Source organism: Tachyglossus aculeatus, chromosome 4, assembly GCF_015852505.1.
Source record: "Tachyglossus aculeatus isolate mTacAcu1 chromosome 4, mTacAcu1.pri, whole genome shotgun sequence".
Classification (NCBI taxonomy): Eukaryota; Metazoa; Chordata; class Mammalia; order Monotremata; family Tachyglossidae; genus Tachyglossus; species Tachyglossus aculeatus.
This window is the reverse complement of record NC_052069.1, coordinates 106,692,161-106,836,339: the sequence shown is the minus strand read 5'-3', so window position 1 is coordinate 106,836,339 and position 144,179 is coordinate 106,692,161. Positions and strand designations below refer to the sequence as shown.

The window sequence follows — 144,179 nt, the reverse complement described above, 5'->3', positions numbered from 1 at the left end:
GTGTTGCCAACTTGTACTTCCCAAGCGCTCAGTAGAGTGCTCTGCACCCAGTAAGTGCTCAATAAATACGATTGATGATGATGATGAGAGAAAAGAGAAAAGAGATGGAGGGAGGAAGAGAGGGAAGGAAGAGAGTGAGAGGAGGAAGAGAGAGAAAAGAGAAGGAGAGGGAAAGGGAGCGAGAAAAGAGATGGAGGGAAGAAGAGAGGGAAGGGAGAGAGTGAGAGGAAGAAGAGAAGGAGTGGAGAAGCAGTGTGGCTCAGTTGGAAAGAGCATGGGCTTTGGAGTCAGAGGTCATGGGTTCAAATCCCAGCTCTGCCAATTACCAGCTGTGTGACTTTGGGCAAGTCACTTAACTTCTCTGGGCCTCAGTTACCTCATCTGTAAAATGGGGATTAAGACTGTGAGCCCCTCGTGGGAGAACCTGATCACTTTGTAACTTCCCCAGCACTTAGAACAGTGCTTTGCACATAGTAAGCGCTTAATAAATGCCATTTAAAAAAAAAGAAGGGAGAAAAGAGGAGAGAAAGAGGGAGAGAGGAAGAGAGGGAAGGGGGAGTGGGAGAAAGTGAGAGGAGGGAGAGAGAGAAAAGAGGGAGAGGGAGGGAGGGGGGAAGAGGGGAGAGAGAGAGGGAGAGAGAAAAGAGAGGGAGGGAGGGAGGAAGAGAGGGAGGGAGAGGGAGGGAGGGAGAGGGAGGGAGGGAGAGGGAGGGAGAGAGGGAGAGAGAGGGAGAGAGAGGGAGAGAGAGGGAGGGAGAGGGAGGGAGAGGGAGGGAGAGGGAGAGAGAGGGAGAGAGAGGGAGAGAGAAAAGAGAGAGGGAGGAGAGAGAGAGGGGGGAGAGGGAGAGAGAAAAGAGAGAGGAGGAAGGGGACAGGGGGAGGAGGGGGAGAGAGAGTGAGAGAGAGAGGGGAGGGGTGTTGGGGGGGTGGGTCGGGGCTGTGTCTTTAAATGGTCCCTCTCCCGGGTCCGCCCCCGACAGCCCCGCCCCCTGCCCCCCTCCCCCCCCCCCGGGTCCCCTCCCGGTTCGCTCCGGTCCTGTCCCCTCCCGCGCCCTGCCCTGCCCTGCCCGGGGCCCGAGCCGCGCCGAGCCGCGCCGAGCCGAGCCGGGCGGGGGTCCGTGCCCGGGGGCCGCGGCGGGCGGGGCTGCTGGGCCAGCTCCGACAAAGTCCACGGGAGCCCCCGCCCCGCCCGGACAGGACACTTTCTGACCGGGCCGGACGGACGGACAGACGGGAGGGAGGGAGGGAGGGAGGGAGGAGGCCGCCACCGCTCCTCCTCCTCCTCCTCCTCCTCCTCCTCCTCCTGCTCCTCCTCCTGCTGCTGCTGCTGCTGCTGCAGGCCCCGGCCCTGCCCCCGGCCCCTCCCGCAGGTACGACCCCCCCCCCCCCCGGCCGGACCCCCGGGGCCGGCACAGCCCGACTTGGTCCCACCGTGTTGGGGCCCGGCCTGCTCCCGCCGGCCCGCAAAGGGAAAGTAGGGCGGGGGGCGGCCCTGGGCTGCGGGAAACGGGGGGTGGCATCTCCTCCCCGCCCCCCCGAACCCCGGAAAAAGTGGGGACTGACCCCCCTCCCTCCCCACCCACCCCCAGCCTCCCCTCCTGGGCAGCGGTGCCCCTCCGAAGGCCCTTGGGGAGCCAGGGTGAGAGGGGGTGCCCGCCCCCCAACTCCAGGAAGCCCTCCTCCTCCCCTGGTCCAGCCGCGCCCCCCGGGGAGGTGGGGCCCGGGTTTGGCCCCCAGTTGGATCCAGGGATGGGGAAAGGGACGGCAGAAGGTCCTTCTAGACCGGGAGCCCGTTTTTAGGTAGGGACCGTCTCTCTAGGTTGCCGACTTGTACTTCCCAACCGCTTAGTACACAGTAAGCGCTCAATAAATAAGATTGAGTGAATGAAAAAGGGGGTGAGCCCCTCCGCAGACCTCTTCTTTCCCCTCTCTCCCGGCTCCATCCTCTGCCTCCCGCTGCCCAAGGAGTCACTGACTCTTCTTCCTCCCTCTATAATAATAATGATGTCGTTTATTAAGCGCTTACTATGTGCAAAGCACTGTTCTAAGCTCTGGGGAGGTTAAAAGGTGATCAGGTCCCACGGGGGGGCTCACAGTCTTCATCCCCATTTGACTGCTGAGGTCCAGAGAAGTGAAGCGACTTGCCCAAAGTCGCACAGCTGACAATTGGTGGAGCCGGGATTGGAACCCATGACCTCTGACTCCAAAGCCCGTGCTCTTTCCACTGAGCCACGCTGCTTCCCTTTTTCAATAGAGTCTGTTCCCACCGTTCCCCTCCTTTCCCACGGACCCTTGGCTTTGGATCTCGAATCTTTAGGCAAAACACTGTTCCTAATTTTATCTACCGAGAATGGAAAACTCTGCTGGCTGGGCAGAACTTAGCAGGGACCGGAGGCAATGGAGGCCCCTCCCTTCTGACTGCAGGGGGTTAACCGCCTCCCAGGTTGGCTTGCTGCTATTTTCTCCCTAGAGGAATTTTTTCCCCCCCTTTTCCTCCTTTCCTTTTCGTCCCCAGACAGAAGTTGAAAATTCTGGTCAAATCTGATAAGACCTTTCAAGGCGCAATATCCCCGCAAGATGGAGTTGATAAAGAGGGTCATTATTCGTTAAGTTACTGCTGTCCGTAGTTCATTTCTAATTGTTCTCCCCGCCGCCCCTCTTCCCCACCCCATCTCCCTCCTTCCCACATCAGTGGCTTTTGTTTTGATTACTGAAGGATCGGATAACCAGATGGAAAGTTGTTGTTTTTTTTAAAATCCTTTTGTGCGTGTGTGTGAGATCCGTGTATTCCTAGCATAGAGGGAATGGGAATCAAAAAGCCTTTTTGAGCAACGTACTACTCACCGTAGAGATTCTTCTTTTGGGTTGTGGTGGAAGGGGCCACACTCATTTGTAAAAAATATCAGAGAGGATGTGTTTCGATTCAGATCTATCCGTTGGTGCTGGGAGTCCCTTGATGTGTTTACCTGACAGAAAATGTGACTGCTTGTTTGAGTTTGGCAGTCTTCCTGTTCCAGTGGAGCTGCATAGTCTGTCATGTGTTCTGTACCATCGCTGGAAGGGCATAGCTATGTAGGAAGACTTCCCCAGAGCAAATGATAGCAGTTTTAGCAGTACAGTTTATGCTACCTGAGTGCTGGGGTTAGTCAGATGTACTCCCAATAAGGGAAAGTGCCAGATCACCTAAAATGAGGATCCCCATTCCTCATTTCAGTGGGATGAACATGTTATTTCCGAAGTGGATTCTGCAGAAGAGTTCATCCTCCTCCCCACTTCTTATTTTTATCATGAGCATGTTTTGGTTCTCTGGGGTGGGGTAGGGTTCGCATGGGGTGGTACCAGGAGGCAGTTTGTATCTAATGCCAGGAATGATCTAGGCAGGTCTACTGGCAACCCTCCTGGAGGAGGGCTGGCCCTGGAAAACAACTTTAAAGATGATTAATTTGTGTGTATGTGGACCAGATACATTTCTCTTTAAAATGAACGATTTTAGACATTATAATTGGAGAGAAATGAAGGCATTTTGTAACTAGGTATGTATGGTCACTCGCTCTCCCATCATTCCCAGCAGTATCTCAAGAGGAGCTCTCCCACCTCCTCTCAAAATCTACCCCCTCCACCTGCACCCCTGACCCCACCCCTTTGCACCTTTCAGAACTCTGCCCCCTCCATGACCACCGTCCTCAGTTCTTCATTTTCTAATGACTTCTTCCCCTCTGCTTTCAAACATGCTCATACATCCCCTTATCCTAAAGAAACCCTCCTTTAACTCGCTCCAGTTTTTGCAGCATCTCCCTCCTACTGTTCCTTTCCAGAGTCCTTGATGGAGTTGTCTGTACCCGCTGCCTCCACTTCCTCTCCTCCAATTCCCTCCTTGACCCTCTCCAGTCTGGTTTCTGCCCTCTTCACTCCACAGAAACTACCCTCTCAAAGGTCACCGGTGACCTTCTTTATGCCAAATCCATCAGCCTCAACTTCATCCTAGTCTTCCTCCACCTCTCAGCAGCCTTCAACACTGTGGACCATTCCTTTTTCCTGGAAACATCATCTAATCTTGAAAGTGCGCTGCACATCAGTAAGCACTCAATAAATACAGTTGATTGATTGATTGACGTCATTGATACTGTCCTCTCCTGGTTCACTTCCTGTCTTTCTGGCTGCTCATTCTCAGTCTCTTTTGCTGGCTTCCCCTATGCCTCCCACCCGCTAACTTTGGGAATCTCTCAAACCTCAGTTCTGGGTTCTCTGCATCCATTCCCTTGGAGACCTCATTTGCCCCAATTGGCTTCAACTACCATCTCTGCATGGATGATTCCAAGCCCTCACCTCTCTCCTTAGTCTTGCTGCATTTTCTCCTGCCTTCAGGACATCTCTCCTTGGATATCCTGCTGACACCTCAAATTTAACTTGTCCAAAACAAAACTCCCCATCTTCATGCCCCCTCTATCCCCCTCCTCTGACTTTTCCATCACTGTGAACAGCACCAACATCCTCCCTGTCTCACAAGCCTGTGTGTAACCTTGGCATTTTCCTTGGCTCATCTCTCCCATTCAACCCACAAATTCAATATGTCACCATATCCTTCACATAATCGCTAAACTCCATCCTTTCCTTTCCATCCAAGCTGCTACTATGCTGATCAGCTTCCTCACTGATCTCCCTGCCTCCAGTCTGTCCTTACTCTAGTCCATACTTCACTTTGCTCCCCGGATCATTTTTCTAAAAAAATGTTCAGTCCATGTTTCCCCACTCTTCAAGAACCTTCAGCGGTTGCCCATCCACCTCCGGGTCAAACAGAAACTCCTGACTGTCGGCTTTAAAGCACTCAGTCACCCTTCCCACCATCATCATCATCAATAGTTATTGAGTGCTTACAGACTGTGAGCTCACTGTGGGCAGGACTGTGTCTGTTATTGTATTGTACTCTTCTGAGCGCTTAATACAGTGCTTTGTGCACAGTGAGCTCTCAATAAATATGATTGAATGAATGAATGTGTGGAGAGCATGGTACTAAACACTTGTGAGAGAACAATAATAATAATAATGGTGGCATTTATTAAGCACTTACTATGTGCAAAGCACTGTTCTCAATACAAAGTTGGTAGTAGACATGTTCTCTGCCCATAGCGAGTTTACTGTCTAGAGGAGGAAATAGACTCCTATATTGCCTCGCTGATTTCCCACTACACCCTACTCCAATCACTTAGCTTCTCTAACACCAACCTACTCACTGTATCTCAAGCTCATCTGTTTCACTGCTGACCTCTTACCAATGTCCTCCCCCTGGCCTGGAACTCCCTCCCCTTCATATACAACATGCCAACACTTTCCCCAACTTCAGAGCCTAATTGAAATCACATCTCTTCCAAGCGGCCTTCCTTGATTTAGCCTCATTCCTCCTACTCCCTCTCCCTTCTGCACTGCTGTGGCATTTGGTTCTTTAAGCACTTGATATTCACCACGCTCCTCCCACCAGCCCCACAGCAGTGATGTACCTCTTGGTAATTCTCTTTAATGTCTAACTTCCTCTCTAAACTGTAAGTTCCTTTTGGGCAGGGGGCATGTCTACCAACTCTGTTGTTTTGTATTGTTTTGTTGTTTTGTTTTGTTATCTGTCTCTCCCCTTCTAACTATGAGCCCGTTGTTGGGTAGGGATTGTCTCCATCTGTTGCCAAATTGTACTTTCCAAGCGCTTAGTACAGTGCTCTGCACACAGTAAGTGTTCAGTAAATAATAATAATAATGGTCTTTGTTAAGCGCTTACTATGCGCAAAGCACTGTTCTAAGTGCTGGGGGGGATACAAGGTGATCAGGTTGACCCACATGGGGCTCACAGTCTTAATCCCCATTTTACAGATGAGGTAACTGAGGCACAGAAAAGTTAAGTGACTTGCCCAAAGTCATACAGCTGACAAGTGGCGGAGCCGGGATTAGAACCCATAACCTCTGACTCCCAAACGCATGCTCTCTCCACTGAGCTACGATGCTTCTCATATGATTGAATGAAAGAATGAATGAATACTCTCTCAAGTGCTGAGTACAGTGCTCTGTACACAGAAAGTGGTGACTATATACCATTAATTAAATACTCCGGAATGGCAAGGGTGGAGAGTTTGAAACATCAGATTCCAGATCTTACCCTGAAAAAGAACAAGGCCAGGAATCTAGTGGGGTTCCCCCAAGTCCCTCCCCAACTCCAAGCTCATTTGTGCCTCTCCTATGCTGAATTCTATATGCTGCCTTATTTTCTAGATGGTGGACTTTTAGGGTCAGTTTATAGTCTTGTTTGTGGCTCTCTAATTAGTTTAGGATGACCCACACACCCAGGAAAATAGGAATACAATTGACACGTTTTGTCTTTCCCTGAACTCAGAGTAGCCCTCAGTCTCCAGATGTGCCTGGGATGATGAAGCCTATTGTGGGCCACTTTTTTCTTGCCAGTGTCATCATCAAAGTGCTGGATAAGTGCTCACTATGTGCAGAGCTGTACTGGATAAGGCACTGGGGAACATACTGAGGATCTGAAGAAGAACAAAGTGTTGCCCTGCCTTGAGGAATTTCTGATCTAATGGGGGAAGACCTGTTAGCTTAAAGTAATATACAATTGTTTAATAGAGTGGGAGAAGAGATAAGTAATGAGCATAAGAAAGTCAAATAAATAACAAACTCTAAGAAGTAAATGATGGGGTGGCTGCTGCTCTGAAATCTGAAAGGAATGAACTGAGGTGCTGCAGGAGAAGACAGCAGATAAGAAGGAGCCTGCTGACTGAGAGGCCCCCAGTAGGGTCCGTGTCTATATGTTGCTGACTTGTACTTTTCAGTGCTCTGCACACAGTAAGCGCTCAATAAATACGATTGAATGAATGAATCCCTAACTGTGGACAGTTACTCTCACCCACTTCAAAGCCTCCAATAAGGCACATCTCCTCCATGAGGCCTTCCCAGACTAAGTCCCTCCTTTCCTCTTCTCCCACTCCCTCTACCTTAGCCCTGACTACCTCTCTTAGTTCTTCCCCTCTCCCAGCCCCACAGCACTTATAATAATAATGATGGCATTTGTAAAGCACTTACTATGTGCAAAGCACTGTTCTAATCGCTGGGGGGTTACAGAGTGATCAGGTTGTCCCACGTAGGGCTCACAATCTTTATCCCCATTTTACAGATGAGGTAACTGAGACACAGAGAAGTTAAGTGACTTGCCCAAAGTCACACAGCCGACAAGTGGCGGAGCCGGGATTAGAACCCATAACCTCTGACTCCCAAGCCCCGGGCTCTTTCCACAGAGCCACGCTGCTTCTCATCTGTAACCTATTTCTACTGATGTCTGTCTCTCTCCCTCTAGACAGTAAGCTGGTTGTGGGCAGGGAATGGGTCTGTTTATTGTTGTATTGTACTGTCCCAAACACTTAGTACAATGCTGTGCACACAATAAGCGCTCAATAAATGCAGTGGAATTGATTGAATCTCTCAGGGGTCTGTTCTGGGTCTTCCTCCCATCTTACTTTACACTTACTCCTCCCATAGCTTCTCCTTGTCTCCCAAGCCCTTGTCCTTCCTTCTAGTTACTTGGGTCATACAGGGGGGATACATGTTTCCATGAAAATTACTCCCCACCTGGCTTCTCATTGAGGTGGGAGGGAATCTGGGTCCTCCTCCTCAGTTACCTCATCTGTAAAATGGGGATTAAGACTGTGAGCCCCAAGTGGGACAACCTGATCCCCTTGTATCCCCCCAGTGCTTAGAACAGTGCTTTGCACATAGTAAGCGCTTAACAAATACCATCATTATTATTATTATTATTCTTCAGCAGCTGCCTCTATGAGGATGATTCCCAAATTTACCTCACCAGCCTGACTCCTCCCCCTCACTGCAATTGCACATTTCCTCTTGCTTTCCAGCACACTTTTACATGGATGTTCTACTGATTCCTCAAGCTCCACATTCCATTCCTCTGCCTTGTAGATGAGTGAAAGAATGAACCATCCGGGCAGATCGGTGTTGGTTCTTTGCTTAAAGATCCTCTGGCAGCAGGGATAGAGACTTTAACCTCCCTTGGTAGCACAATCTAGCATCTCCTCCTCTGACATTTGGGAAGATTTCCTCCTTGCCTCACACATGGCTCCCTTCTGCGTGCTGCATTGAGAAGCAGCGTGGCCTAATGGAAAAAATATGGGCTTGAGACTCAGAGGACCTGGGTTCTAATCCTGGCTGTGCCACTTACCTGCTGAATGACTTTGGGCAAGTCTTTTAACTTCTCTGGGCCTCAGTTCCCTCATCAGCAAAATGGGGATTCAATACCTGTTCTCCCTACTACTTAGACTGTGAGCCCCGTGTGGGGTCTGATTATCTTGTTTCTATCCCGGCGCGTAGTACAGTGCTCAGCATATAGTAAGCACTTTAACACCGCAGTTATTATTATTTCTATCCGTGGAATTTATTGAACACTTACTGTGTGCAGAGCAATGTAGTAAGCACTTGGAAGAGTACAGTAGAGTAGGTAGACACAATTCCAGCCCACAAGGAGCTTAGAGGCTAGAGGGAGAGACAGACGGTAAAATGAATTACAGGTGGATATGTACCTACGTGCTGTAGAGAATCATTTCCTTTGACTTGATCATCTATGAAGTTGGAAAGCAACCTCTGCTAGGTTTCCCGTCGAATAAGACATGAGAGGAGTTTATGTATTGTCATGTATATATTTTAGTGTATCTGTGAAATGCTTGAAGACTTCTCATTTAGAAAGTTTTCAAAACTGGTGACATTCCTGATGTGTATTGGAGGTGTTCTGCTCCTTCAGGCAAATCTTGATTTACACACTTGAGGTTATTTTTGACCAGATATCAGTTATCTGCCTCCTCAGCGGATCCCTTTTCTGCTGATTGACGATTCCTGTTAATAAGGACCTAAGGTATTCTCAAGCTACTGAAACTGGGATTTTTGTTTGTTTATTTTTGGTTGGGAGGTGGGAAATGAATTCCATGCACCTCTACTCTTCAAATCTGAACAGTGTGTTCCCTTCCCGGTCTTGTGGGAGCCTTTTCTGAGATGAAACTGGAACAAAAATGCCCCTGTCCCAGTTAAGATCAGTTTTTTTTAAGATTTTGTTTAAATATTCCTCTCAGCAGGTTTGATCTGAATTGTCAATTGGTTAACTCTGGGCTTTCCTTAGCAGTTCAGTGAAAGCTGAATTCTAAAATGCTAAACTTATCTCAGTGCCTTGCCTAGACTCATCCTTGTCCGCAGGGGGAAATGAAGTCACAGAGATTCAGAAGAACTTGTTCAGGGTTACTCCATATAAGGTTGAGGGTTAGACTCTAGGTCTTCTGATTTCCATCTTGCTTTCTGGCTCTGGCTCTTGCAAGCTTGTGGGCATCCTAACTCAGTTGTCCTATGTTTCTTTTTTTTTTCTTTTGGTTTTTGGCATCTTAGGGAAGCATCATGGCCAAGTGGAAAGAGCACCAGGCCTGAGAGTCAGAGGACCTGGGTTCTAATCCTGACTGCTACTTTCCATGCTATGTGACCTTAGGCAAGTCGCTTCACTGTGCCTCCCTTCCCTCATCTGCAAAATGGGGATTCAATTCTTGTCCTCCCTCCTACTTAGACCGCGAGCCCCATCTAGGTTCTGATTATTTTTGTATCTACCCCAGCGTTTAGTGCAGAGCTTGGCAGATATTAAACACTTAACAGAACCAATTATATTTAAGCAGCAAAGGACCTCAGAAAAAAATTCTCTTTTCACCTTTTGAAGTGGTCAGACTGGCCCAGCCCCAGCCAAAGAATAAGGGGTAACACTCGAAATCTAGTCTTCACCATAGCTTTAGAGGGCCTGGGGAAGAAGGACTGACTTCAAGGGCTGAAGGAAACATGATCTGCTTTTGGGTTTTTCAGTGGATTGGTGGGTGACCTAGTTCAGAACTACCCAACCAGTGTGTTGCAAAGCACTGTCTATCGCTGTTGTACTCTTCCAAGAGCTTAGGAAAGTGCTCTGCCGAGCAAGTGCTCAGGTAATACCATTGATTGATTGAAACCTTCCGTATAATCAATTCACTTTGCTTCTCTGGGCCTCAGTTTCCTCATCTGTAGAATGGGGATGAAGACTGTGAGCCCCACATGGGACAACCTGATCACCTTGTATCCCCTCTAGTGCTTAGAACAGTGCTTGGCACATAGTACACGCTTAACAAATACCATCATTATTAAATCAATCGATGGTATTTATTAAACCCTTATTGTGTGCAGAAGATTGTACTAAGCACATGGGAGAGTAAAGTAGCATTACTGAATATCCTCAAGGAGCTTTAAGCCTAGCTGGGATGACAGACACTAAAGTATAATACAAATAGGAGGAAGTAGCAGAGTAGAATGTATCTGATTTAAGTCTTGAGAACATTTCCATGCTACCATCTTTAATTTTGTAATGCCTATTAAAGATGGACCAATGGACTGTCAGTCAACTTCTAGATAATATGTTTCCAGTGTCTTTATGCCCTAACAGTTGATGGGGTAGAAATTGTCAGCTCCTAAACTAGAATTACCCCCATTTTTTTTTTTAACATGCCATCCCCTTTTTGGGTATGACTGGAGGAGGCTGGGGATTAGGGACTGGGTCAGTATAAAGACCGAAATGGAAGTTTGGTAGTTATCTGCGTAATTTGCTCTAAATAGATATCCAGTTTATTTGAGGTGGATGATTTGAAGTGAATTTTCCAGTTGGGCTATCTACACTGTTCAAAGAAACTGGATTATTTTCTGTGCGTTACTTGCCCGATCATGACAGAAGTTTCCCAGAATAGTTTTGGCTAGGAGGTCCCGTGACCTTTCTTGACCCTTCATCTCATCCTCCCTCTCCAGGGTGATGTGGGAATTGGGCAAACAGAGTGAGAGTGTGTGGGGTTTTGCTGTGTGCGGCTGTGTGTTCTCCCATGCAGACCAAAGTCTTCCCTAGGCAGAGGAAGCTGCAGAGCCGAATAGAACAGGCCGTCTTCTCCGTCAGGACACTAATGGACTGTGAATGATAACTCAACGAAGGCAAGGAGTCAAAGGTGTTGCATATTTTACCAGCCATGGCAGCTGAGACCTGCTCATACATCAAGATTGGAAAATAAGAGGTGAGGCGTGGAGTTCATTATCTCTGGAACATGTTGCAGTCCCCAAATCACTTTCCGGATAGAAGAGCAACATCCAAAGGCCTTTCCCTTCTTAAGCGGAATTGGTTGGACTTTCAACTCTAAGGACCAGGTGCAAGGGAGCTCACCCACCCCAGGCCTGTTTGAAAAGTTAACATTTTCTTCCTTTCTCTGACTTTCTGGCTTGATCAGTGGTGACATTTCCAGCTTAGCTAGCTAAGTAGCCACTGGTACTGAGTGCTGACCTGCAGTTACTAGGAATTTTCTCTGTCCAATTTTTCATTGATCGGGGGCTGATAAACCCATTTTTGGATTTTCCGGATCCATGACCACATCTCCTGGCTGCCCTGGGGACCTTTTACTGTCCTTCAACCCTTTTGCTGTCTAGCTTGCTGTCTAGTAAGCTCCTTGAGAGCAAGAACTGGGTCTACCAATTCTGTTGTATTCTACTCTTGCAAGAACTATCAATAAATACCATTGATTGATAGGGTGAGCTGGGAAATCCATGGGAGGGCATGGACTTAAACCGGTTAACTTTGCCACTTCTTAATGGCACTAGGGTAGGGAGTAATTGGAATTCATTCATTCATTCAATCGTATGTATTGAGCTCTTACTGTGTGCAGAGCACTGTACTTGGGAAGTACAAGTTGGCAACATATAGAGACGGTCCCAACCCAACAATGGACTCTGGGTTGAGATTTCAGTTAGTGTTGTAATCACCATTCATTCATTCAGTCGTATTTATTGAGCGCTTACTGTGTGCAGAGCACTGTACTAAGCATTTGGAAAGTACAATTTGGCAACAAATAGACACAATCTCTACCCAACAACGGGCTCATCATCTGGTCACACAGAAAGCCTAGAAGAGGTGGGACAGATTTAAATCTGACACTGCTGACAGTCTCCCAGGCCACCTCAAGGCATTCGGCTAGGGGGTACATGTTGAAGGTTTTTATTTTAACTCCTGCTGAATGACAGGTGATTCTGGGATCAGCCCTAGAGGCCCTCCACCATTCTCCCTCTTTCTCCTTTGCTTTTCCTCTCCCACCATCCCCTCAGGGAGCTGGCTTGGAAGATGTCTGGAAGTCCTCCGGCAATCCCTCTTAGCTCTCCGATTCTACTCTACCCCCATGGTGTAGCAGCTCTTCATGCAGTCCAGTGGTAATCAAGGGCTAGAAATCAGATGATCCTTAATGATGCCTGCCCATGGAACAGTGGTCAAGAGTTGCTCCTGGCCCCACATGCCCAACTCTTCTTAGAAGCGCCTTAGACTGGTCTGTAACCTTGATTTCAGCGAAGGAAGTCGTTTGTGCTTTCCGTAGAAAGGCAGGTCTCGGAAGGGAGGAACAGAAACTTCTGGGTTCGGTACAGTGCTTAGCATCTTGCTGGTGCTGAATGAGTATTCCATGGTGGGGTGGCTGCAGGTCGCCTTTGAAGCGGCCCGCATGGAATGTAGTTTTTTTTTAAATTCAGTGGGTGAATCAGCCAAAGGGCTTAGCTGAAGAGTTATTACCCTGGGCTCCCTTGAGTAGCAAATCTTCTCAAGAAGTCTGCCTTGCAGGAGGGGTTTAAAATGCGTGGATGGAAGACTGTAGACTCAAGTGCTACTTTTCTAGAGTAGTCTGAATTCTGTTTCTGTTTCTCACCCTCGGTCCTTGAGTAGCAGATCTTCTCAAGAAAATCTGCCTTATAGGAGGTGTTACCTCATCAGTAAAATGGGGATTAAAACTGTGAGCCCCATGTGGGACAACCTGATTACCTCACATCCACTCCAGTGCATAGAACAGTGCTTGACACATAGTAAGCACTTAACAAATACCATAATTACCATAATTATTATTAAAGTGAATGGATGGGAGACTTCAGAATCAAGTGCTTCTTTTCTAGAGTTTTCTGAGTTCTGCTGTTTCTCACATTGGGTCTTGGGTCTGCTTCCAGACAAGGTCCCTCTAGTTAATTACAACCTCTTATCCAATCAAGGTGTGCCTCTCTCTCTCTCTCTGACCATCTTTCTTTGATGCCATCGTGTCTGAGAAGATCACTTCCCCGAACAGCATAATTAGATTCTCAAACTGGGTAGGACTGTAAGATCTAAATTCTTTGGGATTTACTGCTGGGAATGACTGGGAAAATAGGTTGACCATGCAAAAGAGGTTGAGGTTTGCAGTTGTCTTCGCCTGACCTTATTCACACAGTGACAGGAATTTTGACAACCTTTGTGTCTTTTTTAGCAAATCAGATGTAACACCGGGCTTGCCTCTGGATGAGATCATTTGCAAAATTTGTTTCCCAGCTTGCTTTTGGCATAATTCATTGTGTCAGCTGCAATTGATCATTTGTTGGGAGTTGAGATACTTTAGCAAGTGGCTCTTCCCCTACCCGCCCCCCCCAAAAAAAATTAGTTTAAACACACACACATACAACAAGTGGTATTTAAGCAAGCATGAAGAGGGCAGTGGCTGTTTAACGTCATTAGCTACAGTACTCTACATATGCAGACCGAAGCTGAGAACTCTTGTTCAGGGATGTGAACTTTAGGAGAAAGTAATTTGGCCCCTAAGGAGTTGCGTGGCATGAATTGCATTTGCTTGGGTAAGGAAAGAGCTCTAAAGTGGACAACGAGTTGATAGAATTTCCACCGATGACCCTCCCCCAACCCACAGCCCGCAGAACACTGAATGGTTGTGGGTTTTTCAAACAGCTTAGGCCCAGCACATTTTAGAATCAGAACCCAAGTTAAAAAAACTCTAACAATGGTGGAAATGTGTTCTTAGGATATACATCTTATCAATTAATATGTTGGGTAGTGTAAGTCAGAAATTTTTCCAACTTGATTTCCTCCCCCTCCTCTGTCCCGTATCCCTTCCGAGACACATACTTCAACGCTGCTTGTAGTAGTCTTTTTGGGAAACAGATGTCTGCTACCTCCAATTAAGTTACATGCCGGTTTGCAGGTGCGGCGAACACACCGCATGTTTCTGTAAGAGAAACTTGTTTCAAGGTCCCAAGAGAATATTAGACTAATATCATTTTTCTTCCTCCCTTTCTATAAAACATCATTTTCAAATAAGATCCAGAGTGAGAAGCTAGGTCTGTCTTTCCATATGAATAATTCCTTCAATTCTCCTCCCCTGGGGGATACTTAAAAATCTGAAACCAGGCACTGGAAAAAGGGCAGAACGCATTAGTATGGACACTGTGTTACTCTCGGTCTGGTGGCGCGGTGCCCAAGTCCTGCCAGTTTGCTTTGGAAGCAAATGCCAGGAGCTCAGGGCAGAGGAGAAGGGGAGGGGGAACGACACAAAAGTGACCATATATAGTCATAAGGGTGAGATGTGAGTCGTGGGTTTCCCGTGAAATCTCCCCAGGCAAGCGGGCCAAAGTTGGGGACCATTTATCATTCGGTCAAAACGTTTTGGGGGGTCGGGTGAGGGAGTGAGAGGGATATTCCCTTTTGCTACCAACGACTAATTTGTAACAATCCAGGCCCGGGGAGAATTATATTGATTTAAGGGAGGGGGGCCAGATGTTTGCATCCTTGGAAATCTGGAGAGCAAATGAATTTCAGCAGCAAGTTGAAGATAACATGTGCAAAGAATCACAAGTTATAAGGATCTGGGGATGTGCCAGTTTAACTGTAGGTAGCTTGGGCGTCAGAAATCTGCCCTCCCATACCCTGTACCAGTAGTGCGCTCTCCCTAATTGGGCAGCAGCTCAGTGGGAATCTCTGGAGCCAAGCCACGATCCATTGTGTTTATATATTCAGAAAAATATATAGGTGAATAGTGTGGAAATATGTATAATAATAATCATAATTATGGCATTTGTTAAGCGCTTTCTATGTGCCAGGCACTGCACTAAGATCCGGGATAGATATAAGATAAATCAGATTGGACACAATCCCTGTCTCACATGGGGCTCACAGTCTTAATTCCCATTTTATAGATGAGGATTATGATCATGCCAGGTAATCACACTCTGTTTTGGGTCTCCACTGTCTGTGTATTATAATACTAATACTAGTACTAATAATAATGGTATTTGTTAAGTGCTTACTATGTGTTAAGCACTGTTCTAAACTCTGGGTTAATTACAAGTAAATCAGGTTGGGCACAGTCCCTGTCCCACACGGGACTCACAGTCCAAGTGGGAGGGAGAACAGGAATTAAATACCCATTTTGCGGTTTAGGAAACCAGGACCCAGAGATGTGAAGTGACTTGCCTAAGGTTACTCAGCAGACAAGTGACAGAGCTGGGATTAGAACCCAGAACTCAGGCCCACACTCTTTCCACTAGACCAAGGTGCTTCTTGAGGATAAATTCACTATCTGATCAGTTCTGGCCAAAGCTTGCTTTTATCCGGATGATTTAGGCCGTGGTTATTTGGGCGTTGGATTTTTGGTGGGGGTCATTAACTTGGATAATTGCTTGGGGGGACCTGCTCATGGTTAAATGTTCACGGTCTTTTGTGTCAGCAATTGACTCCACCGTTGGTGGTGGATCTTTGGTCAACGTGATTATGGCTGACGAGACCACCGGTCTTTTCACCCCTCTAGACTTTAAGCTCGTTGAAACAGAGAACGTGTCTACCAACTGTCGCAGTGTAATCTCTCAAGCACTTAGTACAGTGCTCTGCACCCAGTAAGTGCACAATAAATACCGATTGATTGATTCCACTGGACACAACCACTCCTGTCTCCACCTACTGCCATTGGCATCGGAGAGAGACCATAGTGAAAGGCTTCATCAGAAACATTAGGCCAGATCCTGCAGGATATTAAGTTGCACCCAGTTCTCTTATCACATAGGGTTTGTGTTCTTGCAAAACTCCATGAAAATCAGAACTGGCACTGCAGTCCTCACCAGGTGTGACTGACACGGTACACAACTGTTTTCTTCGTGTACTATCCAGCTAGATACGCGCTATTGGGTGAACGTACCCTTGGATGAAGAGAAGCAGCATGACTCAGTGGAACGAGCCCAGTTTGGGAGTCAGAGGTCATGGGTTCTAATCCTGGCTCCGCCATTTGTCAGATGTGTGACTTTGGACAAGTCATTTAACTTCTCTGGGCCTCAGTTACTACATCTGTAAAATGGGGATTAAGACTGTGAGCCCCATATGGGACGACCTGATTACCTTGTATCCCCACCGGCACTTAGAACGTTGCTTGGCACATAGTAAGCGCTTAACAAATACCATCATTATTATTATTATTAATTCTGTAACTGCGTAATCCCGAAAACATGCACTGTGGCAGAACCAAGTGTACTTTCTGGCTGGGAGAGAGGCATTTCCAGCTCACTGGAGAACAGCAGAATTAGCCTGTGAAGAGCACCCACAAAGACCACTTGTCTTTTCTTAACAGGATTATTTTGTCTGGGGGAAGTGAAAAACACACATTAGGTGTCCGGTAAATGTGCAGACTCCACAGAACCTGGGCTAGGGTGAGTGAAGGGAGGGGATTTTATATAAAGAGTCACCAGCCCCCTGCCACTTCCAAACTGCTATTCATTATTCTGCCCCACCTTCCCCGGCTCACTCACAGTATTAATGAATCTTATCACTGCCTCCTGGGTTTTAAAGTGCTAACTATGTTTCAAACACTGTTCTAAGTGCTGGGGTAGGTACAAATTAACTAGGTTGGACACAATCCCTGTCCCGCATGTGGCTCACAGTCTAGGGAGGAAGGACAAAAGTTATCCCCATTTTACAGTTAAGGAAACTGAGGCACAGAGAAATGAAGTAAATTATCCAGGGTCACACAGCAAGAAATTGGCAAAGCTGGGATTAAAACCCAGCTCCTTCTGACTCCCAGCCATGTGCTCTACCCACTAGACCACACTGCTTCCCTCGGCTCTCAGCTCACTCTCCTTTCTCTCATTTCTGGAACCTTTTTTGGTTTCATTGAAAACCTTATGAATCAACACTCTGAGCAGCCTTTCACACCCTGCACAGTCAAAATGGATGTTAGGGTGCCCATGGAAGAATCCCAGTTTTCCAGAACTTCTTTTAGAAGAGCTGGTGCCCACAGGTTCTCTGAATCCACAGCTAGGATGAGCTGAGCTCTCTCTCACCTTTCTCTGCTCTTGTGGGGGTATATAGAAAAGGCACAAATCACCGCCCCCCTTCACTGTCCTGAAAATCCAGCTGCTTTTTTCCTGGATCTTTCTTTAGGTGTCTAGAAGGCCTGACAGGTATTCTTGCCTCTCTTGGGGTCTGATCCCAACCCTCTTCCCTGAATCCCAGAAACCTCATGAGCTTAATTTCTCTTTACAAAGATTTTGTGAACTGGGAAAGAATGTCAGTGCATTTTGAGCCTGAGTTCTCTCTTGGCTATTTTACACCCATGATAGTAACTTGGAAATTGTCCCAAGGTTGGGTTGGACAAGTGGTTTGGGGATGCAGGTTCAAAGTATATTTGTTCTGTTGGAAATCTGAAGGTCTAAAGGTCTCTGAAGCTAGTGACCATCATATTCAGGGGATCTTCTCAGCAGATGTCTCTGGGGCCCTAAAAAACAGTGTTCCCTAAATTTTATTAGTTGGGAAGTCAGTGAGGGAATCATGTTCTTGGATTTTACTGCCCATGTTTTAGGTCTGCCATTGGGAGCATACCTGTTCGTGACAGTGGCATTTATTACATGCTCATGACTTTAAAGCATGCAATCAGTTTTCCCCCCTCCTACCACACTTCTCTGGATCTACTACAACCCAGCCCACACACTTTGCTCCTCCAGCGCCAACCTGCTCAATGTACCTCGATCTCGTTTCTTTCATTGCCAGCCTCTAAGCCTACATTCTCCTTCTGCCCAGGAACTACCTCAATCAATCATTCGTATTTATTGAGCACTTACTGTGTGCAGAGCATTGTACTAAGCGCTTGTGCAGAGCACTGTACCTCCCCACTCATATACAACAGATCACCACTCCTCCCACCTTCCAGGCCATATTCAAATTGTACCTCCTTCAAAAGACCTTCCCCAACTAAGCCTTCATTTCCCTTACTCCCTCTCTCTTCTGCATTGCCTATGTATTTGGATCTGTACCCTTTATGCACTTGATATTCACCCCACCATCCTTCCCACAGAACTCATGTACATATCTGTAATTTATGTCTCTCTCCCCCACTAGACTGTACGCTCCTTGTGAGTAGGGAACAAATCTATCAACTCTGTTATGTTGTGCTTAGTAGAGTGCTCGACTGAGTAAGGAGTCAATATATTTGATAGATTGATTGCTAAGCACTGTAATAAGTGGTGGGAAAGGTATCAAATAATAATGATGGCATTTATTAAGTGCTTACTATGTGCAAAGCACTGTTCTAAGCACTAGGGAGGTTACCAGGTGATCAGGTTGTCCCACAGGGGGCTCACATTCTTAATCCTCATTTTACAGATGAGTTAACTGAGGCACAGAGAAGTTAAATGACTTGCCCAAAGTCACCCGGCTGACAATTGGTGGAGCTGGGATTTGAACCCATGACCTCTGACTCCAAAGCCCGTCCTCTTTCCACTGAGCCACGCTGCTTCTCAATAATCTGATCAGGTAATCAGATAGACACAGTCCCTGCCCCACAAAGAGAGAGAGAGAGCAGGTACTTTATCTCCATTTGGCAGAAAAGAGAACAGAGAAATTAAAGGGTTCACCCAAGGTCATGCAACAGGCAAGTGGTGGAGGCCAGGCTTGAAGCTGGGTCTCCCGACTCCTCTTCTGGTGCTCCTTTCACCAGACCACTTGCATTGAAATTCCCATGTAGAGTTTATAAGATTGTCTTCAAGTTTTCAAGATCTGCTAAGTCCCAACAATTCACCCTAGTGTGCTCCTGGGGAAATAGCAGTAAAAACACCGTGTACTAGTGTCACCCTCAATTGTCAGAATCATTTCAATTTAGAGTTTGTCTGACCCACCCTTCAGATCATCATCATCATCAATCGTATTTATTGAGCGCTTACTATGTGCAGAGCACTGTACCAAGCGCTTGGGAAGTACAAATTGGCAACATATAGAGACAGTCCCTACCCAACATTGGGCTCTTCAGATGGCCCTGGAATGTCTGAATCTCCTTGGATTCTTCATCATTCCATAAATTCTGTAGTCTAGAGTGTAAGCATCTCGTGGCAGGTAATAATAATAATAATAATGAAGGTAGTCACTTCCCAAGTACTATTACAGTAACTTACACTCCGTGTGCCCTTAATGCTGTTATTCATTCATTCAATCATTTGTTGAGTGCTTACTCTGTGTAGAGCACTGTATTAAGTGATTGGGAGAGTACAATACAATGATAAACACATTCCTTGCCCACGAAAAGTTTACAGTCTTGAGGGTGGGGGGAGAGAGTGAAGGGGAGTGGGAGAAGAGGAAAGGAGAGGCTTAATAAGGGAAGGCCTCCTGGAAGAGATGTGCCTTCAGTAAGGCCTTGAAGTGGGGGGAGAGTAACTCCATCAGATTTGAGGAGGGAGAGCGTTCCCGGCCAGAGGCAGGACTTGGGCTAGGGGGCTAGGGGTCGGCGGCAAGATAGGTTAGGTTAGATAGGCACAGTGAGAAGGCTAGTATTAGCATTTCTAGACTGTGAGCCCGTTGTTGGGTAGGGATCGTCTCTATATGTTACCAACTTGTACTTCCCAAGTGCTTAGTACAGTGCTCTGCACACAGTAAGCGCTCAATAAATACGATTGAATGAATGAATTAGAGGGTGAAGTGTGCAGGCTGGTTTGTAGTAGGAGAATAGCGAGGTGAGGTAGGAGGGGCCATGGTGGTAGAGTGCTTTGAAGCCAGTGGTGAGGTGTTTTTGTTTGATGCTGAGGTGGGTGGGCAACCACTGGAGTTTTTGAGGAGTGGAGTGACATGACATGAACGTTGTTGTAGAAAAATGATCCCAGTATCAGAGTGAAGTATGGACTGGAGTAGGGAGAGACAGAAGACTGGGAGGTCAGCAAGGAGGCTAATGCAATAATCCAGATGGGATAGGATGAATGATTGTATTAATGTGGTAGCAGTTTGAATGGAGAGAAAAAGATGGATTTTAGTGGTGTTGTGAAAGTGGGACCAATGGGATTTAGCTCCCTTTTCCCCCATCACCCACTGGCCTTGTCTCCCCACCCCCTTCTTTCCCAAGTACTAGACTAAGCTTGTTGTGGGTAGGGAACGTGTCTACCAACTCTGTTACGCTGTACTCTCCCAAGTGATTAGTACAGTCTCTGCACTCAGTGAGCACTCAGTAGATACAATTGATCGACTGATTAGAGACACCATGATCTCTGCTCCCAAGGAACTTATAATTGAAGATTATTCCCTTCAGGACTAGGTTCAGTGAGCTGTTGCATTACCTTGCTGGGCCTGAAAGAAAAAAATAAAACCCTCCAGGTCTATTAAGCACAAACTTGGCATGCTAAATGGCTGGGAAGAAGGATTATTGGGAGCATTTTAGGAAGTTCTTCAAGACATTTTGTGTGCTTGGTTTACTAGTGTAGTCTAAAATGTTGCTGAGCGTTGTTTGTGTGTGCTTGAGCATGTGTAGTGGAGTGTGTCCATTTGACCCACTCTCGACTGCTAAACTCTCAGCATTTCTAGCTCCAGAATGAGACTATTTTTCATTCTGTACACGGTAGCTACAGTTCTTCTTAAAGTTTTAATTTTGGGGTTTGGAAAAGTTTGAATGTTTGGGATTACAGGTGGCTCCCATGGGGGTCCAGAAACTGAGTTATCCTGGCTTGGCAATTTTGGGGAATGGGTTGGTAACTTGAAGGCATGGACTGTCTTGGGCAATGTGACATCCAGATTTGGAAGTGGATCTGAGATACTGGGGGAATATCTCCAGGATAAAGGAATTTTTGGTAAGGCAGGTGTTTTCAATAAGAAGGAAAACCCACCCGCTTTTGGTGGTAGGGATTTTTCTGGATCCTTCTAGGAAGAGAGAATCAGTGTAGTTTAGTGGAAAGAGCATGGTCCTGGGAGTAAGAGGATCTGGGTTCTAATCCCATCTCTCCCACTTTTTTTAAAATGGTGTCTGTTACGCACTTACTAAGTGTCAGGCACTGTACTAAACCCTGGGATAGATACAGGTTGATCGGATTGGACTTGGCTCGCAATAGGCTCACAGTCTTAATCCCCATTTTACAGATGAGGTTACTGAGGCACAGAGAATTTAAGTGACTTGCCCAAAGTCACACAGCAGACAAATGGCAGAGCTGGGATTAGTATTCAGGTTCTCTGTCTTCCAGGTCCGTGCTCTTTCCATTTGACCATGCTGCTTCTCAGTTGCTTGTTTTGTGACCTTGGGAAAGTCACTTAACTTCTTTCCTCGTGAATTACCTCATCTGTAAAATGGGGATTAAGTCCTACTCCCTCCTTCTTAGAATCTAAGCCCTATATGGGACAGGGACTGATTACCTACTGATTACCTTATATCTACCCCAGCGCTTAATACATTGCTTGGCACATAGTATGAGTTTAACAAGTATCCCTCCCCCCCGCCCCCCCAAAAAGATTCCTGACTGATGAAGAGATAGTCTCCTTTGGTCAATCACTTGGCTCTCTTTCAGTTTTTTCACCTTCCACATAGTTGGCTTCCTCCTTTTTGATTCTGAATTTGTTTTTTCAGTGTAAAGTTAGGCATTCACCCACATTTTTTTGCAATAGCCAAGATTTAGTATCGATCTAAGCCTTTGTGTTTTGTGAAAATTTTCGTGCTCTGAAGATCTGTTTTTCTTTTTCTAATCGTGTCGGTATTTCTGTTAGCAGGTAATGGCTTTTCTGGGAGGGCACTGAATCTTCCATGTATTTAGTAGGAAAACTGGGTGTTTGAAGTCAAGATTGTAATGCTTGAGGGTATAGGGCTTACTTTCCCGGCATTCTGACAGTTCTTTGCATGATCCCACTACAATGGGTGACTTGACATCTCATTTGGCTAAATAACGAAACAGAGTCTCTCCCTCCATCTCTGTGGTGAATATGTGACTGCACTTGTCTGTTAACTTATGCTGGCCACTTGTAGAATTGTATATTCCTGCAGAGGTGTTACCTCTCATAGGATTGCTTACTGAAAGGCCTTAATCATCATCATCATCATCAATCGTATTTATTGAGCACTTAACTATGTGCAGAGCACTGTACTAAGCGCTTGGGAAGTACAAATTGGCAACATATAGAGACAGTCCCTACCCAACAGTGGGCTCACAGTCTAAAAGGGGGAGACAGAGAACAAAACCAAACATACTAACAAAATAAAATGAATAGATATGTACAGATTAAATAAATAAATAAATACAAGATGGAGTTGAAGCTGTTTTAGAAGCTTTAACACTAGGCCCTGACTTGGATGCAGTTAAAAATCGCTATGTTAACATAGTTTCTTGGATTTAATTTAGTTTCCATTGTATTGCTAAGCGCCTTTGTTAAATTTTGTATATTGATATTTTTTGTTGTCAGCAGTTTTTTTTTGCTTTTTTGAAGCATATAGAGCCATTAGTGTGAGAGAAGATTAAAAAGATGCATTACAATTAAAATGTTAATGAAATCTGCATCATACAACTTTTGAAACCCTTTAGGCATTAATCTTGCTGGTGTCATGTCCATTAACTTTGGTTATTCTTATTCTACACTGACCCCTGCTGAGAGATTTCTGCTATAATTGGATTTTTTTTTTGAAAAGAAAAGAGCTTTTAAGAAAATAGACATTGAGTAGTCTGCTGTGTTTTTATGCATTGTGGCCTAAAATGAAGGGAAGAGGGAAGAAACAGAATTGCTGATGATACTCCCCTTTACCCTAGAAAAATCTAGGTTACCCCTACTCCATTGTGCTGCCTGTTGTGTAGTGTCTCTTCCTAGTCGACTCTCCTCTCGTTGTCATAAGTATTCAGTTGATGCTTTCCCTGTTGGGTTTCTTCTCTTGGGTGCAGCCTTGTTTCCTCACTTAAGCTGATTGCCTCAGTTTGGGACAAGATTTTCCATATCTAAATTCCTTGCACACCTGTCTGCCTATTCTGATGGTTGAAACTAAGAGCACGGGTTTAGGTGTCAGGAGACCTGGGTTGTTTTTTCTTTAATGGTATTTGTTGTTCTTATTATTATGATATTTGTTAAGCGCTTACTATGTGCCGGGCACCATACTAAGTACTGGGGTGGATACAAACACGTCCAGTTGGACACAGTCCCTGTCCCACATAGGGCTCACGGTCTCAATCCCCATTTTACAGATGAGACAGCTGAGCCCCAGGGAAGTGAAGTGACTTGCCCAAGGTCACACAACAAAGTGGCGGAGCCGGGATTAGAACCCATGACCTAGAACCCTAGAACCCGTTAGAATGCATGATGGGGACTGATGCTTCCTTCTCTGCCTTTTTTCACTCCTTCCAACTGGAAGTTTCTGGGTTGAAGTTGCCCCAGTATCCCTGGGATTTAGGAAGCCTGTTTATGTGGAAGAGAGTCAATAAAAGCAAGAGCTCAATAAATACGATTGAATGAATGTAGTATAGTAGTATATAGTATATGTAGTAGTATAGTAGTAGTATAGTATATACTACTGTATATATGTATATATGTTTGTACGTATTTATTACTGTTTTACTTGTGTATATTTATTCTATTTATTTTGTTAATATGTTTTGCTTTGTCGTCTGTCTCCCCCTTCTAGACTGTGAGCCCGCTGTTGGGTAGGGACCGTCTCTATATGTTGCCAACTTGTACTTCCCAAGCGCTTAGTACAGTGCTCTGCACACAGTAAGCGCTCAATAAATACGATTGAATTGAATTGAATTGAGAGTCTGCCCATAATTGTTGGAGAATCCATGCCCCGTGGATCTGTGCAGAAGAATGATCTTCCGCCCTGACTTCTGCGATTAGGGTAGCCAGCAGAGATCCCCAAACCCTGAATTCAACCAGCAGTCATCATAAATGGGGTCCAGTAATGTTTATTTCCCACCCAGGAAGCAGCATGGCCTAGTGGAAAGAGCATGGTTGTGGGAGTCAGAGTACCTGATTCTAATCCTGCCCCAGCCACTTGTCTGCCATGTGACCTGGGCAAGTCACGTAACTTCTCTGTGCCTCAGTTCCCTTATCTGCAAAATGGGGATTTGATACTTGTGCTCCCTCCTTCTTAGACTGTGAGCCCCACATGGGATCAGATTATCGTCTATCTACCCCAGTGTTTAGTACAGTGTTTGGCACATAGTAAGCATTTAAGAAATACCACAGTTAATATTATTACAATTTTTATTAACTGATAAGGGCCCTGTTTCAGGCAGCTGCAGGGTTCTCAGGCAGGAAGGCCTTCTCAATGGCAATAACCCTGACCTCTTTTTCTCTCTTACCCCAGCATTTATGTTGTGGCTATTCTTTGTCGTGCATAGTATCCTGTTGAGCACAAGCATAGCCTTCTGGAAAGACTATGAGTTTGGGAGCCAGGAGACACCAGTTTTAGTTGAGGCTCTGCCACCGTCCTGCTCTGACACCTTAGGCAAGTCACTTGACCTCTCTGTGCCTTAACTTCCTTATCTGTAAAATGGGGAGAAGATGCCTGCTCTCCCTACGTTTTAGATTGAGAGCTCGTTGTGGGATAGGGACTGTGTCCAATCTGATGAGCTTGTATCTAGCTCAGTGAAAGCCCCTGGACATTTTCGCCTTGTAATATTCATTCAGTACCGACAGTTCTGGCATTTTCTCTCCTGAGGATTGAGTCTTGTTGACCTAAAACCCTGGCATTCACACCTTGTGTCTTCACTCAGTAGAGAAGGTCCCGGGCGTTTCTTTCCCCAGGACCTGGTCTGTGAGGTGTGTGTGTGTGTTGGGGGGGGTGGGGGGAGCGCTAAATAGGGTTTAAGTCCATTTTTCATTTTCCTTTTTTTCAAAGTCCCATGCAGCATCAGTTATAAAATGCTATGCCGAGTTACACTCAAGCCATGGTGGTTTGCTATTTCCCTGGCCTTTGACTGTCCAGGCAAGTTTCAGGTCCCATGCCTCGGCCTTGGGACGAGTGGTTTCTGGACAGATCTTCAGGGGGACCCAGAAGATGCAGAGCCAGGACAGACATCTAGGTCTGTGCGCAGTCCGGCATCCTTGGAAATGTCCTTCGCAGCTAGCTAGGTTCCACTTGACGATGGAAAAAAATAATGTCGAGTTAGGTCCTGGCTCCAAGAGATGAGCGATGCTCACAAATGCCCATCCCCACTGAGCCAGCAGGGTCATCCGTTGTTCCTAGCACCAGGACCGAGTTGCGTATTTAATTGATAATGGGATGGATATGCTGTTTAATGAGGCAATAATGCGGTCCGGGAGAGAGAGCGCTTCAGAGGATGAGGATACCCTGATGAGGGAGTTGGCTCCTCGCCAAGCAAGTTGGCACACCCCAGTCTCTCCATCATAACCATGCTGCAAAGCCTGAGTAGGAAACATCTGAGCTGAAACTCGGAAATTGCTTAGGAAGATGGGAGGGAGAATAGGGAAGTAGGAAAATACCAGTTAACCTGCCCCGAGAGCTCGTTTTGGTACAGGGGAGATGAGTCTGTCCCGGGAGTATTTTTAAAAGCCAGGAAGACAGTTCTTTAAACTTTGTTGCTTTAACCTTGTTGGTTGTCTTAAGGTTTCTTAGGGATTTGGAGGGAGGGGCAGGGTAAAGGTTTATCTTCACCGTCCACTAAAGGAAGCCCTTTCAAGCTGAAACCTGATTATCTTCCCTGTAGGCTGGTGGAAGCACGTGGTCGGTTGAGGCTGCCCGGTATCAGAAGGTGAGGCTAGCGCAGTCAAATGTGGAAGAAGGAACCCCACCAGGAAAAAGGATCCCCGCCTTCTGGAAAGCCAGTCTGTTGCAGAAGAATTTGTTTGGTAAGATATCGAGAGGCGGTGTTGCAATCTGTAACAGTAGATTAGTGGGAAGATGGTCAGGTGGTTTGTGCTGGGGCTTCAACAGACAGATTTCATGTCTGTGTGTTTTTGCAACACCTTTCTATAAAGGGAAACATAATTTAAAATATGATTACTTAGTGTTGTAACAGTCTTCTCAAACGTCTTCTGCATTATGCCGAGATCATTATCAGAAGCTGATATTAACTTGCAAAGAATTTTATGCAAATCAGTCTCCTGCTCCAAAATGAAATTTTCTTCCATAATGCAGTGCATGACCAAAATAAAAAACCAACTGTAGAAGTTTTGGGCAAAATTCCACTCAAGAGGTATTTGGGGGGTGGGGTGGGGTGGTGTGTGTGTGTGTGTGTGTGTGTGTGTGTGTGTGTGTGTGTGTGTGTGTTGTTTATTTCCACATAATCCTCCCTTTCTCCCCCTGCAAGAAAAAGCTACTTGATCCTTCAATATGCTTCAGTTTCTCCCATTAGGCAAGTAGATTAAGATTCAGAAAAGGGAGAGGCAGGCTGAATCTGCCCTGCTCCAGATCCTTGGCAGTTTACCATTGATAGGGGGGAAGAAGGGAGGAGACAGCGTCGGTGGCCTTGCTCTTGGTTATAGAGGAAATTGACTGCTGGCCATCGGGGACCACCTTTGTACCTGTTTTTGCATAGAATTTACAATGGCTCTGTAGTGCCTATATAGTGTCTATATAGACACCTTGACATCAGTTTTTTTCCATTTATTTTCACACCCCATGTGAGGTAGAGTGAGGTAGGTATTATCCTAATTTTCCAGATTAGGAAGAGGGGTTGAGTGATTTGCCTAAAGCCACATAGCAGGCTGAGTGATTTGCCTAAAGCCACATAGCAGGCTGAACTGATGGAGGTGAACTGATAATAATAATGATTGTGATATCTAAGTGCTTACCGTATGCCAGGTGCTGTACTAAGCACTACAAGGTAATCTGGTTGGACACAGTTCCTGTCCCACATAGCGGTCACAGTCTTAATCCTTATTTTACAGATGAGGCAACTGAGGTAAAGAGAAGTGAAGTGACTTGCCCAAGGTCACACAGCAGACAATGGCAGTGCCAGACTTACAACCCAAATCCTTCTGACTCCCAAGCCCATGCTATATCCACTAAGCCACACTGCTTCTCTTTCCACTTCTCTTTGCCGGTGCTTTCCACTAGGTCATACTGCCTACTCCTTGGGCATTTTGGCAAGCATTGTGAAAGAAGGGCTAGAGCCAGAGGGTGGAATTCTCTTCCTTTTTCTGGTTTTGTCCCCTTCCCCTTTCCTCCCATCCCAGGATGGGAATGAATTCCCAGAGGAAGGGTCCCACATGGGGATTCCTGGCTTGAACATTGCTCTTTGATGGGGCTACCATTTTTGAGGTAATAATTAGTCTTCCTTCCACTAGCATCAGAAATGCCTTTCCCCAAGGGGTCGAGGAAGTTAATACCAGAATATTGGAGTTGGTTACTTGTGAATTCTGTTCCTGGAAGAATCACTTAATGTGTGATCTTGGGCTAGTCACTTATCCTCTCTGTGTCTCTTGTTAAATCCCCTTTAACATGCCTGTCAACCCCCACAGGAATATTATTATTACTAACATTTATTAAGTGCTTACAGTTTGCAAAGGTACTCTACCAAGTGCTGGGGCAATTATAAGAAAATCAAATGAAGACAGGGTGCCTAGCCCACGAGAGGCTCACAGTTTAAGTGGGGGAAGACCAGGCACAAATAAAAAGGAATAGAAGGCAGAACCAGGTTTATATTTCAGCGATAAAATATCAGCTGTAAGAAACATTTCAATCTACCTGGAGGGGAAGGCAGACTTTGGAGACGGACGGTCCTTGGTTATAAGCTGGTTGGACAGTCTAAAAGTTGGGAAGGCAGTTTGCCTCATGCAGGGGAAAAGGGGGAGGATGTCCATGGCTCCTGTGGTGTCAGGTGGGAAGGAGAGGCTGCCTCAGCCTTTCGGCGACTTGAGCCAGCTAGGGCCCAGGACCTATCTCCCTCCACCTCCAATGGGTCCTGGGGTCATGCTTAGAGCCCCAACCCCTTCATGGTCCTTAGGTCTGGAATGGCCTGCTCTGCTTTGGACCCCCTGGACCATTCCTGGGCTTTTCCCCCTGGGCTTGCCTGCAACTGAACTGGGCTCTGACTTGGCAGTTGTTTGGTGTCGCCTCACTGAATTCACTTCTTTGTGAGTCTTGGTTAATCAATCAATCAACGATACTTACTAGGAGGGAGCATGTTTGCTGTTCGTGTGGCTTTAGACCAGTTTGCTCAGGTGGGAGAGTCCAGGGGCGGAATCCCGGGTTGAATTCAGGGCCTCTGGACTTTGTCCGTCAAGGCTCCTTATTTTTTCCAAACCCCACTCCTTTTTGAAAGAGGAGGATGAGGATTCCGAACAAGCACAGAGTATAAATAGTCTCAGCTTGGTTTATGCATTGTAAGAAATAGTATCCATCTGTTAACAGCAAAAATTTAATAGTATCCCAAAATACCCCCAAAACCTCCAGTGCCATCTTACTCCCACCCCTTCCACTCCTTTACTGATTTTGCAAATTGAATAAATTAACTGCCTATTAAAAATGGAATGCATTTTTTCCTTTGTTGTCCTTTTGTAAAGGTTAAAGAGGCTCTTCATGAGACTTAACAGAAAGGTTGCTTCTCACCACTTCCCAGGAGTACAAAGAACCTGCAATTCCTCTCCCTCCGGTGGTTTTGACTATGCAGGCCTCCTTTTCGGGGTCAGTATCAGGAAAGTCTTTGTACCAAGGCTTTGTCCTTACAGCTGATGACTTCTCCAAGCACTTAACACAGTGTTCCACATTCAATTGGTAGCCAATAAATGCCACTAATTGTGGTTGTTAGTGAAGTGTCCTGATGGAGAGAGGCCTGCTTCAACCCCTTTCAGTGTTCTGGCTCTCAAACTTGCTCATCCTGCCATCACCTTCCTGCCCTGGGTCGTCTTGACCTACTCACTCAAGTCAGTGGTTCATCTTCTCTCATCCTGGCGGCAGCTTTAACGGCTAGGAGGGAAGATGAGAGAAACAGAGTGGCTCAGTGGGAAGAGGACAGGCCTGAGAGTCAGAGGACCTGGTTTCTAATCCTGATTCTGACTAGTAATAATAATTTTGGTATTTGATAAGTGCTTATTGTGCGCCAGGCACTGTACTAAATGCTGAGATGGATTCAAGCAAATTGGGTTGGACACAGTCCCGGTCCCACGAGGGGCTCACGGTCTCAATCCCTGTTTTACAGATGAGGAAACTGAGCCCCAGAGAAATGAAGTGACTTGCCCAAGGTCACACAGCAGACAAGTGGCAGAGCAGGGGTTAGAACCCAGGACTGTTTGATTCCCAGACCAGTGCTCTATCCACTATGCCATGCTGCTGATTGTTGCCTGCTGTGTGACCTTGGGCAAGTCACTTCACTTGTCTGTGCCTCCGTTTCGTCATCTATAAAATGGGAATTCAATATTGGTACTTAGAACAGTGCTTGGCACACAGTAAGCGCTTAACAAAAGCCATCATTATTATTATTCTATCTAGTCTCTCCCCCGCTTAGACTGTAAGCCCCTTGTGGGACAAGGACCATTTCCAACCTGATTGACTTGTACTTAGTCCAGTGCTTAGAACAGTGCTTGACACATAGTAAGCGCTTAACCATTAGCACCACAACCATGCATTTGCAATAGGCTGCTCATGTCTGGCCTTATTCCCCCACACCTTCTGATCTTGTTGGATCTTGTCCTGGGCCTGACAGGCCTAGGCCGAGTTAGATCAAATACCCAGTGCCTGGTTCTACCCTAGGGCCCCCAGTCTGAGAAGCCGTAGCGGGCTAAAGTGGGCATCGACAGTGAGGAGGGAATATTTTTGTTGCCATACTATCGGGCACTTGGGACATGCGTTTTGTGAGTTGTTTAATCTCCAGATTGAACTTCTTCCCCCCACTCAAAAGTTCAGTCTCTTTCTGGTTTGGGGATAATTTGCTTGCGGTAAAATCAGCCGGTGGAAAAGAAATCACGAGCTGAGTTTGTTGGATTTTTCCAGTAATGTGAAGTGGTTAGAGAGGTGGTTTGTGTTTTTGTGTGGCAATAGCTCCACCGTTAATTTTTTTGTGTGGGTTTCAGTATTAATAGTTTGGGATTAGCGTTCACAAATATTGTAACGTACTTCCCAAGTGCTTAGTACAGTACTCTGCACACAGTAAGCGCTCAATAAATACGATTGATTGTTTCCAGAATATCTGAGATTAATTACTTGTATCCCAGGATCTGTCTGAGCCTCTCCCTTCAAGATATTCCACAAGACATTTTTCTGTGGCGGTTCAGTAGAGGGAAATTGTATGGTGTAGATTTGGAAATGAATTGGTGGCAGAGCACTGAGCTTCTCAGAACCATTCTGTTTTTTGCGCTACATACATATTTACAGTTGTCCATGGTATTTGATGATGAAATTCACCTTGGTTTGTGTGAGGCTGCAAAGGCCATTGTGGATCTCACAGTTGTGTCCACAAACACTGTCCCTTGTTGTGAGTTGTGTGTAACGTTTGCAGTGCCTGGCAGTGTTTTCTTTTTTGCCTCCTTGTTTCTCAATCCTTACAGGGCATTTGCTTGAAGTGAGCCTCTCTGTTCTCGATAACAGTACACCATGCTGGTCTGTTCTCAGCAACTGACTCCCAGTTTTCAGGTGGGATGCAGCACTGTCTGAAACTTCTTGCTTTAAGATGTCAACCACAGTTTTAGGAGACTAGGATGCTTACTTTTTTATTATTATGGTAATTGTTAAATGTCCACTAAATGCTAAGCACGGGGGTAGAGACAGTGCAGTCAAATGAGACATGGCCCCTGTTCCCTTGGGACTCAAAGGCTAAGGGGCATCTCTAGGATCGTTTTATCCTTTTCAAGCAGGTTCCTCAAAATCCCCAAGGGAGAAGGATGTGGTCGAAATTCTGTAAAGATGGTCAAAGAGAGAGTCCAGTGCCCCAGAGTTTTCAGAATATCTCCTTTGAAGTCTTAACCTTCTTCACAGTATTTGAATTCTCCTGATTGAGGCACAGCCAGGTCTGCGACCAGTCAATCTCCAGCCTTATGGCAAGAAGCCTATTTGAATAATTCTCTGTGAGAGAGCCTTAAAGCTTGTTGTGGGCAGGGAATGTGTCTGTTATATTGTTGGGTAGTCTCCCAAGTGCTTACTACAGTGCTCTGCTCAGTAAATAATGTTGATTAAAACTGTATTTTCTCCAGTGCTTATAACAAGCACTGTGAGGCCCATGTGTCCAACCTATTTACCTTGTATCTACACCAGGGCTTAGAACAGTGCCTGGCACATTGTAAGCACTTAACATAGACCATTATTAACAAAATGTATATATATATATAAAATATATATTTTATATAATATAAAATATAAAATATACCTATATTTTTATAATGGTCTTTGTTAAGTGCTTACAATGTGCCAGGCACTGTTCTTAGCTCTGGTGCAAATACAAGGTAATCAGTTTGGATGCATCCCATTTCCCAAATGGGGCTCACAATCTTAATCCCCATTTTACAGATGAGGTGACTGAGCCCAGAAAAGTTAAATGGTGTTTCTAGGTCACACTGCAGACAAGTATTGGAGCTGGAATTAAAACCCAGGTACTTCTGACTCCCAGGGCCATGCTCTATCAGGCCATGCTGCTTATATGACATACATGTATATGTGTGTGTGTGTGTGTACACATGTAAAGACACACACCAACCATAGGATATTTTTGAGGAGTAGGGGGAGACATGGATTGAACTTGTTTTAGAAAAATGTTGTGGAGAGCATAGTGAAGTATGGACTGGAGAGAGGGAAGAAAGGAGGTAGGGAGGTCCATTAGGAGGCTGTCGCATTAGTCAAGGCTGAATAGCATAAATGCTAGGATCAGCATAGTAGTTGTAGTTGAATGGAGAGGAAAGGACAGATTTGCATGATGTCGTGAAGATAGAACCAACAGGTTTGGTGACGGATTGAATATGTGGGTTGAGTCAGAGAAATGATTTGAAGATGATGCCAAGGCTACAGGCTTGTGAGACAGGATAGTAGTGTTGTCCACAGAGCTGGAAAGATGAGGAGGACAGGCTTTATACATGGGAAGATGAGGAGTTCTGTTTTGGACCTGTTAAGTTTGAGGTGTCTGTGGGACATCCAGGTAGAGATGTCCTGAAGGCAGGAGAAAATAGAAGACTGAAGAAAAGGAGAGAGTTCAGGGATAAAGATAAAGATTTAGGAAACATGCACATAGAAATGGGAAGCAGTGTGGCCTAGTAGAAAGAGCACAGGCTTGGGAGTCAGAAGACCTGGATTCTAATTCCAGCTCCGCCACTGCTGAAGGTAGGACCTTTGGCAAGTCACTTAACTTCTTAGCTGTTCTCCCTCGTACTTAGACCATGAGTCTCATGAGCGACAGGGACTGTGTACAACCTGATTTTCTTAGATCTATCCCAGCACGTACTACAGAGCTTGGCACATAGTAAGTAAGCACTTAACACACACCATAAATATTAATATTTATTGGAGATGATAGTTGAAGCAACTGGGGCAAATGAGTTCTCCATGGGAGAATAGAAGGGGACCAGAATTGAGCTTTAATGGACTCCCACAGGTAAAAAGTGGGAGTCAGAGGAGGACCCTCTAAAAGAGACTGAGAGTGAGCGGCCAGAGAGATAGGAGGAGAACCAGGAGAGGACAGTGTTGGAGAAGCCAAGGTTGGATAATGTTTCCAGGAGAAGGGAGTGGTCCACTGTATCGAAAATATATCTGCAAAATATGTGTGTGTGTGTGTCTGTCTGCCTGCCTGCCTGCCTGCCTGTCAAGATAGAATGTAAGTGTCCTGGTTGAGGGGGTGATGGCCCAACCTGATCCCTACAGTTGGTGATGCCTCTTACTTTTCTCCGGGCTAAGGCATCTTGTGATCAAGAAGCCATCTCATAATCGGGAAGGCACCCCGCCTGCCTTTATGCGTCACTGATTAAATATGTAGATACAAAGCGGAACCTGTTTCAGTGAATTACTGAGGAGGAATAGATCTTTTTCTTCTGCATGTTCAAAATGGAAGAGTAAGGCGGTGAGGTGTTTAAGTTTTTTTAATTGAATGTTTTTGGCTAAGTGTTTCTGGACACATGTGATATTAATCAGACCCTCTGAGGTACCCCCTTTTTCTTCTGGTTGAGACACATCCATCCCAACCAAAGTTAAGAAAACTCAATAATCTGAATGCAGCTCTGGAAATGGAATGTCAGCTAACCTGTGCTTCTCCTGCTGCAGAATAAATCTTTTCTCCAAATAGTGGTTGACTTTCTCAGTAGGGTTGGTTTGGGCTTGGGTAAAAAAAAAAAAAAAAGACAACACAGCATCAAACACCCACCCACCACTGTTATCACATCATCTGCAAACTAGCTTTATCTTTGCCTTGAGAGAACTTCAGGGCCAGGGACATGGCAGGAGTCTCTCATCAGAACAGATGGGAAGATTGAGGTTGGGTGGGGCAGAAAGTTTTTAGAGCTGGGCTCAGATTAGAAAAAAAACCTTGTTTTCCTGGTTTTATTCTTGGACCAGAAGAAAATTAGGTTTTTAGTGTAAGGGGGAAAAAAGTTATAATAGCTCAAATCCTGAGGTATTTTGAGGGGACCGACATTGGGGCTATTTATATGTTGGCTGGCACAGCAGTCCAAATTTGAAGTGAGGGGTTGGGGGAGAAAAGGAAATGAGATGGTTTATGCATTACTTCAGTTGTAGAAATAAAGAAGAGGGACTGGATAGTTTATCCTCTAAACGGCAAGCTTGTTATGGGCAGGGAACTTGTCTACCAACTTCATTGTACTGTACTCTCCCAAGCGATTAGTACAGCGCTCTAAACATAGTAAGCACTCAGTACAGTTGATGATGATGATCATCATCATGATCCATGGCCACCAATTTAATCCCTGAGAGGAATGGGATATTTTCTTATCTTCCTGAAAAGAAGTGGGACAGTATCCCTTCTTGCTTTAGCCCATTCCTTTGCTAGTACAGTTATATAAGACAGTTCAGGTTTGCAATTGTTTGTAGAAATGACTTCTGCTAGCTCAGAGCATCACCTGAAAGTACACTCTCTATTTCACAGACTTCCTCCTCACTTAGTCCTTCCCCTCTCATTCAGGCCTCTCTTTCCCCATACACATGAACACACATTCATACTGTTGGAGAGCAGCAAAATAGTTAAAAGGTGAAAAAAAATACAATAGCTTGCGTGTTTCTCAAGGCCTTGGGGACACTCTTACCACTTGAGAAGCAGCGTGGCCTAATGGAAAGAACCAAGTTCTTTGGAATTAAGGAGACTGGGTTCTAATCCAGGCTGGGCAACTTGGCTGTGTTGGGACCTTGGGCAAGATGCTTAACTTCTCTATGCCTCAGTTTCCTCATCTGGAAAATGGGGATTAGTTACCTGTCCTCCCTCATCGTCATCAATGGTATTGAGTGCTTACTAAGCACAGAGCACTGTACTAAATGCTTGGGAAAGTACAATCTGACAGAATTGGTAGGTATGAGAAGCAGCGTGGCTCAGTGGAAAGAGCCCGGACTTTGGAGTCAGAGGTCATGGGTTCAAATCCCTGCTCCACCAATTGTCAGCTGTGTGACTTTGGACAAGTCACTTAATTTCCCTGTGCTTCAGTTACCTCATCTGTCAAATGGGGATTAAGACTGTGAGCCCCCTGTGGGACAACTTGATCACCTTGTAGCCTCCCCAGCGCTTAGAACAGTGCTTTGCACAGAGTAAGTGCTTAATAAGTGCCATTATTATTATTATTATTATAAGCTTATGTCCTCAGTGCCCTCCTGAGACATGGGACATGTCCTGTGTCCTATCTAATTATCACGTGTATACTCCAGCACTTAATATAGTGCGTGGGACATATTATGTGCTTAAATACTATAATAATAAAAGTTATTATTATTATTATTATTATTATTGCTCTGGTGTGGCTACTTCTCCTCTCTGTATTCCTCAGCGTACCCCTTTAGTGCTTTGAAATACCCCCAGAGATTTATTATTCTTGGTGACGGCCTCAGTGATTGGCTATCATGTGCTCTCCTGAAAGGCATCTCAACTTCTGGGTAATAATATATGTCAGGTAGAGTTATTCAGAGCCATGACATCATCTTTAATTTCTACTAGCTGTTTCCTCAAGCCCCATTTGAGGAATAAGGAAATCTCCAGTGATTCCCGCCACACAGGAAATTGGATCAGTAGTGGTTTTGGACAGAAGAAACTTCATTACTGGATCAGAACTTCGGTCCATGCAACCCAGAATTCTCTCTCCGACAGTAACACCAAAATAGGTTTGGAGAAATTGTATGGTGTTTCTTCCCCTGATGACAGCCATCCTTATGATTAGAAATAGACTATCTCATTTTTCCCCCTGCAGCCTTTAGCATAGGCCTAAATTTGAAACATTAGCTAGGTAGTATATGAAGGAAAGGTTCCTATTATTTGTTGTGAATCTATCACTGTAAAATGGTAGATTCAATCAAATGGGGATTTAATACCTGTTTTCCTCCTGGGTAGACTGTGAGTCCCATGTGACAGGAACACTCATTTATTCAGTCGTATTTATTGAGCGCTTACTCTGTGCGGAGCACTGTACTAAGCACTTGGGAAGTACAAATCGGCAACATATAGAGTCGGAACCTACCCAGCAATGGGCTCACAGTCTAGAAGAGGCGGGGGACCGACAACAAAACAAAACAAGTAGACAGGAACAGTGTCCAACCTGATAAATGGAAACCAGTGCTTGATACAAACACTTAGCAAATACTATTATTTTTACCACCTGCAAGTATCAATAATTGCCCCACATTCTGATATTGGGCTTTACCCAGTCCTCACTCTTCATTTTATAAGTTTTAGTCATGTTCCCACTCACCATTTTTTTTATGGTATTTGTTAAGCACTCATGTCCTCACATTACTGATAAGCCATTTCAGATTCCTCATTCCAGTTAGCACTCTTGTCCCCATTGTTGTCTTTGTCCTATATGTGTTCCTAATGTGGTATTTCCAAGTGTGGGAGTTGTGCTCTAAATCCCATGTGATTAAAATAAAACAGTTTAGGTAAGGAGAAAGTTTTTCCTGTCTTGTGGAGTCATCTCAGTTGCTTATGTAAATTTCTGAGCAGATCTAATATCTGTTCATTAATCTAGCACAGTTTAATTTTTGAGAGTATATGACATGTTGTCCTGGAAATAAATTGTAATAATATTGAGTGCAGGAAGTCTTTTAATTTAAGATGTTTCAAGTTAAGATAAGCGGCACTCAGATTTCTAAATTGACATATGGTTGCAACACCTTGGTTGTAATGTAAAAATACTAGCTGTATGAAACTGGAGAAGCAGTTTTAAAACCATTGGTGTTGAGAGAGATTAAAGATGGAGGGGAGGTAATCTGATAACCAGGTGGTCACCGAAGAAAGTTAACATGCCCATTTTAGATGGCGTAAGTCAGCAACTCTACAATAATAATAATTCTGATAATGTCATTTGTTAAGCGCTTACTACGTGCAAAGCACTGTTCTAAGTGCTGGGGTGATAAGGGTGATAAGGTTGACCCATGGGGAGCTCACAGTCTTAATCCCCATTTTACAGATGAGGTAACTGAGGCACAGAGAAGTTAAGTGACTTGCCCAAGGTCACACAGCAGACAAGTGGCGGAGCCAGAATTAGAACCCATGACCTTGGACTCCCAGGCCCGGGCTCTTTCCACTGAGCCATGCTGGTATTTGTTAAACGCTTGCTATGTGCCAGGCACTGTACTTTGCGCTGGGGTGGATACAAGCAAATTGGGTTGGACACATGGGTCTCACAATAATAATAATAATAGCATTAATTAAGCGCTTACTATGTACAAAGCACTGTTCTAAGCGCTGGGGGGTTACAAGGTGATCAGGTTGTCCCACGGGGGCCCACAGTCTTCATCCCCATTTTACAGATGAGGGAACTGAGGCCCAGAGAAGTGAAGTGACTTGCCCAAAGTCACACAGCTGACAGTTGGTGGAGCTGGGATTTGAACCCACGACCTCTGACTCCAAAGCCCGGGCTCTTTCCACTGAACCACGCTGCTTCTCTAATCTCAATCCCCATTTTACAGATGAGGTACCTGAGGCACAGAGAAGTTAATTGACTTGCCTGAGGTCACACAGCAGATAAGTGGCAAAGTGGGATTAGAACCCATGACCTTCTGACTCCCAGCCCCATGCTCTAGCCACTATGTCAGACTGACCCTATCCAGGAATCTCTCTGATTCAATATGAATCCATTAAGATAGTTACATTACTGCTATTATTATTATTGGTAGTAGTAGTAGTGGAGCACTTATTATGTGTCAAACACTGTACTAACTGCTGGGGTCCGGGGAGGGGGGGTGGGTACAACATAATCAGGGCTCACGTGGGGTTCACAGACTCAGTAGAAGGGAGAATGAGTATTGAATCCTCATTTTACACATGAGGGAACTGAGGCTCAGAGAAGGGAAGTGACTTGCCTAAGGTCACACAGCAGTTAAGTGGCGGAGCCAGCTTTAGAATCCAGGTTCTCTGACTCCCAGGCCGGCCGTGGTCTTTCCACTAGGCCACGTAATCCGTAAGGATCCTGAGTAATTTGCATAAAAATAGAGCACTAGGAAACAACCTTCATTTATAATATCGTTCCTGTGTTCTGATTGAAAAAAGTTTCAACTAATGAGTTTTCAGGAACCAGTGGATCATAGGCCACACGGCTGTAGTCCGTAACGGTACAATCCTAAGTGATTTGTGTAAAAATAAGGCACGAAGAAACAATACCCCTTTATAATATTGTTCCTGGGTTCTGTTTGAAAAAAATTTCAACTAGTGACAGTTTTCAGGAACCAGTTGTGTCATAAGTCCAGGGACTGTCTTTATTCCCACAACAGCAAGGATCCCACAACTGCAGAACGTTATTAGTCCATCATCATCATCATCATCATCAATCGTATTTATTGAGCGCTTACTGTGTGCAGAGCACTGTACTAAGCGCTTGGGAAGTACAAATTGGCAACATATAGAGACAGTCCCTACCCAACAGTGGGCTCACAGTCTAAAAGGGGGAGACAAAACCAAACGTACTAACAAAATAAAATAAAAAGAATAGATATGTACAAGCAAAATAAATAAATAAATAGAGTAATAAATATGTACAAACATATATACAGGTATACATAGTCCAAGTATCCACCCTCTGTTCTCTCACACATTCTGGGTCATTTTAGTTCAGAAAGTTGTTCTGAGGCTTTATACTGTATGACAGAGTTCCTAAAATCTTGGCAGCTTGTCTGCCAGCCCTCCTCACTGACTTGTTTTCCTGAGCAAGTTTGGAATTGCATGGCAGTGCCGTTGCCTGGTGGGTCACGTTTGAGGTTGAACTAGGTCTGCTGCCATTTCTCGTAGAAGATCACAACGCGAGGGAGCTAGAGTTTGTCGGAAATGAACAAGAAATCCACCCCCTTCCCTTCCCAGCTGTGCAGCTTGAGCACCACAGATACAGTAATGGGAGTTACTACTGTGTTTCTCCTATCTCCATGGGAAGAAAACATGTCTCTCTCAGAGTAAGCCCATTGTGGGCAGGGAATGTGTCTACTAATTCTGTTGTATTGACTCCCCTGAGAGCTCAGAACAGAGCTCTGTACACTGTAAGCACTCAGTAAATACCATTGATTGGAGTAGACTTAAGGAACACCTCAAACTAGAAACAGCCAACTAGTAGAGCTCTCTGCCTTCAACAGAAATGGGCAAAATTGTTTTAGAAATAGGCAGAATTTAAAAATAAATGGATGAAGTTTTAAAATAACTTGGCTCTTATTGGAGAAAGAGGAGGAGCTGATTTGGGCTAAATTTTAAATATTTGGAAAATGTAAAACTCTTGGGACTTTTTAAATAATACACGCAGCTAGCAGTAGTTGTTAGTCCTTCAAATTTTATTTATCAGGTTGTTTTCTTTGAGGTCATGGAGTTTAAGAATTTATATTTAAGAGAACTGGCAAGTTATATTTTGTTTATTAAATAATGCCAAGCAGTTAGATGTGACTATTTCTTTCTTTTTCCTAAGTTTTCATGAGGCTCTAGCTAACTTACTGTTTGCAATTGTAATGTGTGTTATCTTTCTGAATGTCTTTGCCCTGCTTCCTCCCCCTTCCCCCCCCCCCACCCCAACATGCACTTCTTGCAGCCCTCCAAGCTGAGAGAACTTCTCACTTTAATTATTCTGTTTCACACTAGTGCAAATGAATATTTCCATGTTTGGAAGATTGAAACTCAGTTGTCATGGCAATACCACCTGAGGTCATGAGAGAATTCCTTGATGTGTTGTACCCTGCCCCTTTTTGAAAGATTTCTATTAACCGGAAAGACTGAAAGTTGTGTGTTTTGTCTTTAATTTGTATAACAAAGGACACTTTGGATTACTTTAGTGGGAGGTCTGCTTGACTCTGCTTGTTCCTGAAACCATCATCTGTGTAACCTTTTAGAAGCAGTATGGTGTAGTGGATAGAGCACTAGCCTGGGAGCTCTAATTCATCTGTTGTGTGACCTTAGGCAAGTCACTTCACTTCTGTGTCTGTTACCTCAGTTGTATAATGGGGATTGAGACTGTAAACCCCACATGGGACAAGGACTGTGTCCAACCTGATATGCCTGCATCTACCCCAGTGCTTAGTATAGTGGCCAGCATATAGTAAGCGCTTAATAAATACCACAATTATTATCATTATTATCTGTCCCAGAATCAGAGCCTTTTGCCTTCTCAGGCAGGCAGGGTGTTGCCTTTAAAAATTTGGGAGGAAGGAATATTGATTTCCCCCTAGACAGTCCCAGATCTCTTTACTAATATATTTTTCATTTAGAAAAACAGTTCCAATTTGTTTTCAAAATGGCTTGCCCAGCACCTTGTTACTCAGTGTGAAAATACAAAGAAATATAATCCTTCACCGTTTGTTTATGGAATTTTAAAGAGATACAAACCTGGTCTCTTTGTTTTTTCTGTTCCCTCTTTTTCTTGGGTTGATCTTTGCAGCTACAAAGATCTTTCCATCTTTTGACTCTAGAAGTCAATCAATTAGTGGTATTTGTGGAGTGCTTACTGGGTGCAGAACAATCAGTCAATGAATGGGATTTATTGAGTGCTTACTATGTGCAGAGGACTTCCCTAAGGGCTTGGAAAAATACAGTAGAACAGAGTTGGTAGACATGTTCCCTGTCCACAAGGAGCTTACAGTCTAAATGGGGAGAGAGACATTAAAATAATTTATGGATATGCACATAAGTTTTGTGGGGCTTAAAGTGGAGTGACTTATTAAGTGCTTAAGGGGCACAGAGCTAAGTGCAAGAGTGATTCAGAAGAGAGAGGGGGTAGGGGAAATGAGGGCTTAGTTGGTGAAGGCCTCTCAGAAGAGATGTGATTTTAGTATGGCTTTGAAGGTGGGGAGAGTGGTGGTCTGTTGGATATGACAGGGAAAGGAGTTCCAGGCCAGAGGGAGCACATGGGCAGTGGGTCGGCAGCAAGATAGACAAGATTAAGATTCAATCAGTAGGTTGGTGTTGGGAGAGTGAAGCATTCAGGTTGGGTTGTAGTAGGAAACCAGCAAGGTAAAATGAGGGCAAGCTGACTGAGTACTTTAAAGTCAATGCCAAGGAGCTTCTTTTTGATGTGGAGGTGGATGGGCAGCTGCTGGAGATTCTTGAGGAGTGTGGAGATCTGAACTGAATGAATTTTGAGAAATGATTCAGACAGTAGAGCTAAGTAATGACTTTAGTGGGGAGACACAGGAGGCAGTTATTGTGGAATAGGAGGAGGAAGACCTGGGGTGGGGAGGTGTGGTGGGGGGGCAGGCAGTTTGGGTTTGGGTTAGAATTGGCAATGGGCAGAAATCTAGGACATCCGGAGCTCATCGGGATTCAAGGGAGTAAGTAGTAATAAAGGGAGAGTTTCCGGAATAAATCTTTTCCATTTCCACCACTGTTAAACTCCTCTGTATTGTAAAGTATATAATCATCATCAGGATTGACCTAGTGCCTACAGTATATAGAGCATTGTACTGAGAATGTGCTTGAAAAAGTAGTTGTTCTCCTGCCCTTGAGTTGACAATCTAATGGGAGAAGACAAGGATACATAAATCCTGGCTCTTTCAAAAAGCGAAGTTCACTGAAGGCTAACAGAAGGCTCCCCATGGATTTGGTAACTTTGGCTTTTGAAAAATGGGACCAGCTTCTCCTCAGGATGGTCTGTTGTTAGCGACTGACTGTTCCTCTGGATGATTATGCTGTATGCCTTTCTTTATTTGAACCGTTGCCTTGTTGTCTGCGGAACAGAGCTGCCAGAGGAGGACTGCAAATCAAGTGGAAAATCGTCCAGTTAAAACAGCTTTCATGAGGAGCTGTGCTTGGAGGCTCGGCAACAGAAGATGGTAGGGTGAACTTCTTTTCAGGTCACTCATTAGCAATTTCAGTGGGCTAGGGAACTTTAAAAGAGAAGTAGAAAAAAAAAAGACCGGACATTTAGAGAGGGAGGGTGTAAGGTACATGATTTCAGAGTCAATTCCAAACAACAATGCTGGAATGTTGGGTTCAAGACACATTGGGGAAGAAAGAGTAAGGAAACCATTTTAAGCAAGGCAGGCCTCCCCCACCCACCGGTCATCTGGAAGGGTGTTCAAACCCTCAAACTCTAAGCATTTCTGGTGTATGTGTATAGTACAGTGCCCAAGCGCTTAGTACAGTGCTCTGCACATAGTTAGTGCTCAATAAATACGATTGATGATTGATGATGATGGACCGGGGGAGGCAGGGGTGGGCTCGGGGGGAGGAACAGACCCTCTAAAATCATCATCAAATCAACCCTACTCCAGAACCATTGCAGTTTCATCACAGGTCCCTGTTTACACTGATAATAATAATAATAATAACAATGGCGGTATTTGTTAAGTGCTTACTATGTGTGAAGCACTGTTCTAAGTGCTGGGGGAGGATACAGGGTTATCAGGTTATCCCATGTGGGGCTCACAGTCTTCATCCCCATTTTACAGATGAGGTAACTGAGGCATAGAGAAGTTAAGTGACTTGCCCAAAGTCACAGAGCTGACAAGTGGCAAAACTGGGATTAGAACCCATGACCTCAGACTCCCAAGCCCATGCTCTTTCCACTGAGTCACACTCGTCCCTGGCACCACTTCCAGCCTGGGCTGGACGCATTTAAAATTTTTATCTCCCTTGCTGCCACCCAAGGACTTGAACCCTGAGGCAGATGCCTCATTCACCACCTGAAGCCGGCTATAATTGGAATTGTGCCAAAGTTGCAAGTTGGGAAATGCAGTTGGGAGGAAAGAGGAGAGGGTGAGCTTTCCTGAAGGCCTGGCATCGTTCATTTCATATTTTCCTACCTTGGTCATGTACCCATCCATTATCACCCCAAAACACTTAGGCCAACTCTTCTTCCCTGACTGTCATTTTCAACCGCTCTCTCTTTAATGGCCCCACCCCTCTTCCTTCAATCATGCCCGTGTCTTTTATAGCCGAAATAAACCTTTCTGAAACCCACTGTACCACCCAGCTACCACCCCATTTCCTGGCTCTCATTCATGTTCCCAGCTTCTTAATCAGGTTGAATACACCCACTACTCCCTTCCCCACACCTTCTGACTCCTTTTTGGACCCTCTACAGTTTGGTTTCTTCCTCCTTCGCTCTGCTGAGACCACTCTCTCTAAATTCATCAATGTCCATCTCAGTAAATCAAACAGATTCAACTTCATCTTAATCATCCATGACATCTTGGATGCTTTTTACACAGTAAACCACTCCTTTATCATTCATTCATTTATTCAGTAGAATTCATTGAGTGCTTACTGAGTGCAGAGTGCTGTACTAAGCAATTGGGAAAGTACAGTACAACAATAAGCAGTGACATTCCTGCCCACAGCGAGTTTATAGTCTAGAGGGGGGAGACAGACATCAATACAAATAAATAAAATTACAGATAAGTACATAAATGCTGTGGGGCTGGGATGAGGGAATAATAATAATAATGATGATGGCATTTATTAAGCGCTTACTATGTACAAAGCACTGTTCTAAGCGCTGGGGAGGTTACAAGGTGATCAGGTTGTCCCACGGGGGGCTCACAGTCTTAATCCCCATTTTCCAGATGAGGTAACTGAGGCACAGAGAAGTTAAGTGACTTGCCTAAAGTCACACAGCTGAGAGTTGGCAGAGTCGGGAGGAGCAAAGGGAGCAGGTCAGGGTGATGTGGAAGGGAGTGGGAGATGAGGAAACATGGAGCTTAATCTGGGAACGCCTATTCGGGGAGATGTGCTTTCAACACTATCTAATAGTGCTTCTGACACATTTCTGTCCTGTTTCTCCTCTTACTTCTCTGGTCAGTCTTTTTGCTGGCTCTTCCTTTCCCTCCCTCTCTCTCGCTCAAGGCTCTGTTTTGGGCCCTTTCCCTTTCTCAATTTAGACTCCCTCCTTTGGGGAGCTCGTCCATTCCCTTGACTTCACCTGCCCTCTCTACATGATTGACTCTGAAATTTACCTCAATACCCCTGACCTCTCCTGATCTGCCATCTCACATTTCCTCTTGCCTCTAGGTCATCCCTACCTTGTTGTTCTGCTGGTGCCTCAAGCTTAATAAATTGAAAGTTGAATTTCTCATCTTCTTTCCCCAATCTTTTCTTCCATCCATCACAGTAAACAGCATCACCATCTAGCATGGCTCAGTGGAAAGAGCTTGGGCTTTGGAGTCAGAGGTCATGGATTCAAATCCCAGCTCCGCCAACTGTCAGCTGTGTGGCTTTGGCAAATCACTTAACTTCTCTGGGCCTCAGTTACCTCATCTGTAAAATGGGGATTAAGACTGTGAGACCCCTTGGGACAACCTGATCACTTTGTAACCTCCCCAGTACTTAGAATAGTGCTTTGCACATAGTAAGTGCTTAATAAATGCCATTATTATTGTTATTATTATTATTTTCTGACATCAAGCCTGCTGGCATTACCCTTGACTCTTCCCTCTCTTCCAAAACTTGTAGTCAATCTTTCACCAAATCTGCACAGCATTCCCAGCATCTGCTTCTCCTCCTCCACCCAAATGACTACCACGTTGGTTCAAGCATTTTCTCATATCCCGGATTGAGTACAGCATTTGCTTCCTTACCAACCTCCCTGTCTCTCCCTTCTACAGTCTATGGCCCACTCTTCCCCACCGCCCCACATCATTTTTCTGAAATGTCATTCTTCACAAGCCTCTCCACTCCTCAAAAAACTTCCCTTGATTGCTCTCAAACAGAGACTTTTGATCATTGATTTTTTAGGAGGTTTAGGCTTCCTCTCCCTCCTCTTTATCCATCTCCTACTACATCCAGCGTGCACCCTTTGTTCTGTGTAAACTAATCTCTTCACTGTGCCTTATTCTCCTCTCACCCTCTGCTAACCTCTTGCTCAAATCCTCCCCCCACCTCAAATACCTTTACCCTTCCTGATGCACCACAGCTCTCCCAACTTTAAAACTCTTCTGAAAACTAACTCCTCCAAGAGGCCATTCCTGATTAATTTCTAATCTCCCTATGTTACATGCCCCAGGTGCCACTTGGCCTAATAGGTTCCCCTCTCCACAGGGTAGATGAGAGAAATTATACTTGTCTCATGGCTCTGTGAACTAGATTTCAAAATTTGCTTATCTCAGATATATCAAAATCCTAACAATTCACAATCAGGACTGAAATGGTGCCTTTCTAGCCCATTTAACACTTGAAACCTATTCCCCTCCCAGTCTTAATTTCTTCAATCATATTTATTGAGTGCTTACTGTGTGCAGAGCACTGTACAGAGCGCTTGGGAAGTACAAAATCACTCCAAAGTCCCTTCCCCCTTTTCCCCACCAATGAAGAGTTGCCTCTAAGCACTTAAATATTCACAACACCATGAACCACTTAGGTACCTAGCTTTTACTCTAGTACCATAGAATACAATACAAAGGTACTCAATAAATCCTGTTTATGGCTTCATTCATTCTCCCCTCTAGACTATGAGTCCATTGTGGGCAGGGATTATCTCTCTTTATTTGCTGTATTGCACTTTCTAAGGGCTTAGTACAGTGCTCTGCACACAGTAATTGTATTTTTCTAAGGATCATAGCAATGTCCAGGAGGCTTACTTTCATATCTCCTTTTGAGAAGCATGGCGTTGGCCCTGGAGAAGGGAGAAAGCTCCAAACTCACAAAGTAAGGATCAGAAGTTCCTCCCTGGCTTTAGGTTCTTGAGTGGCAGGTCTGGGTGGTCACTCCCATAACAAAGTCCACTAGCTCCAACTGCCTCCTTGCTAATTAGCATATAGGACTCCAAGCTTGACTGGTAATCCCCGATGAGAGGGAAAAGGCCTCTCTGCCTTATATCACTTGTGTTGGAATTCCTTTGTTACTTTCCCTCCTCCCTCCCCCTGATCATCCTTTGCTGGAGTCAGGGGTGGGGGTGGGGGGGGGTTGTATGCACAAATCTTCCTCCAAACAGGGAACCTGATATAAGTGCACTTGCTAGCTAATTCTGCTCCTCTTTGTCTCTCTCCTTCCCTTACCCACAGCTCCATAGAGCACCCCAAAGTATTACTAGAAATACTGATTGGGGGTTTTTCTTTCAAGCTTAGAGGAAAGGAGAAAGCTTTAAAAAATGAACTTGGCTTTGTTCAGCCAACCTAGTTTTTCTAATCTGCTATTGACAGGAAGCTTTATCGGACCCTTGATTATCTCAAGAGCCATCAGGGGTACATTGACCAATAATAAGTTGGTAGAATTGAATCTTTGTTTTTACCCCCTAGGAGCTACTATAGGAGATCGGGCTTCTAGAATGTGAGTCCGTTGTTGGGTAGGGACCGTCTCTATATGTTGCCAACTTGTACTTCCCAAGCGCTTAGTACAGTGCTCTGCACACAGTAAGAGCTCAATAAATATGATTGATTGATTGGTTGTACTTCCCAAGTGCTTAGTACAGTGCTCTGCACACAGTAAGCACTCAATAAATTCGATTGAATGAATGAATTAATGAGTGAAAGCAGGCCAATTTTCCACATTCTTTTTTGTTTAAGAACATCAGCGGTGTCTTCTTAGGTCAGACCAGTGGTGCAGCCAATCCAGTATTCTGTCTCTTACAGGGGCACCAAGTGATATTTGGAAGAACATTTTGGTCGTTCCCCGTGACACCATCCTGATCGTTAGGGATGTGACTTTTAAAATATCTAATTTTTCTTCCTAGATTCCTAATTTTCCCTCTAGGAACACAATGTAGGCCTCTCATTTGTCCATGAAATTATCCAAACCCCACTTGACCCTTTCCATATTTTCTGCCAGCTCAATTTTCTGGTAACAAATTCCTTATGTTGTAAATATACTGGGTTCCGAATAATAACAGTTATACAAAAGTTCTGATTTTGAAGCTCCCACCTTCAAAGTTCAATGGGCGTTTGCCTCATACTGGTGTTTTTTCCTTCTGCTGGCCTTTGGGTGGGTCTGTCTACTCAGTTGTTTGCTGAATTCTCAAAATGGGGTGCCGTGATAGAGCTACCATAGAAGCACAGCTGAGGTAAAGTAAGGGTTGTCTGGGGTCACAGACAATTCAGTGCAGGGATCTGTTAGAATTGGAAGTATCCCCCTAAGTCTGGAAATGGGGCATCAAATTGCCACTGAATCTGTGTAATTCCCCTTCAGCAATGTCTGAAGAAAATTTCACCTGTATTTCTTTTCACTTGGGGCACTCTGTCTCTCTCTGTCCTCCCTCTTCCCCTCACCTCCCCCAACCACATTCCTTCTTTTTCCCCCAAATATCACCCGTATCTTTTGCATTTTTTGTAAATTATCGGGACATAACTGTTAAACACAGTTAGTACAAACCTCCCTTCACCCTGCCCCCACTTCCTCTCTCCTGTTTGTGTTGGAAAATTTAAGTGCATTTTTACTCCGAGATGGAGACTCTGTGTTACACAACAGGATCAGCATGTCGTTTAGTCTAGGTAAAGAAATAATGGAGCCCTTGATACTGGAAAAACAGCTAATTGCATCTTCTGTAATGTCTACATTGCTTTGAAAACCTCAAATTATTCCTTGCATTGTCTGATGTAGCCTTATGGTTGACTAAAATGTTCCTTTCTCAGTTAGTGAAAATAGCATGTGAGTAAGAAGAATATCCAAATTTCTTAGCTATGTCTTGTGGCGATTTCTTAATTTCCTGAGTGAATGTAAGGTTCTTGAGGTTTTCAGTCCTCTGCCAGAAAGACTATTTGCTCACACAAAGTTCTCCATTGTAATAGGCAAAAAAATCAATTTGATTACTTTCATGTCAGCATGCATGTCTAATGGACTAGAAGTTATTGCGGCCATAAAATATACAGTATCATTCCTCTCTCTCAGAAATTTGACAGGATTAATATAGGCAGCCTGAAATCTTAGTCATAAAGCCGACCATAAGTGATGGCAAAATTAGCTAATCAAATCGGTTGCTTATGGAAAACATTTTCTGTGTTTTCTTCTAGGGAGGAATGAATTAAAAAAAAATAAAGTACAGTTCTAACACAAGTCTTCATTCCTATCTGCCTGTTTCAAGTCCTTCTCGAAAAGGGGGAAAAAACAGATAGTTGGTGCTTTTAAGCCCTGTGATGTATTGAATAGCCTGGAGTACAATGAATTTGTTCTGGAGATTGGACTGCATAGATTGATCCACCGAAAGGGCAATGGCGACTGTGAAGTTGGTCTGATTCCATTTGCGTCTACAGGAGGGAATCAGTAATGTCAAGTGCAAGCAATACCACTAAGACCTTTATTTTTGTAAATCATCATAATGCCTCTCCGCAAGAATCTGACTAGGTCGAGAGAAGTTTAAAAGCTTTTCCTCTGCGCTCTTCCTTTCCTCTTTCCCTGCCCTCCATGCCCTTGCCTTTAACTCTCTTCCATCTACTCCAACAAAGCCTTAATTACCCGGGGTTTCAGGAAAGGGTGTGTTCTGACCGTCTCTTAAAAGAGTTGAGTGTTTGCCCAGCCTGCAACGGCATTTGGATGTTTGGAGGATTGTTTTGTGAGGGCGGATGGTTCTGTAGCTGACCTCTTGAAGGTCCAGGCCTCACCCCTATCAGGTTAAAGTAGAATAGTCAGTAAACCAGGACCTTTAATTCCCCTCTTTGTGCTGTTTTGCCAAGAGCCTAACTTTTCCGCAGTGTCAGAGGCAGCCCACTGCTTCTGATTCGTCTGCATGTTTCTCTTACCCCCATGGTCTCTCCTGGGCCAGAAGGGAGAGGAGGGAGCCGAACCAGACATCAGCCTTAAAGCTGTGCTTCAAAGTCTCTTTGCTTGGCAAGGTGGTGGGAAAGCTGGAAGTAAATTGGGGGTGAATTGTCAAGTTGTGGATGCTTGAGTCAAGCAATCAATCAATAGTATTTATTGAGCACTTACTGGGTGCAGAGCATGGACTGGACGGTAAGTTAATTGTAGGCGGGGAATGTGTCAGTTATATTGTTGTGTTGTACTCACCCAAGTACTTAGTACAGTGCTCTGCACACAGTAAGCATAAACACAATAAATACTATAGTCAGCGCTCGATAAATACGATTGAGTGACTGTCTGACTGTACCAAGTCCTTGGGAGGGTACAAAGGCCTGGTTGAGGAAATCTTTTGGGAAGGGATGAATTAAGAGGGTACCCAACAGAGAGGCCTGCTGTGCCATAAGCACTTAATACAGTGCTCTGCATGCAGTAAGCACTCAATAAATACAATTGAATGAATTGTTGTTGTAAAGGTATTTAAGCACTTACTAGGTGTTAAGCACTGTGTTAGATACAAGTTAAGTAGGTCACAGTCCTTGTACTGCATGGGGAGGGATTACAAGTATTGAGTCCCCATTTTACAGTTGAGGAAACAGGCACAGAGAAGTTAAGTGATTTGCCCAAATTCACACAGCAAGCAGTGGGCGGAGCTGGGATTAGAACCCAGCTCCTCCGACTTTCAGGTTTGTGCTCTTTCCACTAGCCTATGCCATCCGCCTGCCATCTGGGATTTACTCAGATCTACCTTGTACTATTCCATCTTCAACCTTCAGGCTTCTTTTTTTGAGGGATTCAGAAACCCATGAGACCCTGCCCTCATCGACGTTTTCTCACTCAACATGTTATTTTCATCAACCCCTAGTATATGGGTGTGGGTATCTGTGAAACCACCTGTTTATACCTGTTTATAGTATGCCTTGTTGCTTGGAAGTTTCTGAGCTATTAATATTCTGGTGGCAAAGATTAGGGATTAAGACAAGGAAAGGGCATGTTTTGGTATTATGGCCTTCCCCTTCTAGGTGATTCTTTTTTTAAAGGTCTTAATCCAAAATAGAAGCTCAGAAAGCTTTTTAGGTTAGCCAAATCACAGGGAGGGACCTCCAGAAATCTCTAATCAATGAATTAAATATATTTATCGAGCACTTTCTATGTGCGGAGCACTGTACTAAGTGCTTGGGAGAGTTCAATACAATAGAGCTGCTGAGAAGCAGCGTAACTTAGTGGAAAGAGCACAGGCTTGGGAGTTAGAGGTCGTGGGTTCTGATTCCAGCTCCGCCACTTATCTGCTGTTTGACCATGGGCAAGTCATTTAACCTCTCTGTGCCTCAGTTACCTCATCTGTAAAATGGGGATTAAGACTGTGAGCCCCCTTGGGACAACCTGATTACTTTGTATCTACCCCAGGGCTTAGAATAGTGCTTGGCACATAGTAAGTGCTTAACAAATGGCATCATTATTATTATTAGTGGTAGCATTATTACTGTTAGAGTTGGTAGACCGAATTCCCACCCTCTAGGAGCCTATAGCCCTTGTGAGGGAGAAGATATTGGAATAATATTGCAGATAAGGGAAATGGCAGGGTATAAGGATATGTACCTAAGTGCTGGGTGTGGATTATCAAAGTGCTTAAGGGGCACAGATAAGATCCTAGTGCATAGGTGATTCAGAGGAGAGCCTGAATAGAGTGGGAAAGTGAGGAGTTAAGGAGAGCCTCTTCAATCAATCAGTCATGCTTATTGAGCGCTTACTGTGTGCAGCACTGTACTAAGCACTTGGGAAAGTACAATATAGTAATATAACGACCCATTCCCTGCCCACAATGAGCTCACAGTTTAGAGGGGAAATGTTATTTTAATAGGATTCTGAAGATGGGGAGAGCAGTGGCATGTCAGATAAAAAGAGGGAGGGAGTTTCAGGTCAGAGGGAGATAGAGGGCAAGGGAATTGGTGGTGAGATGTGACTCAGGTACAGAGAATAGACTGGCATTAAGGGAGCAGAGTGTGTGGGCTGGGTTGTAGGAGATTAGCAAAGTTAAGTAGGAAGGGGAGAACTGATTGAGAACCCTAAAGCCTACAGTAAGGAGATACTGTTTGATCAATCAATTGTATTTTTCAGCGCTTACTATGTGCAGAGCACTGTCATAGGTACTTGAGAGAGTGCTATATAACGGTCTTGGTAGACACTCTTTCTGCCCACACCGAGTTTGCATTCTGGAGGATTAATGTGGAGATGATTTGGCAGCCATTGGAGGTTTTGGAAGAGTGGGAAGATGTGGACTGAATTTTTTAATTTTTATTTTTTTGAAAAATGAAGTGGGCAGCAGAGTGAAGTGTGAACAGGAGTGGGGTGAGACCGAAGGTAGGGAAGTCAATGAGGAGGCTGATGCTGGTCTGGATTCTGGCCTACAAGAGATCCTTCAGACCTGGGTCCCCGTTCAGGACTTAGCAAGCCTGGCAAGAACGGTTAGTTCATACTGGACTGTACTGGGGACCCATTGTCTCTTGTCAGTCTTAACTGCAAGCAAGGCACAACTATATCTGCACAGCACTTAAGTACGTGCTGGGAGAGACTGAGCAAGGAAACTCAGTTCCCTGTTTGCACATGTAGCTTTCTAACCTTCTTGTTGATTCTTGTTACGTGGTTCCTTCATTGTGGATACTGGTTCAGTTTTGCAAGTACGAATAGCTGTGTTGGTCTCGCCTTCTCTAAAACTGTCCCCAGATAAGTTTCTCCCTGTCCAGGGCAGGTTATTGTGACTTGCCTGGTTAACTTTGTAGCCCATAGTAGAATTCTCCATATGCAATGAGCTACTTTGATGATGAGGAATTAAATCAATTAGTGGTATTTATTGAGTGCTTACTGTGTGCAGAGTGCACTGTACTCCGCACTTGGGAGAGTATGATTCACTAGATTTGGTAGACACGTTCCCTGCCCACAAGGAGGTTGCAGTCTGTGGGGGGAGAAAGACATTAAATTGAATAAATAAATTATGGATCTGTGCTTAAGTGCTGTGGGACTGAGGGTGGGGTGTATATCAAGTGCTTAAGGGGTACAGATCCAAGCGTGGCCTAGTGGATAGGACATGGACCTGAGAATCAGAAGGACCTGAGTTGTTGTTATTATTAATATTAATAATAATACTAATCGTATTTATTGGGTGCTTACTGATTGCAAAGCACTCATCCCGGCTCCACCACTAGCCTGCTGGGTGACCTTGACCAAGTCACTTCACTTCTCTGGGCTTCAGTTACGTCCTCTGTAAAATGGGGATTAAGGCTGTGAGCCCCATGTGGGACAGGGACTGTGTCCAACCCGATTTGCATGTATCCACCCCAGCACTTAGGACAGTATGTGGCACATAGTAAGTGCTTAGCAAATACCACAATTATTATTATTATTATTATCATAGGTGACACAGAAGAGAGAGGGCGTAGGGAAAATGAGGTCGTAGTTGGGGAGGGACTTTTGGAGGAGATACTTTAATAAGCCTTGAAGGTGGGGAGAGTGGTGGTCTATAACCACAAAAATATGATCAGAACAATTGCCAAGGGTAGTCAAATATCAGCATTTTGAAGACCTCCCACCTTCTAAGAATCTGCTTTGCAGATAAACCCACAAAGCTTCCCAGCCCAACTCTCACCGCAGCGACTGCACCAGGTCCTGGAGACAATGTTCATGAGAAGATCTGGATTTTGGTCTACAAGAGATTCCCCAGTCCTGGGGGATCTGCTTTCTCTTCAGCCTTGTAGGTGAATACTATCCAGAATGGGATCCCTTAGCAGTCCATTCCTGGATGAGAAACAGTAAAGTCACCCAAGAAAATCAGCCAGAGGATTGGAGTTGCCAAAGCCATCTCCTGTCCCAGATGAATAAAACCACTGGCTCTCCACATCAGCTACAGGCCCCCCATCCTGCGTTGAGCCCTGCTTAGTCAAGCAGAATATAGCCCTAGGGCATCTCTATCCCTGCCCCAGATTCCCCAAAGGTTAAGGAATATGAGAGAAGGCTGAAAGTCTTGAAGTCATCAGAAAATAAATGCAGTTTTGAGGTTGATGTGCAGGGCCACTTGTTTGACATTGATTAGATTTTACCCTTCTTGAAGGTAGGTAATAAATTGAATGATTGCTTTTATGTTCCTTGTGGGCAGGGAACATATCTACCAACCCTGTTATATAGTATACTCCCAAGTGCTTGGTACAATTCTCTGCAAACAGTAAGCACTCAATATATACAAGTGATTGATTGAATTGTAACTGAAAGGAAAGGTGCTAAGAGGATCATTATAAGGTCTGACAGCTACGATTGCAGTTACTAATTTCTCTGAAACTTCCTAAGGGAATTGTGTATGGCTTACAAAGGAAGCATTTCTGAATTTAGGCACTCCACACCCTTTATTCCATGTACTGAAACATGCAAACAGAGACAGCAATGTTTTTTAAGGCACCAAAGAAAAATGCAACCATTCTTGAGCTATTTTGGGATGTAAATTTGGTCAGACTTTTTAAAAGGTCTAAATATATAACTCTTCTTGATTGTAACTGTTCCAAAGAAGCCATTGCATTCTAAAATGTCAATTCCCTTCCAGGGTGGTTGTTTTTATTTTAACCATTAAGTGCTTTCTGGGGTCTGTCCCCATCCGTTCCCTCTCTTTAAATTAGTATTTTGGAAGGCAGAGATTCTTACACACCCATTACAGTTGGAATACCAGTCTTAAAGGTCATGAGTTCTAATCCTGGCTCCGCCACTTGTCAGCTGTGTGACTTTGGGCAAGTCACTTCATTTCTCCGGGCCTCAGTGACCTCATCTGGAAAATGGGACTGAAGACTGTGAGCCCCACATGGGACAACCTGATCACCTTGTATCATTCCCAGCGCATACAACAGTGCTTTGCACATAGTAAGCACTTAACAAATGCCATCATTATTATTATTAAAGATTCCCCACCTGTCACTTTCATATATCCCCATGACTCTCTTTTATTAGTGATTACTGTTCCTGACTTTGTAAATGATTTTCAAAACTCTTCAAGCTGTAAGTTTCGTTTTTATTTCGTTGCCCCTCTGACAAAACAACCCCCTCACTCAAAAAATCATGTTTATTACAAGCTCCATTAACAACTCAAACAGCCTAAGGATTTAAAGTTATCTAGGTTTTGGTCCCCCCGCCCCCCCCCCCCCCCCCATAGTTTCATTTCTCAGTTCTAATGGACCTCCCTTCATGGTATATATACCTTTATGTATTTTGGGGGTTATCATTCCTTTTTTGTGGTATTTGGTAAGTGTTTACTAAGCTCTGGGGTAGATTAAAGTAATCAGGTTGGACACAGTCCCTGTCCCACATGGGACTCTGTCTTAATCCCCGTTTTACAGATTAGGTGACTAAAACCCAGAGAAGTGAAATGACACGCCCAGAGTCACACAGCAGACAAGTGGCAGAGTCAGGATTAGATTAGAACCCAGGTCCTTCTGACTCCCGGGTATGAGAATACTTCATCTAATGATGTCTATAAAGGAAAAGCATCTTTCATAATAATAATAATGATGGCATTTGTTAAGAGCTTTGTGCAAAGCACTGTTCTAAGTGCTGGGGGGATACAAGGTGATCAGGTTGTCCCACGTGGGGCTCAGTATTAATCCCCATTTTACGGATGAGGGAACTGAGGCTCAGAGAAGTTAAGTGACTTGCCCAATATCACACAGCAGACCTGTGGGGGAGCTGGAATTAGAACCCATGACCTCCGACTCCCAAGCCCGTGCTCTTTCCACTGAGCCCAGTGCTTCATCTTCCCATGGTCAATATTTATTTCCTTTGTGGAGCACCTGGAGAAGTTGGCCCCATTTTTCCTGATTGCTGAAGCAAAACCCCCCTTTTTTGGCTACCTCTGCCTGCCTTACTGTATCAGCCTTCTCTCTGATCTCCCGTCCTCGTGTCTCTCCCCACTTCAATCCATGCTTCATTCTGCTGCCCGGATTGTCTTTGTCTAGAAATGCTCTGGGCATGTTGCTCCCCTCCTCAAAAATCTCCAGTGGCTACCAATCAATCTGCGAATGAGGCAGAAACTCCTCACCCTGGGCTTCAAGGCTGTCCATCACCTCGCCCCCTCCTACCTCACCTCCCTTCTCTCCTTCTACAGCCCACCCCGCACCCTCCGCTCCTCCGCCGCTAATCTCCTCACCGAGCCTCGTTCTCACCTGTCCCGCCATCGACCCCTGGCCCACATCATCCCCCGGGCCTGGAATGCCCTCCCTCTACCCATCCGCCAAGCTAGCTCTCTTCCTCCCTTCAAGGCCCTACTGAGAGCTCACCTCCTCCAGGAGGCCTTCCCAGATTGAGCACCTTCCTTCCTCTCCCTTTCGTCCCCCTCTCCATCCCCCCATCTTACCTCCTTCCCTTCCCCACAGCACCTGTATATATGTTTGTACATATTTATTACTCTATTTTACTTGTACATATCTATTCTACTTATTTTATTTTGTTAGTATGTTTGGTTTTGTTCTCCGTCTCCCCCTTTTAGACTGTGAGCCCACTGTTGGGTAGGGACTGTATATGTTGCCAACTTGTACTTCCCAAGCGCTTAGTACAGTGCTCTGCACACAGTAAGCACTCAATAAATACGATTGATTGCAGTTAAGCAACTGTCACCCAACCAGCTTTGCTGCCTATTGGCCCGTTACTAGAACAGTTGAGTTATAATTTAGACCCCATTGTTGCCGTTGTTTAGTCTGACCAGTTTCGGAAGCCTTCCATCCCATCTCGACATCTGACCCAGTGTTCCAGGAGAGGAAGCGGGGTTTGAACTCTGGCATCTGGGTGACAGTTTCCCTCTGCCTCACAGATGATCATGTGGTTGCTCAGAACATAGTCAGAGGCACTGATTTCCCAGACTTTGTTCCCCGACTTCCTTCTGGGCTGGTAAGAGATCTTATTTGCAAGTCTGGTGTCCTAGATCAGGTAGATTGGCTGTCCATGCTGACCTGACCCATTTTCCCAGTGCCTGATGTCTTTAATGGAGTTGCAAAGCGTGTGTGCGTGCTCCTTTTTTAAAAAACTTTCCCAAATGATATAAAAAGGAATGAGCCTCGAGCACATGTCATTGTTAATGTGCTTTAATAGGCTTTGGCTGTGGAACTGTCTGTTAAATTAATTTAATAACATCTTTTTAAGAACAAGGTCTGTTTAATTAGGGAGGGCCTCAATTTCCCTGTTGACAAAGTGCAGATTTCATGTTACCACCTCACTGCCCGCTTCCAGGTGTCAAGAAATGTTTTTTGTCAAACACTCCAAATAAGGGATTGGTTTCCCAGGAAATGAAGAAAAGTATTTTGTTCACCAGCATTTCTACATCTTCTAAGTGCTCAGCAGTTGAAACTTCCAGCTGATTAAACAAAATTCTTCTTCTCCTCTCTGACTCCCCACAATGACGCATAGAACTCTGATTTTTTAAAAACAGTATTTAAGCACCTACTATGTGCCAAGCACTGTACGAAGCACAGGAGTAGATACTATTTAATCAAATTGGACACAGGCCCTGTCCCAAATAGGACTCACAGTCTTAATCCTCATTTTACCGATGAGGTAACTGAGGCCCAGAGAAGTTAAATGACTTCCCCAAGGTCACACAGCAGACAAGTGGCAGAGCTGGGATTAGAACCCAGGTCATCTGATTAAAAGCAGGCCACTCAGCTTTAATTTTCCATGTCCCACTCAATCGATCAATCAATCAATCATATTTATTGAGCACTTGCTATGTGCAGAGCACTGCACTAAGCGCTTGGGAAGTACAAATTGGCAACACTCCTGCAGGTAGGTTTTGTTCAGGTTGGTGAAGCAGACAAATCCTCTTGGGAGATAGAAATTCCGACCCACATAGCCTAATCCTAGCCCCCACCAGAATGGGCAGGAATCTGTGGATTGCACTGTGGCTTGGTGGAAAGAGCACAGGACTGAGAGGCGGGAGACCTGGGTTCGACTTCTGATCACCATGTCTGCTGTGAGGCTTTGAGCAAGGCACTTAGCTTCTCTGTGCTTCAGTTTCCTCATCTGTAAAATGGGTTCTTAAATACCGTTTCCCATCCCCTTGAACTGTGACAGAGAACAAGGTCTGTCCTGGGTGGGACAGAGATCGTGTCTGGTACCTCATTGTGCATGGCGTAATGTGTAAAGTGTGGGCCCAGGAGTCAGAAGATCATGGGTTCTAATCCTGTCTCCACCACTTATCTGCTCTGTGACCTTGGGCAAGTCTCTGTGCCTCAGTTATCTCATCTGTAAAGTGTGGATTGAGACTGTGAGCCCTATGTGGGACGGGCTGTGTCCGGCCGACTGGCTTATATCCACCCAGAGCTTAACACAGTACCTGACACATGGTAAATGCTTAACAAATACCACAGTATTTAGCACCTAATAAGCATTTAACAAATGCCATTATCATTGCTATCATTATTATGAGAAGCATATGATGAGAAGCAGCATGGCTCAGTGGAAAGACCACGGGCTCTGGAGTGAGAGGTTCAAATCCCGGCTCTGCCAACTGTCAGCTATGTGACTTTGGGCAAGTCACTTAACTTCTCTGTGCCTCAGTTACCTCATCTGTAAAATGGTGATTAAAACTGTGAGCCCCCTGTGGGACAACCTGATCACCTTGTAACCTCCCCAGAGCTTAGAACAGTGCTTTGCACACAGTAAGTGCTTAACAAATTAGTAGTAGTAGTAGTAGTAGTAGTAGTAGTAGTACTATTCATGCTCTAAGATGTCACCACTGATTGGCAAAATTCACCTGTTTGCATGCTAGTAGCTGGAAAGACAATTGCAGGACCCAAAGTCCTGACCAGATTTTGTGCATACACAAAGACTATTCTTTGTGCCGTCATCCTAGTTGTTTCAGCGCCTGGCTGTGTTTTCAGTTTTCGCTCACTTGTCTCAACGAAGTTGAAGTTGTCGCAACTTTTCTGTTCGTAAAGAGCTGCTCACTTTTTGATTGCAGTGTGCCATACCACTGTATCTGCTGCAGTTTACTTCCATCTTTCAGCCAGAATGCAGCTTTGTCTGGGGATTTCGTGTCAGTGATATTTATTAATAATAATAATGATGGCATTTATTAAGCGCTTACTATGTGCAAAGTACTGTTCTAAGCGCTGGGGAGGCTACAAGGTGATCGGGTTGTCCCATGGGGGGCTCAGAGTCTTAATCCCCATTTTACAGATGAGGGAACCGAGGCACAGAGAAGTTAAGTGACTTGCCCGAAGTCACACAGCTGACAATTGGCAGAGCTGGGATTTGAACCCATGACCTCTGACTCCAAAGCCCGGGCTCTTTCCACTGAGCCACGCTGCTTAGTGCTTATCGTGTGTAGAGCATTGCATTAAGTTCTGGGAAGACTTATTATATCCATAAAATGTTTCAGAGTACAGCAATAAACAGGTACATTCCCTGCCCACAAAGAGCTTACAGTCTAGAGGGGGAGATAGACATTACTATAAATAATCCTCCTCCATTCTCCCTGATGACACATCTTTGTTGAGGTGAGCATCGCTTCAGTGATACATCAGGTTTAATGTTTCATCTGTCCTCCTTGCTTTGAGATTCCCAATTTCAGTTCATTTTATGCAGCTCTCTTAGTATCCCGCTCATCATCATCAATGGTATTTATTGAGTGCTTACTATGGGCGGAACACTGTGCTAAGCGCTTGGGAGGGTACAGTGCAACAGAGTTGGCAGATATGTTCCCTGCCCACAATGAACTTTATTATCATTCATAGATATTAATGTAAATAATGTCTACTATTATTAGTAGTAATAATACGGGGGGGTGGGGGGATAGACATTAATGCGAATAAATAATCCTCTTCTGTTCTCTCTGACCAAGCATCTTTATTGAGGCGAGTATCGCTTCAATGCTGAGACCAGGGCTTTTGTGCTTGCGATTGTGTATTGCCGGTCGATATTAAGTAGACCACCCTCGTAAGGGGTTGTGTCTTCTGCAGGATGGCAGGGTCTAGATGATAGTCCCCTAGACTGTAAGCTTAGTATGAGCAGGGAATGGATCTATCAATTCTGTTATATTGTGCTCTCCGAAACGCTCAGTACAGTGCTCTGCACCCCGTAAACTCTCAATAAATACTATTGATTGATGGAGGTCATACTGATGGAGTGAAAGTTGTGTTGCAGTACAGCTCTGACAACCCTAAGTTGGGCCTGGAGCCTAATACCATGCCACCGCCACACACATTTTTTGAGTCTCCCAGAAGATGTATTAGCATTTGTGATTCGTTTTGCCCCTTTTTGTTTAAAAAAAAAATAGTATTAAGCATGTACTATGTTCCAGGCACTGCCCTCAGTCTTCAATCGTGTTTATTGAGCGCTTACTGTGTGCAGAGCACTGTACTAAGCGCCCTCAGTGCTAGGGTAGGTACAAGATAATCAGGTTGGGCCAGGTGCATGTCCCACGTGGGACTCATAGTTTTAATCTCCGTTTTACAGATGCGGTTACAGAGGCACAGAGAAGTTGAGACTTGCCCAGGGTCACACAGCAGGGAAGTGACGGAGCGACAGTTGAGAATTCTTTTTCTATTGTTGCATCATTAGTTTACTGTCCGAGTAACTGTGTATCTAAGTAATCTATGACTGCATGTAGCCCTGTGTTGTCAATATAGGTCTTTGTGTATGACACTGCCCCTGTGCAGGATAATACATCACCTCAGTTTTCTTTAGTTTCCCATCAGCCCGTGAGGCTTGTGAATTGGTGTTTACAGTGATTTGAACAACTTCTTGGGTGTGTACCTCTAGGTATCCTTGTCTGTGTACAGCAATACTTGAATGGCTATCTTTAGAACTTAACATAATGTTCGAAGTCTGTTGAGTTTTCCAGAGAGGCAGAAGTGTGCTCTAATATCACCAGGATTTTTGGTGCATTCTCCAGCATGGTTGCATAGAATAAATCGAACAGAATTGGGTCCAGTGTTCACCCTTGGGCTTTATTTTATGTGCTTTATCTTGCTAGCGAAGGGAGAATGGACCGGACAGGTACGTAGGAATGTGGAGCAGAAAAAAACCCAAGTAAAGACTCAGAAAGATTGGCTGCTGTGCAACAGAAATGAGGAGTAACTTGGGTGATTCTCAAATCCAATGCTAACCATCAACAAACATATTCTATATTTCCGCTCTTTGGTTTGGAAAAGGACATGTCTTACGTTGTGCTCATGTGACTAAAAAGAGAATATTGTACCCACCGTTGCACTGTACATCTCAAAGTTTTCTTATCTAATAACTTCAGTAATTAACGATTGTGTCCACTGACTTTCTAAATAATGTTGACTCGTCCCCGGTCCCAGTGTGATTGAAGTACCATACCCCAAACCCCCAAGTCCAACATGTATGTAAGACTGTTTTATTTTTGTTTCTTGGTTTGCCCATCTGGTCTCAACCAGAGCATAATTTTCTAGAGAGACAGCCTTTAAAAAATACACAAGAGTTTCATATTGGTCAAGGTTGGTTTAGGTGTAGTTCTCACCTGTAGGCAAGACGCTAAAGGAATTGGCTTATACGATTGGATTGTAAACTCCCAGCTTCCCAGATTAGTGTATTAGTGCATTGCACACCGGATAGATGCTTGGGATAGAACTCACTAAAGGCTGAAGAGGTAAAATCAATCTGGCAATCAGTGGAAATTATTGAGGGCTTACTGTTTGCAGAGCACTGTACTAAGTTCTTAGGAGAGTACAGTAAAACGGGGTTGGTAGACAGGTTCTCTGCCCACAGGGAGCTTACAGTCTGGAGGAGAAATAGGACTAAGAAAGGGAGGGGATCCAATGCCAAGTGATTATCAAGGGTGTCAACGTCCCTATTGGGTGGGAAGGGGGCTGAGGAATGAGGGAGAGACTTCATCTGCTGTTGCCCAGCATCCTCAATAAACTGTTTGGATGCAGAATGACGGGGGAAAGTCAAGAGAGTGACTGATCTCCCAAGGACAGTGTGGTGGAAGAAGTTGAATTGATGACTTTTTTTAAAGGTATCTGTTAAGCGCTTACTAATAGTCAGGCACTGAATTAAGTGCTGGGGTTGATACAAGGTAATCGCTGTCCCACAGACAGCTCACAATCTTAGCCCCCATTTTACAGGTGGAGTAACAGGCCCAGAAAAGTTGTGACTTGTCCAAAGTCACACAGCAGACAAATGACAGAGCCAGGATTAGAACCCTCTGACTCTCTTGCCGGTCTCTTTCCTGTGGGCCGCATTAAATTTGTCTTGATTTTTGTGGAGGGGTTTGCAGTTGGTATAGGCTCTTCACCTCATCTGTAAGATGGGGATCAAGACCGCGAGCCCCATGAGGGAGACTGTGCCCAGCCCTCCAAGCTACCGGTGTCGCGCGCGTGTGTGTGTGTTTGTGTGTGTGTGTGTATGCGCGTGTCTGTGTGTGGAACTGAAAAAGACAGTTGCAGAACCTCCTTCCCCACTGTGCCCACACACAAGACTGATCCTCTATTGTGCGCTGTTCCTGTGGCTACCTGCTGGCTTGGCCACGATTGCGGTTTTGCCTCTGTCGATCTGGCCTGGGAAGCCAGGGTGCCAGCTCAGACTCAAGTCTTGTGCCACCCCACTTCATCTTCCTCAGCTGGGTTGCAGTTTAGGATGTGCTACGGGAGGCAAGCTTCTTCCTGGCAGCTTATCCTTTGTATGAAAACCAGGGCAGGGACAGTTTAGGAGAAGTCAGGATTTCTTGGCAGGGGATTCATTCTGGAGGGGAGACCGGTGGAGGGGCAGTCTGAGCGTGGCCTAGTGAATAGAGCACGAGACTGGGAGTCAGAAGGTCACTGGTTCTAATAATAATAATAATGGCATTTACTAAGCGCTTACTATGTGCATAGCACTGTACTAAGCGCTGGGGAGATTACAAGGAGATCAGGTTGTCCCATGGGGGGCTCACAATATTAATCCCCATTTTACAGATGAGGGAACTGAGGCCCAGAGAAGTTAAGTGACTTGCCCAAAGTCACACAGCTGACAGTTGGCAGAGCCGGGATTCAAACCCATGACCCCTGACTCCAAAGCCCAGGCTCTTTCCACTGAGCCACGCTGCTTCTCTAATCCCAGCTCCTCCACTTGTCTGCTGTGTGACCTCGGGCAAGTCACTTACGTTCTCTGTGCTTGTGAAATAGAGATCTGTAAAATAGAGATTGACATTGTGAGCCCCATGTGGGACAAGGGACTGTGTCCAACCCAATTTGCTGGTATCAACCTTGGTGCTTAGAACAGTACTTGGCATATAGTAAGCGCTTAACAAGTGCCATTATTATAATTATTATTATTATTAGACCTCAAATACGTGAAGGACTGTTACCTGGAGGATTCTGCACCCAAATAGGCTAGACTAGGTTTTTCAAGCAGTGATACTTGCTCCACTCGTGATAATTGGTCCCTTGGTGACAGAGGGCGGGTACGGGCCTGGCATCGTGGAATTTAGGATGTTGGAAAGGTTGGGGCACTTTTTCACACGCGGCAGTGTGCCCCTGACCTGTGAGACAAGCAAGAGCAATACAGTAAAGAATGGTTACATTTTCGCCATTAAAGCTGTTCAGTTGTTCTATTTTATCTGTTTTTTTCTGTTCTCATTCATTTTAATTGTTGCCTTTTCCCTGTGGGTCTGTTCTTTCTTTCCTCCTTTTCTCTCTCCTTTGAGATTGTGAGTCCCTTGTGGGCCTGGCATGGTGTGAATTAATACCCACTTATTCTTCCCAAGGTTTAGGGCAGTTTTCAGCCTATTGTAAATGATCAATAAATATAATTGCCTGTGGATTCATTCATTCATTTGTATTTATTAAGCACTTACAGTGGAAAAGCACTATATTAAGGGCTTGGGAGAGTACAGTGGAACAATAAGCACATTCCCTGTCCACAACGAACTTACAGTCTAGAGGATTTAGGGAGGCTGAGGATTCCCTGCTTGTTTGCTTTAGATAATTAAAAGATCTCCAGCAGGAAATAACCCCTTCACATTGAAGTTTGCTGATGTTCTCACACACAACTAGGACTTTTGTTTTCTGTGGTGGGTCCCTCAGCTTTTTGTGGCCTCTGAGTTGAGAGCCCATTGCTGATCGGGAGAGAGATCAGCTATCACCTGAATGGAATTGTTTTAAAGCCTTAATAGTAATGAAACTAATAATAATTGTTTTTAAGTGCCGCAGACTGTACCCAAGTGCTAGGATTAATAGAAGATAATCATGTCAGACACAGTTCCCGTCCTACAGCGGGAATCACAGTCTAAGGGGCCCAGAGAAGTTAAATGACTTAGCCAGGGTCACCGAGCAGGCAAGCGGCAAAGCTGGGATTAGAACCCAGATGTCTTGAGTTCCAGGCCTGGGTGCTTTCCACTAGGCTATGCTGCTTTCATGACTTCGATGACTTTGAGAAGCAGCATGGCCTAGTGGATGATGATGATGATGATGAAGATGGCATTTATTAAGTGCTTACTACGTGCAAAGCACTGTTCTAAGCGCTGGGGAGGTTACAAGGTGATCAAGTTGTCCCACGGGGGGCTCACAGTCTTCATCCCTATTTTACAGATGGGGTAACTGAGGCCCAGAGAAGTGAAGGGACTTGCCCAAAGTCACACAGCTGACAAGTGGCGGAGCCGGGATTTGAACCCATGTCCTCTGACTCCAAAGCCCGGGCTCTTTCCACTGAGCCACGCTGCTTCTCTAGAGCATGGATAGAGTATGGGCCTGGGAGTTAAGTGGCCCTGGGTTCTAATCCTACCTCCACCATTTGTCTCTGTGGCCTTGGGCAAGTCATTTCTCTGTGCCTCAGTTACCTCATCTGTAAAATGGGGATTAAGACTGTGAGCCCCATGCGGGACGGGGACTATATCCAATCTGTTTGGCTTATATACACCCCAGCGCTTACTACAGTGCCCTGCACATAGTAAATGCTTAACAAATAGCGCAATTTGTATTATTATTATTCTCAGAAACCCTTCTAGCCTTAGGATTTTGTTTCCAAGGTGCCAACCGACTTTTGGAAGAGAGCTGAAGTTAAAGGGTTGTCATAAAGCTAGAAAGGACTACAGGATGCAAAACATTACAGTCTCTTTCCTCCAAGCTGGACTGCTCCAAAATCCAGTGAAGGGGACAGGTATCTTTAAGATACCTGTGTTTAAGATACCTTTGTGTTTATCTTTAACACAAATGGTGGACATGTTCCCTGCCCACACAAAGTTTACTGTCTAGAGGGGGAGACAGATAATAATAATAATGAAAGTAATGATAATAATTCCTGTGTTATTTGCTTCTCCAGGAGTGTGAGGAATGCAGTTACTGAAATCTTAAAGCTGTGCCTTCTAGTAACCTAAAGATTTCAACTAAGCCGCTGCAACGCTCAAATTAGTGGGAAAAAATTACCATTAGTATCAGACTCTTATACCACACATCTCATTATTGCTTACTCAGAATAATTTCTTAGCTGCCTCACAGAACCTCAGAACTTTATTTGCTGAGCATAAAATATGCAGAAATGCTTAAATAGTTTTAAGACTCCATACCCTAAACTAATATAGCATGAGCTGCTTTTTTAAAAAATCATGATTGAAATCAAATTAACGTATTTACCTTCACTGTGCTCAGGAGGAATACTAGAAAATTCAAGAGGTGATTCAGAGTCGTTGCTCTGGTTTGCCAGATCTGACACAGGATTTTATTTCTCAATAAGAAACTAAGCAAACACTCAACTCCCTTTGATTTAGGAATCAATTTTCCTTTCCTGGGACATCTTTGGATGCTCCCAAGCAGATGGCAACGTGCTCCTTGTCCCCAGATTCCCATAAACATGGGCAGGGCAGAGATGGGCTTCTGGGAAATCTCGTAGTGGAGCTGAACAAAACGCATGAAAATGTTTTCTAAAGAACTGTTTTTTTAGGGCCTGGTCTCAGGGGTCATTGAGTTTCATCTTCCATTCTCTGAATGATAATGTCTTTTATCTGAGATCCCAGGGAGTTTTATAAACAAGCAGCTCTGTTTAGGAGAGGGGTGTGGGAAGGGGGTGGGAAACAGACATCTGGGGAGGCTTCAGTAGGGCGATAAGATTTCTTCAGAAGTTTAGTCCTGCTGATTCCCTGTCTCAGGGAACAGGATCAGATCCCAAAAGGCTTTTGAGATTATCCCTTTTTCTCCATCATTGTCATCGATGGTATTTATTGAGTGCATACTGTTTGCAGAGCACTGTGCTAAGCACTTGGGAGAGCACAGTACAACACAAACGGTAGACATGTTCCCTGCCCACACAAAGTTTACTGTCTAGAGGGGGAGACAGATAATAATAATGATAATAAAAGTAATGATAATAATTCCTGTGTTGTTAAGCACTTAATATGTGCCAGGTACTGCACTAAACACTGGAGGAGATACAAGATAATCGGGTTGGACACAATCTCTCTCCCATATAGGGCTCACAGTCTTAATCCCCATTTTACTGATGAGGTAACTGAGGCACATAGAAGTGAAGTGACTTGCCCAAGGTCAAACAGCGTACAAGTGGCAGAACTGGGATTGGAACTCAGTTCCTTTGGACCCCCAGGCCCGTGCTCTATACCCCTTTAGGCCATGCTGCTTCAAAATATTTTTTTCTTAATATATCTATAATATAGTATATTTACATACTACATATGATATATTATACTAAATATTTGTATTTATACATATAAATAAATAAGGTTCATGTACACAGGTGGTGTGAAGGAGGGATATGAATGGATCTGTGAATAGGGGCAATTTGAGCCTTGCTTTCCCAGTTCTATAGCCAGGCCTGGACTTTAGAAGTCAGAAGTTCAGGCCTTTTGGGTATATGGTGGGGAAAGTAGGGAGGAAGATCCCCTAAGCACAAAGAGGATGGGACTTGGCGTTTCTCCATCTAAGCTGGTGGTTGAGATGATGATGATGGTATTTGTTAAGCGCTTACTATGTGCAAAGCACTGTTGAGATGTAGAAGGTTTCAGGACCAAGAACCAGCACGGAGAGCTAGGTTCCGGTGATGATGGTTTGCCCAGTGTCACATGCACTCTGTCCTCCCTGCCCTCTGGGTTTCCACTCCAGGGTGGAGGGCAACAAGTATAGGTGGGCGAGAGGCAGGGGGCTGCAGAGCCCACACAACGAGGGGATCAGGGAAGAGACCACGGTCCTGGATGAGGCCGCCCACAGTAGCGCGAGTTTTATGCAACACTAGGCTCGTTAGTTCTAGTAAAACTGAGTGTATTTGGGACACGTTTCGGCAGATGTTGTTCTGAAGCAGAAAGGGCTGGTTCTGTATGCTATGAACGGTCAGCCTGAAAAGAGAAGTGGGTGTGTGTTGGCCCTCTGCCTCCGAACTATTACTGAGTGTACTGAGTCGCTGTGAAACTTTCCTGGATTTCACAATTGCCATGGTTCATCTAACTGGTCAGGAAGAGCATGTCTCTTGCCCTCCCTTTTATGTATATTTTTTAAATGCCTTTTGAAGGTCGGAAAAACCTTGACAAAATTTCTCTCTCTGCTTTTTGCAACACTTGAAGGTTTTGCGTTGATAATTCCCCCTCCCTCCCAACCCTTCCCAGTGCCGAGCAGTTTGAATTCCAGTGTGGGCTCTTCTCACCACAGAATGAGGGGTGGGGGAGGGAAAGGGGCATGGCCTTTGAAGAGCTGCACTTTAGCGCAGAGTTGGCCAAAGTGGGAGACGATGATGCTGCTGTAGACCTCGGGGTGAGCTTCTCCCTCTTCCCTTTCCCCTCTGCTCCAGGAGAGAGACACGCCGTGACGCACCACTCTTTTCCTAGATTTTCCCCCATCTCTGTAGTCGTGGCTGGAATTTGTGTTTTGGGGGGCTTGCAGCTGAAGGGAAAGTTGTGGGGGTGAGGAGCTGGTGGATGGGGAGGCCTAGAAAAAGGGAGGAAGGGGCATCTGTAAGACTGAGGGGCCCCAGGGTTCAGAGGAAGGTTCGGGGAGTGTTTCTCCTTTTCATTTTTGTAGGATCACTCACTGTGCTTGACAGATGGAGCTGGGAGGGGGCAGGCTGCTTCTGGTAACCGAGGGACGTTGCCCATCGGTGTCTCTTGCCGGCTGAGGGCTTGAGCACCCTTGCGAAAATCCACCAGATTCTGCCCCTCACATTAAAGAAGGTGCCCTTGGCAGACTGCCCGCTCTTTCTGCCAGAGATCGACATCACTTGGCATGTGCAGCAGAAAATGGCCCACCGAGTCAGTCCATTGGGCCTCCAGCATAGGGGCTGGAGAGTGCCGGTCCCTCTGTCCTGTTGGCATTCCCTGACTGCCCATCGGACTGCTGTTTGTGGGTGTCTGTCTCCCACCCGTGCCCTGTGGCTGCCTGTGAAGGACCACTTTCTGCTTTATACTTTTGCCAGACACTTAAGGAATTGGAATCTAGGGAATTGGTTCTCTCTCTGTTAGTGAATTCTGAGGGAAAAGCAAGTGGTTGTCTTGGGCGGGGTTGCGGGGTAGTGACCAGGGGAAGCTTCTGTGAAATGTTGTGGATGCAAAGGCCGCCTGATGGAGAACTCTCCCAGGCCCCCAGGCCATCTTCTGTCCCCCCTTCCACCCCTCCTCAGGTCCTGTGGGGGATGCCCATGTCAGAGAGAGGGGAATTTCTGGGCTGGATACTTTGGCTGTTGTTGATCTGTTAGGTGAGTTTCACCTGGTCTTGGGGGATTATACATCTCTTGCATGAATGTCAATCTATCAGATGGGCATATGGTGTCCTGGACCTAGGTAAAGCATATCCAGACTTGGTCTAGGGGAAAGAGCACAGGACTGGGAGGCAGGAGACATGGGTTCTAATCCTAGCTTCACCATTTGCCTGCTGTGTATGTTGGGCAAGTCACAGAACTTCTCTCTGCCTCCGATTCTGCATCTGTAAAATGGGGGTTAAATACATGTTCTCCTTCCCTTTGGACTCTGAGCCTCATGTGGTACAGACGCTGTGTCTGATCTAATTGTATCTTCTCTGGTGCTTAGTACAATGCTTGGCATGTAATAAGTGCTTTACACATACTGTTATTAGTATTATTCATTCATTCAATCAATCGTATTTATTGAGCACTTGCTGTGTGCAGAGCACCGCACTAAGCGCTTGGAAAGTACAATTTGGTAACAAATAATAATAATGATGATATTTGTTGGGCGCTTACTATGTGCCAAGCACAGTTCTAGAAACAGTCCCTATCCAGCAACGGACTCACAGTCTAGAACGGGGGAGACAGACAACAAAACAAAATAAAACAGGTAGACAGGCATCAATAGCATCATTTTAAAATAAATAGAATTACAGACATATACACATCATTAATAAAATAAATAGAATAATATGTACATATACACAAGTGCTGTGGGGCGGGGAAGGGGGTAGAGCAGAGGGAGGGAGTAGGGACAATGGGGAGGGGAGGAGGAGCAGAGGAAAAGAGAGGCTCAGTCTGGGAAGGCTTCTGGAGGAGGAGAGTAGGAGTAGGGCTTTGAAAGGGGGAAGTGTGCTAGTTTGGCAAGTGTGAAGAGGGAGGGCATTCCAGGCCAGAGGTAGGACGTGGGCCAGGGGTCAATGGTGGGACAGATGAGAATAAGGCACAGTGAGGAGGTTAGCAGCAGAGGAACGGAGTGTGTGGTCTGGGCTGTAGAATAACAGAAGGGAGAAGAGGTAAGAGGGACCAAGGTGATGGAGAGCTTTGAAGCCAGTAGGAGTTTTTGCTTGATATGAAGGTTGATAGGCAACCAGTGGAGATTTTTGAGGAGGGTAGTGACGTGCCCAGGGCGTTTCTGAAGAAAGATAATCCGAGCAGCAGAGTGAAGTGTAGACTGAAGTGGGGAGAGACAGAGGTTGGGAGATTAGAAAGGATGCTGATGCAGTAATCCAGTCAGGATATGATGAGTGATTGTACTAACAAAGTAGCAGTTTGGATGGAGAGGAAAGGGCTGGCTCTTGGTGATGTTGTGAAGGTAAGACTCCCCTTAAATACAGTGGTAATGATAGCACTTAGTCTTCAGATCCATAGAGCACCTTTCTCCATCAAACTTCTAAGCACTTTCACATCTACTATTACTTTTTAACTTCCCTTAATGGGCTTTTCAGGAACAACATGCCGATATATACTTAATAGTAAACATTTTTAAAAGAGAAGACAGCCATTTATGGATAAGTTCAAATTCATCCTGCAAATTCTGTTAATTTTTGTTACTTTAAGAACAAGTTCGGGGTTATTCTCTCTATTTTCAACATGGGAAGACAGAGGCCCAGATGGGAAGAGTTACTTGGCTGGAGTCACACAGTAAGTTGATAGTGGGCTATGAAGTAAATTGCTATCTCCCAACCTCAGGCTCTTTTTTCGGAGACCTGATTGCCTACTGGCATGATTGTTTCTACAGTAGTGAGCTTCTGGACAGAACTTACATCATTGTGAGCATCAGGGAACATTTATTGACCAGTGAGCTGCTTAAAAAGCAGACACACTCCCAGTCCTGAGGGAATTTAGTCATCTGAAGTGGCTTAGCCATGAAAGCTGACCTAAGTCAGCCATGGCAAAACACATTTAGGGCAGCCGTGAATGGCCCACAATGCAGCTTGTTCTGGTGTCTTGTTAAAAACACACGGACAGGCCTTCCAGGCAGGTCCCCAGCCAATGACAGGCGTCAAGAACAAATTAGATCTGGGGCCCGTGATCAGTCCCAGCTGCCGGGAACTTGGTCCTGCTTGGGGTACCATAGACTCTTCTGCTGGACAGGTTCTCAAGGGGATGTCTGGTCCAGACCCCTCCCCTAAGCCGAGGGCCAGAATTGCCCTGGTCGCTCGCTGACGTTAGAGATTTCCAAAAATAGATGTTGTACAGCCTCCCTCAGAAGTTGGTTCCAGTGTTTCAGCAAGCATTGTTTGCCTAAGCGTGTTCAACAGGGGAAAAAAAGAATAATCAGTTTAAGACCTCTAGTTGGATCACACACTGTTAAGCGATGAGTAAATTAAAAGGCTGCTTATGTCAGGGCTAACTGGATCCAATTTGGGAAAGTCCAAACTTTAGCCTGGAAGGCCTCACCCCACAAAGCTCCTTGTCTTCCAGAGTCCAAGTTGAAAATAAATATACCACTCCGAAGACTGGCCAACCTCTTTGGAGTCAGAAATGAGTTTGTGCTGTAGAACTGGACTTAGAGGGGTCAGAATTGCTCCTTGGGGTCAGAGGGCTCCTGGAGTCACAGCTGGTGCAGGTCTGTTACTTTGAGATTGGTCCAGGAGCAAGGTAGGAAGGTACTATTTAAAAAGTAGAATGATTTATTGGTACAGTTATTCCCCACATTAAACTAGCCCAGTCCTCCCCACCCCTCCCCACCCTCATTCTCTGGCCTGGCCTGGGTGAGATGCCCTCACTACCAGCCCCAACCCACTCACCTGCCGCCCTTTCTCCCTGCCAGAGAAACTGCTCTGTTCCCTCTGCAAGTTGGGACTGGGGAGCCTGAGTTTGTGGATCCTGAATTCCCGCCCTGGACGCCCCTGTAAAAATAAAACTAAGGGTGGCTCCTGCACATGCAAAGAGTAAGGGGAAGCGGTGGGTAATCTGCACGTGTGTGTTGTCCATCTTGTTGAGATCTTTGGTCCGGGCACCATATTGGAATGTCTCAATTTTGAGAGTGTCAGAAGCCTGTCCGTGCCACCTGATTGCCAAAGCAGCTGTTTGCCTCATTTACCATCTGAAGCTGGCATGTTGTTGGCTCCTTGGCTCCCCGTGGGTCATGAGTCTCAAAGCAAGAGGCTGGGATGCAGCAGTAAGGAAGGCATTTAGCTGATAGTAAGTTCGGGGTTGGATCACAAGTGCCCCAGAACGCACTCGAGTCAATTCTCTCTCGACTCCTTCGACAAGAAACCCCTGCAGCGCAGGAGATGTCCGTGGTAGGTGGCCACTGATGCCACTCTAGAATACCAGACATTGAGGCCCTCATGTCACTTGGGAGTAGTAGGGGTAGTATTTATTAAATGCTTACAGTGTGCAGAATTAGACACAGACCTGGTCCCTTTCAGGGCCCATTGGTAAGAAACAGGGGCCCGAAAGCCAGAGGTTGTGGTCCCAGACAGATTGCTTCCTGCCGAGTGACCTTGGGCAAGTCACATAATGTCTCTCTGCCTCACTTTCCTCATCTTTAAAAATTGGAATTAAATCCGTCTCCTTTATACTTAAGCTATGAACCCCATATGGGACGTGGACTCTATCTGGGCTAATTATCTGGTATCTACCACAGTGCTTAGTACGGTGCTTGGCCTATAGTAAGCACCTAACAAATACTTTAATTATTATGGCTATTATTAAGAGTATTAATCGAGGAGAAGGGCCTGGAGATAGACACATCAGAAATGATGAGACATTGAAGCACAACACAGACAAATATCTAAAATGAAAACAGCGGTGCCTGGGGTATGGAGGGTATTGCGTTGATGTTACGTGATTTTTCCGGACATATGCCAAGTTTACATGAAACTACACCAATTCTCCAGAGCAGGGGCGACTTTGGCCCCCTGCCTTGCCCCAGAGTTATTATCTCCCCCTCTTATTCGCTGCTTCTGAGCTGCAGAATTAAGAGACTGAAGTCTGCAGTGGAGGGAGGTTGGGTTTTAAAAAATAAAGATAGCAGACACAAAAGCTACCTCCTTATATCTAGACTGTAAGCTCATTTTGGGTAGGGAATGTGCGTATCAGCTCTGTTATAGCAACCTTCCCAGCACGCTGGGAAGCAGCGTGGCTCAGTGGAAAGAGCCCGGGCTTTGGAGTCAGGGGTCATGGGTTCGAATTCCGGCTCTGCCACATGTCTGCTGTGTGACCTTGGGCAAGTCACTTAACTTCTCTGAGCCTCAGTTCCCTCATCTGTAAAACGGGGATTAAGACTGTGAGCCCCACGTGGGACAACCTGATCACCTTGTATCCCCCCAGCGCTTAGAACAGTGCTTTGCACATAGTAAGCACTTAACAAATACTATTATTATTATTATTATTATTATTAACCTCACCCAAGTGCTTAGTAGAGTGCTCTGCACACAGTAAGTGCTCAATACATCCAGCACTTAGTACATTGCCTGGCACACAGTACATGTTTAGCAAATAAATCATTATTGCATATGATTGATTGATATCAGTCCTGGACAGGCAACAGACCACCTAAACCCCATCCTTTCCAGTTTCAAATAGAATGAATGGCCAGCCTACCACTGGCTGAGCAACCCAGCCCTATGGCTGGTGGATCCCAAACAAAAAGCGGTGCAATTATGTGGACCCGCCAGGTCCCGTGACATAGTGGATCTCATTCTCAGTGAGTCTCCTGAGTTGCCTGCACAGAATAATAATAAGAACAATTGTGGAATTTGTTAAGTGCGTACTATGTGCCAGGCACCGAACTAAGCACTGACATGGATACAAGGAAATTGGGTTGGAATCACATCAGTCAGACAGCGTTGGGTGGGTGTATGGCTCCTATTCGGCTGTGAACAGAGCAGTTGCTTGCACCCTGCCCCACCTTTGGCCCGGGGACAAAGGTGATGTTGCCATCTTGGCTTCCACTCTGATCTTTTTTCAGCCCCTCAAGGGGCAACCATAGCAACCGGCCCATCTTGCCCCAAGAGTTATGAGGGCAAAGCTAATGGCATTGCTACCATGGTGCCAGCCCAATTAATTTGGTGCTGCCCCCTTTTCTCCCCCACCGCCAATCATTTCTGTGGAATTGGCACCTTTCTTCATTATCATCATCATCATCATTTGAGGACACTGCTAGGGTGAGCTGCCATTAAGTGAGAGCCTTTAAGGGGTCATACTTAGAGGGCCTTGGGCTATTTGTGATTTTCAAGTTTCCCGTTAGAACTGTTCATTTTATCTTTCTCAAATTCCACAGGTGTTAACTGTGAATGTGGGTGGGGGATTTCCTCCTTTCAAATACTCGTTTCCCCTACCTCTCCCCTCCAGTTCAGAAAGAAGGCTGGGGTACTGGCTGTCTGTACAGCCTTATCTTTGCTGTTCAAATTACTAGTTAGATTCTCTCTGAGGTGCAACACAGCACAAAAAGAAATGGGTTTGCCCTTAGAAACTTGCTGTTCAAATATTTTCCCAGGCCAGGACAAAAGTACACACACAAGTAATAAAAACAATGCTGGCTGTTGTTTCAAAATATATAAATCTTGGAGAACATCCCATTAAGGATTGGGGTGATTTGGAAGAGAAGAGAAGAAGGGTGGTCTAATGGGTAGAGCATGGGCCTGAGAGTTCCGTCTCCTCCACCTGTCTGCTGTGTGATCCTGGGGAAGTCACTTCTCAGGGCCTCATTTACCTCATCTGTAAAATGGGGATTAACACTGTAAACCTCATGTGGGATTGGACTGCATCCAATTTGCACAGTGCATGCCTCAAAGTAAGCACTTAACATGCCATTAAAAAAAAAAGAAGGGGTGGAGGGAGCGGGAAAAGTTTGGGATTTTATTTTTTTAAAACCATTTGTTGGGTTAGGGCTTCCTGCTTGAATTCATTCATTCATTCAATCGTACTTATTGAGCACTTACTGTGTGCAGAGCACTGTACTAAGCGCTTGGGAAATACAAGTTGGCAACATATAGAGACGGTCCCTACCTTCTTCCTTCCTTTCAAGTGGGGGTTAAGTTGATTTTCCCCAAAGATGCCATCTCAACAAGTCTTAGTTCAGATTTGTGAAGAGTTCCTGCATTGTATCTGGGGAAGGCCTTGGAAGAGGGGGTCACTGAGGGAAACAAAATATAATGCTTTTTTCCCCCCATAATGGGGCTATATGGCCTTCCCAGACTGAGCCCCCTCCTTCGTCTCCCCCTCGTCCCCCTCTCCATTCCCCCGTCTTACCTCCTTCCCTTCCCCACAGCACCTGTATATATGTATATATGTTTGTACATATTTCTTACTCTATTTATTTATTTATTTAACTTGTACATATCTATTCTACTTATTTTATTTTGTTAATATGTTTGGTTTTGTTCTCTGTCTCCCCCTTCTATACTGTGAGCCCACTGTTGGTTAGGGACTGTCTCTATATGTTGCCAACTTGTACTTCCCAAGCGCTTAGTACAGTGCTCTGCACACAGTAAGCGCTCAATAAATACGATTGATTGATATACGGATATCTCATGAGTTCTGTTGTAGACCTTTGTTGGTGCCCGGAAGGTAAAATCACACTTGACGCCCTCCAGTCACCTTAGTCATAATTGGTAGTCATGATTTGTTTAGAGAAGCCATTCAGTTTGATGTGTAAAAAAGAAATCCTTTTGGTTCTTGCTTCATACCCTGGTCCGCAGCTGCTTTTACCACGTGTGAAAACCATAGCCTTTAATTGCCATCAGAGGTTTTTGGAAATATCACTGATCCAGGAGGTTCAGCTGCTGTTTTGTTCGGTTTTTGTCTTTGAAACAGTCAAAAAGTTTCGCAAGGTACCCTCTGAAGTGAAGAAGAAGAAAGCCCCCTGCCCCCACGGCCCTGGGGGATCAGAAGGCTGGAAGGTGTACGATGTGTCCTATTTATGGGACAAACCCCAAAGAGATCCGGCCCAGAGATGAGCCTGGCAGCATCTCATCAGACCTACTGAACTTCATGTCCATTTCTGAAAATTCTGTTATTTAATTGTGTTGCATCACAGTTGAGTATCTGTGTGTTTTGATTCCCAAAGGGGGCCCCCCGATTAAAGAAAAAAAGCCCCGCTTCCCAGCAAGAGATGCAAATGAAGAGAAAGGGGTCAGAGAGGGGTGTGGGAAGGGGTCGTTTGCAGGAAGCAGCAGCGGAAGCGTCCAGAGACAGGAGGCTAGGCCCAAAATCTGCCAAGGGAGCTTTGCTTTGCTCCAACTCTTTCTTTTAAGACTCCAGGACCGAGAATCCTCACTGAACTTGATGCTTGCCCCACCCGATGACCCTGATTTGGGTCCTGCCATTTTGAGAGCCAGGTGGGAAAGAGGATGGGGCCTGTGGAGGCTCCAGGCAGCACACAAGTGAAGCAGCCGTCTTAGGATGCTACCCCAAAGGAACTGGTGACCTGTTTGGGTTTTTTTTTTCCTGTTTTGGGTTTTTTTTTTAATGGCATTGGTTAAGCACGTACTCGGTTCCAGGCTCTGTACTAAGCACTGGGTAGATAGAAGCTAATCACATTGGATACAGTCCATGTCCTACGTGGGACTCACAGTCTTAATTCCCATTTTACTGATGAGGTAACAGGCCCAGAGAAGTGAGGTGACTTACCTAGGGTTACACAGCAGGCAAGTGGCAGAGCTGGGATTAGAACCCAGGTCCCTCTGACTCCGAGGTCTGTGTTCTTTCCACTAGGCCATGCTGATTCCCTTTGCTGATGTCCCTGGTGTGGCAGGGACAAGATCAGTGGGAGTGGAAGCAGTTGCAGAAGCACTGGCTATGTATATATCTGTAATTTTTATGTATTTATAGTGATATCTGCTTACTAGTACTGATGTCTGTCTCCCCCCGGCCCCCCAGACTGTGAGCTCACTGTGGGCAGGAATTGTCTGTCTTTATTGCTGTATTATACTTTACCAAGCGCTAAGTACAGTGCTCTGCACAAAGTAAGTGCTCAATAAATACGATTGAATGAATGATCGAATGAATAAGTGATTTAAAAACTAAAAATGCCCAGCTCAATTGAGAAATGGAGTCTGGGTTAATGGAGACCTGGGAAGGAAATGCAGAGGTGGGGGAGGATTTGGAGGTTTTCCCAAATAAATGTTCTAGGTTTCTGGGTTCCAACAGGCTGCTGCCTGACATACAGCCCATGGCATGTGTACACAATGAAACACAATTGTCATGCGGACCAGAGGGAACAATGAGTTTTTCCCTGCCTTGAAGCACTCAAATGTCTGAAGCTGGCCCTGCTGGGGCTTTCATGCACACATAATAGTAATAATATTAATAATAACAGTATTTATTGATAATAATAATAATGATGGTATTTGTTAAGTGCTTACTACATGCAAAGCACTGTTCTAAGCGCTGGGGAGGTTACAAGGCGATCAGGTTGTCCCACGGGGGGCTCACAGTTTTAATCCCCATTTTACAGATGAGGTAACTGAGGCACAGAGAAGTTAAGTGACTTGCCCAAAGTCACACAGCTGACAGTTGGCGGAGCCGGGATTTGAACCCATGACCTCTGACTCCAAAGCCCGTGCTCTTACCACTGAGCCACGTTTATTGGGTGCTTACTCTATGCCAAGCACTGTGCTATGCACTGAGTTGGATACACTACAGCCATATCAGACACAGTCCCTGTTCCATGCAGGGCTCCCTATCTAAAGGGGAGGTAGAACAGGTATTTAATCTCCATTTTACAGATGAGAAAACTGAGGCTCAGAGAGATCAAATGACTTATCCAAGGTCACCAAGCAGGCAAGTGGTGGAGCTGGGGTTGCTCCCCTTTTCTCCCTACTTCCAGTTTCATGCTCCTTCCATTAGGCAACACTGCTCAGGAAGGCCAGGGCCAGGAGCTTTATGGTAACCCCACCTCTTTCACCCCTCCAAGGGGTAAAAAAATTTGCTTCTGTCTCTCGTTGAAGAAGCCCAATGCTCAGAGGGACAGCTTGACGGGAGACCGGTGCAGATCAGTGGTATTTTTAATATGTTGTGGCAGAAGAGGATCATTCATTCATTCATTCATTCATTCAATTGTATTTATTGAGCACTTACTGTGTGCAGAGCACTGTACTAATCAATCAATCAATCAGTTGTATTTATTGAGCACTTACTGTGTGCAGAGCACTGTAGTAAGCACTTGGGAAGTACAAGTTGGCAACATATATAGTCCCTACCCAACAGTGGGCTCACAGTCTAAAAGGGGGAGACAGAGAACAAAACCAAACATACTAACAAAATAAAATAAATAGAATAGATATGTACAAGTAAAATAAATAAATAAATAGAGTAATAAGCAAAATAAATAAATAAATAGAGTAAATAGAGTAGAGTAATAATAGAGTAATAATACTCTATATAATACTACTAAGCGCTTGGGAAGTACAAATTGGCAACATATAGAGACGGTCCCTACCCAACAGTGGGCTCACAGTCTAGAAGGGGGGGACAGACAACAAAACAAAACATATTAACAAAATAAAATAAATAGAATAAATATGTACAATAAAATAAATAGAGTAATAAATCTTAGAACTAGTAACAGGCTGAAGCATCAACTAGTTGGGGTTAATCGATCAATGCTATTTATTGAGCACTTATTTTGAGCAGACCACTGTACTAAACATTTGGAAGCCTGCAATACAGCAGAGTTGGTACACACATTCCCTGTCTAGACTGCAAGTTTACAGTCTAGGGGATAAGTTTTGCTGGAGGCCTTGGGAAGAGTAGCTGTGCCTGAATTCAAATATTCTTTCCCAGGTTTTTTAATGAGGGATCCAGGTTAAACAGGAGCACATGAACAGGCAAATAAACAGAGAGCACAAACACGAAGTAGAAACAAAGAAAAAATTGTAAGAGAGTACGAACAGACATATAGGAGCATAAATTTGCAGATAAAATAATAATAATTATTATGGTATTTGTTAAGCACTTACTATGTGCTAAACACCATTCTAAGTGCTGGAGTGGATACATGGTAATCAGGTTGTCCCAGAGAAGCAGCATGGTTTAGAGGAAAGAGCACGGACTTGGGAGTCAGAGGTCGTGGGTTCTAATCCCGCCTCTGCCGCTTGTCAGCTGTGTGACCTTGGGCAAGTCACTTCACTTCTCTGGGCCTCAGTTACCTCATCTGCCAAATGGGCATGAAGACTGAGAGCCCAACCTGATCACCTTGCATCCTCCCCGGAGCTTAGAACAGTGCTTTGCACATAGTAAGCGCTTAACAAATGCCATATTCTTATTATATTATTAACCCCCATTTTACAGATGAGGTAACAAAGGCACAGAGAAGTGAAGTGACTTTCCCAAGGCCACACAGCAAAGTGGGAGAGCGTGCTCTTGCTACTAGGACAGGCTGCTTCTCAGTAGCTGCTCTTCAGGAAGTCCTGAAGTTGTCACTGTACTGGTGAGATGGAGTATCCAGGTGGGCATGGGGGGATAAGACTGGAGCATAATCAAAAGTCCTTATGCATCCCGGCACTTTATATGCTTATTTATAATGATGAGCATATAAATGAGTCAATCAATGGTATTTGTGCAGGGCTTATGTGCCAGAGCTCTGTAGTAAGCGCTTGGTAGATACATTCCCTGCAGCGCTTAACAAATACCATCATTATCACTATTATCATGAGCATATAAATGAGTCAATCAATGGTATTTGTGCAGGGCTTACTATGTGCAGAGCTCTGTCGTAAGCGCTTGGTAGATACATTCCCTGCCCTCAACAAGCTTTCGGTCTAGAGCTCACTGTCTAAAAGAGTGTCCATTTTTAGCTGTGACTGCTGTCATGCCTTGCCCCCCGTCTCATTTTCATTTCTGCCTCTTGGTGTTGCAATCATCTGTAAGCCCCTACTCTTAGAGAGCCACCCCTTCCTAATTGCTTAAACCAGTCTGGCCAGCTTCCTGCTGTTACCTCTGAACCGTCCAGAGCTGTGCCACACTGTGAATTTTTGCTTCAACTGTACTTTTAAATTGTCTGTTCTGTTGTCCCTTTCTACCGCCTCTCCTCTTCAGCACGCCATGAAACAGTTGAATCTTGCTGCACCACGCTCCTCGCCTGTCTACATGTTTTGTTTTGTTGTCTGTCTCCCCCTTCTAGACTGTGAGCCCGTTGTTGGGTAGGGACCATCTCTATATGTTGCCAACTTGTACTTCCCAAGCGCTTAGTATAGTGCTCTGCACACAGTAAGCACTCAATAAATACGATTGAGTGAATGAATGGCCCCCACCATTTTGACGTGGGGTGCCTCGGTTATGACCGATGGTGACCGATGGACTGTCCAGGGATCATGTGCTTTTGGTGATCATCATCAATCGTATTTATTGAGCGCTTACTATGTGCAGAGCACTGTACTAAGCGCTTGGGAAGTACAAATTGGCAACATATAGAGACAGTCCCTACCCAGCAGTGGGCTCACAGTCTAAAAGGGGGAGACAGAGAACAAAACCAAACATACTAACAAAATAAAATAAATAGAATAGATATGTACAAGTAAAATAAATAGAGTAATAAATATGTACAAACATATATACATATATACAGGTGCTGTGGGGAAGGGAAGGAGGTAAGATGGGGGGATGGAGAGGGGGACGAGGGGGAGAGGAAGGAAGGGGCTCAGTCTGGGAAGGCCTCCTGGAGGAGGTGAGCTCTCAGCAGGGCCTTGAAGGGAGGAAGAGAGCTAGCTTGGCGGATGGGCAGAGGGACCCATTTGATGTTCACGATGGCACTTCAACATTGTGGATGGGGGCCCAGTGCTGCGATCTGACACTTAGCGTGGAGATGGATGTCTGGGGTGGGGGAATGCAGAGGGAAGCTACCTGGTGTGGAGTGCTACTCTGTCTTTGAGAACACTAAATGAGCTCACCTTTCGCAAAGGAGGAAAGTAAAGCTACATTACTGTCTTCTATGGGGAAGAAAAATGTTGCAATAACCACATTAAAGGCCCTTAGGCAAAAACCCATTTTGCCCTCCTCTTGCTCTCCTTAATAATAGGCATTCAAGAGCTATAAAAGTTTTGTACTTTTATTTACCACCTTTATTTTTCGTATCAGTAATTACCTTTTATGGCTTTTGGCTTAAAGGCATATTCAGATAAGCAATGTGTCTGCTAGCATTCCTTATAAACCAGGAGTGAATCAAAACCATTTTTTTCCCTATCTTCATTCTGCCCCCCACCCAACATGTGCACACACACAGGGCGCTCTCTCTCTCTCTCTCTCTCTCTCTCTCTCTCTCTCTCTCTCTCTCTCTCTCTCTCTCTCTCTCTCTCTCTCTTTTACAAAACAAGATTCTCTCAGTGTTTCAAAAGAGCTTTGGGGAAATCTGGGTTTTGTGGTTAAGAATCTTCCCGTGAAGCCCAAGGAAAATTATGTGTAGCTTTTATTTGGCCCAAAGGATTCTTACAACATTATCCGTATTTCCTTTAATTTGTGGGATTTCTAGTAAATGGGCTTAAAAATAGGTCTGGGCAACATGCCAGGTTACATACGAACAGCAAAAAAGCTTTGCACTCTCTGAGAGTTGGCTTTCACTTCTCTTTAAATGCAGATTGTATTAACTGAAAAGAGAGCTGGAAACCCACTCACCTTGTGGAGGCAGCCTGCTGTAGTTAAATGGGTAATTCCAGGTGATTTCTCCCCTACAGCTTTTTAAAAGACAGCAATGTCCAAAAAGTTGCACTCGCTCTGGATAAAATGATACCAATTTTAAATCTGAGCTGGAGATGGAAACAGAAGTGCCTGAGGGAGGGGGGAGAAGAGAGGAAGGAGGGGAGACTGGAGGGGTGTGGAGTGGGCAGTCTGTGTGGGCACTTGAAAAGGGCAGTGGGAGAATTGGCTATCAGGCTTCCTGCTGATTAGGTTGTGGTGCCTGAAATCGCCACTTAAAAAGAGAAGGGAAGAGGAGTGCAGTAAAATTATGATTATTTTTTCCCTCCACGGCCTATTCCATCTTTTTGGAGACAGCAAGACACGGGGCGGGCTGCACTATTACCCAGGTGCTGGAGTGGTCTGCATGGAAAAGCTGATTGCCTTTTTCCCTCTGGTGATATTTAGCTTATTCCCTCTCAGAATTGTTGTGTTGAGCCCACATGCCTGCCAGATGTACTTATACCCGAGAATGAAACTGACAACTTCTGAAATGACTGTTTGGTGCCCAGGTGACCGGAGATTTTATAGAGTCCCGTCAGGAATAGAAGAGCGAGCGGGGATGAGGGAGGGAAAGAGGCAGGGGCCATGTTTTAGTGGGAGAAGTCTGTTCTTTGTGCGGTTGCCTCTGCAGCCCTGGCCAACGTGCATCCCGAGGTAATTGTCCTCTGTCAGAGAATGGGAGGCTTGACATCATCATCATCAATCGTATTTATTGAGCGCTTACTGTGTGCAGAGCACTGTACTAAGCGCTTGACATCCCCTTTGGAAATCCCGCCGTTCTGAAGTTTAGCAGGTAGACGTACCACTCCGTCCGCCTGCTGTGGGTAAGCTCCACCTAAGTCGTTTGGCTGGATGGCGACAAAGATTTTTCACAGGAACTCAGTCACCCCCAGCCCTTACGCCCTCCCTCCAGCCCCCCTCCCATCCCTGTTGCCCAGCCCACAGCCAGAAAGAGTGCGGTGGTGGTGAACTTCATGTCAGCCTAGAAGAATGCTATTCACGCTGGGGTCGGAACCTCTCGCCGGCCTACAGATTACGGGGAATAATGGTTGCGATGGAATGAAGACCATTCGTGTTGGTGGCGCTAAGCCTGAGGAAGATGGTCCGGGTGAAATGTAATCCTTGAACGTGGACTTGGGGTCAAGAATTGGGACCCCCAAAGAGTGCTAATTGGCACCCAAAGTGCCCTCTTCAAGTTAATTTTCCGGGATAGCCTGTATCCTTTTGACTGCTGGTTTGATGGAGAAATAAAGTTGTCCTAGGGAGATATTGGTTGATCAATCAGTAGTATTTATCTAACCACTTACGCTGTGGAGAGCACTGTACTAAGCGCTTGGAAGAGTGCAATACAACAGAGTTGATAGACACATTCCCTGCCCACATCGAGGGAGCTTACCCTCTAGAAGGGGATGGGACACTGAGGCCTCCCAAAGATAATGTGATAATGTTCTGCCAGCTATTGCCTTTTATATGTTTATGTCATTATCTGTGCAGGTGTTTGCTAGCTCAGAAATTTCCTGAAGGCACACCCTGTCCTGGCCTTCATTGGGGCACCACCCTAGAAGAGCAAACTTCTCTGTTTAGGAAATCATGCCAGACAACGTGTCTTGCATCTCTTTGTCTCCTTTGTAGCCCGGGAGTCCAGAAATGCCACGTTGTTGGGGTGGGGAATTGTACGGCAGATTTCCAAACCGTGCTCCACCAGTGCCTTAAAACAAAACAAAACAAAATACACTTGGCATCCCAGTCCACCGTGCTCGGGTAGGCTTTTCCTTCAGAGGGAAATATAAACCCATCTGGGATCCGTAATCAGAAGAGTGGAGTTGCTTTTCGAACACAGTAGTTTCTATGTTGCCAATCCTTCACCATTTAGGAACATTCAGAATTAAGGTATTCTGAAAAAAAATTAGGACCATTCTAGAAGCAGCGAAGCAGAGAAGCAGCGTGGCTCAGTGGAAAGAGCACGGGTTTTGGAGTCAGAGGTCATGGGTTCAAATTCCGGCTCTGTCAATTGTCAGATGTGTGACTTTGGGCAAGTCACTTAACATCTCTGTGCCTCAGTTACCTCATCTGTAAAATGGGGATTAAGACTGTGAGCCCCCAGTGGGACAACCTGATCACCTTGTAACCTCCCCAGTGCTTAGAACAGTGCTTTGCACATAGTAAGTGCTTAATAAATATCATCATTATTATTATTAGAAATGTAACTTTTTGCTTAAATATCTGTGTGTGTCCCCCGCCCCACCCCAGCACCAGGTTCCCCATAGACACACACACACACACACACACACACTCACTCTCTCTCTCTCTCTCTCTCTCTCTCTCTCTCTCTCTCTCTCTCTCTCTCATACACACACACAGATGAACTGGAAAATACGCAGTGCCAGTGGTTAAACAGATTCGGTTTTTGTTTTTTGGTTTTTGTTTTTTTGGTGTGCAATCTGAAACTCTCCTGTTGGAGGGGAGACTTATAATTTATTTAGAAATATCCCTTAGTGCCTCTGAGGAGCACACAAAATAACATGGTTATTAAGGGGAAAAAAAGGGAAAAATCTGGCTGGTTTTAGAAGTTGAGGGTTCTTTTTTTTTTTAAGCAAAGCCATCTTGTAAATCAGAAATAGCTCTCTCAACTGGGTTTTTAGAAGGTGAACAGAGTTCCCCACTTGGGTCTCTGCCTACCTCATGGCAGGCTTGAAGCAGGAATCAGTGATATTTTTTGAGTGCTTACTGTGTCCAGAGCACTATACTAAGCGCATGGGAGAGTACAGTAACGGAGTTGGTAGGCACAACGAGCTGCCCACAATGAGCTGACAGCCTAGAGGATGGGTCCTGTTTTTGACTGGGTCCATGGACCAGATCCCTTAGCTCTGCAGAGGTGATGGTAATAATAATAATAACAATAATAATAATAATAATAATAATGTTGGTACTTGTTAAGTGCTTACTATGTGCCAAGCACTGTTTAAGCGCTGGAGGAGATACAAGGTAATCAGGTTGTCCCACGTGGGGCTCACAGTCTTCATCCCCATTTTACAGACGAGGGAACTGAGACCCAGAGAAGTTAAGTGACTTGTCCAAAGTCACACAGCTGACAAGTGGTGGTGCCGGGATTTGAACCCATGACTTCTGATTCCAAAGCCCTTGCTCTTTCCACTGAGCCACGCTGCTTCTCTACAAAGTGCTTGGGAGAACAATTAGAAATAGAGGAAGACAGACACAAATAATTTACACCTGGGGGAAAGAGAAAATGGAAAGGTGGAGAGGTGGGTGAATAAGTGCTTAAATAATAGAGTTTTCCCGTCGATATGTATGGCAGTGTTCATTGTGAGTACCTGAGTTGGGAAGTGAGCTGAAAGGGAACTTGTAGTTGGGAGAATATAATAATAAAAAAATAATAATAATAATAATTATGGTATATGTTAAGCGCTTACTCTGTGCCAAGCACTATTCTAAACTCCAGGGTAGATTCAAGGTAATCAGGTTGGACACAGTCCCTGTCCCACTTGGGACTCACAGTCCTAATCCCCATTTTACAGATGAGGTAACTGAGGCACAGAGACGTAGGAAGGACCAGGGTTCTAATTTCAGCTCTGCCACTTATCTGCTGTGTGACCTTGGGAAAGTCACTTCACTTCTGTGCCTCAGTTACCTCATCTGTAAAATGGGGATTAAGACTGTGAGCCCCATGTGGGACAGGGATTGGATCACCCTGATTGGCTTGTATCTACTCCAGTGCTTGCCTGGCACATGGTAAGTACTTAATGAATACTACAACTATCATTATTATTAAGTGTCTACACTTAGTAAGCACTTAACAAATGCCATTATTATTATTATTATTATTATTATTATTATTATTATGGTCCTTTTGATCTGGGGGGTGTTTTGTTCTGTGACATCCCATGAAAGGTGCCAATTGGCCTTTCTTAATAATAATAATGATGATGATGGCATTTATTAAGTGCTTTCTATGTGCAAAGCACTGTTTTAAGCACTGGGGAGGTTACAAGGTGATCAGGTTGTCCCATGGGGAACTCACAGTCTTAGTCCCCATTTTACAGATGAGGTAACTGAGGCACAGAGAAGTTAACTGACATGCCAAAGTCACACAGCTGACAATTGGCAGAGCCAGGATTTGAACCCATGACCTCTGACTCCAAAGCCCATACTCCTTCCACTGAGCCACCTTCTTTCTCACCCTTCCTCATTCCGTCCTTCTCAACATGTGGCCTTGTGAGTGGATTGAGCGTAGGTTTTGGAATGGCTGGGTCATCCAAAATCTGGATTTTGTAAACTAGTGGTGCAGTTTTAGCAAAATATTCAAATCAATCAATCAATCGTATTTATTGAGCGCTGACTGTGTGCAGGGCACTGTACTAAGCGCTTGGGAAGTACAAGTTGGCAACATATAGAGACGGTCCCTACCCAGCAGTGGGCTCACAGTCTAGAAAGAATGAGTCAGAATTAGGAGTGTCCCAGCTAAACCATGGCCCGGCCCCCAGCTGCTCCTTCTCACAAGCTGGGTGAGCACTTAATTTGCTTTCTCAGTGGTGGTGGTTGTGCATTGAGCCAACCACTCTCTCTGTCCTCATCTAGGGTAGCGCATCCTCAGGATGTGCTCCAATTGGGCCCGTCAGGATTCTGGGACTTGTAGCACAGAGGCTTCGTAATCCTGCTGGACCTTAATCTCCCACTTCCCCTCAGGCATCGAGAGAAGAAGAGAAAGGCACGCCAGCCTGGGCTGAAGTCCTTGTGTTCAACAATACAATTAAATCAGCTTAGCTATGATGATCTAGCCTCTACAACACGTTGACTTCCATCTAGTCCTCTAGACTGTAAGCTCCTTTTCGGCAGGGAATGTGTCTACCCAGTCTGTTATATTGTACTCTCCCAAGCACTTAGTACAGTGCTATGCACACAGTAAAAGCTCAGTGAATACGAAAGATGGAGTGGTTGATGTAGGAGCCTGTAGGAGCCTCACCTAAGCATTCGATCTTCCCCCCCAAGCTGTCACCAGCGTCTCTAAGGACCCTCTTAAATACTCACTTACCTTTTTTCCTCAACTTCACAAGGCAGGTGACGAACAGGCGGACCCGATGTATGCTGAGCCCGCCCTCTTCTTTTCCTTCCAATTTCCAGGAATTACCTTGGTCCACCATGATCAGCTTGACATCATAGTAAGGTGAATCTCTGTTCCCAACTAATTCTGTTTTGAAAAGGGAGAGGGGAAAACTTGATTGATACTTGCCCTGTTGGGTCATGCTTGAAGTTATTTTGGCGGTGGGCTGTTTAAAAGTATTCTCCTCGGCACCTCCCTCTCTCTTAACCAAATCCAGTCGTTCTTTTCCTCCGCTTTTCCAGGATCAGTCCCATCCTTTCCATCCAAGTGGACTACCACTACCACTGGACTACCAAGTCCTCCTCACTGACCTCCCTACCTCCAGTCTCTTCCCTTTCCAGTTCATGCTTCACTTTGCTTTCTGGATCATTGGGACACGTCTCCTCACTCCTCAAAAATCCTTGAATGGCTGCCCATTGCTCTCTGCATCAACTGGAATCTCCTGACCGCTTGCTTTGAGGCACTCAATCAGCTCTTTTATCTTTATGTACCCTCCTGCTTTTCCTACTACTCCCCAACTCGTACTCTATGTTCCTCTCAAGATAACATATTCACTGCCTTGCTTTAATTTCTCCCACCACTGACCTTGCTGGTGCTCTGCCCCCCTCCTAGAGCTTCCTCCCCCTTCACTTATGACTGACTACTCACTGCTCTCCCCATCCAAACCCCCTCTGAAATACATGCCTTCCACGGGACCTTCCCTGATTTAATTTCTAATCTCTCCTCTCCAAATTCCCCTAAATTCCACTTCCGTGCCACCTAAACACTTATGTACCCGCAACCGTCCATAGCAATTTTGTACATACCTCACATGCTCTATCACTTCCTCCTGTCTGTAACAAATTTCAGTGTCTCTCTCTTCCATTAGATTGTAATCCAGTTGAGGGCAGGGATCATTTGGATTCATGCTGTTGCACTCTCTCAAAAAGTGTAGTACAGTGCTTGTCCACAGTAGATAATTAATTCAGTTTATTTACACAGCAGGTTGAGTTGGAACAGTTAGTACCTTCTGCTTGTTCTGAAATGAGTTCCTTTTGACTCCTTTTTGTAGTTTATGCAAACATCAGCTTTTTACCCCCCATCTCTGTGCTAAGCGTTGTTTTTTTTTCTTGTTTGTTTACTTGCGTTTTGGTACTTGTTAAGCGTTTACTATGTGTCAAACGCTGTTCTAAGCCCTGGGATAGGAATCCGTTAATTAGGTCAGACACAGTCCCTGTCTTGCAAGGGGCTCACAGTCTAAGGAGGAAGGAGAACAGGTATTGAATCTCCATTTTACAGTTGAGGCAAAGGAAAGTTAAGTGACTTGCCCCAGGTCACACAGCAAGCAATTTGCAGAGCTAGGATTACAACCCAGGTCTTGCGACTCCCAAACCTGTGCTCTTTCCACTTGGCCATTCTTCTTCTGTTACCACTGGTCTTTTTAGTTTCTCTCAAGCCTCCTCCTTATTTTGTAAATCTCCCTCTTGTCCACTGAATCTGTAATCGTATATCAATATTCTTCCTATTCTAAGACAGTGCTGCAACTGATAGTGAGACTTTCATCCGCATGTGAATGCGGCCCATATATGACAGTGTAGACGCTTAGTGGAAGGAGCATTTCATTTCTTATCCTTGCTCAATCTGGGTGGTCAGTCTCTTCCTAGATATAAGGCTTTTCAGGTACCAAGGCTACCAGTGCCAAAAGCCACTGCTGCCGCTTTAGCAACCAAGGGACCCGATAAAACGCAGCCTTTAATAGGATTTTAGTTTGCCAAGGGAAGGGAAGGAGACAGGAGAGGGAGGTTGGGGGAGGAAGATTATCTTGCTGGCGGCAGGATGTGCACTTGGGTGCCTTTCAAATAGTGGAGGTGGACTGGGCTAATTCTTCCACCCTTTTTCGCTGTTTCCTATGCGGCCCACGCTTCATGGTAGAGGGCAGCCGGTAGGTATAGATTGTTGTCACGGAACAGAGAATCTCTGAGACCTCCCCATTTGGCAAGCCCGTCTACCTGCGTCCATTTCATAACCCACTGTTGAGTGAGGCCCCTACATTGGCCGTTTCTTGCCAACCCGTCTTCGCCTTGGTTATTTGGGGAAGCAGCATGGCTCAGTGGAAAGAGCCCGGGCTTTGGAGTCGGAAGTCATCGGTTCAACTCCCGGCTCCGCCACTTGTCAGCCGTGTGACTTTGGGCATGCCACTTCACTTCTCTGGGCCTCAGTTCCCTCATCTGTAGAATGGGGATTAAGACTGTGAGCCCCCCGTGGGACAACCTGATCACTTTGTAACCTCCCCAGCGCTTAGAACAGTGCTTTGCACATAGTAAGCGGTTAATAAATACCATTATTATTATTATTATTATTATTATTATTATTATTTTCCTTCCTTGTCCAGTAGATGTCAGTCCTGGCCCAACACAATTTGAGTTAACACACCTTGGGCGGTGTTGTAAGTGGGTTTAGGTCACACCCAACAACACCCATGCCAACGCTCATTGTTCTGGCCCCTGGCTTTGACCCCCCTTCTAGACTGTGAGCCCGCTGTTGGGTCGGGACCGTCCCTATATGTTGCCAACTTGTACTTCCCAAGCGCTTAGTACAGTGCTCTGCACACAGTAAGCGCTCAATAAATACGTTTGCATGAATGAATGAAATAGGGAGCATAGGCGGGCCCAATAGCACCACCGTGACTGGAACGTGTAACAGTGGCTAGAGCATGGGTTTTAATTCCCGCTCAGCCACTTATTCATTCATTCCATTGTATTTATTGAGTGCTTACTGTGTGCAGAGCACTGTACTAAGAGCATGGGAAGTACAAGTTGGCAACATACAGAGACAGTCCCCACCCAACAGCAGGCTCACAGTCTAGAAGGGGGAGACAGACAACAAAACAAAACGTATTAACAAAATAAAATAAATAGAATAAATTATGTGCAAGTAAAATAAATGGAGTAATAACTATGTACAAACATATATACATATATACAGGTGCTGTGGGGAGGGGAAGGAGGTAAGGCGGGGGGGATGAGGAGGGGGAGGAGGGGGAGAGGAAGGAGGGGGCTCAGTCTGGGAAGGCCTCCTGGAGGAGGTGAGCTCTCAGTCTGCTATGTGACCTTGGGAAAGTCACTTCACTTTTCCCTGCCTCAGTTACCTTATCTGCAAAATGGGGAGTGAGACTGTGAGCCCCACGTGGGACAGGAACTGTGTCCAACCCAATTTGCTTGTGTCCATCCCAGTGCTTAGTACAGCACACAATACTTAACAAGAAGCAGCATGGCTCAGTGGAAAGAGCACGGGCTTGGGTACAAGAGGTCATGGGTTCTAATCCCGACTCTGCCACTTGTCAGCTGTGTGACTTTGGGCAAGTCACTTAACTTCTCTGTGCCTCAATTACCTCATCTGTAAAATGGGGATTAAGACTAAGCCCCACGTGGGACGATCTGAACATCTTGTATTGTCCCCAGTGCTTAGAACAGTGCTTTGCACATAGTAAGTGCTTAACAAATGCCATCATTATTATTATTAAATGCTATTATTGTTATTATTGTTTTTGATATTATTATCAAAATTATTATTGGGGAAGCAGCGTGGCTCAGTGGAAAGAGCCCGGGCTTTGGAATCAGAGGTCGTGGGTTCAAATCCCGGCTCCGCCACTTGTCAGCTGTGTGACCTTGGGCAAGTCACTTAACTTCTCTGGGCCTCAGTTCCCTCATCTGTAAAATGGGGAGGAAGACTGTGAGCCCCACGTGGGACAATCTGATTACCTTGTATCTACCCCAGCGCTTAGAACAGTGCCCTGCACATAGTAAGCGCTTAATAAATGCCATCATTATTATTATTATCCCAGCCCATGGCTTTTGGCAATGAAACAGACTGCTGCAGAGTGGGCTCCCTTCCAGCTTTGGTGTTGATGGTACACAGCCCTGCAGTAGTACCTTAAACACAAATGTGCCAGCTTCCTTTATCAGACTGCCAACAGTAGAAATGAAGGCTGTACCATGCTACCTGTCTTACCACTATTTGCAGAGTCTGTGGCCTAAGCTACCCCAGACCTGCTCACAGCATCAAAGCGCGTAGTATAGTGCTCTGCACACAGTAAGCGCTCAATAAATACGATTGATGATGATCAAAGCTTGGCTGCCTTGGTTCCCTGGAGTTCAGAGACCAAAGTTAGTAGAACCCTGGAGTAATTTGTGCGTATATGTGTTGGGGGTGTAACTTGCTTTGATTCTTCCTGTAACTGATAATTGGATTAAAAAGAAAGATTTTTTAGCTGCCTGGCTGGAGATTTAATATTTTCTGTATCTTGGAAGTGTTGTGATTTACATTTGATTTTTAAGCGTAATTAGAAATGCAAGGAACGCTTTGTGTCTTACCTCTACTTCAACTATTTATGGCATGATATGCAAATTGGGTAAGCCATGAATATTAAAGACTGGGGTATGTTACAAAGTATCACTGTCTTTAATGAGTTCAGTAATAGGCACGGGGCTATGCACACATTTTAATGTGCCGTTGGGTTTTGTTTTTTGTTTTTTGTTTTTGCTTTTTGTCTTTCAACGTTCAGGCCTTAATCTTAGGCTCACCCGAACCCCTTCTATTACCTGTTCAATTGGGTTCTTGAGGTTTTGGTCACCGTGGTCTAGAACTCAGACCCTCCCTCCCCACTGCCAGGGATGAGTGTCATTCTTGAAACTTGCCCGGACCGTACCTGGCTGCAGTAGAATGTGGCATTGATGAATTATTTTACCATTTTATCTTTTGGGAGTCAATCATCTTGAATGAATGCTTACTGTGTGCTGATTAGTGTACTAAGCGTTTGACAGAGCACAGTAAAACAGAATTAGTAGATACGTTCCCTACCCACAGTGAGCTTACAGTCAAGATGGGGAAGGATTGAAGGTGGAGCACATATTAAATGCCCAGAGGTCACAGATGCAAGGGAGACAGAGCTGGGGAAAAGAGGTTTAATCAGGGAAGACCTCCTGGAAGAGGTGGGGTTGGTGATGGTCTGGCGCATTTGGAGGGGTTTGGAGTTTCAGGCTAAAAGGAGGATGGGGGAAAGGGTTCAGTGATGAGATAGACCAGATCGGGGCACAGTAAGAAAGCTGGAGCTAGAGGAGTGAAGTATGCAGGCCAGGGTGTAGTTGGAGATCAGTGAGATAAGGTAGGAGGGGCCGACTTGATGGGAATGAGGAAGAACCAGAGATTGGCTTTTGTGCAGCACCCCAGAGAGGTTTTCAGGTTATTCAAATTTGCCCAAGAGTGATGAACAGAGCTATAGATTGATATATCTAGATTGCAAACATGGGTGAGGTGGATTGTCAGCTTCATCCAAAGCACTGTTTAAAATGCTGGAAACCCCCTGGGGCCTCATGAGGATTCAGTCCCAGAGTAATCTCTTGTTCTTTCTTCCCTTTCTAGCATCCTCAGGTTCATCCCTTCAGGTAGGGTTTGTCATGGGGGACCCACCAAAAGAATGGGGCATCCAGGAGAGTAGGTGATTATATAGAATTGTTGTTTTAGAGGCTTAAGTGATTCCACCTCCTTTCAACATCCAAAGTGCTTAGAAGGACGATTATTCCATGATAGTTTTAATTGCTGTCTGTAGTTCTTTTGTTTTATGTCTGTTTTTTTTCCGAAGTCAAAATATTGAGATTTTTAAAAAACAGGTACATGCATATTTACGATCAACTTTTACTTACAAAAGCAAGTGGATTTCTCCACCTTAGTTGGCTTCAGTCCTTACCAGCACTCCAAATTAGATTTGATTACTTGAAAGGTTGGGTTTACTATGAACCACTGGATCCTTAATTATGGGAAAAAGTGAAAGAGTTTAACGTGGGTTCCGTAATCTGTCATTCGATTGTATTTATTGAGCACTTATTGTGTGCAGAGCACTGTAATAAGTGCTTGGGAGAGTACAGTGTAACTGAGTTGGTAGAAACATTCCCTGAATCCTTTACAAAACCTAACATGTCTGTGCAGTTGTTTCAGGCTGGAGATCCTGAGTCTCCTTGTGCTTTCTCCCTCCCTCTCTCTCATACTCTGTCTCCCCTTCTTGCACACATTATCTCTTGCTCTCTCCCACTCTTATTTTCTCTCTCTTTCACTCTCTATCCCTCTGTCTAGCGTGCCCTCTCTCCTGCTCTCTCTCCCTCTTCTCTTATTCCCCCTCCTCCCTTAAACTGGGTGTGTCACTAGTACAATGTTTGTCTTCCAAACTAGTGCACCAAAACAAAGAAAGGATTGATAGGAGGTTCAGGTAATGGATCCACCCACCAAAAAGCCATTCTATTTTCAGACACATAAATACTGGACATTTTGTGGAACACAAAGGTTTGTAATACAGACTGGCAGTTCAGGAAATTGAAAGTTTAAAGCTGATGTTCCTTCTCTAGCCTGCAACACACCGCTTATCACTCCTGCAATACGAAATCCCAAACTGCTGGGAAACTCTTCTTTGCAATATCTAGGCACAAAAGGAAAAGCATTAAAGAAGAATATTAGTCTTGACTTTATACTTCCTGTCTCCTTTTTATCTTCAAACAGCAACATTTTTCTGCTTGGGAATGGATGTGTAGAATGGTGGTGCTTTTCTTGGATTTGTTTTTTTCCTGGTGAAGAGCAATGAGGGAAGAATGATCCCAGAGATTAAAAAAAAAACAAACAAAAAACCTAACTCTCTAAGATCCTGGCATGCTGTCCCTGTGTTAAAAACATCATCCTCGGAGGCAAACATTTGGATGTGTGTAAAAAGATGTTATAATTAGTGCAGTTGGAACAGGTTTTCCGTGGTCAGATGCCAGCTCACTGTAGTTTGCATAAACAGTTGCGAGTTAGTGGGTGGGAAGAGACAGCATAGTGTCGTGGCAAGTGGGCAGACTTGCGTGCAGGGAGGTCTGGGTGCTAATTCCTCCCCCACCTCCTCCTGACCTCCTGTGTAACCTCGGAGGATTCGCTCAACCTCTTGGGGTTGCAGTTCCACTCGCAGGAAAACGGACATATCCTTCCTGCCCTCTTCTACCTCTGCCCCTCCCTACCTTGCAGGGAGGGGGGTGAAGATAAATGAGCTGACAGATGGGATTGGATTTAAGGGCCTTGGGACAAACGAGGTTGCCCAGAGGTGGGGTGTGCTTAGTATACCTTCATTGCCAGGGAAATATAGTCACCCGAAATTTCTCCCAGACTTTGTCAGAGGTCTCTGGCTGAGTCCTCGAGCTGCTGAAAGGCTGGAGAGTCGAGACCCCAGAGAAGAGATTCCCAGATGTAACCTGGAAATCAGTTTCCGAGGTCTCAGTGTTCAGTTTCTTTAGAAGCAATTGTGCTTGCCCAGCCCTTCAGAGGAAGCCTGGGTTTCCATTAACGCCAAGCCCCAATGCAGTTGTAGCTGTACTTTATGGAGTATTAAAAGTTTAATGTATAAAAGCCGACTGTGGCCAAAATGGTTTTGGCAGCTTCAGCTGCGTACCCTGGAAGTGGCGCAAAGCAAAAGCAGCCCTTAATAGCTTCAAAAGAGATTGCTGTCCTTGAAGAGTTAATTGTATTATGTCGAGTTGCCTTTTTTTTTAAACAGGGAAAATAAACTGTATCCAAAAGTAAGAAGTCATTAATTTGAGACAGAGATGTAAGCAAAGTTCCTTTCTTTTATGCAGTTGGGTAACGGTATACTATGCAGTAATTGAAAAGTAAAGGCAATTGAATTACAGGCTGCTGTCCAAACGGAGTACACTTTTTTTTTTTTACAACCTTCATTGCATCAGAACTAGGCAGTATTCCTGATGTTCTCATGTGTGTTAATGCTGACTCACAGACTAACTTGCACAAGAAAAAAAAAAAAATCCAGGCAGCTCTACCATACTAGGTAATGAGCCGAAGCAGAGAGCAGCGTCTGGGGTTCTGTAAGCTCTTTTAATTGACCTTTTAAGACATTTACTTATTTTAGGCTGTCTGGGTTGTCGAGTCATGGCGGTAAGGTGATGAGCCACGCATGTTATAGACTGCTGGGGAGTGCCGAGGTACCCGGAGAAGTAAAGATGATAGAATTTGACATGACAATTGTGGGGGTATTTTTTGATGTGGTGGCTCTGAATCAATGTGTGTTGGGGAATGCAGTTGAAGGCAGGCTGTGCTTTTTTCTTTTTTTCCTACTATGTTATTGCAGTTGGGATCCCTCTGGGTTTATTTATTTTTTAATGGGTTGTAACTTAGCCTGGGTCCAGAAAGCTTTTATTAGATTGTTAAAATTAAGTCCTGCAAAATAATTTTATTTAATTTGTACCTCCAGTGCCTCTCCCCACCCCCCCAACTCTTTGCCTCTTGTAATCTGCAAAAATTAAATGTTGCTGCGCCTCTGCATTGTGAGGCTCTTTAAAATCTGTAGTGAATAAAGGCAGGGGGGATAGATTTTAATTAAAAAATAATGGAAAGAGCCCACTCTCGCTTGATTGAATTACTGTACTTTGATGGAATCAAGTTGAAGTTTATGACCTCGAATGTGAGGGGTTCACCGAGGCTAGGTAATAGACTCACCTTGTAGTATGACAGGTCCCTTGTAAAATGTAATGCGTGCGGGCCAAAAGCCGCTGTCGGAGGGCTTTGTGATTCTGAGGGAAAAATCTTCTCGTGTCAAAGGACCGTTGTTTCCCTGTGTCGATGGGGAGCTCTCTTCTGGAGATTCCGGCCAGCTAGAACCACGGGGTTTGTTTGTTTTTTTCCCCCCTCTTTTTCTCCCTCTGTGTGTGTGTGTCTGTCTTTCTCTGTGTCTGTCTGTCTCTCTCTGTGTTTGTGTGTGTGTGTGTGTGTGTGTGTGTGCGTGTGCATACACCCGCCAGACCCAGAGAATGGCAGCCTGAACAGCCTCATCTTCAAGAGCTGCAACTTTTATCTGTTGAAATAGAGTCATAGAGGAACAGGGTACCAAGTCGACCCGAGCATACAAATCAGACCAGCCTCTTCCCGTGCTGCGGAACTTGTGCACGGGGCTCAGCCAGCCGAGCCGGGATGAAGCGTCTGTCCCCACTCCTTGCCCGTGCCCTTTCGATTTTCTTTTAGACGACCTCTGGGCATCCGCTCTATCGTTGAGGGTTCACCCAAACCCCATTGCCTTTCCTTGCCTCTAGGGCCCCCGCTTGAAAAGGATGATGCTGCTGTTTCATGGGCTTCAAGTTGCTGTTTATTGCTAGCCTCCTAGAAATATACTGTGCCTTGTGTTTGGGAGGGGAAAAAATGCTTTTCTTTTGCGGGTGTGATTTGTGCTTCAACTTGATCCCTTAGAGGAGGGGTTGGCATTAAAATGGCCTTGTCCTTTGTGTCATTTCTTGCTTGTAATCAGATGCTGGCTTTCTGAGAGTTGGTTCCTAATGAAAAAGGGTGCAATGATAGCCTCGCCGTCTCTTTTTACAACTAACCTGGGTCACCCTTTCTCATTCCTTCTACCCCCTCCCCTACTGAAGTAGCTACTTTAGCACCTCAGGAGACTGTGACATTTCTGCCAGTTTGTCTCCTTTCTGGGGGTGAGGGCAAAACTGTGTTTGCCCACTAGAGATGGGGGTGCCAGATCTTGCTGATCTCAGGGGGTCTTGGCAGCCCCAAGGATGTAAGGAGACCGTAATTTAGAGGATTTGAGGTTGGTTGGCATCAACCTGGGATCCCAGTAAGTGATTCTGGCTAGATAGTTCTCTCCTTCTCTTCCTCCTTCTTTTCCTTGTTCATTCCCCCACCCTGACCCTGGCTCCGTCCCTTCCCCCAGCCGCCCTGCCCTTCCCAGACTTACAAGGCGAACCTAACAGTGGGTTCAATTTCTCAGGCAGTTTAGTCGTGGCTGGCCAGGATCGCTAGAGCAATCTTCAGATCCCCAGCCTTTGCACAGCCAAGTCAGGGATCAGAGAAAGTCAGCCAGACAGGTGAGCAGCGGTCATGGTAGGCAGAACACCAAACTGGGCACCGTGGAAGCCATGGGGGAAAATCATATCACCTCTGCCTTTGATGAACAGACCATCTGGTGGGGTTGGGGAGAGACCCACATCCACACATTTTCCTGGGTTCAGGGCAGAAGAGACTGAGGGAGAGGACACAGACCCTGAAGGAGAGGGGTGACTGGTCACAAACAAATCAACACAAATGAAACTTTCATTTAAACAGCAGTTGGTATCCCAAGAACTAAACCGATCACCCCTTCAATAGACTCTCCTTTTCTCCCAGCTCCTTACCTCTAACCCAGCTCTGATGTATCCCTCCCAAGAAAGATTAAAAAGAATAAGGTTCTTACCCATTTGATGTAACATTTTGACCGATGAAACTTTTTCTGCGTTCCCGGCTGGTATATGTCCTGAAGGGTCTCTGCAGTGGTACCTTGGCTCCACTGGGGTCATGGGGGTGGGAAAGAGAGGGCAAGGGCTGTTGGGGTGTTCGGCAGGGAGGAGCTGGGGGACAGGAAGTCACTGGAGAGGCCCTCTCAATCTCCTTTCAGCACTAAATTCACTAAGCTGACAGTTCCTTTTATATAAACATTCTGCACTCCCCAGACTCAGTTTAAGTGTCTCTTGGCAAATCTTTGGGGACATCAAACGTAATTTTGTGCTCCCCATCCACTGTTTGGGAAGGGAAGAATTTGATTGATGTTTCTGCAGTGTCTGCAGGTGATGCTATTTTGGTTTTTCTTCAATGCACTTACACATCCAAAATCCACTATTTATGGTGGTTTTCTCCCTTAAAGAAGAGAGGAAGAGTGTTGGTTGGTCTTTGGGGTTTTTTTTTCAGGCTATTTATTTATTTATTTATTTATTTATTTAATTTAACCATCGGGATCTTTGAGGTCAGAGCTCCCCAGCTCTTTCTCTTGATGAGAATTTTGTTCAGTGAGAGTTGATAGAGCTTCCTGTGATGGTTTTAGAGTCCTTACAGGGTAACTAAACCTTTAATTTTCTGAAGTTCAGCTATGTTTCAGTGTGCCAGGGCTTCTGAGAAAGCAATTTAAAACCAGTGCCTTTCTCCCTCTCTCTCTCTCTTTCTTTCTTTCTCTCTTCCCCATTCCCTCCCTCTCTTTCCCCCTTTAAGTATATTGAATGTTGGTGTTTTGATTTAACCTGCATGCTTCCTTCACGGGTTGCTTAAGGACATGGCAGCAAAATTACCTAATTGTCTTTCACTCCCTTGGGGGATGTGACAACAATATCGTTTTCTAGGTGAATAATCTTTCCTTCTCTTGGGAAGTTTGTCTGGCCTTGAACACTTGGGTATTTAAAACAAACCCAGACAACAGTTTTGGAAGGAAAAACAAATATATCTGGGATGACTACTGTTCTGTTAACTTGAATGGCAAGTGTGAGCTTTCAGCGGTCTGAGACTGCTTTCTTTTCTTTTCCCCTCTTTTTTCCTTTTGACTCTTGTCTAGGCAGGTATGGGTATTATAGTAGTGGCTGTCATGCCTGCAGGTTTTGAAAGAAGTTTAGTTGAAGCAGCTTTGCAGATAGCCGATGGGCTGTTCGCACCAAGCCGACTGGCTATGATTAATGACAACCCAGCAGGAAACAAGGCTGATTGGATCTATATCCCAGGCTGAATAGTCTAGGCTGAGTGAAAACAACTCTCAGGGTTTTGGGATTTCACCCGCTGGATGAATTTGGCCTTCAATGTCATCCTTGACCTACTGGGGAAGAAAGTTCAGAAAGTCCACTGACCACTCATCGAACCAGCCCTGATCAGGGCCTTACCTAAGCGGTTCGGGACAGATCATCCAGTGCATGGCTCTTCTCCTGGGCTTACTCAGGGGAAACAGTCAATCAGTGGTATTTATTGAATCCTTATTGTCTGCAAACCACTGTACTAAGCACTTGAGAAAGTACAATGTAATAGAGCTGTAAGACATGATCTCTGACCACAAGGAGCTTACCGTTTAGGAGGAAAAGTGAGTGTGGGGTCTGAAGTTTCTGAAGTTCAGTCGGAAGCAAGACCTCTTCGTGGTGCCTTCCCTCAGCATTCCGGCGGTCCTCGCTCTTTCCCTCCCTCTGTCTGGGTGTCCTCAATTCCCACCTGAGCCCACGAGCCAGCAGTCCTGGTGGCCGGCCCAGTTCTGCTTTGGCAGAGTTCTCCCAGACTGAGCAACCCCGACATGCCCACGGGGAAATGCGGCACCCCACTGGAGTGGATTCGCCAGGCCCTTGGGATGGCCTTGCCTCTGGATTTCCGTCGGATTCTCTTTGTAGCTTTTTTAAATGGGCAGCAGCAACAACACAAACTCAAGAAGTTCTAGACTGTGAGCCCGCTGTTGGGTAGAGACCGTCTTTATATGTTGCCAACTTGTACTTCTCAAGCGCACAGTAAGTGCTCAATAAATACTGTTGAATGAATGAATGAATGAAAGTAGTTCCACTGCCCTGGAGGCAATTTCTGGGGATCCAGTAAAGAAATTGTAAGAAGCAGCATAATTTAGTGCATAGAGCATGGGCTTGGGAGTCAAAAGGACCTAGATTCTAATTCCAGCTCTGCCGCATGCTGCTGTGTGACCTTTGGCAAGTCACCTAATTTCTCTGGGCCACAGTTACCACAACTATAAAATGGGGATTAGGCATGTGAGCCCCATGTGGGACAGGGACTATGTCCAACCTGCTTAATTAACCTAAATCTGCCCTAGCGCGTAGAATAGTGCTTGGCACCTAGCGCTTAGCAAGTATTATTACTAGTATTATTATTATTGTTTTAAGTGGCCCAGACTCTTCTCTCTCACACCGCCCACAGCTTCCCGGCCCTGGCCGCTCCTGGACCAGCTTGATCAGTTGTTGCTTATCCTGATATGCGAAGTCCCAGAAACATGCTCCCTGATTTCCCTGTGGCCTCATGGGACAGTCCCATAGACCAGAACAGGAACCCAGTATAAGCTCTGACAGCTCAGGTGTGAGCCTGTGAAGTGCCAGGCTGGGTCAATCAATCAATCAATCAATCAATCGTATTTATTGAGCACTTACTTTGTGCAGAGCACTGTACTAAGCGCTTGGGAAGTACAAGTTGGCAACATATAGAGACAGTCCCTACCCAACAGTGGGCTCACAGTCTAAAAGGGGGAAGGAAATACCAGAGTCTCGAAGCTCTCTGGCTAAAATGAACAACCGCTACCCTTCCTCCTCCTTCTCCTCCTCCTCCTCCTCTTCTTCCTTCTCTTCCCAACCGGTAGGGTGGCCAAGCGGATGAAAGAGACTGCTTTATTTTTGATCCCAGCCGTTGGATCTCGCCTGTGTAGGCTGGGTCCTTGGGGCCTGATGAGGCGGAAACATGGAGAAGAGTGTAACAGGAGCCAGTATGTATTTCTAGGTAAGAACAAGCGTGTGATGAACGTCCAGGAAATGGCCCAAGGTCTTTTTCCTGTCTGAGAAGAGCCTTCTTTTGGAGCAGTATGATTGGACTGAATCCTCCACCTTTTAAGACCCTCCTGAGGTCATTTTGTCCATGCCCCTGCCTTTGGTCAGGACTGCTCGGCCACCCTCTCTGGAAAGATGGTAGTGTCCTGGTCCCAGTCCCCAGGAATGGGGATTAATAGGCTGCCTCCAGTAGTGTGATGTGGGACAGGGACTGTGTCCAACCTGATGATCTGCTATCTATCCCAGTGCTTAGAAAGGTGTTCAACACATAGTAATGTGTTGAACGTAATAACAATAAATACCACAATTATTATTGTTATTAGTGGATAGCGTGTGGGCATGGGAGTCCCTACTGAGAGCTCACCTACTCCAGGAGGCCTTCCCAGACTGAGCCCCTTCCTTCCTCTCCCCCTCGTCCCCCTCTCCATCCCCCCGTCTTACCTCCTTCCCTTCCCCACAGCACCTGTATATATGTATATATGTTTGTACATATTTATTACTCTATTTATTTATTTATTTATTTGACTTGTACATATCTATCCTATTTATTTTATTTTGTTAGTATGTTTGGTTTTGTTCTCTGTCTCCCCCTTTTAGACTGTGAGCCCACTGTTGGTTAGGGACTGTCTCTATATGTTGCCAACTTGTACTTCCCAAGCGCTTAGTACAGTGCTCTGCACACAGTAAGCGCTCAATAAATACGATTGATGATGATGATGATGAGTCAGAAGTTCATGAGTTCTAATCCAGGCCCCGCCATTTGTCTGCTGTGTGATCTTAGGCAAGTCACTTAACTTCTGTGTGCCTCAGTTACCACATCTATAAAATGGGGATCAAGACTCTGAGCCCCACGTGGGACGGGGACTGTGTCCAACCCAATTTTCTTGTATCCTCCCCAGTGCTTAGTACAGTGGCTGACACATAGTAAGCACTTAATAAATACCGTAATTGTTATTATCAGCGTGCATGGCCGTGCCCAACTGTGGCTGTTTTCCGAGTGCTACCCCCTTCCTTGACATTTCTTTGGAGCATGGGACCTCGAGGTGCCCATCTGTGAAATAGGTTAGCGAGTCCACCTACCAGTGTGGCTTAGTGGAAAGAGCATGGGCTTGGGAATCAGAGGACGTGGGTTCTAATTCCGGCTCCGCCGCTTGTCTGCTGTGTGACCATGGGCAAGCCACTTAACTTCTCTGTGCCGCAGTTACCTCATCTGTAAAATGGGGATTGAGACTATGAGCCCCATGTGGGACCACCTGATTATCTTGTATCCACCCCAGCGCTTAGAATAGTGCTAGGCACATAGTAAGCGCTTAACAAATATTCATTCATTCATTCATTTGTATTTATTGAGCGCTTACTGTGTGCAGAGCACTGTACTAACGCTTGGAAAGTACAATTTGGCAACATAAAGAGACAGTCCCTACCCAACAACAGGCTCAATACCATAGTTATTGCTTCCCTGAGTTGTTGGGAGGATATGTCTAGTTACTGTTGTGTTGTACTCTCCCAAGCACTTAGTAGAGTGCTCTGCGCACAGTAAGTGCAATCTCCTCTGCCGCTAATCTCCTCACTGTGCCTCATTCTTGCCTGTCCCGCCGTCGACCCCCAGCCCACGTCATCCCCCTGGCCTTTAATGCCCTCCCTCCACACGTCCGCCAAGCTAGCTCTCTTCCTCCCTTCAACGCCCTACTGAGAGCTCACCTCCTCCAGAAGGCCTTCCTAGACTGAGCCCCTTCCTTCCTCTCCCCCTCCTTTCCCTCCCCATCCCCCCGCCTTAACGTCTTCCCCTCCCCACAGCATCTGTATATAAGTATATATGTTTGTACGTATTTATTACTCTATTTATTTATATTTTACTTGTACGTATTTATTCTATTTATTCTATTTTGTTAATATGTTTTATTTTGTTGTCTGTCTCCTCCTTCTAGACTGTGAGCCCGCTGTTGGGTAGGGACCGTCTCTATATGTTGCCAACTTGTACTTCCCAAGTGCTTAGTCCAGTGCTCTGCACACAGTAAGCGCTCAATAAATACGGTTGAATGAATGAATGAATATGATTGAACGAATGAAGGAAGGCCCAAATTGGACAGGTGCTTCATTCCGCAAGGGCCCGGTTTAAATCCCCTCCTAGAGCAGGAGCTTTGCGGTTACTGCGTGGTTCCTCCCAAATTAAAGCTTGGCTGAGGCCAGGTGGGAAAGGGAGCCCAGTAAAGCCGTGGCTCTCTCTGGACACCCCCCATTTTCGGTGCAGTAGGAGAGGATTCCCTCGGCTGTTTTTCTCCACCATCACCCGATGGTTTTCACCCAGTTAATTTAGGTTGCGAAGAAAGAGCCCACTGTGATATCTGTGCTGCGGTGCCTTTGCTTGGACAGTCCTTTCATCAGAGTCCCTTCTCCACACCTGGATTTCTTGGCGCTCTTTATTCGTCTTTGCTGAGTCTAATTTTCAGAAACTGAGGCTAGCAAATGAATAGGAAGCTACCAGATGGTTCCTTTCTGTACCCTCCTGTACATATCTGAAAGGAGCCCTTATGAAAGTGAGGGTAGTGGTGTGGAGTGAGGAGGAGCGAAAGCCAAGAATGAGGTTCCGAGAAGTGTGGCATGAGCCTTGGAGACTTGGGTTCTAATCCTGACTCCGCCACTTGCCTTACATGTTACCTTGGACAAGACAGAGAAACAGTGTGGTCTAATGGATAGAGCATTGGCCTGTGAGTCAGGAGGACCTGGGTTCTAATCCTGTCTCCACCACTTGTCCGCTGCGTGACTTTGGGCAGTTTTTCTGTGCCTCAGTTACCTCATCTGTAAAATGGGGATTAAGACTAAAATGGGGATTAAGGCTGTGAGCCCCGTGTCGGACATGGACTGTGTCCAACCTGATTAACTTGTTTCTACCCCAGCACTTAGTACAGTGCCTAGTACATAGTATGTACTTAATAAATACCATTCAAAAAAAAGTTTCTTAACTTCTTTGTGCCACAATTTCCTCATCTGTAAAATGGGGATGAAATACCTGTTCTTCCCCTCTCTTAGACTGTGAAACCTAAGTGATATAGGGACTGTCAGATCGGTTATCTTTTGTCTATCCCGGCACTTAGCACAATGCTTGGCACATAATGCTTGCTTAACAAATATTGTTATCAATATTATTGTTACTGATCCATGGTGCTTTGTCTCTCTCCTTTTCTCTATTGGACAGGCCTCTATCTTGTAAGCTGTCTGTGGGCAGGGAATAATAATAATGATAATGTTATTTGCTGAGTGCTTACTATGTGCCAAACACTGTTGTACCAAGCCCTCCCATGTACATACTACAGTGCTCTGCACACAGTAAGCACTCAGTAAATACTACTTACTAATCGTTGAATGGCTCATCAGCTCTCCTTGCTCCTACTAGGCTGAGCCCCCCACTGTGAGTCAGGGCTGGGGGACTTGATGATGATGGTGTTTGTGTGCCAGGCAGTGTATTAAGCGCAGAGGGGCATGTGGGTTTTAGAGTCCTTCTGTGGGTTTGGGTGCATTTTGGCCATCGACCCCTTGTCACCCGTCATCCGGGGACAGGTTCGTTCAGTAATCGGTGAGGCGCGCGCGCGCGCGAGAGAGAGAGAGAGAGAGAGAGAGAGAGAGAGAGAGAGAGAGAGAGGGAGAGAGACAGAGACAGAGAGAGGCCAGGGACGGAAAGCCTGAGTTTTATATAAAATTTATTCCGTGAGGCAAATTGAATTATTTAGTTGCTTAGGCGCAATGAATTGAGTTTCCCTTTCGGGAGGAATGTAATCAATTAGCAATATTCGAGCTTCCCTAATGGGAGGAACACAATCATACGTTAATCGCCCATGGGTGAGGCGGCTAGCTCTCACCCATGTGCTCTTCCCACTCGGGACAAATCCACTTACTTTCCAACACAGGAAGAATCCATTCCATTACCCGCACACGTGATGGGTGGCTAGCTCTCACCATGTGCTCTCCCTACATGGGAGGGATGGTCCCCATCCGCAGCGGGGCACCTTGGTCCCACCCATGAGACACTCACCCATCCCTCAGCCCTTGCCTCAGTGTGTTGGTTCTGGTTGCAGAGCGGGCATCTGGTCTTCTGGGCAGAGAAAGACACGTGGGCCGCCACTGCTGCTACTGTGGCGGCTGCTCCTGCTGCTGCTGCATGTCTTGGGGTTCTGCCCCCGAAGGTCAGAGGAGACAGGTATTTATCACCTGTGCTCCTAGGCCATTCCAGCTTCCGGCCTCAGTTTATCCAATCTCTGCCCTCCCCCCTCCTCCATCCCTAATTTGATTGGCACGGGGGCGAGGGAAACCTTCTGTATTTCCAGCTTGGGCTGTCAATCTAGCAGATGTGGTTGTGGGGGCGGTACCCCACTCTCACTTCCAAGTTCTGCCTGCTGACTCAGGTGGTCACGGGATAGCATTTGACCTTGAGATGGCCGGTACACCAGGGTCACCTTGGGACACCCCTGCACAGGTGTTTGATGTACCTGAGGTAAGCCCTTATTTCCCCCATCCACCCTCCTCTCTGCATCATCTAAACACATAGCTGTACATCCCTTAAGCTCATCGATGTCACCCCAGCCCCACAGAACTTACATAAATATCCTTAAACTCTACAATTTCCCCTATTTGTAATTTATTTTAATATCTTTCTTCCCCTGCTGACTGTAAACTCCTTATGGGCAGGGATTGTGTCTACCAACCATGGTATTGTACTTTCCCACGCACTTAATACAGTGCTCTGCACACAGTAAGCGCTCAGTACATACTATTGATTGATTAGGGGGTCGTGCACTGGATGTCGGGAGAGATGACCCCCGGACATTTCCTCTTCTGCTCAGTGTCTGGCGAGGAGGGACGGCATATTGGGGCACGGCAGCTAGGTGAGATGTGTTTAGCAGCAGACATCCAGCAGGAAGCCTTTCGGGGATGTAGGACTGACAAGGGTTGCTGGTCAGAGCCTGGGAAGGAAGGGGTCCTGCATCCTTTCCTCTGCATCCTCTCGCCCCCACTTTCCCTGCCCACACCCGCATACCTGCACAGGGGCTCTCCTTTGGCCTCCGCAGGATTGAAGTTAATTCATCAAATGTACATTTAACAGTAACACCCCCCGCCCCCCGCACGCAGACTTCCCGTCAATAGGAAGCAATCGGGCAGCAGGCCAGCGGGTCTGCGTGCTCTGGGCTCCGCTGCGCTTGAATCAAGGTGAAGTGATTGCGATCATTTCAGGAAATGGAGAGGAGGCAAGAATGTTACCTGTCGCCACATGTCCCAAGCAAGTGGGATGAACTGGGAAGGCAGGGAGGCGGAGGGCCAGGAGACGGGGGAACGTCCTCCTTCCCAGAATCGGCCCCAAAACCTGCCCAATAAGCGTCAAATAATTTTAAATCTGAATCGAGGAGACAATGTGACTGGGATTTCATTACTTACGCAAATGGATTTGCTTTTAGTCGATGTAGCCACAGACTGAGAGAATTCCCCATGGGGCAAGGCGTCTTTCCTGCAGTTGATAAAGCTTTCCCACGTGTAATAGGCGGGTAAGTGGAAGGGAGAAGGGAGGAAGAAGCGAAGCGGCATCTCTGTCCTTGTGACCCTTTGCAACTCTGCTTGGCCTGGGTTGGAGGCTCACAAATAATGCCATTATTCAGAAAGTTGGCTTTTAAGGAAAAAAAAGAACTAGTGAGATTCTAGTGTCAGTTTAAAAATCTTCAAACTGATTGGTGAGCAGGGCTCATCACAGGCAAAGCAATCGATAATTCTGTGTGTGTGTGTGTGTGATGATTTTAAGAGAATTCAGGGGAGGAGGGATGTGTGTGTGTGTGTGTGATTTTAAGAGAATTCAGGGGAGAAGTGTATGTATGGGTATGTGAGTTTGTGTATGTGTTTGTCTCTCATAGGGTTGCTTTGCTCCAACTAATTTCTACCTCACCCTGGAGGAGTTAAACAGCGACTGTGCCAGCCCTGCAGACTGTTTGGAATAGTTTAAATGCTTTGACACCCTGGATGTACTAGATGGCAGGGGAGGCAGTTTACAGCGTAATTCATATGCAAAACTGCACTATAAATTTAAAACCTGTCTCAGTTGCTGGGGCACCACTAAGCATTTCATCAGCATACAGTACAGTATTTCTGCCATCTTTGTTTGCATTGCAGTGACTCATCAAAAGTCTGTCTTGTACCAACACTGAGAGCATTCCTCTGGCACTGATATTTCTCTGTTTTTAAAGCTTCGGTTTGAAACTGGCATTTACTTCAGGTCCCTAATCAAAGAGGTCTATTCATTCCAGAGAGCAGTCTGAATGCTAATCTGCATCCGGCCTATTCATTTAGATGCTGTGCACTGCCGTGGAGATTTGACTTGGTTAAAAGCTTGAGCTCCAGCAGATACAGCAGATACTAACGGAGGTTTTGATACTATTTTTTTTTTCCCTTGAGCGATCTTCGTTTGCTGCATTTAGTGTAGCAGACGGGGCGATAAAGGGGGCTTAGGGAATCTTCACTCAACAGCGGCGGTCCTTGGGAGTCTGCGTTGTTTTAAGGTAGGTTCACATGGTTTCAGATGAGGGGCAGGAAAGTTCTTGCTGTGAAGATGTGCTTTTTCCTCTTTAAATAGTGCAGTTACAGTGAAATTGGCTATGTTCTCTGTCTCCCTATCTGTCTTTCCCCCCAATCCGCTCCCTCTCTCCCTCCCCACCCCCCCCCCCCTTCTGTGCCTCTGCAGATAGGACTTTTATTTTTCACACAGGATGAACAGAGTAGGTCTTTGTGTAGCGAGGTTTTTTTTAAACCGGCTTCTTCATTCCTTTTTAGAGGTTTTTTTTCCCTTCAATTCTCTCTCTATTCTCACCTTTCTTTTAATTTATTATCAGGTAAACATCTCTTAAGCCTCTATCCTGTGCTTTCAAAGCCAGTTAGGACCAGTTTGTTCTCAAGTATTAAACCATCAGATGATGAGATTTGAGACAGAATGAACCTGTGTTGATTTTTCTTTTTTTATTTTTACCCTTTCCTCTCTCTCTACCGCCGCCCCCAGCCCCCATCTCAAGACCTCACGGCCAGTGTTAGATTTAATATTGTGCGGTGATTGGTTGATCTTTTGGGGGGGGGGGGGATGTGTGTGTGTGCTTGTTCATTTGGTTACCCCCCCAAAAAAAATCCCCCTTAATGTACCAAAATTTTGAACTAATTTGATCTGGCAGCTTCCACAGAGGTTGATTAACCAATTTCATTTCCAAACCTGCAGAAATTAGTCTTATGGCAAAAGATTCCAACTGCTTAACATAGCACATCAAGTGCCATAATTTGAGGTGAAGACTCAAGCCCAGGACAAAAGTGATATTGAATGATTCTTGATATCGGTGGGGGCGAGGGAGGAAGTGTCCTTCCGAGACCCGTGTCGGAGTTTCCCTGTTCTAAATCACTTCCCTTCTCCCCACTTCACTCCATCCCACTACCTATCCCCTCACCCATCTTTCCAATTTCCTCTTTGAAAAATAATATAGCTCCTAGCCTGCTTTCCTTGCTTAGAGCCAGAGGGCGGCAGCTAATGCCGTCCTTGTCAGCTTTAAAAGAAATAAAATAAATCAGAAATAAAAAGCTGCTGTCTGGTCTGCTTTCAGTACAATAGTCCTTTCGTTTTGTTTTTTTGGGTCTCAGAATGGGGTTGGACTCAGGCGTGGACCCTAGGTTTCTCAGGAGGACTCTGGCGTGAACTAAATCGTGCTGCTGTTCTGGAGGGGGCTAACTTGTAAAAAAAAATGTGTTGGTGAAGTTGCCTTGAGTTCTCGGAAGGATCCCCGTCTGGGTTGTGTAAAACTGCAAGGTTTATTCTCATGGTGGTGTCTGCTTCACATTGCCGTCTGTATTACGGCACCGACAAAACGGGCCGTTGTTTATCTCCTTCTCGGGAGTGTCGAGGCTGAGATTTTTTTGACCGTCTCCGTTTCTCTGAAAGTTCGATTCCCCCAGTTTCCATATACCCGGGCAGGCTCTGGCTGGGCAGTAGAAAACTGGGACAGCGGGGGGAAAAGTGGAAGAGATTCTGGCTTTTGACCATTCACTTACACTTTTCCATTCTTCTTAGAAAGCCAACTTTGAGACCTGGTAAGTAAACCGGGGGGTTTAAGAACCCTAGGAAAACACTTGGGAGGCGTGTTTAATTTCAAAGAGGTGGGGGGGGGGGAAAGCTACCAGTGTTTAAAATGTTTCTTTTAAATTAGCTATGGGTATTTTCACCCAATTTAAAAGGGTTTCTGCGAAACTAAATCCCCCCTGAAAGTAGCTGTGGAGTTGATGGGTTTGGCTCTGTGATTCAAAGGCCGATTAAAGTATGTCTCCTCTCCCTCTCTCTGCCCTCCCCTTCCTTCTTCTTTACAGATGTGCCCTACTTCGGAGGCTTCTGTGTTGAATGTCTGAGGCGCTCCAGCTAAACCCTAGCCATGTCGCAGATGTTGCACATAGAAATTCCCAACTTTGGGAACACCGTGCTGGGCTGCCTGAATGAACAGAGGTTGCTGGGACTGTACTGCGATGTCTCCATCGTGGTCAAAGGTCAAGCCTTCAAAGCCCACCGGGCAGTGCTGGCAGCGAGCAGCCTGTACTTCCGAGACCTGTTCAGCGGGAACAGCAAGAGCGCGTTTGAGCTTCCGGGGACGGTGCCTCCGGCCTGCTTCCAGCAGATCCTGTCGTTCTGTTACACCGGGAAGCTCACCATGGCCGCCAGCGAACAGCTCGTGGTGATGTACACAGCCGGCTTCCTGCAGATCCAGCACATCGTGGAGAGGGGCACGGACCTCATGTTCAAAGTGAGCTCCCCGCACTGCGACTCGCAGACCGCTATGATCGAGGACGCCAGCTCGGAGCCCCAGAGTCCCTGCAACCAGCTCCAGTCGGCCTCCGGGCCCTATGTCATGTCTCCCTCGATGCCCATCCCGCTCCTCACCCGGGTGAAGCACGAGACCCTGGAGCTCCAGCCCGCTGTCGCTGCCACCGGCCCGGGCCTCCCCACCAAGCGGCCCTTGGAGGCCGGGGCCCGCGACGGTCCCGGGGCCGGGGTCTCCAACGCGGCCGCGGCGGCCCCCCTGAAACTGTCGCGCGTCTCCTACTATGGTATGCCCAACTTGGCCACCCTCATCCCCAACATCCAGCAGGTGCAGTATTCCCAGGGCGAGCGGACCAGTCCCGGGGCCAGCAGCCTCCCCACCACCGACAGCCCCACGTCCTACCACAACGAGGAGGACGAGGAGGACGACGAGGCCTACGACACCATGGTCGAGGAGCAGTATGGCCAGATGTACATCAAGTCCACGGGGGGATACTCAGGTAACTCGTCTGGGATCGGCCGCCGGACCATGGTCCCCAAGTTGCCCTTCGGTAGCTTTCTTAGACTGGTGGCGTGGCTTTAATTGGAATAATGACAGTCGTGGCATATGTTAAGCGCTTATTCTGTGCCCAGCACTGTACTGAGTGCCGGGATAGGTACAAGATCATCAGGTCGGTCCCAGTCCCTCTCCTACCTGGGGCTCACAGTCTGTGGGGGAGAAAGAACAGGAATTTGATCCTTGTTTTATGGATGAGGAAACTGAGGCACAGAGCAGTTAAGTAGCATACGCCAGGCAAGTGGCAGAACTGGGATTAGAACCCTGGTCCTCCGACTCCCAGCCTTATTCTCTATCCACTAGGCCATGCTGCTTCTGTGCCAGGGGTGGCACAAAGGAGGAAGAGTTTTCGTTGTGGGGAGGGAACGTGTCTACTAACTTACATTGTCCTCTCCCAAGTGCTTAGTACAGTGCTATGAACACAGTAAGCGCTCAGTAAATGTCATCGATTGATGAACTGATTGAGTGTTGCTTCCTTCCAAGACCTCAGTACAGGTGCTGCTGTCCCTCAGGCCGCTTTCCCTTCCCCACTTTCTCTCACAAAGAAGCCAGCTCAGGCTTCATCCCAACCTGAGTCCTTGCAGCAGGAAGAAGGAAAGGGGGCAAAGGTTGTGCGATTCACAACTGGGTATTCTTTCCCAGCGTTTAGTACAGGGCTCTGCAACTACTACTACTAGTGGGGTAGCTGCTTGGCAAGTTTTAGGTTGGGAAGAGGGAAGGAGCCCCTCCTTTTGGCTGATCTCCCACCTGGCTACTCAGTTGGGGGATAGGTTAAGTGGTCTGAAATGCCCCATACTGAATTAAGGGAGTCATCCATAAAGAAGATGGAGAGGAGATTGCCTTGGTGATGCATTGCCCTCCTTGAAGCTAGCCACATAAAGTTTGTTTCAATTTGGCTGCTCCATTCTGACTTCTTGGTTCAGTGGGTTTCCCAGAAACGGTGTCCACCCCACCCTGCCACTCCAGGATTTAAACTCCACGTTTTCCTCTCTTGAGAATGGGGACCTGCCACCCAGAATGCAGGCAGGCTTGTCACTGGAACATCAAGGAGGTGGTTTTTCGGCTTCGTTTTGGTTTGCCGATTTTTTATTTTATTTTTTTTTTGCTTTTAAGAGTTGTAGAAGGCTCAGGGTGCAGTCCTAAGATTCAGGATTCTGGGGGAGAGTTCAAACCCTAACCCCCGGGGTGGGCTCCGAAGACCTCTGATTGATGACACATGTGTCTGGGAGGAACCGGGGTGTGATTTGTATGCAGGTCCTCCGTGGGAGTACAGTATGTTTGTTGGTTTAATTCACCCTGAGGTTAACACAAAGATCCAGTTTGTTGTGAAGCATTTCCCAGCCCTAGCCTTGTTTGTCATCTTGTTGCTTTTATCTGGATATGAAAATTGGAGATATGGGGGAATGGGCTTTCATCTTCCAGTTGAGGAGTGGGCTGGATTCTCCATGCCCTCTCTTTCTCCCTGCCCTTACCAGGAAGGACCAGTTTGGCATAAATAATAATAATAATGATGATGGCATTTGCTAAGCGCTTACTATGTGCAAAACATTGTTCTGTGTGCTGGGGAGGAGACAAGGTGATCAGGTTGTCCCACGGGGGGCTCACAGTCTTAATCCCCATTTTACAGATGAGTTAACTGAGGCATAGAGAAGTTAAGTGACTTGCCCAAAGTCACACAGCTGACAAGCGGCGGAGCTGGGATTTGAACCCATAACCTCTGACTCCCAAGCCCGTGCCCTTTCCACTGAGCCACGCTGCTTCGAGAAAGTGCAGTAGCTCCTCTTCATTTGCTCTATAACAGGTTAAGATTTTAAATTTTTTTATTTTTAGGTAATTTCTTCACATCAGTTCTCTCAAACTGACCCACTGAAGTTAAAATCGTCCCTTGAAGAAAAGTGGGTCGGGGTGGAGGAGAGTGACAGACAGACACAAAATGGTGCAGCGCTTGTTAAGTCTGAATGCAAATGCTGAAATAAGGCAATTCTCTCTAGCTTATGCAACTCCTTTGCCTCTCTAGTTGTACATCTGTCCTTCCCTCTGTCTGCTTCTCTGCATCTCTTTCTCGCCAGCCCCCGGTCTCTCTCTCCCCTCCCTCAAAGGGGTTAAAAGATAATTCAATTCACCAGCGTCCTTGAGCTAGGGCTGTTTGGATGGAACTGAGAGAATCCTTCAAGGAATCGATCTCTTTTGGCTGCAGCTTCTGAGGCAGCTTAGGCCAAATCCTGCTACTCTGCCTGTGGAAAACTTCCCAATGCCAAGGAGCAGCCTTCCTGGGGCCGGTGGTGGGGTGAAGTTGGAGGGAAAGAGGGAGGGAGAGGGAATGAACACTGCATTTTGGGTTATGTGGCTGGGTAAGTAGGGTGCGTGTGTTGTGCATGCTTTTTCATGTGAGATTTCTGGGCAAGACAAAAGGTGTAGTGCATTTGCTTTTAGCAGGCTAGGTATGCTAGCAAACAGCTGTATTTTGGGTTCAGCAGTACAGAGAATTTCCAGCTTGAACTTTTCCCCTCAATAAAATAAGCCCTGAGTATGTTTTCATAAACTGCCTTCTGGTAATGAGGCCAGTTTGGCCCATAGCAATTCCGGATGCATGCATTCATGTGGTGTACTTTATCTCACTTTAAGTACAGAATCAGCCCCCTCCCCAAAATCCCATCCTCCACCCCTCTCAGGACAGGGAGCGCTATATGATTTACATTGCTAACCTAGCATTCTCACCTGGGTTTCTAAGATGATAGACTGGCTGGTCTAAGTCTCCAACTTTGAAGTGAAGGAACAATTCAGGAGACCTAGCAGAAGCCTCACCCCTTAACACAAATGGCAGGAGATGGGAGGGTCGTTGAGACATGAGAGCTGGAGAGCAGTAAGCAAGGTTGGACAGAGCATTTGGAGTGGAGCGATTCTGGGTCTATTCCCAAAGCAAGATCCTGGTTTAGGCAACTCCCCATCTCCCCACCTCAGGCCCTTTCCAGCAGTCTCCAACTGCAGCAGATCAGAGTTTACTTAAAACGTTGCAAGTTGCACAGTGACGAGTCCAGAACTTGGGCAAGAAAAGGAGGGATTTTTCTTCTTTGCTTTAAAATCTCGCTTAAACCGCATGTGTTTGAGAGGTATTTGGTCCTCATAAAAGTTCCTCCAATAATAGTAATTAAAAGCTTACTATGTGCCAAGTACTGTACTAAATGCCAGAATAGGTACAAGATAATAAGGCTCCTGTCCCATACAGAGTTCACAGCCTAACAGGGAAGGACAGCGGTTGTTTTTAACCCCCATTTTATAGAGGTTAAGTGAGTTTCCCAAGGTGACCCAGCCGGTAAGTGGCGGATCAGAACTAGAACCCAGGTCTCCCGATTCCCAGTCCTTTGCTCTTTCCACCACGTGCCCCCTCTGTAAAGGAACATTAAAGGTTTAATGATGTTAAGTGTCCAGAGCAGAAAGCTTGAGGAAGAAGGGAGTGGGCACACTGCCTAGCGAACTTTACAAAGTAGTTTCTATAAAGAGACTTTGAGTTCCCTGTTTGAAATACCCCTTGAAAGTTGTGTCTCAAGTTTGAAGGTGAGCCCTACCTTGGGTCTTGCAATTGTTTTCTGTCTACCTCCCTGCTTAGCATTTGGCACATAGTAAGTGCTTAACAGATATTACAGTTATTATTATTCCAAGGTGCCGTGGCTCTTTAGCTGGCAGTGATGCTTTCAAATGCATACAGTGCTCTGGAGCAAAAGGACTAATTTCTTTTATATTTGGGGTTTGCATTAACCAGAGGGTCTCTGATCTCTTTTACTCTTGCTACGCTCTGCCCTCCGAAAGTTGAATATAGTGGGAATCCTTTGGGATATTAGATGGGTCTCACAATTAGCTGGTGCAGGAAACCTGTTCAAATTGCATCTACTTTGAGCTGTGTGTGTGTGTATGTGTGTGTGTGTTTTCTGTGAAACCTTAGTGCTCCCTACAGCACTAGGTAGAGGCCAAACAAATAAAGGAATTTGTGACCTAGCTGAGGTTTTGCTGGTAGGAAGGGAGCCTGAACTGAGGCATCTTTTCAAGACGACAGAGTTTTTTTTTTCCCCTTGGATCTCAGAGGATAATGCAGAGTTCTGTCAAGAACCCTAAATTCCAAAAAATGAATCCAGAGAACAAAAAAAGCCAGCAAATTGGGAATTGCCTTTTATATTAAAAAGACATTGCCGGGTCGCTCTCTGCGGTTGTCAGGAAATGGGTCCCTGGTTAGAGAGTGCTGCAGCTTGTTATAACCGCATTCCTTCACTGTATTTCAGGGAGACTTGAGGCATTGGAATTGCTTTTGAGTTAGCATGGCTTTAGACGGCATTACTGCCGGCCTAATGGGATTTACATAACTTTTTTTTTTTGTTCTTCTGATTACACTCCTTCCTAAAATGTTTCCATGTTCCAGATCCCAAAGGCGAGCTCCATTCACTAAGGCAGCTCTCCATTTTTCAACAAGACTTTGGGACTGGGCTGAAGATTTTGCAGTTACCCCATTGAGAAATGGGAAGTCCGTTGGCCTTGGTGGGGGTGGGGGGGGAGGGGGGCACGGTGGGGTGTGTGTGTGTGTGTGTGAACATCCCGAGATTTTCAGCAACAGAAAGGAGCAGCAGCGGGTTGGAGTACTTGGCACGTCAGAAGGCACGTGTGTTTATGGGGGGTGTGTAGTCTTAAGAGTTATTTTTATCAGAGTAAAAAGTGAAATTTTCCCAAATGCATTTCCCCTTGAGTCAGCCGGGTGGTGAAATCACTTTTAGAAAAAGCGTGATGGGGATGTGGCGGTAGAGTGAACGTTATAGGGGGTGGAGGTGGAAGTTGTGAAATGGCATTCAGTCCCCTGCCTCCAGATTGTGCGTGCCTGACTAAAGGGGGTGGTGGGGGTGGGGAGGGTGGATGGGTATCCATGGTTGGACATCCCACTGAAAAACTGCTCCGTTCAAATCCCACTGCCTAGAATCAGACCAGTTTGTGAAAGTGTGTCTTTCTGGGCCCGCTTTTTGGAATCTGTCAGTGGTAGAATAGGTGAAGGTCAACCAAATCCATCAATCAATCCATCCATCAAGTAATATATATTGAGCACTTATTCTGTGCAGAGCACTAGACACAACCCCTGCCTTGAAGAAGCATGCAATCTAGTGGAGGAGCCAGACACTATAAAAAATTACACATAGAGAAAACAAATGGAGGAAAAGGATATGCTCATAAGTGCCGTGAGGGATAAGGGTTGGGAGTGGAGTGAGTGCCTACATGGTTAGGTGATGGAGTGGGGACTAGGGGGAATGGGACAGGGAGATGAGGGATTAATCATAGAAAGCTTTCTGGTGGAGATGAGATTTTAGTAAGGCTTTGAATGTGGGGAGAGGGATGGTCTGTCGGGACGGGGGACCATGAGCTTCACATGCAGCTCTGATATGTAACAGTGAAGAAAGAGTCTGATGAAATTTCCAGGGTTTAAGGTTGGACACTGCTGGAGCCCAAGAGGTCGGCAGGAAAGATGGTGCTGGCTTGTGAATCTATCTGGAACCTCAGAAAGCCAAATGGACTTTCTGCGCTGCAGCCTAGGAGGAGGTGATAGGGCTACCTAGAGTTCGGGAGTAAGTGCATGCGTGCTCTGCCCGTTTTAAAACATTAATGTCCGGCTTTGCAGAAGGTCTGAGAACTCGCTGTCACCCCGGCAGCAGGGATAAGGGAGTCCTGCCCCTCACCGGATGCCATCCAGGACTTTCTGTGGATGGGAAGGTGGGCAGAGAAGAGGGGAAGCGTGGAGACCTGGCTCCGGCGGGCGCAGAGTCAGGTAAGCAGGTGGCAGGCTTTGAACAGATGGGAATTGATCAGTGGTGTTTATTGAGCATTTACTTGGGGCCGAACACTGTACTAAGCCCTTGTGGGAAGTACATTACGATGGAGTTGAAAGATTATAGAGTAATAGAGTATAGAGTAACAGCTGAAAAGCAGTGTGGTCTAGTGGAAAGATGATGATGATAATGATGGCATTTGTTAAGCGCTTACTATGTGCAAAGCACTGTTCTAAGCACTGAAAAATGATGGGCCAGGGAGTTAGAGGACCTGGGTTCTAATTCTGCCTCCTCTACTTACCTGCTCTGTGATCTAGGGCAAGTCACTTGACTTTTCTATGCCTGTTCCCGCTTCTGCAAAATGGGGACTCAATACCTGTTCTCCCTCCTACTTAGACTGTAAGCCCTATGTGGGACCTGATTATCCCGTAACTACCCCAGTGCTTAGTACAGTGCTTAGGACGTAGTAGATACTTAACAAATACCACAATTATTATTATTATTTTTAGACATGAGCTCTGTCCAATCGATTGATCAATGGGATATATGGAGTGCTTACTCTGTGCAAAGCACTGTACTAAGTGCTTGGAAGAGTACATTACAACAGAGTTGGTAAGCACACTCCCTGCCTACAAGGAGTTCTGGAAATGAACATTGATCCGATTGCTGAGAGGGTGGACTCTGGCAGCCTTGCATCTACCTGATGGCGGGGGTTCATTCATTCATTCATTCATTCCTTCAGTCACATTTATTGAGCACCTACTATGTGCAGCGCATTGTACTAAGCATTTGGGAGGGTACAATGCAACAATAAGCAGTCACATTCCCTGCCCAACAACGAGCTTGCTGTCCAGAGCCGGGGAAGAGAGACATCAGTACAGAAAGTCAAATTACTGATATGTACATAATTGCTGTGGCGCTGGGAGCAGGGAAGAGCAAAGGGAGCAAGTCTGGGCGAAGCAGAAGGGAGTGGGAGATGAGGAAAGGTGGTGCTTAGTCTGGGAAGGCCTCTTGGAGGAGATGTGCCTTTGATAAGGCTTTGAAGGCTGGGGGAGTAATTCTGTCGGATTTGAGGAGGGAGGGCGTTCCATCCAATTCCTGCTCCAACCCCCAAACCAGAACCCACATCGCCTGAGAGGATGCTCCCTCCACAGCTCAGGGGAACTTCCGTTCCACATGGCCGCGACCCTACACAAGGGCCTCCCTCTCCATTAGACTGCAGTCCCGTTTTCTTCCAGCGAACACGCAGATGTTTAATTTTAGACTGGCAGATGTTTCACTCTTCACTGAGATCTGAAACAAAGGCAAGATATGGGTATTTATAAACCAGCAACACTGTGCCGGCACTAATTCCAAATTAACTCTTTCTAAGGAGGGGCACAAATCAAATCTCCTCCTTCTGGGTAATGGATTTGCAAGCTAAACACCCTGGCCGGGTTGGGGTGGCAGGGAGAGGTATGTTTGGGAGATCTCCAGTTAGGTTCTCTTCCCTGCCGCCTAATCTCTGTCATCCTGGACTTTCTCCCAAGATTTGGGTTCGAGCAGCCTGGCGTGAGGGATTGGATAGCCAGGGAGAGGGGCAGTTCACATAGCGGTGGGGCTCCCAAGAGGTCATCGGTCAAGATTTCAGAGAGGCAGACACACCCAGGCTTCCAAATCATTTTCAAAAATGTGCGTCCATCCCACTTGGATTTCCCAAGTACTCCCCCGCCACCCCCGCCTTGCGCCTCACCATGGTCACCTCTTGGGTCCATGGTTCCCCACCTCACCAAACATAAGGAGCCCCAGTTCTAGCCCACGACAGATGCACTCAATGTTCCCCCACCGAGGCAAGAGCTCATGAAAATTAAATCGAACGAGACGAGGCAGGAGAAGTAGTTCTTAGTCCCATTTACCTGGGCTCCCTTCCAGATCTCCTTCTGACCCCGGGCCTCCAGGCAGGGCTTCTCAGCTAGGCTGGCTTAAAGTTTGGAAGGGGCTTGTTTGGTGGGGATGGAAAATGGCAGGTACGGACCCCCGATGGGATGACTGTGAGAAGGGCAGCCACAGGCAGGTACCGTTCCTCTGGCTCCCTGCTATGCCAAAGTGGGCAAGCCATTCAGTGCCTGATAATGCCAGGAGGGGCTTCCTCCTGCCAGGCAAAAGTTGACGCTTTGAATGCAACTCGAGGATTCCTGTTGGTTGAGCTGGCAAGAGTCGGCAGCATTGCTGACAGGACCTGTCTTCGCTAAGTAAATTTGAGTCTTGCTCTGTAGTTTCTTCCCCAGCCTCTCGCCTACCACCCCACTATCCTCTTCGTCTTTCTCATCATCCGCCTCTTGGCTGACGTGTCAGGAGCAAGCTACAACTATCGATCAAGTGGAAGTGCTGTGAAAGCTACTACAGTCACACCTGCTCTTTGTTCTGTGTAGTTTCATAGTTTAAATTGTAGTTAAGCTCATAGAGCCATACCCAGTCATTAACTCTTACACTGTTAATGCACCCCTTTTGGAAGGTCTCCAAGTTTAAACTCAGTAGGATTGGTATTGTCAAAGTTTCTAGGTTTTTTTCCCCCTGGGTTTTTCATCCTAACTGTATACTTCCCAACATGTTTTTTTCTCGACACGGGATGAGTCAACTGACAATATTGCATGCCATCAGTGAAATGAAATTTTTTATAAAAACAACTTGACAGTTGAAATTTCTAATGTGTTCTAGCCACAGTGTCTCCACGAGACACTTCTATGCCTGGAAATAGAGGATGTGGTAATGTTTGCCACCAAATCAGTTCACTGAATTTTCTGACTGCTGCGATGCAGAAAACGGAGAGGGATTTCCTGTGTGCCTAGTTGTTTTGCTTCTGTTCCGCTTCCTCCATCTCCTTCTTCTCTTTCTCCATTTTCCTCCTTGTCCCCCCCTCCTCCTCTTTCTCATATCTTGCACCACTTCCTCCTCTTTCTGCTTTTCCTCCTGCTCCCCAAAATCTTCAGGACATATCAATCCTGGATCACCATGATAAATCATGGGCCTAGAAGCCAGAGGACCTGGGTTCTCACCCCGGCTCCACCGCTTGCCTATTGTGTGATCTTGGGCAGGTCACTTCACTTCTCTTTGCCTCAGTTTCCTCATCTGTTAAATGGGGATTCAATGCCTGTTCTCTCTCTTCTGCTTAGACTGTGAGCCCCACTTGGGACAGCAACTATATTCAGCTTTATTTACTTACGTCTACCCCAGACTTAGAACAGTGCTTGACACACAGTAAGCACTTAATGAATACTTTTTTAAAAAAACAACTTAAAACCCTCACTGGTATCATTTTCACATGCACATCAGAATGGGGGCAGTGTGTCCTTGATTTTTCTCAAAGGCCTTGAGAGGATCTCTTCTCTTTCCCAGCTACTTTAGCTAGCTTGTTCACCCCTTGCTAAGCAGAGAACCACCGGCTGGGTATTTTGAACAATACTCCCGATTGTTTATCCTTGGACTTGGAAGGAAGATGGAGCGGCAGATTAGTCCCAAATCAATGAGACCCTCTACTCGCGGAGGCTACAGCCAAACTAATTGCTCCTTTCAAAACCTCAGGAAAAAACTGTCCTGAACCTCCTGCTCTCAGTCCTCATATTTAATAGCTCAGACTGGGGAAATGTTCTCTTTTAGGCCTGTAAAGAAAGGGATAAGTTTGATTGGAAGCAGCATGGTCTAGTGGAAAGAGCACCGGCCCGGCAGTCAGAGGCCCTGGGTTCTAATCCCGGCTCCACCACTTACCTGCTCTGTGACCTTGGGCAAGTGACTTAACTTCTCTGTGCCTCATATCCCTTTACTGCAAAATGGAGATTCAATATCTGTTCTCCCTGCTACTTAGACTGAGAGCCCCATGTGGAGCCTGTTTACACTATATCTCCCCAACACTTAGTACAGTACTTGGCTTATAGTAAGTGCTTAACAAATACCACAGTTATTATTACCTTCTTTTGAACAGTACCCATTATTCATCCAAAACAGGGCCCAAAATTTGGAGTATGTCTGGGCCTTGATAGCATTTTTTCAGACTGAAAAAAGCTTCTGTCTTGAAACAACAGCAAATTAGTAGAAATGTCTTGCTGGATCTCTAGACTGGAAGCTCATTATGGGCAGGAAATGTGGCCACTAATTCTGTTGTACTCTCCCAAGTGATAGTACAGTGCTCTGCACATAATAAGCACTCAATAAATACCTTTGATTTGGATAAATGGAGCCTCAGAGTCTACTACATCCAGGAAGACATCCTGGGTTAACCAGCATGGGGAAGATCAGCCAAAAATGTTACCTTGAGTCTCCTTCATTTGCCCTACCTCCATGATGCAGTACAGCCTCTGTTCTCGATTTAGTCCCCGCCATGTCCCAGCCTTTTCCAAAATTAGTTTACCTTTCAGAAAACAAAGGCTTTGTGCATAACCCTCCTATCCTTTGGATCATAAACTTCTTGAAGGTGGGGGGAACTTGACCTATTGGTTGGATTCCAATTTGTGTGTGGCTCTTTTGTGCTTTTTGGTAGGGAAATAGCTTGGCTAGGGAAGCAGCGTGGATCAGTGGAAAGAGCCCAGGATTGGGAGTCAGAGGTCATGGGTTACAATCCCACCTCCACCACTTGTCAGCTATGTGACTTTGGGTAAGTCACTTCACTTCTTTGGGCCTCAGTTACCTTATCTGTAAAGTGGGGATTTAGACTGTGAGCCCCACGTGGGACAAACTGATCACCTTGTACCCTCCCCAGAGCTTGGAACGATGCTCTGCACATAGTAAGTGCTTAACAAATGCTATTATTATTATTATTATTATTATTATTATTATTATTATTATTATTATTATTATTGCTTCCAACTGGCCCTGAGCAACAACTTATTATTAGACACCAATCATTTACAAAAATCATGCTGTAGTAAGATGCTTTCAATTGCTTAATGAAGAATTAGTAAGTAATAGAATAATGACTTATCTAAATCTTAGAATGCTGCCTGAAATGAATGGAACAGTAGCATTGGAGGGTATCACCCTGACTCACAAGGACAGTAACTGTGACTGTTCTGCTGTACTACAGCAGTTTCAGATATACTGGACAGGGTTATGGAGAGGTTCTCATGTGCCCAGTCTTCTGATGCTGGGAGACTCAGAAGTAGAACTCAGGCACCCTCTGATGAACAAGGGCTGCAGTGGAGTGGGAGAGGCTTACAGATCCCAGTTTCTGACTCTGGGGACCAGAGACTCCCTAAACCCCTGTCCAAGAGCCAGAAATTGGACCCCAGGCATCTTCTGCCCTCCCTTGCAACTTTGGCAACTGGCTAAAGATTGCCCTCCTCCAGCGCAAAGAAAGGGATTTAAGGAGCTGGAAGGGCTATCCGTATATAGATGCATTGCCCTGAGGTGGGTCAGAAAATGGGAACCTAACCTCCTCTATTACACAGTCCTTAAGCCATTAACATGGGAGACAGGGACATGTACTTCAGGCTTGTGCTGAACTCTGTTCACTTCAAAGCCAGTTATCTGAACCCCAGGGGCTCAGATCGCCAATTTTCTGAGCTGAGACCAGTATGGATTATTAAGGGATGAGGAGCGGAGGGAAGAGTTTGGATAACCAAAACAAAATTGGGTGAACACCTAGTCGTGAGAGCCAGTCCCAAATTTCATTGTTATCCAAACCTTGTCATCTAATAAGAAGAAGAGAAAATTGTGATATTTGCTAAACACTTACTAAAGGCCGAACACTACTAAGTGCTGGGGTAGGTAAAATGCAGCCTAGTTAGATATAGTCCCTGTCCCACATGGGACTCATGGTCTAAGGGAGAGGGAAAACAGGAGGGTTTTTTTGCCCCATTTTACTGAAGAAGAAACTGAAGTACACAGAAGTCAAATGACTTGCCCAAAGTATCATGGCAGGTGAGTGGTGGAACAGGGATTAGAAGCCGGGTCTCCTGACTCCCAGTTCTATGCTCTATCCATTAGGCCATGCTGCTTCCACTGTCTTACATTTCCTTCTGTGGATATTTTCCTCTATTGCTACAGTGTTTTTCGTTTCACACTTAAAAAAAAAGAAAAGAAAACAAGCATGAAGGTTAATTTGCCATTGTGAAAAGTCCCCCATTGAAGAAGGAAAAATGTCATATCTCATTGGGTTTTTTTTTAAGTGGATGCTATAATTTTTTTTTTTTGAAATTACACTTTGAATCAACAGCCAGTTCAAAAATAGGTAGTGGCAGATGTGGAGATATGAGCGTCTTCTGGTGATGTCATAAGTTCCCAGAGGATATGCAGGGAGGACAGAAAACTGGCATTCAATAACAGGCCAGGTTATGTGAACCTGTGGCTGCGAGCATTGGCATTACTTACTGCACTAGCACATTGGGGAGGACAAGGAAACAGATGCAAGAAATCTAACTTGAGGATCTTCTCCTGCTGGCCATGATAATAATATTTAATCATTTATGGTATTTGTTAAATGCTTACTATGTGCCCAACTCTGTATTAAGGACTGGAGCAAGTACATTATGAACAGGTTGGGCGTAATCCCTCCCCAACATAGGACTCACATTCGAAAGACAAAGGAAAATTGTTTTTTTATCCCCATATTACAGATGAGGTAGCTGAGCTCATTGTGGGAAGGGAATGGGTCTACCAACTGTGTTATGTTGTACTCTCCCAAGCGCTTAGTATAGTGCTCTTCACACAGTAAGTGCTCACTAAACAGTGTTGATTGAGGCACAGGAAAGTCAAACAAAGTCAAGAAGTCTAGCTTTGGCCTTCCCTCAGTGGCATGACCAGATGGTCAGAGACACAGTTGTATGACCAAAAGCCGCGTTTTGTGATGGCATAGGGGTGGAGGGAGAACCATTAATGAACTTGTTTACTGCTCTCATTGACATATTTGATGCGTTTCCCCTCACTTGGACTCCACCTTCCAGAAAATCAGAAACAAAAGATAGAGACCAGAACATACTAAGACCCGGTGGACATCTATCTACCCCTGGTGTTGGAATGTACAGATATTTTTGATCGTAGGGACTATTTTGGTCACCACAACTAAAGAAAGAGGCAGTGAAGATAGCTGGTGAGGTCGGGAGGGGGACGGGAAACTTGTGTAGGGAGGGGAGGGAGGGAGAGGGGAGGCGAACAGAATGCTCGAAATTGGGTGCACCTTTCCAAATGAGCTACAACTCTGTTTCTGAGTATTTTTAGCTAGCGGTGGTATCCAGCACATGGTAAAACAGAAATAGAAGCTCTTTTTCTTTCTTTTTCCTGACTCTGACAGTCTTTGCTTTTGCTCAGAAATATAAAACCGGGGGCTGCAGGGGCGGGGGGTGAGAATGGGGAGAACCCAGCAGAGCTATGGAAAGCAAACAACTTCTGCTGATAAAATCTCAGGACGTTCATAGTTGTACATTGGGAATTATTTCTGTTGGTGAAAATTCTTTATGTAAATGCCACTGCATATCAGCATTACAAAGTAGTTCTAGTTTGCATGTATTATCATGTGCAGTACTGGGGGAATTGGCCAGCGGGGAGAAGAAAGGGTGATTAGACTTTAAAGATTCATCTGGTTGATTTTCCTGGGCCCCTTTACCAGTCCTGGTAGTGGCTTGCTCTCCCAGCTTGGGGAGGGATCGCTGTGGTGGTGTCTGGGGGACACCAGCGGTTTTATTTTTTTCCTTGTGTGGAATGTGTGAAGTGCTTATCGTATGGCTACCTGACACCAAGTCCCCATGTCCTGCCTTGGTTTCCCTTCTGCCGTCACTGCACCATGTTAAAGGCCACGACCACTCATCCTCTTTGCCTCTTCTGCTGCTGTCCAGAAACAGTAGGAATTTTGACACCCCACATCACACATCTAGACCCGGATCGGATGAAGCATAAATTTCTGGGCTCGGAGAGTGAGTTTCATTTCACTTTGGGAGAGTTTTTTTGTTTTTTTTCAGGCTCTGAACATTTCCAGAGTCATCACTTTTATAATCTACAGAATCAAAACTTTAAATTCAAAAGAAAGTCCCCGGCGTGGGCAGGGATGGTTGTGCCTGAAGATTCGGAGACTGTTTCCTTGGGGGAAATCATGCACACCTCCGGCTGCCTGGAAAATGGGGATAATATGTATTTGCAGAGTCTTCCGGGGCGTTCTGGATTTTCGAAGAGATGAATTCAAGTTTGTTTAATTTGGATTTAGTTTAGTCTTTCAAACAAACCCTTCCTCCCAGAGCCTCAGTGAGCTGTGAGAGATCTTCTTGAAATAGGGAAATAAGTTGTCTTTAAAAAAGAAGTCATCTGTGGGCACGAGGTGTCCTGGGCTGGGTGATGGAACTGGAAGACCTTGGAGATTGCCTTTTAGTCCCTTAATTAGCTGTCTGGAGCAGGTCAATTTTTAGTTTTTCCTTTTTCTGACTGATAGACAGTGATGGGAGGAACAATTCCTGATGCTGGAACCTCCCCCAGGACAATGAGAATGTGTGGCTATTTAGACCACTTGTTCCTAGGGAACAAGTTGGAATTTCAGGTCAAAGCTAAGGAGCAATGTGGCTTAATGGAAAGAGCGAGGGCCTGGGGAGCCAGAGAACCCAGGTCTAATGCTGGCACTCTCAACAGCTTGTTGTGTGATCTTGGGTAAGTCACAACTTCTCTATGCGTCAGTTTCCTCACCTGCAGAATGGGGATTCAATACCTGTTCTTCCTCCAACTTAGATTACAATCCCCATGAGGGACAAGGGACTGTGTCCAATCTGATTAATTTACGTGTACCCCAGCACTTAACAAATACTACTATTATTACTGTTATTATCATTATTAATAATAATACTAAAACTTTATGGGTTAAGGTTTCGAATGGACTGATGTTTAGGAGGAACATAGTAGGAAGAGTGAGAACTACAAGTAATCTAGTGCCCAAATAAGTGATTTAGCAACCTACCTTCCCCTTGGAGGTGAAGAGAATGAAATGGGCAGGGAATGTGTCTACCAACCCTGTTAACAATAATGATGGTATTTGTTAAGCGCTTACTATGTGCAAAGCACTGTTCTAAGCGCTGGGGAGGTTATAAGGTGATCATCATCAATCATATTTATTGAGCGCTTACTGTGTGCAGAGCACTGTACTAAGCGCTTGGGAAGTACAAGTTGGCAACATATAGAGACAGTCCCTACCCAACAGTGGGCCCACAGTCTAAAAGATCACAGTAAGAGGATCACAGTTTTAATTCCCATTTTACAGATGAGGTAACTGAGGCTCAGAGAAGTGAAGTGACTTGCCCAAAATCACACAGCTGACCAGTAGTGGAGTCAGGATTCGAACCCACAACCTCTGGCTCCCAAGCCCGGGTTCCTTCCACCGAGCCATGCTGCTTCAACCCTGTTTTATTGTATTCTCCCAGGCGTTTAGTAAAGTGTGCTCCACACAGTAAGCGCTCAATAAATGCCATTGGTTGGATGATAAATTCCCCCCCCCCCCCCTCCTGACAAAAAAGGCTACTTGCCCAGGTGAATAGGTAAGTGGCCATTTTCATGAATGTGGTAGTTTGACTTTGGTCCCGGCTACAGAAGCCTCAAATAGCCCTTGTGGACACCTGGCAAGGAGACGCCATAGGCATCACACCACTGAAATGCCACCTGTGTTACACCAGACACACAACAGGAAACACCACCTCCATTCGGAGCCACCCCAACCTAGGGCGTTCCTCTGGTGGGGGGAAACCACCTGATCCCTCTGCTTTCCCAGAGACCTTTGGATCCCTCTGGACCCGGGCACTGCTTCCGAGTCAGGGAACTCGGTGGCAAGAGCTCCAGGGGTCAGGGGATGGAGGCCGAGCACTTAAAAGCAGTGGACATAAGAGCATCCAGAGCCATATCCATACTGGACTGGCAGCAGATGCCATTAAAAACTGGACTCCCCAGTATAAAGTCAGATAACTATTTCCCTCCCTGCAGTCCCTGCCCACATTAACCAATATCTAACCCATTCTCACAGCTCCCATACCAAACTAAGCTAAAGAAGCATCCCCGTCTGCCTGCAGCAGACACACACAGAATTCCCCTACTATCACAGTGGAGAGAAGAGGCAGGAAGTAGTACATTTCTTTCAGGCCCACTGCCTGATTTTCTTTAAGTCTGGCTTCATTTCATTGAGACATGTGTTAATTGGCATGGCTGCTAACCATGAGTCCTTAGCCCAACTCTTCTTGAGAAGCTCATTTGAGAATATCTGACAGTGCTTTCTGAGGAGCAGCTGGCCTGTTTTGTTAAACGGTGAGGAGAAAACAACCCTTTTCTCCATTGCCTCAGAATTGACTGGCTTTGATATTTCAGGGTGATTCTAGACTGAGGAGCTGAGACTTAGCCCGCCAGCTCAGTCCTCTCCACTTTTCCTTTTCTATTCCTTTCTCTCCTGTCATTCCCATCTCCCTGTCCCTTACACCTGTTTCTTTCCCTTTCTGATTATAAGGCAGCTATTGACAGGGCAGTATTACCAGGAAGAGATTAGGTGTACAATGAAGCATCAGGCGAATGCTTTGTCCCGCTTCTAGACTGTGAGCCCCTTGTTGGGTAGGGACCATCTCTATATGGTGCCGACTTGTACTTCCCAAGCGCTTAGTACAGTGCTCTGCACACAGTAAGCGCTCAATAAATACAACTGAATGAATGAATGAAAGAGGGAGGATTTCTCACAGTACATGTGCTGAATGTGTGGGCATTCTGGCAGGTGGCCTTCTCCCTTTTAAAATGAAGCCTCTGCATTGAAGTCCACCCCAGCATACCGGTTTGCAGTATATTCAATTGAAGGGACCCCAAATTCCCCACTACTTCCTCCCTACTCCCCCATCTTTCTCCTCCATGAGCAACTAGGAATTCCCAATCTTGTTATCTTCCAGTTGGGTCCAGTCTACCATGGGTACCATTGCTACTTCCCTCCAGGACCCATCCATCTACAGGTGAAGGCCACCGTAAGGGCCAGTGGCCTCTTCTCATGAACATGGTGGGCGATACTGAGGGTGACAGAGTAAGTTCACTGGGATGTTTTTTCCTCAGTATGATCCTGGTAAAACTCAATTGTATTGTACTCTCCCAAGCATTTAGAATGGTGCTCGACCCACAGTGGGGCTCAATAAATAGCAATGATTGATTGATTGAATGACTCTCTCTCCCCCCCCTTTTTTTTTCTTTTTTTCTTCCACTCAGTACAAGAAAAGCCAGAGCAGATTCCTTTAGAGAGCCGGTCCTGTGTGCTGATTCGGAGAGATCTGGTGGCCCTGCCAGCAAGTCTCATCAGCCAGATTGGCTACCGCTGCCACCCCAAGCTCTACTCTGAGGGAGACCCTGGAGAGAAGCTAGAATTGGTTGCAGGTAAGGAAAGAATTAATGATCTGGTGTTTTAAGACACTTTCTTCTTGGACTCCCCATATATACTATTAAACCAAAATTTAGAAGGAAGGGGGAAGCCCTTATTTATAAGCTTCTATATTGTATGCAACTTTTCATTTTTTTCCCTTTTCAGAGCTATGAACAATGTACTCATCACCAATCAGTCAAAAAAAAAAGATAGAACATCTTAAATTTCCCCTTAATTTCCTTTTAGAAGAATGTGTCATTAAGAGGAGTTATTCAATTGAATTAATTTAGCATTTTAATTGAATTTCCTCAGCTTGCATTCTTCCTGATTGGTGTGGGGCTGCATCACAATTGTATTTTAATTTAGGTCGTGGATAAAAACATGGTGTATATTTTTAAGGGGTTTTTTTTTTTCCTCTAAAGCATCAAATTACAGCATTTGCAGGGTAATGGCTTTGGGTTTCATCTAACAACAAGCCCAGATTTAGGAATTTGATGAAAAAAGAAAAAAGCCATGTTTTATACCAAAACTTTACCAGTGTCTCACCTATTTTCAGGATTCACCTGAAATCTTTCCAAATGCATTTTTTTTTTGTGGGTTCATTTTAGTTGCCAAGAGTTGACCTACTTGGTTTAGCTATTAGATTTTTAGATGCGATGGCTTTATCTCTTGCATTGACGGCAGGGTCATATTAAAATCTTGACTCTTCTGTAATGGACAGTATTAATTCTCTGCTACAGCCTTACTGCCTCACTTTATATACATCTGTAAAATGGGTAGAACAGTACCAATCCAAGGAAGCACTGAAAGCTCTTTTATGTTCCTAACGTACCAAGAACCCCCTGATAGATGCTTCCTAAAACTAGAGATAGTCCTAAATTTTCCAGTCTTTCGGTGTCTCGGATTCTGGCCTTTCAAGCACCCCCTTAAATGTTGCCTGAAATTATAGGCTCTATTTCCCACTTGGAATATTCATTCAGTGGTCGTTTACATTTTGTCATTTGTGAGAGGCGTTTTTTGTATTAAAAAAATTGTGGAGCCAGTTATTTTCACAGTGAGAGCTGTAAATTGACTGGAGGCATCTCGTGTTTGATTTACATTTTTCAATCTGTAAAAAGTAGATTAATATCTTTTTAACTGATAACAGCTTCCTGGCTTATTTTTTATTTATTAAAGCAAAGTTACCCTCGGCAATGTCTGGCTCTCACTCGGGGAGCTTTATCTCGGAAAATACTGTTACCAGAGAAACAGTCGAAAGCTAATTACCGTTGCAAATTCAGTGAAAAGGACATAGGTTCCTGTTTTGGAGTGCTTGGAAAATTTCCTTAGTAAAAGTTTAGTAGCCTCAATTCACTGATTTTTGCTTTTCATATTTTGCCTGGCAAGATTGATTCAGGAAACTTCAGCAGATTCTTTTGGGGGAAGCTACCAGAAGCTTGAAATTATTACAGGTAGAACAGATGGACAGGTAGAGTGTTGGGTATCTGATAAGGACTAGTAAGGTTAGAAATCCCAGGGTAGCCCTGGCTTGCTCTTTTTTCTCCCCACCGCCCCCCAATTTATCTTCTGCAACTAGGGAGTGGTGGAGAGGAGATACTAATCGCCTCGTGACAGTCCAGCCCCAGACAGGATGGTGCCCTTCTTCCCCATTTTATCTAGTTTATCCCAGATGGACCTAGGAAAAGCTGGTGGATTGGCTGGGTTGTGCTCTCCCTGCCCCTCTGGGAGGAGATTGAGATACTCAAGACTGGACTGGCTTTGCTCTTTTAATGCACAAAGCACTGTCATTGATTTCTGGAAGTGATTTGTAGATTGGGTTTGTTTTCATTTTTCCCTACATAAGAACCTAGACTTCTGTGATTCCAGATAGCTGATCTGCTATGTCACTTTATTATTATTATCATTATAATTATTATAATTATTATTATTATTATTATTATTATTATTGTCGGTTTTTAATGGAGAGAACTGCAGCTCAAATGCTTCACCTACCCACTTAGGCAGAGCCACACAAGCCCACTTTCTAGGTTCGGAAATGAAGCCTCAGACTTGCAGTAATAAGTTTCAGTTCTCAGAAACCTATGGGTATAAAGTGCAAGCCACCTTGGAGGTAGTTTTATAACCATCTGGGATCATTTTTAAATGTAGAAATTGTGTTTTTTTAATGGTATTTAAAAGTTTACTATGTGCCAGACATTGTTCTAAGCACTGGGTAGATAGAAGCTAATCAAGTTGCTTAACAAATGCCATTATTATTATTACAGTCCATGTTCCACATGGGACTCACAGTCTCAATCCCCATTTTACAGATGAGGTAACTGAGGCACAGAGAAGTTAAGTGACTTGCCCAATTGGGGTCATAACAGCAGACATGTAGTGGAGCTGGGATTAGAACCAAGGTCTTTCTGATTCCCGGGCCCATACTCTGTCCATGAGGCCACACTGCTCCTCTTAGACCATGCTATTTTTTCCTTTTTCCACGAGGGTCCATTAACCCAACCAGCTCAACTCCTTTCATGTATATATGTTGCCAATTTGTACTTCCCAAGCGCTTCGTACAGTGCTCTGCACACAGTAAGTGCTCAATAAATACAATTGAGTGAATGAATGAAAATGTACAAGAAACCAACTTCCTCACTACTGAAAAGCACAAGGCCTTGTGCTCATCTTCCTGAAAGTCCTCTCAGAAAACCCACTGCAGCCTTGCAAGTTGTACGGATAATTTACCAGCTTTCCTTTTCCCTTTTTTAACCTGCTCACCCTTCTCTCCCCTCATCCCAAGGTCTGCCTATCCACTTCTAATGGCTGCCCATCCACCTCCGCATCAAACAGAAGCTTCTCACCATTGGCTTTAAAGCACTCAGTCAGCTCACTCCACCGTACCTCTCCTCACTAATCTCCTACTACAGCCCAGCCTACCCACGCGAGTCCTCCAGCACCAGCTGTGCCCCGATCCCATCTACGTCACTGACGATCCCTTTCCCACATCTTCCTACTAACCTGGAACTCCCTCCCTTTTCCATCTAGGTCAGACCACCACTTTCTGCGCATTGAAAGCGTTACTAAGGTCCCATCTCTTCCAAAAGGCCTTCCCTGATTAAGCCCTCTTTTCCATGACTTGCTCTCCCTCTTTGTTGTCTACGCACCTCAATCTATGACCTTTGGACACTTGATATTCACCTCACCCAACCCTACAACACTTATATATGTATCTTTAAATTATGTATTAAAAATGACATTCATATTAATGCCTGTCTCCCCATATAGACTGTAAGCTCACTATGGGCAGGGAACGTGTCTCCTAATTGTGTTGTCTTTTACTCTACCAAGCTCTTAATACAGTGCTCTACATATAGCAAGTACTCAATAAATATGATTGATTGTTTGAAAATAAGAAAAATCTCCCTTTCCCCTCTAAGTAGCCTCTTTTAAAGCTTAAAAAAAGCCAGAGTGAATTGGTGGCCTGAACCAATCTCTTGCTGGACTGTTAAACACATACTATGTGCCAGGCACTGAACTAAGCTCTGGGGTAGATACAAACAAATCAGGTTGGACACAGTCCATGCCCCACATCTGCCTTAATCCCCATTTTGCAGATGAGGTAACTGAGACAGAGAAGCTAAGCAACTTCCCTAAGATCACACAGCAGAAAAATGGCAGACCCAGGATTATGACCCAGGTCCTTTTGGCTCTCAGGCCCACGCTCTATCCACTGCTTCTCTGGACTTGGACTTGGTCTGATTGGCAGGTGTGGATAGATGAAAGCGTTTCTTCTCTCTGTATACCTCAGAAGGGAGGCATGTGGAATGGGAAAGCAGCAGACAAGGCAGCCTGTTCAATGCTCTGGGATGGAGACAGAGGAAGGAATATTGGAGAAAGTCTTTCTTTAAGGCTCCACTCCAGCTCCTACGATTTCCTGCTCACCATCTTTGAGCTGCTGCAGTTGTGTTCTCTGGAAGTTTAGAGCCTGCACTGTATCCCCTGGTGTTGCTCTGTTCTGACATGTAGCAGTGTTTTCTTACCTAGAATTAACAGCTGGGGTGGAAGAGCAGGTTCCTAGGAGAGGAAGCAGCACATTTCACCTTCCGGGCTTTGATTGGTTGTAGGTTCAGGTGTCTACATCACCCGGGGCCAACTGATGAACTGTCACCTCTGTGCTGGGGTGAAGCACAAAGTTTTACTGAGGCGTCTTCTGGCTACATTCTTTGATCGGTATGTCTTGCTACAAGTCGAGAAAATGGGAGAGGGAGGTATGGCCCCGGGGGGAAGAGGGAGGAAGGGGGTGGTTATCGTCTGGTTCTTTTGGGCACCAACACAGTTTGTTCTTAAAGATAACTCCCCTCATATGACTGTCCTAGGGAAGAAAGATAAAGTTGTCCCACATAGTCCCTTGGGGCCACCTATCTCCAGCCTCACTTACGCTTCTTCCCTCTCCTCTCACAGGAACACCCTGGCCAACAGCTGTGGTACTGGAATCCGTTCCTCCACCAGTGATCCCAGTCGGAAACCCTTGGATAGCCGAGTCCTAAATGCCGTGAAACGTAAGGAGGGGCAGAGAGTTACGTTTGGCACTAGAACTGGCGGGGAGAGTTAAAAAGAAATCAAAACAGTAAAGACCGAGCTGTGGTGGAGCAAAATAAAGCCTTTCAAAAAGTCTTTGCTTGCTAAGAATTCCCATTTGAGTGAGTTGGGTCACTGGAGTCTTGAGTTTCTGTTTCCTTGAGGAGGTAAAAACAGCAACCATCACACTGCTCTTTGAAGCACCTTTGGTTCCACTATTTTTGAAGAGAGAATCTTGGGCTGGATGGATGGTGTTTCTCTTCTTGGATGACATTGATTTGGCCTTAGTTTTTATAAAGGATTCTTATTATAAATCCTCATTTCTGCTGTGATATGCTTTGTGACCCTGGACAAGTCACTTAGTTGTATTCAATGGGTGATTATTGTGTGCAGACTTAACCTGTCTAGTTTTCTCCCGTTTAAGCTGGGGATGGTGATGCCTACTTTACAGGCACTTCTAGTCCTCATCATGGGCAGGGAACGTGTCCGCTAATTCTGTTGTACTGTACTCTCCCAAGCGCTTAGTACAGTGCTCTGCATATGGTAGCACTCAATAAATACCACTGGTTGATTGATTACAGGGATGTTGTGAGACTCAAATGAGATCATTTATGGAAGTTGCTTTGGAAAAATGAAAGCATTCAGCAAATACAAGATATTATTCAGACTTTTTAGTTCAGATGTAAGCGTTTGGTAGGCTATTATTTTCTACTTCCCTTCTTTTGATTTTCCCTGTTAAGAACTTTTTAGTAGCCAATCCCTTGGAGAAAGTCCTCAAGGGGGATATAAAATGCACAGGCTCTGGTCGAAAGGCTAGCGGTCCTGCATCGAATGCTGTTGAAAGGTCAGCCATTACCAATTCCATTATCTCAAATGTGACTTTTCTGGGGTGTGTGCTAAGCATTAATTTGCAGAAAAGTAAAAAAGAGAAAATGATAAAAGAGCAGTTTCAGAAGCAAGGTCTCTAGGTGTTAACTCTTTTGGTGAATTTCCAAGCTCGATGGTTTCAGCTGTGAAACTATTTTAATATGTGAAATAGATTTAATTTTCCTTTTTGAACAAACCCCATATTTACATTTGGAGGTTATTTTCAGTTCTTGCCATCTGCTTCGTCGTCTTTACTCTCTTATTCCTGGACGATACACAATCCAAAAATGAGCTGTGCTTGGTAGACGGCTTTCTCCCCTCCTCCCCCCCACCATACTTTTTAAGGCAGAATAAATTGGCTGATGCACATTGGATCCATGTCTTGATTCTCACCTTTTGGCTGCCACATCTCAGCCTATACCACCAGTGGTCAATATTTCCCTAAATAATGTTTTTGAATAATGCTCTAAACTGTAAGCTCATTATGAGTAGAGAATGTGTCGGCTAATTGTTGTATTCTCCCAAGTGATTAGTACAGTGTTCTGCACATAGTAACCTCTCAATAAATGCCAGTGATTGATTGATTGATTGAAAGGCCCTTCAATTTTGCCATTTAACAGAGTGCTTGGCCTCCATCAACTGATTTTCCCAAGCAGTATGTTCCAATAGTAACTTGGAAAGTACTATCTTTTCTGGGATGGGAATTGAATCCACTGGGAGATGGGGTGAAGGGGTGAGGAAATTGACTAATTTTTCCAACCAGGTAATTTGCCCTTATGGAGGCATCGGAGCTCATCATGAATTAGAACATTTATCAAGGTTGATGATGGCTCTTCATTCCACTGTCTAGATACAATACACTGAAATTATTTATTGAGTGCTTACTGTGTGCAGAGCATTGTACTAAGCACTTAGGAAAGAACAATACAGTAGAATTTGTAGGCACGTTCCCTGTCCCAAGCAGCTTACAGTCTAGAGGGGAGAGATAGACATTAATATAAATAAATTATGGTTAGGTTAAATAAGTGCTGTGGAGCTGAGGGAGTGGTGAATGAAGGGTGAAACCTGAAGCTCTCTGCCTAAGCTGATCTCTGGGAGAGATGTTAGTGGTAACTTCTCATTTTATCCCCCCTGTTGTCCTCCACCCTTTTGTCCCCACTTGTACATAAGGCCGGTTATCAACCAGCCTTATGACTTGTGAATTAAGGATAAGTCATTGGAGCAGATGGTGCTTTTTAAGGACCTCCCCCCCCCCCCAAATCGTGTAATTAGGGCAGCCAACAATTAGCAAAGCCTTAATGGGGGAGAGGTCCATGACGGAGGAGTTAAATCCCCAGAAAAACCCCAAACTTGCTTTCAACTTAATAGTCTCAACATCCCTCCACCCTGACCTTCTCAAGAAGTGCTAAACAGAAGCGACTCCGACTGATTTGCCTTTTGCCTTCTCCTTCCCCTCCCACTACTCCTTTCCCCTCCCTCTTGCCCCAGTGGAGGTCCCGATGAACAGTGAAATAGCTCCCCAGTGCGAGGCGGCAGGAGGAGAAGCAGGAATACAAGCAATCCCCAAACTGCCCAGGAGCAGATTACCCTATCCTAAATTGGTAGGGTGGAGTTCTGATCTGAACTCGGTCCGATGCTGGAATTAGACTGCACAAACCCTGCAGTGTTCATGTCTTAGTGGAGAGAACAGGGGCCTAGGAGTCAGAAGGACCTGAGCTCTAATTCTGCCTCCTCCACCTGTCTGCTGTATGACCTTGGGCAAGTCACGTAACTTCTCGGTGCCTCAGTTACCTCATCTGTAAAGTGGGGGTTAAGACTGTGAGACCCACGTGGGACATGGACTGTGCCCAGTCCAATTACCTTGTATCTACCCCCCGTGCTTAGAACAGTGCCTAGTACATAGTAAGCGCTTAAGTACCATAAAATAAAAGGTGGGGTTTGGGTGTTTGCTTCCTGTAGCATAGTCCCGAACTCTCGGTCTAAACGTCTCCCCTGTCTTTGCAGTGTATTGCCAGAATTTTGCTCCGAGCTTTAAGGAAAGCGAGATGAATGTCATTGCCGCCGACATGTGCACCAACGCCCGCAGGGTCCGCAAGCGCTGGCTCCCCAAGATCAAGTCCATGCTCCCCGAGGGCATGGAGATGTACCGCACTGTCATGGGCGCCACCACGACCAATGTCCCCTTGGATCCCGAATTCCAGCCCACCACTGCTCAGGTCTTTGAGCAGCGCATCTATGCAGAGCGGAGGAGCGACACCGGCACCATTGTGGCTCTGAGAACTAACGCGGTCAATGTAGACCTGAGCAACGGGGCCAACCCGCCGTTTGAACAGAACGAGGAGGTGGAGGGGGCCGGCGGCACCGTCATCCAGGAGGTCGCCGGCCCCGAGCCCCTGCCCTCGGATACCCAAAGCCCTCCACAGCCTTTCGAACAAGGTTCGGCCAACACGAGCAGGCCAGAAACCCCGGTGAGGAGACAAGATGGTACTTATGGAGGGACTTTGTAAGGATCTTTAAAGAAAAGAAGAGAGAGAAAGAGTGTGAGAGAGAGAAAGAGAGAGAGAAAGAGCGAGAGAGAGAGAGAGAACGAGAACACGGTTGTGACTTATAAGGGATCTAAATACTAAAGCTGCTTGCATGCATTACTAATACAAAAAAAATGTGATCAATCCACTTACCTACTGAACTGCTACTGTTGCCTGAAAAAAATGTGATTTTTATTCTGCTTGTATTTAAAAATTTATGAAGGAAATAATCGCATTCGTTATACTGTAAATGATTAGGTCAACGGCGACCTATAAAGAAAAAGTTACTGGGCTCCTTTTTGATATTCCTGAGGTTAGTCTTAAAACTTGTAGCTTTTTTTTTTCTCCTTTTAAAAAGCAGGGCGAGAGAGAGGAGTAGTGATTTTGCCTCTTTCTCTCCCTGGCCTTGTCCATCACCGTGTCCTCTTCAGTTCAAAAGTAACCACTGTTAACTACTTCACCAAAAAGTTTTACCGTCACTTGAGTGAAAAGTATCATTTCAGTGGTGTTCCTGACACTGGCTGTTCCTCAGCTGTTAGGAATGATCCAACCCTTTAGGGCCCTTGAGTTTTAAGCTTGAGGTCGGTTGGTTGCAGTGCCACTGTAGAGGTGGGGAAGGGGCTCTCAGGAGCCTTCTCCAAGCATGCTCTGGGTTTTCTTTCCTGTCAAACTGCTCCCGCCACAGTTCCTGCTGCCCATCTTCATGGAGAGGGACACCGTCAGAGCTGCCTTGGTGAAGTCCCCCATTGCCGGGACTTCTAAAATCCTGGCATGCCTTTCTCTCCCCTTTTCACCCCTATCCAGCCCCCATCTCTTTTCCCCTTCGGCCAGGGGCACGCTTCCCGCCTCATCTTCCGAGGAAAAGTGGTGATGCTGAAAGCAGAGCAGCTCTTCTGTCAGTCATGTTACAAAGCAGAAGTCAGCTGTAATGAATGCCCAGCCTTTGCCCAACCTAGAGATTAACTTGAACAGCAGTCTTGGAGGGAAGTGGCTAAACTCTGAGGTGAGCTGTTTCTCCAGTTTTAACTGGAACAGGCTCCAATGACGTTCCTCTTTCTTTCTGCTAACAAGTGAATGAAAGTGAAACCCCAGTTCATTCTTTTTTTCTCTGTCCCATTCTCTCTGTCTCACTCTTTCTTCCCCCCCACCCCGCTCTCTCTTTCGCTTTCTCCATTTACAAAATTTTTCATGACTGTGCCATAAGCTTTGGGTCTCTGAAGGAGCTTTAAAGGGGAGGAATTCTTCTCCTTCCCGTCCTTCACCCCAGTGAACCAAATCACTGCAAACCAAGCACAGACTTGCTGGTCAGACTGTGCCGGTCATTCTTGGGGAAGGGGGCAATTGTCTGGATCTCGTTTCTCTTCCTTTCTCTCTGTTGCCCCCCATCTGAGAGACAGCCCAACCCATTTCCCAATTTGAGACATTTGGAAGAATGGAAGTCTCGCCTCACATTAGTCAAAAAATCTCAGCTGAAATGGCTGAAATCTCAGCCATTGAGTGGTTTGGCCAAAACCAAGATCCCCGGGTTCTCTGGCCACTAGAACCACTCTAGCAGAACAGGAGAAAGTTGGACGAGAGGCGTATGGGTGGGGTGTCTTCCATTGCTCCCGGTTGCTGAAGGGGCCCCCACCATTTGGCTCTTTTCCATTGGGTGCCCTCAGGCAGTCAGCAGAGTGATGCAGCAGCCCAGAGTGGCATGTCTTGGGGTGAGATCCTTGAGTTCAGGGCAGACTGGGATGCGGATGGGGACCTGTGCCCAAAGAGACAGCGATCGAGAGTCGGCCGAAGTCGGGGACCGGAGAGTCTAGAGCTGAATTGAGAATCTCATTCGGAGATGACAATAGCCCACAGAAAGAAGCCAAACCTTCCACAAGGTGACAGTAAACCTTTCCCTCAAAGACAGCCCTATCGGGGAACTTGGGATGGTTTAGACAAGCCTGTCTGACATGCACTATAGAAATTGTATTTCTCCACTGTGTGCTTTACTTAAGACTTTTTTTGAAAAATTTAACTCCATATTCTGTTGTACTACTAATTGAGGAGGGGATGACGAGTTGAAGTAGCCTGGTGGAAGCCGGTCCGGGAATTTTGGGGTGAATAACAGGAAGACTGTGGTGTATGTTAAAAAGGGAAATGCCAGGTGCTTGCTGGTGAGAAAAGGGTGCTTAATACTGTAGAGTTTGGAATGCTTTAAAGTTTAAAGCGTAGCCAGTGGAAGGGGAGCGACTGAGAAGGTGTCGGGAGAGGCCAACTTGTGGCTCATTTTAATTGTGTGCTTTCAAAGTTAATGATGGTAAATTAGATGATGAAGAGTGCCCCAAAAGGGTCAGTTAAAAAAAAAAAGGAAGCGCCCATTTTGCTTTTCAGGTTTCTGAATTCTCAACACATTGGGGTAGGGAATGTGTTTGAGTTCCAAACTGTCTCCAGTTTATCCCCCCCATCCTGGAAAGAAATGTTGGCATTATTGACAGAATTGCTGGCTTCTTTTCCCCTCCCACTCTCCAAACTCATTTTTCTTGGCCCTTGCATAAAAAATATTAGTAATTATTTAAAAATCCACCCATGCAGCCCTCCCCCTATCCCATTCCATTTTGAACAGCATTGAGTTTGTCAAGATTTCAGTCAAGAGGCTATTGTGCCTCAGAGCCTCGAGTCCAGTTCTGCAGAGCTGGGACTCCGCTGTTCATGGGCTGGTGGCCTCTTACCCTCTCCCTGTACTTTCCCATTGATGTCATTTCCTCAAATCGGCCCAAGAACCACAACTGGCATCAACACCTACCTAAGGGCCACTTCTGTCAGATCCCCTTGCAGACCCACAAGCAAAAGATAAACACCCCCGTGAGGACTTAGCCAACAGAAAAGCAGATCTTTCCCATCCTTGTCAAAATATTTTATTTTTATTTTAAACAAATTTTCCATCCGCCCCCCGCCTTGCCTATAAACAAAATTCTTTCCATTGCCCCCTTCTTGGGTAGGATGTTGAAGGAAAAGCTAAAATTCTAATAAACCAAGTGTTGGCACGGTAACATTGCGGTGGCCACCCTTGTTGGCCTACCCTTGAGTTCAGGACCCCGTCGTCTACCCTAGGGGAAAAGAGGGTAGAGAAGACCTCCTGGAGGAGAGGATAGTGGGGTATTAGGGGCACTGGACAACGAGGGATGGAGCTTGAGACTTAGTGTGTAGTTAAGATCTGTTGAGGCTAATGACGAGGTGTGGAAACTGGCCATTCAGACCGATGAGTCGGTCACCTCATTGCTGGTACTTTTAGGGAGGAATCATTCATGTGGGGGGTTTTTGGCCTAAGGATCACAGATAATGTACTGATGCACACCTGGCCTGGCCAAAGCCACAGCAGCAGAAGAGAGATGAGGCACAGGGCGGCAGTCGTGAGGTCAGTCGTCATGATAGTACAGTGCTCTGCACACAGAAAGCGCTCAGTAAATACGATTGATTGATTTGGGGCTGTGTTCCAACAGAGAAACCCATGAGGCCCTGTGCTTTTTGACACTGGATTGGGGCCTGTCTCCTCCTCCCCTTTCCTCCCCTCACTGAGAGCTGGGTGTGGAGATAAGTGGCCAGATCGTAGAGCACCTTCGGGTGTGGTTGGGAGCTAGCATGGGTGGATGTGGGCCCCTCCGCAGCCCACCAAAGTGGCCATAGCAGACCTCCAGCTCTTTTAGTTCCCCCCTGCTGATCAGGATCCAGTGGGCTGGTGAACCTGAAATTACCGCGGCTTTCCTCACTGTCCCGAGGGAGGATAGTAGATAGAGGATGGAGGGGATGCCCTGTAGTGAGCAGAATCTTTATCACACGAAAAGCTTCCCCAAACTAAAAAATTTCCCACCCTCTCCCTCCTCCTCCCAAGTTGGCTCTTGAATTTGGGCCGATGAGGCCGTCATCTAGAACCGGTTGTTCCGAGTTGGCCTTGGATCGGAGCGGGCCCAGATCCGCACCTCCGGGGCAACGGGGAACTAGGCCAGTGGTCTTCGTCTGAGCGAGAGGGGCTGGGGCATCTGAAGGGCTGGGCTGGTTGCACGAGGTGAAAATAGATCTATTTTTATACTTAGCACAACTTTCCTGGGGTGTTTATGCGTCGGGGTGGGGGTGGGGTATTGTGTTTTTTGTGGTTTTATTCTTGTTTTATTTTGTTTTTACTTTTTTCGTTGGTGTTTTTGGTTTAGGAAGGCAAGATCTGTAGGTAAAACTTTAAAAAAAATGTGAATGGTCCTGAGCTTTTCCTTTTCTCTCGGGAAAGGGGGGAGCATTTTGCACTAATGTTTCCTGTGTGTGGAGGATTAATGATATGTTTGAAAATGTATATGGATGATGATTGTATCCTTTAAGGAAAACAATGAATCCCTTAAGATACTGAATGTAAAGTGAACATGAAGCAGTCCTTGGCGTTTTAATGGGGCTTTCCTGAGTGCCTTAGAGTTTTTTGATCCATTTTTCCCAAGGAAAACAGATCCAGAAAATAAGACCATGTCCCCCCTCTCCTTCTTTGTTTACGACACTATTAACAATTGAAATTTGGGGCTGCTTTGTCATGTTAGTGTGAAATTGCATTCATCTAGATGCGGTAGAGCAAAGATCTCAGTATTTATGACATGTCTGCACCTTTATTCTTATGCTTGACTATTAGCAATATGCATATAAATATATATTATATAATATATCTAAATTATATCAAGCACCTTTTCAAAAAAAAAAAAGAGAAAGCTGAACAGAGTTTGAGCTGAAGTTACACGTAGCTGCCGTAGTGTAGAACTAAACCTTCCTCTGGGTGCCAAAGTGGCAAAAGCCCAGAACCCTGGTTCCGATTCTGGATGTACTTTATGATAGTGGCACTGGGACGCTTTTCTTTCCATCCATCGCGTGTCGGATACTGTGTGATTCCAGTTTAACCGGGGACTGTAGAAGACAACCGACGAAGGCCCGCTCCACTAGTGAGAGGCACGAATGACTAAGAATAAAAAGAAATGTCGCTGACTGTGTGTCAAGACCCAAGGTGTGTTGGGTAGCTTTGTACTTGAAATCTCTGTAGTTTTCTTAACTGTTGCTAATCTCACCTGGAAACGTTTCAGTGACCCCCCCACCCCCTTGACTGCCATGGAGACAGCACGGGTGAGCAAAGGGGGTTGGAGTTTTATTTCATTGATTGAGCCTGTGATGGTGTTTGTCTGAAACGTCCTCGTTGAGGCTTCTGGGCTCTGAAGGAAGACGACTCTGTGAGGCTCATGTATACGTGTGGTCTTCAAGCGCGCTCGCTATAAACGTGGGCCTCGCCACCCTTTCCAACAGTGTGTTCTGTTGATCATCTCCAATTGTTTCGATTCTGAAAGCCTGGAATGGAATAAAGGATAAAGAACCTGGCTTGCCGTGCCATAACATTTTAGCTGTGTTTCGTTTTTCATTTTTCTTCATGCGGTGGTGGGGGGGGACCTTCTCTGGGAGGAATGTCTTACACTGGGAAAGAGACCCCTGAGTGTGGGTCCGGGCCCCCTCTGTGGGGGAAGGTGGAGGTTGGGGATGGGAACTGGGGATGTGTCCTGGATCCAAGATCCTCTTCCGAGGTGTCTGTGTCGTGATCTGGCTTGTGACTAGCGGGAGTTTCTGGAAACGATCCTCGGATCTCCCCCATCTCCCTTCCCGAAGGAGTTTCAAGCAGACACTGGGGTCTCTAGGCTCTTTGCCGTTAGTTGGTCATTCCCGCCTGGCCTGGGGGAGGGAGTCCATCAACAGGTGACGGAGAAATTCAGTGTCAAGCAGCAGTATCACCTTCCTCAAACAGCCCCTACACTGGAACTGCTTCCCCTTTGTAACACATGTCTACGGGACCATGACATTCGAGACATGCTTTCTGTAAGGGTCGAGCGGATCTCCCCGGTCATTTTACTGCTAAGCTTTTGTTCAGATTGCTTATTTTTATGGAAATATCTTGCTGCAAGGGAGAAGGGTCCATGGCCCATTAACCAACTGAAACTAGAGACAGCCCCAGTATAGGTCTGCTGGCAGTAAACTCTAAACACGAAATTGAGGGTTCATAGCTGTCTTGGGCTTTAACTACTGTTTCAAAATGTTCCTGCTGTATAAATTCATCCTGATGTCAGGAAGCAAGCTCGTGGTGCGTAGATCACCATACCAGAGATATTTGGGGCTTGTTACAAGATGTTTCTAAAAGTAAAAAAAGTGCTTTTTTTGGTTGGTTTATTTTTTAATCCAAAAAAGAAAAAGAGAGGAACTTTAAGTCTCAAGCACTCAAATTGGAAAAGCTTGCCGTGTTTCTGATCAATCTCTTCCATTGTTAGCATTTTGCACATGATTGTGGTTTTTATGTCAAAAAAAGCCAAAACTTGCAATACTATTTTTAGCAGACAAAAGAAAAAAAAACTAAGTATAAATGTATAAATATTTTTGACTTGAACATTTGGATGGCACTTGATTCAAATAGAACATTAATCCTTTGGACAGAATGTTTGGAAATAAGAGACATTAAAGTATAAGGTTGTTTTTAAAGAGTCTGTTTAGGGTATTAAGTAGTACTGTAATTCATGACTGTTAAAAAAAAAAAAAGATGAGATAAAAATTGCTCCTGTGCTGTTAGAAAGATTTCACAGTACCACTGAGTTATGTTTCAGCCACAAAAGTTGCTAGCTTTTTAAAAATGTTTTGGATTTTGTTTTTGTGTATTATTCACTAGTATTTATGTGCTGTTACTCTGTATAGTTAAGACTGTTATTTTATAGCCATGGCTGACACACTATATCAGTAACTAGAAAAGAGAAACAACAAAAAACCTACAAACCCCCAAGAGTTTGAAGTGTGCTCATAGCTGTTTTCATATGATGAAAAATCCATTAAAAATGATGTGATCATTAATTGTAAAACGCTTTGTAAAATTCACATTTACAAATAATAAAGTAAACTCAAATTAAAGCTTTCTTGGCTTTGGCTGCTTGACATGTTTATTTAGTTTCTTGAGCTTATGAGGTGGTTCAACTTCAAAGTAGCGTGACCTAGTGGGTAGAGCAAAGGCCTGGGACCTGGGTTCTAATTCTGACTCTACAGCTCATCTGTTGTGTGACCTAAGGCAAGTAAGTCACTAAACTTCTCTGCCTCTGTTACCTCATCTGTAAAATAGGGATTAAGACGATGAGTCCCACTGTGGGACATGGATTGTGTCCAACCTGATTAGCTAGTATCTACCCCAGCCCTTAGTATACTGCCTGGCACATAGTAAGTGTTTAACAAATACCATTAAATATATCTATCTATCTATCTATCTATCTATCTATCTATATCTATAGATATATATCTATATCTATATCTATCTATATCTATATCTATCTATCTATATCTATCCATCTATCTATATCTATCTATCTAGATAGATAGATATATTTGCAAATTAAAATATTTATTGAGGTGCTAGAGTGGCTGTTAGAGCCACCACAGCCCTCTGCAGCGGAGCAATATGGAGGGGGGGTGTTTTATAGTGGAGCCTCACCCAGGAGAGTTTGGGTGACACCAAGAATCCCCCCAAAATCCACACTGGTGACGGCACATGGATTGTGGAGGGAAAATGAAGGAGCTTGAATGAACCAAGGAAGGGGACTAGTTGGGATTGTCAGATGCAACAGTGTATTTGAAGATAGCAGATTTTGCAAACCAGTCAACAGGCTCAGGGTGGATCGGAGACTTTCCTGTCGCATTCATTACTGAAGCCAGATCCAGGTCTGGTGGTGGGAATGAGGGGAGGGGAAAATGCAGCTCTAACTCTGAAACCTAGTCTGATCTGTCAAGCGACTTTCACGGAAGATAGAGGGGTCAGGGCCTACTGAAGTACAGGAGCACTGATCCGAAGATCCAAACTGAATCGACGGTCCCATCATGGGCCTGCTTGGTTTTTATCTGCCTTTCTTCCTGGCTCAGCTGTTTCTTGTAAGCGAGAGTCAGGCCTTGGACACCACAGAAGGCTGACATGTCTACTCTGCTGGCTTGGCATCTGAACACCTCATCCATCCTCCTGTGGTTTCATTTGGGGGTGAAAGGCCTCCCCCTCAAATCTTGACTGTCTGACCAGGATGGTAAACCCTGGCAGGAGATTTCTGGCCACCTGTGGGGAGGGGAGAGGAGAGGATATCAGGGATGGCTCCAGCATGGTTTGAAGATCACACTTCCTGCCTGTTTGTCTACCTGGCTGAAGGGCTCTGCTATCTCCCTCCAGGAATTGAACCTGCCTCACTCACCTCTTCCCCGGGCCAAGCATGAGGTCATTTATCTATTTCCAGTAGTATTTGTTAGGCTCTTACTATGTACCAGGCACTGAACTAAGTGCTAGGGTAGATACAAGCTAACCACGTTGGACACAGTCTGTGGCCCTCATGGGGCTCTCAGTTTTAATCCCTGTTTTACAGGTGAGGTAACTGAGGCACAGAGGAGTTAAGTGACTTGCCCAAGGTCACACAGCAGACAAGTGGTGGAATGAGGATTAGAACTCAGGTCTTTCTGACTCCGAGGCTTGGGCTCTTTCCACTAGACCATGCCACTTCATTTGGTGTGAGTCAAAGGAAAGCATGAGAGGGAGCCTGGGTTCATTCATTCATTCAATCATATTTATTGAGCACTTACTGTGTAGCACTGTACTAAGTGCTTGGAAGAGTACGAAACAACAATAAACAGATACATTCCCTGCCCACAACGATCTTAGAGTCTAGAGGTTGGGCCACAGTTTGCCATAGAACAGGAATGGTGAGGACCAGGATTATTTACGTTGTTTACATGCCCTCCTACTTTTTCTGTGGCATTCTAAGTTATTGGCTACAGGATGTTTCTGCCCGAGATCACCACCGAGGCTGAATTGAGTTTCGTGATCATTCCAACAGGGAGCCCGGCATCCCCGCGATGATACATCCTCTTGCCTGGAGGAATCCAAAGGGTCCTTTGAATAGGTCCGAGTCTTCACCTCGTTAAACTGGGCCTTTTTGTTGGCGCTGAAGGCAGGGAGTCCACCGCTGTTTTGTTCTGTGCCCAACCCGATTTTGCTTATATCCACCCCAGCGCTTAGTACAGTATTTGGGCCATAGTAAGCAATGAACAAATACCACAATTTTTTTTCTACCTCATCAGGGAAGTTCAGGCTGGATGGGGTGGGAAATTAAAGGGCGGGCCTGGTCTATTGGAACAGGTATGGAACAGCACTCCAGTTCCTAGCTCCAGTTCCACTCAGGAATGCTCTGCTTTATGCCCACTGTTGGGTAGGGACTGTCTCTATATGTTGCCAACTTGTACTTCCCAAATGCTTAGTACAGTGCTCTGCACACAGTGAGCGCTCAATAAATATGATTGATTGATTGATTATGACCTGAGGTGGGAACTCTCTATCTGCCCCTCCTCTGGCTCAGCCTCTCCTCCTGCGCTTTCACGGCCCCCTTAAGGTAATTCACCTCCCTTTGTAGTTTCATCTGAGTTTATCAGAATCCAAGCCTCAGTACTTCTTTCGACCTCCTCCCGTCTCTGGAAGATTCATTCCCTTTTTGGAGAAGGGTTAACCAAGGCCAGAAGGAGGTCTTGCCAAGAGCCACTTTCCCAGGTCATACGGATGCCAGTTTGGGTCAGGGGAGTATCTGTTTGTTGGATTCTTGTGTATCTTCCCTCTACTTTTCCCATCCCTGGGTATCATTCAGAATCACCCAAGAGTCCGGTTGTAATGGGGCACGAGCCATGGGCTGTGGACTGAAGGACTTGGTCCATATGGGTCTGGAACTACCTCCAACCCACGGCTTCACCAGAATGAAATTTCCCCCTCCCACTCCTGCTCCAGAGGAAAACTAACCCATCATCCACATAAAAGTTTCTTTCCTCTAACTTCATTTAACCATATTTCATTCAATCGTATTTACTGAGTGCTTCCTGTGTGCAGAGCACTGTACCAAGTGCTTGGGAGAGTGCAATACACCTGTGATAGCTGGGGCAGTTTTGATTGGGAACTTGAAACAACATTGCTGACAGTTATTGCTGAATTTTTCTAAAGTGCATATGTGTGTGTGTATGTGTGTGTGTGTGTGTCTTTTTCAATCTTTACAAGCCAGGCTGTAGTGGTGACTGCTGCGGAGAACTGGCTTTCCATATTTCCTGAGATGGGCCATTTACTGGATGGGGAATTAATAGAAGCCATCCACCTTTGTTTATGGGTGACTCCGGAGGGAGAATAGTTCCACAAAGATTAACACCTGACAATTCGGTGTTTCCAAAGTTGTCATGTGTTTTTAAAGATTATCTCTATCGTCCCTCTTTAACTTGGACATTTTTGATTGAAAAATACTCTAAGCGTTGATTTTTTTCTTTAATTTTGAATGCGTAAACCCTCAAATCTGCAATCTCTGGCTTTTTGTCAAATTCAGCTGCTGAGGTCAAAAAGGATGCAGAGTCAGCCGTAACCTGGGCATTCTGTGCTTCACTGAACACTTAATGGCTGTTCATAAAGGAACACATTAAAGGCTTTCCAAAAATACTGACACATAAATTACTTCTTCTGGTAGGGGAGCAGGAGGCAGAGAGTACCGTCCCCCTCGGCATGCAGCACCCGCCCTAACTGGCCAGCCTTTCTGTGCCTTTAAAGAAACTCCTTTCCAAGACTCTACATCTACATCTCTGCCCCTGCTCTCTCTCCCTCCCTCCAGGTTCACATCTCCTTCTGCCTTCAGGACATCTCCATCTGGATGTCTGCCCACCATCTAAAACTCAACATGTCCAAGGCTGAACTCCTTATCTTCCCTCCCAAACCCTGCCCTCTCCCTGAGTTTCCCATCACTGTTGACGGCATTTCCAACCTGCCCGTCTCACAAGCCCGCAACCTTGGTTTCATCCTCGACTCCGCTCTCTCGTTCACCCCTCACATCCAGTCCGTCACCAAAACCTGCCGGTCTCACCTCCGCAACATTGCCAAGATCCGCCCTTTCCTCTCCATCCAAACCGCTACCCTGCTCATTCAATCGCTCATCCTATCCCGATCTCCCATCCTCCTGTCTCTCCCCACTTAAATCCATACTTCATGCCGCTGCCCGGATCGTCTTTGTACAGAAATGCTCTGGGCATGTTACTCCCCTCCTCAAAAATCTCCAGTGGCTACCAATCAACCTACGCATCAGGCAAAAACTCCTCATCCTCGGCTTCAAGGCTGTCCATCACCTCGTGCCCTCCTACCTCACCTCCCTTCTCTCCTTCTACAGCCCAGCCCGCACCCTCCGCTCTTCTGCCGCTAATCTCCTCCCTGTGCCTCGTTCTCACCTGTCCTGCCGTCGTCCCCCAGCCGACTTCATCCTCCTGGCCTGGAATGCCCTCCCTCTGCATATCCGCCAAGCTAGCTCTCTTCCTCCCTTCAAGGCCCTCCCTTCACCTCCTCCAGGAGGCATTCCCAGATTGAGCCCCCTCCTTCCTCTCCCCCTCCCCATTCCCCCCAGCCTTACCTCCTTCCCCTCCCCACAGCACCTGTATATATGTATATATGTTTGTACATATTTATTACTCTATTTACTGATTTATTTTATTTGTACATATTTATTCTATTTATTTTACTTTGTTAATATGTTTTGTTTTGTTGTCTGTCTCCCCCTTCTAGACTGTGAGCCTGCTGTTGGGTAGGGACCGTCTCTGTACATTGCCA

The 144,179-nt window shown here is 45.6% G+C and overlaps 1 protein-coding gene across 3 annotated transcripts; it reads left to right on the top strand.

The window, feature by feature from the left end:
• The first annotated feature begins 25,807 nt into the window (after positions 1-25,807).
• On the top strand, positions 25,808-139,450 carry NACC2 (NACC family member 2). Of its 3 annotated transcripts, none has more exons than XM_038744491.1 (6): positions 25,808-25,945; positions 106,447-107,391; positions 124,412-124,576; positions 128,669-128,774; positions 129,006-129,103; positions 131,994-139,450. In XM_038744491.1, the coding sequence occupies exons 2-6, from the start codon at positions 106,509-106,511 to the stop codon at positions 132,494-132,496; spliced, it is 1,755 nt and encodes a 584-aa protein (XP_038600419.1). In that variant the 5' UTR covers positions 25,808-25,945; positions 106,447-106,508; the 3' UTR covers positions 132,497-139,450. The 3 variants fall into 3 exon arrangements, with proteins under 3 accessions (XP_038600419.1, XP_038600421.1, XP_038600420.1); XM_038744493.1 differs by lacking the exon at positions 25,808-25,945 and adding an exon at positions 66,040-66,068; XM_038744492.1 differs by lacking the exon at positions 25,808-25,945 and adding an exon at positions 104,494-104,609.
• The last annotated feature ends 4,729 nt before the right edge of the window (positions 139,451-144,179 follow it).

What these genes read in the sequence shown, in the direction of transcription:
- NACC2 (XM_038744491.1), top strand. Translation starts at nt 106,509, where the DNA reads ATGTCGCAGATGTTGCACATAGAAATTCCCAACTTTGGGAACACCGTG. An exon ending in GAAGCTAGAATTGGTTGCAG is followed by an intron (nt 124,577 to 128,668) that starts GTAAGGAAAGAA and finishes GATTGGTTGTAG; the next exon opens with GTTCAGGTGTCTACATCACC. An exon ending in CTGGCTACATTCTTTGATCG is followed by an intron (nt 128,775 to 129,005) that starts GTATGTCTTGCT and finishes CTCCTCTCACAG; the next exon opens with GAACACCCTGGCCAACAGCT.